The following is a 110,072-nucleotide window of genomic DNA, read 5'->3' as shown; positions in this document are numbered from 1 at the left end:
AGATCTGACTTTAAAAGTTACCAGAACCTTTCAAGCACTGTGTTATTCTTATCAGACTCACTTGAACAGCACAGAAATCACCCAACAGTAATGTGTTCACAGCAAGATGAGCAGATAGATGTTTAAGCTAAAAAAATTTCACTTATTCATAACAGGGTTGTCTATTATGTCCAAAACCATTATGTAAATAGTAAACATAAGAAGATAATAGCAAATGTAAGGAGACGTGTATACTTTTTTTTCCCAATAAAATGTCATGGGCTTCTCTATTGTCTTTTCAGTTGTTCAGGGGCTTATCCAAACTCTATTCTAATAGGGTTGAACTGCCTGAAAAGCCACTTACCACGTAATTGAAGATGTAAAATATAGTAATAACAACATGGGAATCAATAAACACAATACACCAGATATAATTAGTTTGTTTGTTTTTGCTTCTTTGCAGCTATATTTGTTTTCATTTTAAAGGAATATGGTCAACTATTAAATCAAAATAACTGTTTTTAAACTAACGGTTTCTCTGAAAGTAAGTGTATTTTTTTCAAAAACCCCACATTTCCATTAATGTTTGCAAAACAATATTTTGATTATTTATTAAGCACTGGAAGAAAATATTTCCCAAATACACTTGCAGCCATGTTTAGGTACTGTGTGTAGAAGCTTTCAACAAGCTTGTTTTATTTGTCCTTTTGAGGGAAATTCTAATTGTACATCATCAAAATGCCAGAGGAAAGCCAACAGTTAAAACTAGAAGGTATTTTTTTATGTCCCAAACATGATATAGGATGACAAAGTAGTGTGACTTGCAGCTGTACAGTCACAAAAAAAGTGCAGCAAATCCAATAAATTAACTAAATAATAGCTCCTGAAAACTTCTGGAAATCATGGCAGTGTTGACAAACATTAATTTACATAGAACTTCAGTATATTTAACAATGGTGCACAAAGAATGTCTCTACCATAATCCATATATCTGGTATTCATCTCCCCTCATGAATTGCATAATTAGAAAGAATTACAGAAGTGATGAACTTCTGTAATTTTGGTTGGTTTCTGGATAGTGTGGTAATCTACTTGTTTCTAAGAAGAAAAATTCAGAAGATTTTATCACCTTCAGGAACTTCATTTACTTGCTATGATTAAAGGCAGGCACAACTTTTACATATAGAGGAGAGAACTCCAGATTTCAGAGTCTGCTTAGATATCCAAAAGTTGTTTGAGAATGACTCTTATCAAAACTTTTAAAGAAATTAATCTGCCATAGCATAAAATGAAAACCCTCACCTGGGTACAAGACAGAAAATCAGTGATAGGAGTAGATATTCAGTAATCTTATTAGAGGAAGATTAAAAGTGGAATTCTTCATTATCTGATCTTTTGATCTGGAAAAGGAGATGAATAACGAGGTAAGAGAGCATATTTGTGGCTGTAGTTGAGTTTGAGACCAGTAAATAAAAGTGCCAGTCGTAAAAAACGAACAGACACATTGCAACTGTAAATGACTAAACAATAAATTAGATGATAAAGTCACTATATATTAATGTGAAGTGAAAAATTGTTATGCTTTTATCTGGCATGTCCTTATGTTGAAGGTTTTATTGCAGTCCTTATCATATTCTCCCCCAGACAAGGTATTCTAAACCTAGAAAAGATGAAACAGAGGATAAATGGGGGGGGGGGGGGAGGCATAACACAGTTTCTTTGTGAGGAACAATGAAGCAGGTTAGGATTCTTCAGCTAATAGGAGACAAGACAGATGTCTCTGAAAACATGAATGATATAGAGAATCTACTATTGATGGTGCTTTAAAAAAAATAAAATAAAATAAAATAAACAGGAATCTTCTGATAAAAGTTATCAGATTCAAAAAGAAAAAGAGGTTATTTTGTGGAGATCCTTGGTGCAAGATTTTGTAGATGCTAATTGCTTTAGTGAATTACAAAACTGTTGAAGGAAATGTTTCAAAAACTCCCTAATGCAAGTTATGATAATTCAAGAAACCCTGGAATTTTACACTGCCAGCAATCATAGAAGTAACCTCTATGTGGAGATATCACTACAGGCTTACTTTATAGTTTCACTCTTCCCAGACATCCACAGCTTACCACTATCAAAGACAGGCTCTATAGACCTTTAGATTTCTGGTACAATGATTCTTACGTTCTCATTTTTATGACATTCCCTCTTCTCCCCAAAACAAATCCCACCTTACAATTCTGAATACAAATGGATCAGCAATCCTCGACATTCTTTCTTTATATCTGCAGCTCCTGCTGAATCATCATGGAATAATTGTCCAGAAAATGCTTTAACAGTATTCAGAGGAGAAGCAGACCAGGAAAATGACAGATGGTATCAATAGAAAAGTTTTATTTTACCTTTACCCACCCAAAGTCATGTTGCCTTCAATACAGTTCCACTTTAATATAAGCAGACTCAAAATAAGAATTTGTTTGAAGAAAATTTAGTGGCTCTATTTTCAAGACATTGCTGGCATAATAGCTAAAAATCATTAGGTTATATGTAACTATATTTAAATTGTCATTTAAAATATTTCATTCTATATGAAAGTCCACCAGTCACAGCAAAGGATATTATAGTTAGTTTAGCCGCCATAAGCAAGACTTTATTTAGTAAGAGAAGTTGGTGAAACTTGTTCATAACTCAGAGGATAATGAAAACTATGTTGTCCATCATTTCTCTTTCCTCCGAATTTTTGATGTTTGAGAAGTATTGTTTTGATTGCTACTCCTTATTGAAGCATTCAAGGCAGAATGGAACATAAAGAAAATATTATTTCTAACATCAATATTCCATATATACACACATTTATGCATGTGTGTTCTGGATAAATATACACATACATGTACACAATATATATATGCATGACATGGGAGAATAACGTTTCATTCATATTAACAAGAGGCAATTTTGGAAATGTCACAGTAACCTTTCTAGATGATACTCCCAGCACAGAAACTTTAGACAACCACTATGCAAAATTATGCCAAAGATACATAAACCTTCCTGCATCATCATCTCAAAACAGTGACCTGAACAGCCTCGGTATAAACAAGGCTAGAAGACAGAAAAATAAAGAAGCATGAAGGTTGTCTTCTGACCTTTAATTATATCATCTGAAAAACAGTTCATTTAAAAAATCAGTCCTTTTTAGCTAAAGGCTCAGCCTGGTCTTCTTCCATACTAGTGCACTGTTGAAAGAGAGAGAGAGAATGAAACCTTCTTCCATATTGCAGATTTCCACAAGTCTAAGTACCATAGTAACTCCTACATTCTCCACTATCTTAGTTCTTATTTTCCTCAGTTACATACTGGGTAGACTTGATTTGGGAATGGTTTGAGGCTACCGTATAATGACTGTTCTGTTTAGAGATTTGCCTCATTTGAAGAGATTGGCATTTTACAGTAAAAATATTCCAACAAAAACTGTTCTCTTCCCAGGGAAACAGTTTTCAACTTCTACTTCTACTATGCAGTCTTAAAATCAAACAAACAAACAAACAAACAAACAAAACACAAAAAAAACCCACAAAACCAAACCAAACGAAACAAAACCCATCAGTCCTTCAGACCAAGAATTCAGAGCTACACAGATCTGCTAGAAAGTATTTTCTAACTTTAGAAGTTTTTTCTTAGATTCTTACTTGTAAAATAGAGCTAAATAAACCTTTTAGGCCATGAGGATTTTTCTGACTAAATTAATTGGGAAACACTCATCTTCTATAGTGGTGAGCTCCAGAAGAACAACAGAAAAAAAATGGTGCCTGATAGCCTCCTCTGAGAAGAACAGATCAAATGGATTTATTCCTTTCTGAAACACCCAAACAAGACTATGGCTTATTTTTTTAATTTTATTCACAAACATGTCCTGACTAATAACACAGGCCCTCCATCTACTCTTAAGAACTGTCAGAGTAACATCAAAAATCTAACGTGAAATTACTCACACAAAGTGCTGTAGCCTTCTGCATTTGATTTAGGACAGAATATTCTTGCAGATATAAAATATGCTTGCAAACTGAAAGGGTGTATTTTAGCTAGTACAGCAAGCAAACAGTCCTCAAAGTATCTGCTTTCAGAGTTAAAATCTGTGTAGTTTCAAAGGTATAAACCTGGTTAATTATTCATCATCTGTCCATTTTAATGAAAACAAAGTATTTCTATGATTACATCCATTATTTTAATTAATATAAGTAAAAGAAATAGTAATCAACATTTATGTGCAGTTACAGTCTGTGTAAGCTTACTGAAAATAACACCCCCTGGTCCCTGTCAGCTATTTATAAATTTCTAAGCCATTTAATGTACAAACAATTATTTTATATAAGATATTAAAGTGAAAACAATTAATGTTTAAAAGGAAAATGTCAGACAGGAGAGGGAAGCACTCTAGTTTTTTTACTAGGACATAAATGCCATGGAATGAATAAACATCAATTTGTGCTCCAACGGGAGTTTAAATATAATGCATTCTTATTTGTAAAATAGTGCAAGTTGAACAATGAATCTCACTTATTTTTGTGTGGTATTATTACAGGACAAAGTATTAAAATAATATAACACTAAAATATTATTCTATTACTTGCAAAGATGGCAGACGTTTCCTTCTATAATTGATTTGGCTGTGTTTCTTCCATGTTAACAGTGGATTTATGTCAAAGAGTTGAGAGGTTCACTTAAATTCTGATAAGCACAAAAGAGTCATTCACAACCTAATTGAATGGGTTTTGGCCCTATTCCCTCTTGGTGCCTTGATATTCCACTGATGATGTTAACTAGAAACTAGAGCCCTAAATCTGGTAGAGGAGTTTTATACATAATGAGACAACTTTCATATAATTTCAGTAGCATCCAATTTGAGTTAATCAAGACTATCTACTTGATGATTTCTGAGTTTTTGATCCCTTTCATAACTATAGTAGGCTGTGTCATGCACAGTCAAGGAAGTAGAAAGAACATTCAAAGATAAAACTTTATAAATAAATAAAACCTTCTCTTAAAATATTTTGTTTCTGAGAAATAATATGTACAAGGTAAAAATTATCTTGTTTATTCATTCTGAAAGTCTACCATTCCCTCATTTGTTCTTTAATACAAAAAAAAAAAATAGCCACGGAGCTATAAAGAGACAAACAGTGGACTGTGGATTTTTTTAACAGTTTTCTTCAGATGAGATGGTCATAAGCTAATCTGTGTTCTTGGCATGAGGGGGACTGAGTTTGAAAATAAGTTTTTGTGGATTCTACTACTATATCCTGGTGTAATTCCAAACAGAAGCACCATTTATTTGGTTTAATGACATCTACCCCAGATGGACAGGAAGAAAAACAGGATTAGGGAAAAGGTAATAGAGCTCCTAAGTCTGTGACCCTGCCCTGATTAATAAAAACAATCAAAAGCCATATAGTGGGCTTTTACTTATTGCTTTCAGAAAACTGTCTAAGATCAAAGATTACCCATATCTCTGCCCAGCATTACTATGGCTGAAAATGACCCATAACTCTGCCTGGCTTTACTACATTTTAGGGAAAATGTCACTGCTAGTATTTCATAATTTCTTTGAGAATTAGATGCATATGTTAATACCACACCATATTTATTGATTGTTTTTAATATATTTGGTTATACATTGCTGTTATCTTAACCAGAAGACTTATTAAGGACAGCAAGAATTAGGCAAACATGGTCCATTTTGTGACATTCTTTGTTAGTGCTCTTCCTAAAATGTATGCATTTCAAAAATATCATCTAGACCACTAAGGAGAAGTTCAAGATATAACTGTCTACTATACATTCTATATATTTCTGCTTTTCAGTGAGAAGTCCTATATTTCTTATTGTGTAAGATATCATCTGTTTTGTGAACATGCAAATTTCAACATATTTCAGTTTCATTTTCTCGAGTATACTTAAACAGAAAACCAAATATTCAGCAAGCAACAGTAGTATTTTTATAACATGACAAAGGAAGTTGCTTAAATGTTAGGTATTATGTTATTGCCAAGAACTTGTATTAAACTGATCTCCCTCCATTCTAGCAAAACACATTTTAAAAGCATACAGGAATCTAAGAAATTTAACAAATTATTTCAGAAGTAGTAGTATATGTAATAATATTTCCACAATATGAGTATATCAGCCTTCTGATAAAAAGAGCTCTGATCACCCCTCTTATCTAGTTCACCTTTCAGCGTAACATTAAAGGTATGAACTTCACAAAGATGGAATAGCTCACGAAATATGTCATATGTTTTTGTGACTACACAAGACATACATACTATTATATGACTAAACCATAGAAAATGGCTCAGGAACTTTGCATTAGATCACCTGAAATCTCTTCTCTAGAAAAAATAATTTCAGAAATACAAAATTAAACACTGAAAGTTAATTCTCATTCCCAAGTGAGCAACTTCTCAATCATAACATTTTACATCAGCACCATTTCAAGTGGGAAAAGAATGAGTTACATCAAGAAAAAAAAAATGTTTATATGAGCTTATCCAAGCACCCTTAGCATATTTTTTATTGGTGACTTATTACTTTAGGATAACAAACAGGACATGGTGAAACATTTCTAGGTTTTTTTCAGTATATTTAATGTGCTGATTTATTAAACTAAGCAAAGAAAAGAAGTCACAACATCATCTAATGTTTTATTAGGAAATCAAGAGACTTTTTTTTAATGGGCTCCAAAACCTCCTGTTTTCATTTGTGAGTCTTTCAGCCTCCTTACCACCCCAAAGATTTTTTTTCAATTTCAACTGGACTGACATTTTAAGCAGAGGCATATCATGCAAAAATGCTGCCAAATTGTTCTTACTTCAATGTTTTGGGCTCAATCACGTAATGAAAGCATTAATGAATTTCACATGAAATATTAGATTGCTAGAATAATTGCTGTTTCAACTGTACTATTTTAAGTGTTTTATTTAAAATATACTTAAGTACTAGATGTCCTATAATAGCATTATCAATCCAATTCATAAAATACTAGGAAGAACTGGAAAAAGAACAAGATTAAAATGTTTGTTAATTGATTTTCCATATTAATGAGGTATCTACAAGTATGCTCTTTAAAAAAAAAAGAAAAAAATTGGGAGTTATTTAAGTAATATTCTTCAAAACAAAAGGCCTCATGTCCCACTCCCATACCACATCTCTCAGTCAAATTCTGTTAAGAACCTCTCAATACATCTTACAGAGACTGTAAGCATAGCAAAAACTCCAACTCTCTTTAGCATCTCTCCTGTGTTGAAGTCTCAGAATGGTTTTAACTCTTTTTCAGCTGGTAATGGCATCCTGTTCAGGACTCTGAGAAACATTCTTAGTTAATTCCTGAAGCCTGAAGCTATGATTATTAATTCTTTCCATGCAAAACCATTGGGATAGGTTCTCTTACTGTACAAAGGACCTGTATTGTTTTTTCAACACTAAGATATGAAAATTCAATGGTGTTCAAAGCCTTCCTAAAGCCTTATCACTTTTCTAATTAAATATGAGATATTCTTTATTGTGGCAGTAATAGTCTTAAAGGAAGGCCATATAATTTCTCCAAGGAAGCTAGATTAACTGTTGCAGGAGGCTATGGAACAAATATTTTTCAGGCTGAGATAAAATTTGATTTTGTATAGCAACTCATCTTTCATAAAATGCTTTCTAAAACATGGCAATAGAACACCTGATTTAGCCAATTCAGCTTCTACCATCATAACATATAGAGCAGTGGAACTCAGTTAGCTTTCCTTCATGCAAATTTTGAAGGATGAAGTTATTTAGGATTTTAACATGAAAGAATGAAATCTTGGCATGTTTTTTCAGATAAACACTTGAGTATTTTTTTTTTCTTTAAATATCCTTTGTTGGCAAAATTCCTAGTGGTAGAGGAAAAATAGCCAGTTATCTTTGAAAAGCACAGATCCTTATTTCCTTTAACCCTTTTGAAATGATGTATCACACCTTATTTCTGCAGATGCTATAGCCTAAGAACTGCTCCTTACTTTTATGCTAATTAGTTATCTCACACATTTTTTACAGTTCTTCTTTTTTTTTTCTTTTCCTGGCAATGTGTGAGGGTTTGCACTGTGAAGTGAATGGCATCAACTTCTAAGGGAGGAGTTCTATATTAAAGTCAAAACCTGAATTGTGACTTTCTCAAACACCCACTGTTATCCATGCTGTTGCACAAGGCTCGACTGTCTATGAACTATTTTCCTTTTCTCTTGATCATTTAATAGAGTTTGGCTAAGGTCTGAACAGCTGTGATCAAATGCAGGAGGAACCTACTTACAGACATTGCTAGCATAGAGGAAAATATGAAATGCTAATACAAAATGTTTTTCCAAACTTATTTTTGCCAAACCATGATACTTTTGTGGAGGGTTTTGTGTAGCTTGTGATTAAACACAGTGCCACCCAAACAGATGGACAAGAAACATTGGTGACCTGAGGCCAAACATGTACATCTGTCAGTAGGTGGGGTTCAAAGACTCTTGTTGCTATTTTTCAGGGGGGTGATGAGGTGGGGGGATGGAACAGCATTTCCAGCCAGGAATTAGAAGATCAGTTCATTCTTATTTGTGCACAAAATATATGTCCTAACATACTCACTGTAGACAATTTATTTTTTAGTGCAAACCATATCAAACCAAATATATGCTGCAGTATTGCCAGTTGCCAATATTTGGAATAGATAATTGGAAGGCTTTGTATTACATTTAAACAAAACTTCAGGGTTTTTTACAAGGGAAAGTAGTCTTGTATTTTTACTGAATAAAGAGTCACTGATCACTCTTGATACAAACACACCTTATACAAGTATGAAATCTAGATAACTCAGTAATTAAACTGACCAAGTCCAACTTGGTTGTCTTCAACCTGTTCAGGTTCCAGGTGTGAGTCAAAATTGACCAAATGCCAACCTAACAACCTTGTAAATGTCTCTGGGAAGTATTAAATAAAGCATTAATAACTCTTTTAAACTTGTCAGTAATGTACCAAACCAAAGCTGTGTGAATGATGAGCATTAATACTTCACTGGCTGCTGAGACTACCTAAACTTTTATTAGCTACCTTTACTGCTTTGTCTCCGTATGCAGTCATCTCTGTCTAAAAATCACAATTTGGATTTATTTCACTGTCTGTTAACAGCACAATTAGATAAATAGAAGCTAGAAAATGTAATTGATTTTTGCACTAAACAACTGCATCAGGCAGTTGTACATGATGGGTGATGAACACAACTACTTGATACATTCTTTGTCATATCTGTTTGAATGCAGAGAGCTACAAATCAATAACTGGACCAAGAGTGTCTTTGCTCTTCAGGTTCATCATTTAGAGCACACAGCTCCAGATCTACATGCATAGTGTTGTCTAAAATACTTTACCACAGTTTTTATTTAAACACTATTATTACCCAGGATTACCAAATACCTGCAACACTATGAGTATATTTGGTTAGGATTTTTAATAGGACAGACTTCTCTTCCTCTTTCTTCTTCACTGCACCTTCTTCCTCAACGCTCCTGCTTTTATTCTCCCTCTGGATGAGATGGCCAGACACAATGGAAATGAGAACTCTGGAAAACAGTGTAGATGAATTTTGAATTGTGGTTGTTGTTTTGCTTTTTAAACATAGACCCCATAATTTGAAGTACATTATGGTAAAATATCATTGCACAGCTGGAGGTGAAAATGCCTTTTTTGTACTAAATGAGTCCAAATGAGTTTGTGGAGACATTAACCTTTCAGGAGAATGACAGTGATAATGAACTTAGGAAAGATGTCAATTATAGTATCTTCACATGTTATCAAGACAGAAAGGCAAAGTACTGAATTAGTTGGTGGGTGGATTCCTTTTGTCTGATGAAGTCAGAGGTACATTTATGAGATCCTTTCAAACTCATAGGTAGAACAAACAAGAAGCCTGAACCATACCACAAATGTTTAGTTATATAGGGTAGTGAAATCACTGCCTAGCAAACAGGGACATGGCTAAACAATACAGATGAGTCTGTTTAGTAGCTTTTTAACACTGTATCCATTGGTTTTATTCTTCACAGCATTCCCTGTGCCTCTCCCGAAATTCTGCAACATTTTGCCACCTCCTCCAATTCTTAAACTGACTGTTGAGGAATTGACAAAAAGGTGAGTAAATTAAACTCAGGAGCCCATCAGAAAACTTTTTTTCTAATTGGATCAGAAAAATATCAGAGAGTCAATATAGGGCAATTGCAAAGTAAGCAAGAGAAACACATGCTTTGCTTCTGTTGGAAGGAATCTTTGGTAGCAGCAAGTTTGTATCTGAAACTAGTCATATTAAGATTGCTCAGATGAACTCAGGACCTGACCTAGTAGTTTACCATAAGATGTACTACAATACACAAATATCTAGTAATTGAGATGTGTGTAACAGTCAGAATGTGACTCATTTGAAGGAGAAGCTTGATTCCCAAGAAGAATCTTAAAATGAGTCATGAACTTGATGTAAGTTCTGCATCGTTTTGACTATTTTTTTTTTTGCTCTACAAATCTGGGTAGGACAAAAGTTTACAGAAAATGTTTAAGCACAAAGAAACCAGCTGAATTGGAATGACAGCATAGAAGGTGGCAGACATGATTAGGTCACTTTGACATAGTCCAAGGTCCATCCAAAGAGTTTAGAGAAGTTTTTGGATGATTAATGTGTCTGCATCAAGCATTAGATAACAGTCATTACCCCATGGAAATCTGGCAGGGACAACTCTTATTATGATGTGTAGAAAAGTATCATGTGCTAGCTAAGGGTGCTATTTTAATTACCATGTAATGAACAGCTATACTCTGTTTGATAAGTATGTATGCATAATATATTTTTACTATATGTTTTTATATGTACATGTATAAGAGAAATTCAAATACTCATATATATGTTTATGACTTCTGTGTCAACAGTGCAATTTCTTTAGAGGCTGCTTTTCCTGGTCTAATGCACTTTCAACTCACTGACTGCAGGTCTTCACTAAACCACAGCACTCCTTTCTCTGCAGCGTGGATCCAAGAACAGCCATGAGATTATTACATGCAAAAGAACCTTCAGTTTTTCACTTAAATCCAGTAGTTTAAAATTAGTAACCTCTAAATATTTCTTTGAATCATTAATCTTAGTATGAACAATATATCTAATTAGAACAGCCGAAAAAGCTTTGAATTTTCATCTGCTTGATACACATTAGTTGAGCAAGAATTATTTTTAATTTCCCTTTTAAATACAAGCAATCTTTTTAGCAATTTGAGACTTTAGTTTTCAAATCTTTAATTGCTTGAAGCTGTGTGTCAGAGTACATCTTTATCAGTCTCCTCTTTGAAATGATATCTAAAGGCTTAGGATGTGATTTTGCTTACCCTTACATTACTGTATATCAGGATTAATTCCGCTGAAGCTAATAAAAACGGTAGTATAAACCTGTTGCAACAGAAGTTAACTCCTTTAAATTCTTTCTACTTGAGTTTCCTTCTTGTGAACTAGGCCCTGAAATTTCTTCTTCACCAGGACTTTTCTATCACTGTACAAAGCAGTGTCTAGAACTTCAAGAAAAATAGGAGATGCATAAGCTTGATTTAGCTGTCAGTGACAGCCTGAATATCTCTCTTGACTCATAATTCACTGCAATATGTGCAAGGCATGGCAAGGCACGACAAGGCACGGCACGGCAAGGCAAGGGAAAGGGAAAGCCACTAGTTTAGGAGCAAGCTCACTGAATTGATTAGTCTGCCACAGGTTCATGGAGTAGCTCCAGGTGACATTATACACACTTTACGAATACAGATGTATTAAGGCAGTTCTGCACTAGTTCTGTCACAATAAGATAAATGTAACAGTACTGCCCCTAGGGCTTGAATGTATTCCATGGTACCTGAATGATTAATATCAGTTGATTAGCTAGCACAAAACATTGTAAGTAGAATGTGAGAGAAAAAGTAGGCTACGCTTGTACCTTACTTAGGATCATCTCAGCGTGTCTTTAAAATTAGATCCATTTATTATCTTCTAGGGCAGTTTCTGCAACTATCCATTCACAGAATCTCTACTATCCCTTGTCTGCCAAAAAGATATTTTATATAGTTTGCAAATGTCACAATATTAGTATCCATGAGTAGGAAGATTACAGTTTCCTTAGAATACTACAAAAATAATATTTTAGATCAAAAATCAAACATTCACTAACTCAATCTCTCCAGTACTATTAGGCAGATCTCAGTTACCTATAACTACTTTTCAATACATCTTCATATTCTGTCAACCTGTAGAAGTAGGAAACGTGAAGTCAGTCCAAAATATTACTTCCCTGTGTGGGATATACTTCTCCACTTCTTACCTCTTCCATGTATGTTCCAAAACTTTACATGGAAGAGATTCTTTGAATTGACTGTCTATGTGCACAATTACTTGGCATTGCCTGTACAGCAAGTCTTGGATGTATAGCACCTACTAAAATTATGCTAAAATTATAAACACACCTATAATTCTCTTCCTCATTTTGCAGAGACTTTGACCCTCCCACTCATGTTTCCCATGTTTCTTCCACCACCTTTTCCATTCGTTTTTAGCATGGTATCCACATTTTCTTTCCTAATCAAGAGACATCAAGTAGTAGGACAGCCATTGTTCTTGTGGTCACACAAGTGTCTCCTTCTATTTGTCTTCCAACTTTCTTATTTAAATGAAGTTAATTCTAAGACTTTTACATCTTTGAGAAATTTGGTTATAACTGTTCATGGGTTCAAAATCTACAATGGGAAAAGAAAGGGAGAAGGCAGGCACTGATCTCTTAGTTCTTGTTGCTTTAGAAAACTATCAATGATTTCTGATGATTGAGCTCTCCCACAAAAAGCTAATTTGAAACCATTCTAAACAGAATTTAGAACAAATTGTAAGAGTTTAATTATCTATCTCTGTATTTGATATATCAAATTTCTGTATCCAAGTTGCTCTGCTTATCTTTCAAAGACACAGAATCCAACCAACTCATGTATTACAATGACTTTTACATTAACTAAACTGAATATATTTCACAAGCAGCATGATTATACCTTATACAGTACTTTAAAATATAACAATTATGCATTCCCAAGTAAAATAGTACAATAAAGTTACCTTTTTCAAGAGATCTATTAACTTTGTGGTTTGTTTGGTGGGAGGGTTCACTCAATTTTCATGACCCCTGAAGACAGGAATTCACTTCCTAATCAAGAAAACAACAGGAAAATCACAATTTTCTACAGAACTTTGACAGTGTTCTTCATACTCCAGTGTATCTAGCAGTAAGACTCACAGGACTTAATCAGTACCTGGATTGCCATCCATTTTGACTTCTGCATCTCACCTTCAGAGCTGCTTCTGAAAAAAATGAAGTTTAATTGAAACAAGGTCTGCATGGCATTGTTTCCAGTTCACATTTCCTAATAGGAACAGTTGTGACAATCTAATTTGGGTTCATTCGGAGCATCCCTTTTTTTCAGACTTTTAAGAGGAAAATATATAAAGACCTCTCACCAAATAGAAACAGGAAGACTGCAGCCATGTTCCAGTGCCTACTAACCATAGAAATAGACTTAAATGTCTAAAAAAAACCCACAAAACCTTAAATATATATTTCCATAGCAGGAAAAGAAGTAACTTCTGTGAATCTAGTTATTATTGTCATACATATGAATATATAACCTCAATTTTATGTTTTCTAACTCAGAACTAGCCCTATATCAGTTATGCCCTATATTTGGCTAAAAGAATGCTCATTCCCCAAAAGCTCATCTAAATCTTCTGGGAAGAGAACAAGTTATGGAAATCCTGCTGTTGTTCACCCAGTTACAACAAATATCTGGCTACTTGTAGTGATTCCTAAATGCTTTTATTTCCTTCACAGGGACAATAAAACAACTTGAAATAAAGATTTCTGGCACACATATCTAGAGGCAAAAGCATTACTGAAATTAAAACCAGTGTTACTGGAAAAGGTATTTGTATAAATGTTTTCAAGTAATGAACACCATTACACAGAAGAATTTAAAGTCACAGCAGAAATATGAAGTAATCTGAATGTAATGAAGCTGGACTAAAGTAAGAAACAAATTCAGACCTCTCATATTCAAGCCTAGGCATAAATGTTTTGCAAAATAAGAAGCACTCTCGGTTGAAATTTAGTTGCAAGACCAATTCTTTAAATACTAAATGGTATTATAGAGATTATATTTTAAAATATAAAGAACCATAGAGAAAAAAGAAAGCAAAATGAACTAACATACCAAAATAACTTCTGGAATATACTCTAAAGCTTTAATGTAGATCGACTCTGAAATATACATTTAAAAAAGAAATTTAACCGTATTTCATCAGTTTTCCAGAAGTACACATTGTTTCCTATAGTATTTTTCATTTACAGGCTTGTTTTACTGTGCCAGACATAGAATCGAATAAATAAAACACATTCACAGATTATAGTGAGAGCTAAAAAGGGACAGGGGAAAAGAAATAAGAATGAAAGAAGCAAGCAATGTTTCACACTCCTACAAAGATCCTTGACAGAGGCTACATTGAAGAAATTAATCATGAACATGATGAACTAACGTTTGTATCCAAATTACCACTTCAGATTATAAAGTTATCCTGACTTCTCCATGAATGCTATTTAAAATATTTTGTTAAAGAAAATTTTAAGATTTTAGCAAAGGCTAATAAGCTCAAAAAGATAACAAAGTTCTCTCTATAGACATAAGCAAGCTGTTAAAACAGCAAATTCATTTTGCATAACAGATTTTTTACTCTCCACTATTTTGACGAGCATTTATGTAAAAGAGGACTGGAGGAAAATGTATATGGTGAAAACTTAACAAGAATTAACAAACTTGTATGTGAAAGAGAATGTAAAAACAAAATCAAGTTTCAATTGATTTTTATCTTTAACTTACAAGCATTTACATGCAAATACCTCCACGGAACCAAAATTTTTTATTACTATTTTAAAATATGTTTGATTAACTTTATGCATTTTTACAGAGCCAAGACCTAACCTCTAATCTAGAGCACTAATGCTTTATTTCAAATTTATGGACTCAAAAAAAATTTCCACAGTGTTTAGAATACACTGTCATATAAAAACTAAAGGGAAGAATTCATATTATTATGAGACAGGAAAGCATTATATTATTCAAATACAGACTGTTTTTACTGAGTCATAATGCTATCACTGTAAAACCAAGCTCATCATATAGCTAACATAAGCAAAGATCTCTGAATTTCATAAAGGGTTCTCATAAAGTAAAATAGCCATAAAATGGACTTCTTTGGAAATCACCATGCCAGCAATATTAATGCTGCCAAAAAAGGCTCAACTGCTAGTTCTTTTGTAGTCTTGTTTTTTAATACTAAAAGAGCCAAAGTGAGCTGCAATGCATTGTCTAACTTCATGAAACTTAATGTTTGTCACCAAATAATTATATGAAACTGCTCTGTGCCTGTGAAGTCATTAATCTCACAGTTACAGAAGCTTGCTGCCATCTAACTTACATCAGCATTAGTAGACCTGATAAGTTTCCTTAGTTTAACCTCTCTACCTTTTGAGGTAAAGAAAATGAAATTTCTCATTGCATGTCTAGAATCTGGCCAAAAATTGTGGGCAGTGAACACTGGATATAAGGCAAGACAAGAAGGCAAGAATGAAAGTGCTATACTTCCAACACCTATACACCTTGTGAGTAAACAAGGAAACAGGACACACAGGTGCAATTATAATTAAGAAGTTTACTGTATAGTTTTTTCTACACTAATATCCTTCATCCTCGAACTTTTCAGAGCATCTGTCTTTCTCTCAACAAAATGCCTGTTGCCAAATCCAACAAGGGCAAGTGTAGGGTCCTGCACTCCTAACCATTCTGTGAATCTGTCATTCTGTAACTGACCAGCTCTTTTCTGAGGGCTTTCTCATATTGCAGGTTATTTGAAAAGGACTGTCAGACATCTGTAAGAAAGATTATGTATGAAAATACTGCATTTTCATTCTGTTTATCAGTATGATATGCCTTATATTGTCTACAATAATAATTAAGTGTATTTCACAAGGACCTGTATGTGAAATCTGGAGGAATATCTCTACTGTATCTCATAGCTTTTCAAGAAAAATAAAACAGTGTCACCTTTTATTGCAGGGTGTCAATAAACCATGTCAGATTCCCACATTTTTAAGTTTCCTTTTTTCAGTTTCTTAAGTAAAATTACTTTCAATATGGCAGTAAATTAAAAGTCCTAGGAGGGCCTGCAGATTAAGCTTCATGCTTTTTATTATTCCTTTTCTGGGTCCATATGCTTATTTTGGAAACAGCCTGAGGACTAACCTGCTCCACAAGTGCATCCCAACCTGGGTATTTACAGGAGCCTTTCGGTCTCACTGAGGGGGTAGCATAGATATTGCTATAGGACTGGACAACCTTTAGATACAGTTGTTGAAATACAGCATTTGAAGCCTTCAAGACAAATTTTAGTTTATTTTTGAGCTTAAAGCAGATTTAATTCAATTCTTTGTTATAAAGCAATAGCAATAGCAATCACATATCTTAGAACTACAATAAGTACTCAGCACTGAGTGAATTTTCTCAAAATATATTTAAAAATAAAACCTTCGTAAATGCAGAAGTAAAAAAAAAATACTTCTTCAATGCAGAACGGAAGACTCACTTCAGAATAATGCACCATGTTTCTCCCTGCAAACTAGCCATCTCAAGACGACTATTTAGCTTTTATGCTCTCTGAGACAAATTTAGTACTTCCACATTGTACATTGGCACATTGCTGTCTACAAGGACTACCAGGCAAACAGCTAAGCTTGAACAGAAACCTGAGTCAGGCTTTCAGAACTAAACCCATATTCACATGGGATCTGGAACATCACATCATCTTCTAAAAGCGAGGAGGAGAAACAGACAATGTTTTCATTATTGCAGTCCTTGTCTAGGAACTAAGTCCAGACTTGATTGGGTTTTGGAACAGTCAGGGATGAGATCCCTTCTCTTCCCTGCCTGGTGAAATTTTGTCATGGTGCAGACAGAAAAAATTATTTGGTTTGAATAAAATAATTTTAGTTTGTAACTCACTGCTGAAGATGCTCACCTTGAGGGCAAGACTTAGATTTTAGTCCCTGATCCCAGTGTTTTTATGCATTTTATCCAATAATACTCAGATAAAAATTATGTGCACTTCCAAATTTCTATGCAGATACCAAGGAGCTGTATGTCTTAAAATGACAGGCCCAGAATTATTTCAGATATTTCCAATAAAAAACCCAAACTTCTACAGGAAGTTTGCATCAACATATTAAACCAGAGAGGAAACTGAAAAATCTCATTTTTTAATTGATACTTAGCTCCTCTGCAAGAGCTTGTCCTCTGAATATTTTGATCACCAGTCCCCCCTTACAGAGGAGTGATTAAAAAGGAGTATGAATAAGTATGCAAAGTATATTGTAGGAGTTTGGCTGCATGCATATGACAGAAACATTGAAAGAAAGAGCTGTAATATGAGGATATGTTAAAAAGCTAGGCAAAGTTCAAGATACATACTGCATCTGACAAAATAAAGTGACTGAACTGAAATTAATGTGCCAAAATGTTCTGTTAAGAGCAGTATAAACCATTTGCATTACTAATGTAGCAATTTAAACTTAGAATTTCACACAATTGATGTTAGCATAAGGTGAGATTTTCTTGAACTGTCTTAATTGTATGTTGGATGGTTCTTTGTTCTTAAAAAATGAAGATGTACACACTCAATAAATATGTTATAAATATCAGCAACTTGATGTAAAACACTGGCAATGATAATTCACCTGACATTGTAAACCTGGGAAATTAGACATAAATTTCAAATAACAGAAAAGAAATACATTTAAAAAGAGAAAATGCAGAGCACCAGATATCTATAATTATATCTTAAATAGCACAACAGAAAGAATATATCTAATATATATTTCTAAAATAGTGTTGTCTAAAATATCCATAATCTCTCATGTGCATTATTCACCATCAAACCCTTATTTTGACATTATCACGTACATAAGTTTGTGTGATTTATACAAACAGAGGTTAGGAACAGTAGCATTTTATATTTAAATAGTAACAAAAATTTGAAGGTAAATATCTATAAGATTGTTTTACTTAGTTTTCATTTACAACTGATCCTATAGCTGTTGGGTATGCAGTTGATAGTATTGGTTGGCCACCCATTCAGCAGAATACAGAAGTGAAAGAAACACTTCTAACAGAGCTCTTCATTTCATGCTTCACTCTTTCAACATGTTCACATATATCCAAATGTAAGTGACAGAATCCACAATAGCTGAAATATTATTTTCCACATGTAGGCTAGCTGTTGGATTCTTAAAAGAACTGTAAAAATACTTCAGCACTATCATTTGAAAGGGTCAGATTAGCAGCAATAGACAAACAAAATCACCTGAATAATTTCTTCCTCTTCTCAGACATAGCTAATCTGCTAATTTTTAGGTATATTACTGGACATCAGTTTACAAAAGCATGAAAATGCCTGAAGTGTTATAAGCATACCCCACTTTCTGCCTTCATCAGTGAAGTAATGTTTTTGGTATATGGGATTCTGCACCACTTAACAGAAATGAAATATATCATATGATCTAGACAGCTCTAACGAACTGTAAATCCATGGGTTCACTGCTCCACGCAGTTTATTTTTTATCTTTACGTATTATGATTATTATGACCATTACGACTATTGCAATTCAAATGTTGTGTCTGATTGTAGCTGAAAGCATAAAAAGTCATAATTTCTTAATTTCAGAAAAGTTTGTAGAATACAGACAGCATAGCTGTTTCCTAATAATGCATCTTGTTACACATATGTATTATAATTCAAGGTGGTGAAGGCTTCTATGAAAGCAATAAATTTATGAAAAATAACTGCCACAAAGTATAAAGTGCTTGATTTTTTACCTCTAACTTGATTGCAAGCTGGAATACAAATCATTACAGATTGCTGATATTTTAAATCCCTTTTAATGAAAGTAGAAAGCAATGATATAGTAGCACTTCAGAATAAGTATTAAATCATCATTTCTTACCTTTGCTATTAAAATAAATTAAGAACAGATTAACATTACTTAGAAATAGAACAACTGATGTTCACAATAAATGTATTTTTAGCAATAGAAAAAATAAAAAAGAAAATAAAAAAAATAAATAAAATAAAATAAAATAAAATAAAATAAAATAAAATAAAATAAAATAAAATAAAATTTAAAAAAATAAAATAAAGCTTGGTAAATTTAGACTAAAACAAATCAAATTTTAACTTTTATTTTTAATTTTAACAAAAGTAAATAAAGCTTATAAGTAGGCACAGGGCATATTTCTAAAACATATCACAGTCTTACATATGTGTATTGTGTAAAGATGTTGGTGTGAAGTTTTAGAGACTATGTTACTATTGTGATAATTTTATCTGGCTTTCTGAATACCTTTCTTTCTGAATGATACAAAACACTTTTTTTTTTTTCATTGTTTATATCATTAAGTGGACAACATTGTAATTTTACTTTAGCCAAAGTATAGTATAATTTACATAAATTCAATTGAATTATAGGGAATATATTTCATTCATTGCACTCACATATGTAGTGTCACAGAATGTATGAGAACAAACACATTCACAAGAACAGAACAACTCAGATTATTAGATACATTAATAGCGTACAGACACTGGGTTATCTGTACTTATATAATGTCTTCTGTTCTTGCAAGTTATTCAGTATATTTATACATTAATGGTTACAAAAATTTAGGAGTATACTTGGTACTTCTCAGGAAGCACTCAGAGATCATTACATCATGTCTTCCTCTAATTCTTTCAACCATCCTATGAAACTTCTATTCGCTAACATTTGACTATGGGAGTCCCACCACCAGTCTGTTGCTGTCTCGTATAGGAAAACAAATCATAAGTAACTTGAAAGACTTTATTAATTGCCGCAAAAGAACTATGCATACTCACCTCATTGTATATCTGTACCGTTCCAGTGTCTTTGAGTAGGTTATCATTCTATGCAAATATTTTTTTTCTTCACAACAGAGGAAAATTTCAAACAGTGTGTAACAGTTATATAGTGATCTATTAAAATCCGGTGGTTTGGTTCATTATTTGGAGTACCTTGGGAACTGAAGAAACTTTACATATTCCTTTCTCCCCTGCCCTTAAGACAGTATCAAAACCTTTGATTCATTTAAGCCACAAAATTATGAAGATGTAGATTCCAGCCTGATATTAGGTATAAATCAACTTCCTATGAACGTAAAGATTTTATAGCAGCATTTGTAAACTAATAAGCCTGACATTTATACAACAATACATGCCTAATTTCCCTCTTGTATGCCACATCCTTGAGATTAAAGTAATTTTGAAACACAAGGTCAGAGAAATATCTGTCAACATCACTGAAAAAAGTAAAGGAAAAAGGCTAAGAACAATCAGAAAGTAATCCAGCATTTTTATAGCCTGCATAACACTTAGTACCTAAAGCTCATTTTCACACATAATCAAGGAAAAAAAGTAACAATTCCTTCTCTGAGATAAGTTCTAGGTAGAGAAACTGTTTCACTGATTTAATGACTACCATTGCTCACTGGGCAACAAAACAGTTGGAGCTACTCTTGCAGGACCACAATGACTTCTACATCTGATAGATGGCACGACCACAACAACCTCAGTCACAGCAGGAAAGACATTGAACAAACTGTCAGCATGATTTACATAGAAGTTGTCAACAGCATCTGGGTGGCTGTGCAGAAGAATGATGGACAACAGATGTTTCGAGAAATGTTCCCATCTGTCCTATCTGAACATCGTTTCCCGGTGAAACAGCAGGTTTCAATTGCCACAAGAGATCATCCTGCTTTGACTTTTTAACTTTAATTCTCCTTCCTATAACATAAGATCTCTCACAAAGTATAACATGACCAACATACCAACATGACCAACATACAACAATAACTTGCTGAGTTATTACTGAGTAAAGTTCAGTCTTACTGCTACTATAGAAAACTGTAGAAGAGTATCCAAAGATGGTTGAACCAAAGTGATCAGTAGAGATTACGATACTTTCAAGGGTCTAAATGATGTTTTCAAGTGTGAATGTGCTTTTGACCTTTTAACCAAATCCTGCCTTAAACTGATAGATACCTAGAAAGTAGCTAATTAATACCCCTAACAACTCTCTAAAATATCGTTAAAAAAAAAAAAAGAAAATAATTTTAATGGTAGCCCATTTTTCTGTGTTCAGAAGAAGCACCTTATGCTTTTCCCAAAATAAACTCTTCTTTACAGTGTGAATATATAACTATTGGTGAAAAAAATTCAAACTCTCACTGCATCTTTTATAAATGTGTATTTATTCATAAATATATGAATATATGTATGTGCATCTGTACACACATCCATACACATATGTACCTGTATAGGTATGCACAGATACATGTTTTGGTAAGCATAGCAATGGAATGCGAAGTTATTGATAAACATGGATGGAATTCTCGCTAGAGGGGTAACGAGAAACAGGTGACCAAGAAACTGACCAACTGTGTATGACATTCCATTCATGTGAATACTTCATATAAAAGTGGGAGATCACGAGGATCTCGGCCCTTTTTTCCCTTTTGCTTATGGCTGACATTAGGAAAGGATCTTGCTAGTCGTCCCTTCGAATTGAGGCCTTGTGAGAGGATGAATCCAGTTCCAGTTGGCTGCAGAGTCCAATCCAGGACTTTGGGTGCCGGCTCTGCAGTTGATGAGACGTTCAAGATTGGTTTTGTATATTTTGTATTATTTTCTCTATTCTTATTGGTAGCATTAGTATAACATCTTCAATTTTTCCAACTCTTCTCTCTCTGTCCTTCTTTTCCTCCCGATCACCTGTCCTTAGTGGGAAGCGGGGAGAGGGAGGGGCAAAAAGGGGAAGGGGGAGAGGAGAGGAGGTTAACAATACATCTATAAGGGTTTTATTGTCACCCCACAATCAAAACCCTCGACAGGGAATCCAAAAAGGAATCCAGCTTGCAAAATGTACGTTGTTATTGTAGTTCATACTTGGCAATCATAGAAAGAATTGTGGAGAACAGGTGATGGTGAAAAAACTGCCGACCTTCACCATTCTTTTGGATATGGCCTATTAAGTTTTTATTGCAGTCCTAATTATTGCTTAAATTTTCTCTAAGTTAATTAATATTGTGCACTGCCATGTAACAAATACATACCTCTCTGATATACAGTATTTAATTTTTATGTATATAGCAAACTAAAATTTCATGTTATAAAAATAATGTAGTATTGAAGAAAGAAACAGCTGAAATTTAGTATTTATGAAAATATTATCTGAAGATAATAACTCTGTGGAACTAATTAGATTATGTAATAATATAGAATTGAATAATTGTATAGTATAATAATTATATAATTGTATAGTATAATAATTGTATAGTATAATAATTGTATAACTGTATAGTACAAATTGTGTAACAGTATAGAAAAAATTGTGTATGTTTCACATTTCTAAGGGTCCACAAAATATTTGCATTCAATATTGATCAAAATAACACCTAATAAGGGAGGGAATCACTTATTTTTATAGCAAAACTGGGATGGCAAGAAGTAACCTCAGCTATAAATTGGATCCTACAGTTGCAGATGATGGAAAAATGTAGATAAGTGGGTAAAAGATTGTCACTTCCTCCTGTCAGCTGCATTTCCTGCTAAATTACCACTTTCTCACTTATTATACACTTTATTTGACTACTCATTATACGACATATCAATGCAAATTACTTTTTTTCTGGCTTTACCCCTATTTATGGTCTGCCAGAATGTTATTCCAGTATTGAGATGACTGTTGCACTCAGCTGATGATAGGTTTGATGCATATTGGTCTACAGATCCTAGACTAACAGGAAGTCTAAAAAGGAGAACCATCAGTGAAAGAAGCAGGAAGATGAGATACGAAATGTGTATGGGAAAAAATAAGTTACTTATAAGAACTGAAACAAAGAAGGCAGCAGCTTAAGACAGCCTAAGCCAGAGATAATTATTGCAGACTTTCAACATATGGAGCACACTGTCACTCATCCAAACCGAACATCCACCTAGTATTAGTTGGAAACCTAATGAATAAAGGTACATGATTAACAGGATAAACATGGTTGAGTATCTTGCACTAGCCATTTGATGGGTTGCTATTAATGAATGCAACAAGTTTATTCTATTTTGCCTAATGGCAAAAAATGTAAGACCTTTTCATGACAAAGGCCCTTGTTCTCAGCAATGTATGTGTTGGTGCTGTGGATGTTCTACGGATCCCTCCCCCACCTCTGGTTCTGAATGCAGTTGATCTTCCTCAGCCTTAACTGCTGAACATGACTGAAAATCAAACAGCTCCACTTCCATTCCTTTTTGCCCTTCCTCCTGCTCTGCTTGATGGGAAACCTGATTGGAATCATTACTGGAACTAATCAATTTGTCAGTAGTCTCCCTTTGACAAACTAGTTTTTCCTTAAACAGAGTCAGCTTGTTGGTTAGAAAAATTACAGTTCAGCGACACAGCTCTTAAAGCAATAGCCCTCTTCTGCTAGCTCTGAACAATCACCTTTCTGAGCTGTTTCTGAAGACTGGGCTGAAAAAAGCAGTGAAGAAGCAAAAGCCTCCATGTATGAACTGCAAATATCAACCTGGTGTAGATCCATTCAAAACATTAATAATCTTAATCAGAACTCATAAACAGAAGTCTGAATTTTTAACAATATATTCAACTAATATCAGTAGAGATACAAAATACAGCAGGAAAGACACAGAGGACTGGAAAGATCTGCCAAATCCATGAAACTACCAAGATGACTTAAACAGGCGTTTTACTGCATCCTGATATCCCTTCCTCTCTCAAAAATTTATTGCTGAATTTCAGCTTTTTAAATTAGAGATAAAATAAATCTCTAGTGACTTTTGAGCATGTGAAACAGAAACATTTCTGACATTTCAATTTGCAGATGAAGTAAACCATAATGCCCAAAATATTTTAATGTATCATTAAATTGCTCATTAATTTCCATTTGCTACATAGACAACAAGAACATTTCAAATGATAGACTAATATGTAACATTATTAGGTCAAAAAGCATGATTTCCTCATTTGCATTTTACATGCAGTTTTAAAATCCTTAGTTATCAATGCCTTAGTTATCAGTGACCTCTCCAATAGACAAAAAAATGAGATGACTGAGGTGGGTATGGTAAGCTGCACATTACCATACATATATATGTATAGTTATGTCTTTTGATCACAACATTGAACGGTGCAAAGAGATTTATTTACTTTCATCTAAAAACAGTCTACCCTAAGTTTGACTGGTGAACTTAAAACTAAAGACAAGTACGTGGTTCATTTACATTTCAATCCAAAGACAGTGTAGGGTGGAAGGAGTAAGTCGTATTTCAGGAAATATAATATTAATAGCGATAGTGCATAGAAATTAGATAAGAATGGCAGATAGATTTTTTTAAAAAATACAAAATACGTCTAAACCCCACAAAGGTGTTTACCCTTCTACCAAATCCCACTGTCAAATGTCAGTCTTTTAACACAACTGAAAAAGAATGTTTATCTATCACTGTCTGGAACATTTATAATGTTAAAGATTTTTCTGCCAATTCCAGCTACATACTATGTCAAAGTATTTTAGGATTTCTTTATTTTCTTTTGCAAAATGATCTCTGAGATACATTCTTAACTTTTTTAATGAGTTTGCATTAAGCACTGAAGATGAGAACAGACAATGGTAGTGTTCAGACTGCATGTTGAAATGTATTTAAAATAGCTACTAAATATAGTATTAATCAGCAATGTTTCTTGAGACTTTAGAAGCTTCCAGTCTTATCAGATCAAACATTGCGAAGCCATGCTCTAAAATTTTATGTACACTGTCCCTAGGAAAAAACCTCTGCCATCAGTCTATGTCTCTACAACTCTTCTTCTTACAGTGTTTGTCATATTTCAAGTTCAAATACTGAAATATTCTCTTTTCTAGCATTAATGTCATTTTGAACTGATACAATGCAGCTGTGAATTTCATTTTCATTTCTAGGGTTTTACCGTTCCATTATATTCTCCTATAATTAATTCCCTTTATTCCTGACAAAGATTAATAATTATTCACATTCCTGTTGTAGGGTTCTTCAATTAACCCTGCAAATATTTTCTGATGTCAGAGTGGAAGTTTCTATATTGAATATCAGCAATTAATGGCATTTGTTTTAACCTAGAAATAACATTATCAAAAATCATTCTTGTACTCTTCCTCATCTTTTTCTTCATAGCTTATAACAGATATGCTCTAAATAACATGGTGAAGCCAAAAAATCTTCCTCTGCACATCTGTTCTTAAAGTTGCCTTTAAAATCTGTTTGTTATTTCTATTAGCAAGCAGGAAAAAACAAACAAGCAAGCAAACAAAAAAAAAAAAAAACCAAAACCAAAAGTAAAACAAAACAAAACAAAAAAACCAACAAAACCAACCCTCCTCAAATACTAGAAAACGGTGAGGCAGCAACTATTCATTTGCATTCACACTGATAGATACTTTTAATTTATGCTTTACTTGTATTGTATTGTATTGACATATATTTGATCAGGTTGCTTTTGGTTTTCCATTCAATAACGTGTTACTCAAATAAAACAGCTGTGACTAAATAAAATAAAGATGACCAGCTATATTTCTTCTAGGAAATATAAACTGTCTTAGCTCATTGGATTATTTGGTATACTACTTCTTACAGAACTTGCTTAGAAACTGCTTATGTAGACCTTGCTTAGCATAACTTGCTTAGGGCGAGTAACTAAGTTTGCTTAGGCCACAAATGATGAAATTTTGAACTTTCTCCCTAGTTAAGTAAAGAAGACCCCCATATTCAGTTCAAGCTAGAAGAAAAAGGAGTTTTCATCACCAGCAGAGGCTACAACTCTAGAGATAAGTAAACGAACAGAATGGCACATCAAAACCAGATGAGAAACAGCAGAATTTGAGAACTTACTAACATTTTGGTTGTCGCCAAGGACTTATTTTTCTTCCCAGTGTAAGTGCAAAATAGCCAGCTAAGGGGCAGCACCTCGATTAATGTTTGCACAGATAAGAAAGGGCTCACCTGACAAAAATGAAGGAATCCAATGAAGAAGAGGGAGACCCCAGACTCTAATTTTAAAATTGACTTGAATTCGTACATGAGGGGTGGAAATCTTAGATTTAAGGGTATAACTGTGTAGGGTTATCTTTGCTCAGGATCCCTTTTCCGGAGGCACCCAGCTTGAGTAGCTCTCTACACTGTACCTTACAAATAAATTATTTATTTTAGATTAATTTATGTAATTCATGCCTGAGACTTTGCTTTGGGATGCTTAGAGCAAATAAACTTCATTGACAATTTCCTGCTGTACCACTGTGAAGTTTAAACCTAGATTTCCTACAAGATCTTAACATGTTAACATCGGTTACTCTCACTTCAACAATACTTGTTAAACATAGTATTTAATGACACTTTATTATCAATAGGAAATTAAGCTTTTGTAGCCCATCAGCTAGCAACACAGTATTTTGTCACATGAAAGTTCAGTTGTAAAAGCAGAATAATTTAAAACTAGACTTTAGCCTGAACTGTTCTTCTGTGATTTGTTGTATGGAAAAATTCATGGTGTTGATTACATTATCTTTTTATATTATATAGTATATTTTAGCGCCTCATAAGAATGATTCAAACAAAAAGAAAACACCTTAACACTACTCAGAAGTCTCTTGTACTGCATTCAAGAGTAAAGAAAGGATATACCATCTCCTCTCTGCTGGAGTAGGCTTCATCCAGAACACTTAGAGCACAAAAGACAAAGCAGAACAGAGGCTAGAACACTGTAATCAGTGCCATAACAGTTAAGTAATTTTAATCCAGTGTTGCTCAATAAGAACTTCTGCCAAACAATGAACAGTTACACAGAGTAACAATGTTGTATGATAGAAAAGTGACATTTTTGTGCAATATGAGATGTTCTGTTCTCAAAGTGACCAAGAATAGAAACCTATGGATTTATGTACCTGTGCAATAGTGCTATTGTCAAAGCTTGTTATAGATTACTAGCTCTAGCAATTTAAGCCAATGACTTATTGCTATACAGATGTCTTAAATACGTATATCTATAAAAGTCTGAGTGAATGCGGAATTACATCGCATGATCAGCCAGCTTCAAAAGGGATTTGAAATGGCTGACCTCTTAAAACGAGCAAGGGTGTACACAAACAGTAAGTCAAAGAAAGGTATGCAAAACACTATTACAGGATGTTGCGTTTATCTTCTCACTTGATATAAACCACTTTCCAACTGCTTCCTTTTTCTAAGTCTCCCTTTTACCATGGCCAATAATGTCACTAGAGAAATGGTAAGAACACATTTATAGTTATTCCCTTAAAGCAATATACCTTGTTTCATTTAATTAAAATAATTGTTGGACTTGTTTTTGAGCAAGGTCATTTATAAGCAAGCTTTTAGATTCTGTCTGTGAAAGTAATTATTGTGTGTGACCTTATCAAGACACATTTACATGATTTATTAGTTTTATATACTTTATTTTAAAAAGCTATATATAAAGTATTATAGATCATCAAACAAAACCAAAAAAAAAAAAAAAACAACCAAAAAAAACAAGACCACAGAAAATGGTTTGTCAACAAGGAATGCACGAAAATGAAATCTGAAAACATACACAAGAGAGATGTTTTACTTTCTAAGAACCAATACAACTAGAAGACAAACTTTTGAGAAATCACACAGAATCACAGAATCACAGAATGTTAGTGACTGGAAGGGACCTCAAAAGATTACCTAGTCAAATCCCCCTGACAGAGCAGGAACACCTAGATGAGGTTACACAGGAATGTGTCCAGGTGGGTTTTGAATGTCTCCAGAATAGGAGACCACACAACCTCCCTGGGCAGCCTGTTCCAGTGCTCCGTCACCCTCACTGAGAAGAAGTTTCTTCTCAAATTTAAGTGGAACCTCTTGTGTTCCAGTTTGACCACATTACTCCTTGTCCTAACATTGGCTGTCACCAAGAAGAGCCTGGCTCCATCCTCGTGACACTCACCCTTTATATATTTGTAAACGCTAATAAGGTCACCCCTCAGTCTCCTCTTCTTCAATCTAAAGAGACCCAGCTCCCTCAGCCTTTCCTAATATAAGAGGTGCTCCACTCCCTTAATCACCTTTGTTGCCCTGCACTGGACTCTCTCCAGCAGTTCCCTGTCCTTCTTGAACTGAGGGGCCCAGAACTGGACACAATATTCCAGATGCAGTCTCACAAGAGCAGAATAGAGGGGAAGGAGAACCTCTCTCGACCTACTAACCACCCCCCTTCTCATACAGCCCAGGATGCCATTGGCCTTCCTGGCCACAAGGGCACAGTGCTGGCTCATGGTCATCCTGCTGTGCACCAGGACCCCCAGGTCCCTTTCCCCAAAACTGCTTTCTAATAGGTCATTCCCCAGCCTATACTGGAACCTGTGGTTGTTCCTGCCCAGATTCAGAGCTCTATACTTTCCCTTGTTAAATTTCATCAGGTTATTCCCCACCCAACTCTCCAGCCTGTCCAGGTCTCGCTGCATGGCAGCACAGCCTTCTGGCGTGTCAGCCACTCCTCCCAGCTTGCTGTCATCCGCAAACTTGCTGATAGTATACTCAATTCCCTCGTCTAAATCGGTAATGAATATTACTGACCCCTGAGGCACTCCACTAGATACTGGCCTCCAACCAGACTCCGCACCATTGACTACCACACTCCGGCTTCTCTCCTTAAGCCAGTTTGCAATCCACCTCACTACTCTATTGTCCAGACCATACCTCCTCAACTTAGCAACTAGGATGCTATGGGAGACTGTGTCAAACGCTTTGCAGTCATCTGGAGCATTCATGTTTTAATTGTCTTGATTGTCTCATTTCAACGACAATTTTGATCTCACATCCAGTATTGAATTTAATGTCAGTAGAGAAGCTGGTGATCAGATAATGAAAAATTTGCTCTAAATATTGATGCATCATTGTCTCTAAAAATATAACCTCTTTACAACATCTTTTTTTTCAAAAGCTGATCTTTCCAAAGCAAAAATAGAATTATAGTATATCCAGATCATGGAGTGCTGAAGAAGAATGTATTTTATTTGTATTGACTAAGTCTTTGTTCTTTTTTTGTTAAAGAAATTTGCTACAATATTTATTGTGTATGTGTCTTTGTTTTTGTTTGCTTGTTTGTTTTTAAATTATAAATACACATCAGCAGAAAGTAATATGATAATGTTATACCATTTTATACACGAGTCACTAAAGGCCTTAGTTACAACAGTATCACACCTGCCAGCCTGCCCCTTAATTCTCACCCATAGACTCTCAACTCGTCCCTCATCTGTACCTGGACAATACTCAATACATTGTAGTTGCTCTCTCAGTAAAAAGCAACTCCACCACCACGCCTGGCTGGCCTGTCTTTCCTGAAAAGGACATAGCTATCCATGTCAACATTCCAGTCATGTGTGCTGTCCCATCATGTCTCTGTAATTGCCACCAGGTCATAATCTCCTGCTCGAACACAGGTTTCTAACTCCTCCTGCTTATTCCCCATGCTGTGTGCATTGGTGTACAGGCATTTCAGAGAGCGAGCTGAGTACACTGATTCCACCCTAGGGATATGGGAGATCTCCCAGCCTTCACCAGCTCTAGAGTGCTGCCCTGCTGACGCAAGCCCAGCTACAACCCCATCCCCCTTCAAATGTAGTTTAAAGCTCTCCAAATGAGCCTTGCTAATTCCTATCCCAGCATCCTTTTGCCACTGTGAGATAAACCTTTCCCGTGTATCACTGTCTGGACTGGTGTCTTGTAAAACCAGCCATTATCAAAGAAAGCAAAGCCCTGCCTGTAGCACCAGTCTTGTCGCCAGTTGTTTATGGACTGAATTTTTCTATTCCATCCCATGTCATCACCCAAAACTGGAAGCAGGGAAGAGAAAATCACTTGAGCTCCAGACTCTTTTACCATCCATCCCAAGGCCTTGAAATTTTTCTTCATTCCCATCAGACTGTGGGATGCAGCTTCTTCCCCACCTGTCTGCAAGATCAGCAGTGGATAGTAGTCTGTTGGGTTCACCAGGTTGGGGAGGGCCCTGGTGATGTCCCTGATCTGGGCTCCAGGTAGACTATAAACTTCCCTACGATGAGGGTCAGCTCTGCAAATTAGGCCCTCTGCCCCTCTCAGAAGGGAATTGCCTACTACAATTACCCTTCTTTCTTTCTTATCTGAGGTGGTCTTGAGGCGTGGAGTCAACTGCCTCTTTCTATGTGACCTCTCAGGTGGGCCTTGTGCCAGATCCTCACCTACCTCTTCTTCAAGATCCAGGGCCTCAAACCTATTGCACAGGGGCATCTGGGGAAGCAAAGCAGGTAGGGAGGGGGGTTGCCCATGGCGCTGAACTGGAACTTGCTTCCAACCCTCATCATCTTTTTGGTCCCCAATCTCTGCCCGACAGCAACAGGGTAGGGGGTCCATTACTTTTTGTGGGGTATCCCTCTGAAACCTCTCTGAGTGGTTTGCTAGGGAGTTGTTTTTCCCTCCTCGCTGGAAAGCATTAGACTTTGTCAAATCAACAGTTAATAGTAAATTTTCCCTCTTTCTTGCAAAATTTTCTTTCTGCAGAATATCTGGTTTCCTTCTGTGATGATGTATTTTTTTCTAAAGAGTACACTGCATATAGAAGTTAGAAGGAATGAAGGATATCAGGGTTGCATAAAGTTGGCTTGACATAACCTTCTCTAATGCAGAAATCAGACCATTTAATTAGCAGCCATGAGACTGAAGCAGGTGTCATTAAGTTCTGCTGAGAACTAGCAAACTTCCAACTGAGAGAGAACAGGTTTGTGAGTGGTGCATTTCACTCATACCTCAGCTGAAGGAGTACAAATAGTGGAGTAGATTATCTGTTCACAGTAATGTAATGACCACATTCTTGCTGAGAAGAGAGAATTCAGAGAAAAATGAGTAGTCACTGTTCAAATAAATAGATTGACTCTACTAGTAGAGCCTGAAAGCATTATTTTCTCCTAAATATGCAGGAGGTAAAGCTTCTGAGTATCAAGAGTCATTAAATCAAATGGAAATGACACATCTCATATGGACTGACCTTTAAATCATTACACTAGTTACAAAAAAATCTAAAAAACTGAGTGTTAGTTTGGAAAATATCATTTGGGCCTTTAGCTAAGTAGCTAAGGAATGACGTGTAGCAATTCAACAGATGATTAATATGCCTCAAAGGGCTGTCTTCAGAATCTGTATCATGTAATTGGAAGATGAGGACAGAATCTTTCCTTTCCTCCTACCTACAACAAGGGAGTATAACTACAAGCTATTTTGCTTCAAATTTCCGACTGCAAAGATATTTGTAAGTACAGTCTTGAGTTAGTCTATTTGTACTTTATAGCACAGTAGGATATACTATAGTTGTCCCTATCTTCTTTTTTTTTTCCTCAAACATGATCATGCATGTAATAAAATATTAAAGAAAAATCTAAGAGCTACATAATACATACAAGTTACAGCTGGAGGAGGAACATTTAAGATATGAAGTCTTTTTTAAACTACACCAGAACTGACATTTTAGAAGAGCCTTTTCAAGAGTACTTGTAGGATATATGAACTTTAAGATTTAAGCTGCTACAGCCCAGTTCTCTGAAAATCTTTATAATGAAGTTGCATGTTCTTTTATCACCTTTGATTTTAAACCAGAAAAAACCACCACATAGAACCAGCACTTGGGATGTAAAAATCTGAGTCCATTTTTAGTAAGCGAATGTAGTTTTGATGGAAGATTGCATATATGTAATTGCTACTAAGAAAACAACTTTATACTATGAGGAGGCAAAACATAGTTTAAAACTTTTTATTCATTGGAAACTGCCTCTTATTCTAAACTAGAACTTCAGTTTTATTTTGTTTTCAGTAATACAGTATTGAAGTAGTCATTGTAAGGTCTAGACGCATACATTTTTTTTTTAAATCAACATTAGCTTCTTTAGCTTTCAAATAAAGGCCTGAGTTTTTAATTTCACTAGCTCAGAAGAGCTGAAAAATCAATGCTTATGCTGGAACCTTCTGCTGTTTAAATGATTACTGGATTATACGTACCCTAAAAAAAATGTTGTCTTTGAACAGATAAAGGTGTATTATTATTTGCTGAAATTACACGGGATATTTTTTTCTCATCCATGAATTAAAGCAGTAGTAGAAATGTAATAGTCACTTACCAGTACATATCTTGCAGTCCAGATATGACATCTGCATTAACTAATTAGATGGTGTAATTTCCATCAGTTTACTCCTCATTCATTGAAATACATTTTAAGAGCTTATCCCACGAGAGTGAAATTTTATTTTATTTTGATCATACAAGGAAAATTCCAATTTCATTTGCATTCTACTAAACAAACGCTGGAAAGTATATCTTATTCCATTAAGGTTATTACTAGTCTTAGACATTTTATCACACAGGCAACATTTATGAATTTTAAGTAAAGCAAACAAACACAATGGCAACAAAAATTATTAGCAAATAATAATCTACAACACTGATTGAAATTCTATCAAAAGCAAATTCTGCCAAAGCTGTTATTCTGCTTCAGGGAATCTTCCTCATAAAAATCACATGAGGACTGTATTACTAGATTCAATAGGTAGCTATTTTGTCTCTGTAATCTCTTTGCATATTTGATTGAAATGTTCTTTTATTCTGTTACATTGTAACATCATTGACATCTAACTGCAATAGGGACAAATGCTACCCTGACATTTAAACAAGTGGACAGGTGATGGATAGGTAATTAAATTAATTTTAATAGGCTAGACTATAATTTAGAATTATTTTAACATTTACAGAAAAACCCTGTTCATCTTCAATATTTTCTTGAACTTCTTTACAACCCTACAGCACATCATTTATTCAAAGAAGGCTGTTATCCCTTTGCTTCTTTTGAAAGTGTGGAAGGATAGAGAGCAGTGCAGGGGAAAGGGACCCGGGGGTCTTGGTGGACAGCAGGATGACCATGAGCCAGCACTGTGCCCTTGTGGCCAAGAAGGTCAATGGCATCCTGGGGTGTATTAGAAGGGAGGTGGTTAGTAGGTCAAGAGAGGTTCTCCTTCCCCTCTATTCTGTCCTGGTGAGACCACATCTGGAATATTGTGTCCAGTTCTGGGTCTCTCAGTTCAAGAAGGACAGGGAACCACTTGAGAGAGTCCAGAAGATGATTAAGGGAGTGGAGCATCTCCCTGCATGTTTATAAATATGTAAAGAGTGAGTGTCATGAGGATGGAGCCAGACTCCTCTTCTCGGTGACAACCAATGATAGGAAAAGGGGCAATGGATACAAACTGGAACACAGGAGGTTCCACTTAATTATGAGAAGAAACTTCTTCTCAGTGATGCTAATAGAATGCTGGAACACGTTGCCCAGGGAGGTTGTGGAGTCTCCTTCTCTGGAGGCATTCAAAACCTGCCTGAACACATTCCTGTGTAGCCTCATCTAGGTGTTCCTGCTCTGGCAGGGGGATTGGACTAGATGATCTTTTGAGGTCCCTTCCAATCCCCAACATCCTGTGATTCTGTGTAATTCCGTGTGACTCTGTGATCACAATAATCATGAAAACACTCACTAGAGCGCATTATCTTTAGTAAAATATGGCAGGATAAAACAATTCTATTTATTATATTGCGTAATAGAGATTTCCTTAGACCTCTAAAAGCTCACACATTTTATTTTACAGCTCCTCCAGTATAAATACAGTTTCCTTTGTTTCACTCCTACTGTGCAATCTGACAGAATCCTGCTGTGTCCAAACACCACTAACACTTTCATCCCTCCAGACTTTTCTCCTAGGCTCTTCCACTTCCATGCATATGTTTCCATTGCTTCTTTCTTCTCTGACACACTTCTGCTTATCCACTTCAATTAAATTTCAATTTTGTCTCTCTAAAGTATTTTTACTCTCTTCTTCCTCCCCCTAAAACCTGGCACTTTCCTTCCCCTTTTGGCCTTATTATCACTCTTTTCTTTCCACTTAGAAACTACCACTCTTACTTTTTTCCTCAAATATCTCCCTTTCCTCTCCTCCCTGTGATTTTCTACAGTGAATCAAGCCTCTGCTTCTTTACATACGCACCCCTTGTGCTGTTTTTTCAGTTGTTTGGGGGGGGTTGTTTGTTTGCTTGTTTGGGGTTTTTGTTACATTTTGTTTTTTGTTTGTTTGTTTGTTTGTGGTTTTTTTGTTTGTTTTTTTGTTTTTTTTTCCCCTATCCTCTTGTGATTATCATATTTTAATAACATTTTAACAATAGTTAAAAATAAATTCCTGCACAACAACAATTATTATTACTTTATAGCACCGTACATCTGCCTAGGATTTACACAACATTAAAATCTCAAGAACCTCAAAATCAATTAATCAGTTGCTATAACATTTTTCACTGGTGTAGGCCTGCTGGCATTCAGCAGGGTAGTCCTGTGAAAAATGTACGTGGGATTTGGTGACAAGTTAAGACATACAGTTGCTGAGATTCAATGTGCAGCTGAATCAGGTGAGGCAGAGACACTACTAACATTAAAAAGTTTTATGCTTTACAATTCCAGGTTCTTAAATGTTTTATTTTAATTTCATAAAGTTAGGTGTGATTCTGAGAAACCAAAAGTTTGGCAGAGACACAGATATTGTCTTATATCTCTTTATGTAGCAAACTTGATGTTCCACTAAACTCCTTGCCTCTTTATGGGGCAATTAAAACAAATGCATAGAGTCCTTCTCATCTGAGACAAACAGGAAGTTCTCACAGGCAAGAAAGACGTGAAATCATTGATTTCTAAGAAAATTCTCCCCCTGATTTAAGAAAAGTTGAGTTTCTATTCATAGTGGTTGTAAAGAAACCCTACAAAGGCATGAAATTAGGAGATGTTATTGCTGCAGCTGTTGTCAAAACTTAAAATCACTGAAAGCACTACATAATTTTGTTGTTTATAGGAATTGTGGTTTAGCTTGCACCTCAGAAATGAAGGTCTGTAATGAGCATCACAGATCCTAATGATTCCTTGGTTAATCTGGACTCAAAACTTCTGAGTGTTTGAATTCATGGGGAAGCCACGCTTCTTCCTCATGCTCAGGATGGAGGAGCCAGGCCCAGGCAGTCTTTCTACCTGGGGGTAGCACTCCTGTCTACAGACATCAAGATAGCTAAAGTATCAAGTTGAATTGCCTGTGCATCTGAACAGGTTTCTATGGGAACTGAAGAACCACGATAGACAAAAACACAGAAAACAGCACTTGTCAGAATGAGATGAGGTAATGAAGCAACTGCTGTGACCATGCAGAGATTTAGCCCATGGACAGATTATCCAAGAAGGATCAGGGAGGGGAGATATGCTTAGGAGACATCCATGTTCATTCTCAAGAAGTCATAAAATATGCTAGGGCATGAAAAGAAATTACTGAAATTACAGAAATGGTGGTAAGCAGAGGCTGAACAGAAAAGCTATTTACTTAAAGAAGAGATTAATTACAAGTTAGAATGCACAGTTTGTGAACAGCTCAGGTTAGGGGAGATGAGAATTGTAAGAGGATAAGCAGAATTAAAATAAGGTAAATATGACCAGTTCAGAAGGACTGTGCAGTGAACTAATGGCAAGATGTTTAAAGTACATTATGAAGCATAAAGTATTTTTTAAAAAACCCAAATTGCAAACAAGGGCAAGATTATGCCATTGGCTATTGCATTTATGATTTTTATTAAGATCATCTTGTTTGCAGTTGTACACCGGATTGTTGAAGAAAAAATATCTAAGAACTAATAAAAGCGACCTACCATTATTTCAAAGGAGTGAAAAAGCATTCACAGACAGCGTTTTGGTTTTTTTTTTCTCATATAATGGAATTATTATTTTTTTTTATTTCATTGATCTGGAGAAATTGTTAACTCCTTCTAAATCTCAGCATTTTCAAATATGAAAATACCATTTTTTAAATTCCAAAATGATCTCCTAGTGTAAATGGTTTTGCTGTTCTCAGCCTAAGCTTTTGTTAGCATACAGAAATAAGTAGAATAAATTATCTACAATGAAAATTATTGCTCCAATGAAATTGGGCTTTATATCAAAACAAGAACACAAATTTTTCTCCTATCCAGAGATATCTGTCAGCAGTAAAGGAAACCATCAACACAAGTCACCACAAGATTTTTTAAAAAATAACTACCTTACATGACACTTGCAAAGGGAGTATTCCAAAATCAGAAGGTCATTATGCAAGAAATCTAATCATGCTAAGCACCTTCTTTAGAAAAACCTGTAACATTTATTTTCATTAGATAAATACTAGGCATTGTAGGGTAACCTGTAGCGACTGTTGGAAAAAGTATGTTATGATTTCTTCCTGAATATGTTTACTCTTTCATAAGACTCTACTCATGGAGATGCATGTATGTTTCTTCTTTTACAAACAGCAAATCTTTACAGAAAAATCATACAGCAGAGGATATATTTTTTAATTTAAAAGGCCGACACACTATCCAACCAAATATTTAAACCAGAAAATATTTTTCCTTTTCTTTTCCTATCCTAAGTTTTAAAGTAGATTAGAAAAATAAGAACTTTAGAGTATTTCTTTACTTCATAAAGTTCAGAGGTATCTGACACTAATGCTGTTTTCCTCATGTGGCATAATTATTTGTTGTTGTCTTCATTTTTACTATGTCATTGCTTTAACTTCAGTGCACAGACCACATTTTTTAAACAAAAGAGGGTATTTGTATAGAAAGGGAGGAGACAGATTCTAATCAAGGTGGTGGTGAAGAGTTCTGATACAGTCTTTACATAAAGAGAAGTGTTATAGAAAGAACATTATATAACCAGCAAGCATTAGAAGACAAAGTTATTCTGTCAATTGATGATGTTGGGTTTTGTCCATTGCTCTAAGGTTAATTACACTGTCTTTGATGAAATGTAAAAAAAAAAAAAAAAAAAAAATCTAAAAGACATGTTGATAACCAGCATCTCAAAATCTCTTTCTTCTGCTGAAATGTCAATGACCTTTCAGACCTTGCATTATTTTTACAGAAATAGGGATGGCATCTCTTTCAAAGGAACTGCTGCTTGATATATCAATCAAACTATCCTTTATTACTGTGTATTAAAAAAGTAGAGAAAAAAATGCATTGTTAGTTGTGGTTTTGCATTCAAATCCACTCAAACTTGTTGTGATTAAATTGAAGAATGAATCATACAAAAATAGAAGGTTTCCGTAATCTTTTTGCTTTATATTCCAAGATGTCTCTTAATATAACTGTTCCAAGTCTGAAAAAGTGATATTTCTAGTACGAGAGAAAAAAAAAAAAAAGCAAGCAAACAAACGAAACAAACAAACAAAAACCCAAACAAACAAAAACAAACAAAACATTTATTTGCATTGAAATATAGATCGGGTTAGCAAAAAAACTTCTACTGTACATTAGAAAATTAAAAAAAAAATATGTTGAGGAGAAACACATAAATCACAAGTTTAGTAATGGGACCTGGAACCTTTCACTTTGAGGTAATATGTTCAAATTGAGCCTAATTTAGAACTGGCTGGAAGTTAATAGTAACTAAGGCCTTTAGTGACTCGTGTATAAAATGGTATAACATTATCATATTACTTTCTGCTGATGTGTATTTATAATTTATAAACAAACAAGCAAACAAAAACAAAGACACACACACAATACATATTGTAGTAAATTTCTTTAACAAAAAAAGAGCAAAGACTTAGTCAATACAAATAAAATACATTCTTCTTCAGCACTCCATGATCTGGATATACTATAATTCTATTTTTGCTTTGGAAAGATCAGCTTTTGAAAAAAAAGATGTTGTAAAGAGGTTATATTTTTAGAGACAATGATGCATCAATATTTAGAGCAAATTTTTCATTATCTGATCACCAGCTTCTCTACTGACATTAAATTCAATACTGGATGTGAGATCAAAATTGTTGTTGAAATGAGACAATCAAGACAATTAAAACATGAATGCTCCAGATGACTGCAAAGCGTTTGACACAGTCTCCCATAGCATCCTAGTTGCTAAGTTGAGAAGGTGTGGTCTGGACAATAGAGTAGTGAGGTGGATTGCAAACTGGCTTAAGAAGAGAAGCCAGAGAGTGCTAGTCAATGGTGCGGAGTCTGGTTGGAGGCCAGTATCTAGTGGAGTGCCTCAGGGGTCAGTACTGGGGCCAATATTATTCAATATATTCATTAACGATTTAGATGAGGGAACTGAGTGTACTATCAGCAAGTTTGCTGATGACACCAAGCTGGGAGGAGTGGCTGACACGCCAGAAGGCTGTGCTGCCATGCAGCGAGACCTGGACAGGCTGGAGAGTTGGGCGGGGAATAACCTGATGAAATTTAACAAGGGAAAGTGTAGAGCTCTGAATCTGGGCAGGAACAACCACAGGTTCCAGTATAGGCTGGGGAATGACCTATTAGAAAGCAGTTTAGGGGAAAGGGACCTGGGGGTCCTGGTGCACAGCAGGATGACCATGAGCCAGCACTGTGCCCTTGTGGCCAGGAAGGCCAATGGCATCCTGGGCTGTATGAGAAGGGGGGTGGTTAGTAGGTCGAGAGAGGTTCTCCTTCCCCTCTATTCTGCTCTTGTGAGACTGCATCTGGAATATTGTGTCCAGTTCTGGGCCCCTCAGTTCAAGAAGGACAGGGAACTGCTGGAGAGAGTCCAGTGCAGGGCAACAAAGGTGATTAAGGGAGTAGAGCACCTCTTATATTAGGAAAGGCTGAGGGAGCTGGGTCTCTTTCGCTTGGAGAAGAGGAGACTGAGGGGTGACCTTATTAGCATTTACAAATATATAAAGGGTGAGTGTCACGAGGATGGAGCCAGGCTCTTGTCGGTGGCAAACAATGATAGGACAAGGGGTAATGGGATCAAGCTGGAACACAAGATTCCACTTAAATTTGAGAAGAAACTTCTTCTCAGTGAGGGCGACGGAGCACTGGAACAGGCTGCCCAGGGAGGCTGTGGAGTCTCCTTCCCTGGAGGCATTCAAAACCCACCTGGACATGTTCCTGTGTGACCTCATGTAGGCTTTCCTGCTCTGGCAGGGGGATTGGACTAGATGATCTTCTGAGGTCCCTTCCAATCCCAAGCATACTCTGGGTATGTGTGTGTGTGACTGCAAGGGGCTAAAAAAATCCTCCAGACTGTGTCCACACAGGTTTTCATGATGATGAAATTCAACATCACTGCTAAAAAAATGAATTTGACCAATACGTAAACTGTGATTCCCATTTTTTAAAATATTAGATTTTTAATATGAAAAGGGATGAATGAAATCCAAGAATGCATTTAAAAATCACTGGAACCTAGCTATGAAGTGATTCATTTTTTGGAGTTGCCTGTCTTTATCCATTGATTATGATAGGACCCAAGGACAACCTCATTTCTAGTTTAGTCGTTTAAAGCAAGTACCTGAAGTTTTCTGGCACAAAGGGCATATGCCTTCTGTATAATTTTAGAGTCCCAGTTTCAAGAACAAGCAATCAGCAACATTGTTCTCAATAATAACTATATTTTTATTACTCAGATTGAGTACTGTATAGATTGCTTTTTCAAAGCCCTTTTAAGAATTAACATTAAATCTGCAAGAGCGAGAGGAAATACTCTCACTGCAGGATTACAAAGGTCTGCATCCCTTCTGAAATTCTGATTATTTGAGCCTTTACATATGAAGCCGTTAAAAACTCTGAAAGAAAATACACCTTAAATTATCAATACGATTTTCACTCAATCTGTCAGTTGTGGATCTTTTTTCTTTAATAAGTTGTCTAAACTATCTTGCAGGCTGTGTTATTCCTCTTTGATGTTACATCAAGTGAGAAAGATTAAAGTCTAGCTTGAATTTATCACTGATGACATTTCTGTGACTTTGGTCCATCAATCCTTTGTGATGGGAAGATGTCAGAACAAAGTCATCACAAATTATGTAATGTCACTCCACCTAAGACATAGTGCCAAATAAGTTGATGAAGCATACTGTTGTGAAGTCTATATCCTTCCATAGGGTACATTTATAGCTACATGTCTTTGATTTACAATCCTCCTGAGATGTTGAAATTCAGGAGGATCAAACCATTTTGGACTGATCATTCTATAACCTGTGTCTTATCTTGATCCTTTATATACTGAGTAACCTCAGTTTCTGAAGTATAATTCCCCTCTTTGGTCTTTCAGGATTCATTAAGTAAGTTGTAGAAACAGGGAGGAATTAAGCAGGAATTAAAGAGTGAGTGTTCTATGTTTGCACTTTTTATGGGCATACAGTTAAAATTTTAATTGTCACCATAATTAGCAGGAGGTAGTTTAAAATCAGATAGTGAAAAAAGCAAACAAACAAATTTCTAAATTTAGTTTTGAAAACATCAGTAAGGAGATAGCTGTAGATAGATGCCTGTTATCATGGAGGTGAAATAATCATCTTCCACATGCAACATTGTACACTTACGTTTATTCTACTGTCTAGTTCTCTCCTCAACTCCATATCAAAAAATCACAATTTTTCCGGAGGGATATAGGAAGGTTTTTCAACACTCGTGCCTCAATGAACTATAGAGAATGCATGTTTTTCTACTGTATTTCAAAACATTAGCAGTAGTTTTCTAGCAGTAGCAAAAGTATCTGCTATAGTGACACAATGTGGCAGAGTGCCACAACACACCATTGGAAGAAGCCTCTTGGACATAAAAGAACTTGGGATATATCAGAAAAAACAAAACCAAGAATGAAGTTAAATGTGCATAGAAATAAAGAGGAGAGAAACTATTACAGCTGGAGACTACAAAAATGAGAACACAGAAGTTCCACTGGTAATTTGGTAGCCTAGAGTTAACTTACGACAGATTTATATGAACTGGTCATACACAGAGCCTGATTCCTCAGGCTATCAACTAGGAAGAGTATTGGGTCCTTTTCCAATAAAAATCTGGAAGAAACAACAGGAGGAGGATGGGGAAACAGAGAGCATGACAGAGAAAATTTTATGAGCCATTATTCATTACCCTTTTTTCATGAAAGAAGCTACCTATCAGAGCTGCCAAGAAAAAGAAAAACCTTCCGGGGACAGGGAGAACTTCTATTTCAAAATGAGCAGTCAAATTATCAGAGTCTCTCCACTGGAAAGCTTCAGTGGATGACTAACTGCTGCCTTCTGCTCATTACTTCTCTCAAAAGATGAATTGAGGTCCTTTGTATTCTCCGGTAACTGAAGTTTCCGTTTTGCCTTTTCTATTTTTAAGAAGTAGTTACAGATGAAGAGAAAATGTGCTGCAGTAATAGAGCCACATCAGGAAATATCCTCCTCAGCTGCTGTTCAGAAACATTTGAAATGCCTTCTAATAGAATGCTGCTTGTCCCATAACATTTGTGACTGTGCTTCAAATGCAAATTTCTTCATTACATTGAATTGCATTAAATTTCATAAGTACTCTGCTGCACATATCCCCTAAAAACAATTTGCTGAGAAAATAAAATTATGTGGTATGATGATATGCCCCCATTAGATAATACCTGAAAATAGCTTTATAAACATATTTCATTTTTGTTGCTACTTAATGATTTTGTTTCACTGGGTAGCTTCTGGATTCAGCCATTCCAGTGCAATGAACTAGAATCATCTTCAGAGCTGGAAACTTTATTAGTCTGATTATTATGTCAAATATGATGAGCACATGTAGATTTATAAAACATGAAAAAAGTTACAGTCCATTGAGTATGCCCTTTTTCAGTCTTTAAAGACATTAACTAGAAGGACGTCTTAGCACTGCTAACAGCAGTTCTGTTCCCAGGGAGTACCTTATTAATACTTTTGGTAGCAAATAGTAATATGCAGATACTTTCTGACAATGTCAATGTACTTTGGGAAGAGACAACAAAACAGCCTGAAATCACCCACAGTCATTAAAGATCCCCTTACAATTAACCTGGAAATCAGAGGTGTTAGAATGGGATGGCAAAATCCCAATAACCCTGATTACGTCTTATTTGTCTAAACTCACTTGAACTACAAACAGATAAAGTGATCTTCATGGATTATTTGGAACGACTGCATTTCTCCTCAACCAATGCAACTAAACTGCATCTCACAGACAACTCTACATAAGGTCACTGGGGAGAAATATATTAATTAAATTTAATCCTAGGCAACATTTTTCTCCTAGACAATCCTCTACATCTTCAGTGTCCTCAAGCTCAAACTAATGCGCAAATCAACTAGCTAAACTTCACACATATACAGGAAATGATGGATAATCATTGCATACCTTGGTGACTTAAAAAAGATCATGCTAATCCAATTACAGGTAAAACAATATGGGCTCCAAAACACAGCAATTTGAACAGAAATAATGCAATGGCACTGTTTTCCTATCTCTGCCTAGATCTTGTCTTTGATTTATTTACAAGCATCTATATAAGAACTGACTCATCAGTTTAATTATTTTGTTGCAAAAGGGCTCTTAAGAGATTAGGTAACAGGAAGAGTAGTTGCCCTCAAAAACATAATTCTTATCTGTTAAAAAAATTACAAAAGTAATAAATCGAAGAACCAGAGTATTAATATTGCTAGTAAGACAACAGCAACAAAACCCTTTCATTTATCTTTTACTTGTGCAGGCTTTTGGAAGCTGGAGTATTTCCACAAGACTTTGAGCATCCATCTGCATGACATCAGGTAAACAAATAACTTCTTCAAGAGATGCAACAAAACCAGCCTTTCTCAGTGTCATGCTCACTATCTCCTGGAATGTCCTTTCCTCGCCCCCTTGCTGTCCCCTAACTGTGCCCTAATCCTGCCTTATGTCAGAAATAGTGTGTCCAGCAGGACTAGAGAAGTGATCATCCCACTGCGCATGGTGCTGGTGAGGCCCCATATCAAATGCTGTATTCAGTTTTGGGCCCCTCAGTACAAGAAAGACCTTGAGGTACCAGAGAGAGTGCAGAGAAGGGCAATGAAGCTGATGAGGGATCTGGAGGACAAGTCTGATGAGGAGCGGCTGATGGAACTGGGGCTGTTGAGCCTGGAGAAAAGGAGACTGAGGGGAGACCTTATTGTTGTCTGCAACTACCTGAAAGGAGGTTGTAGCATGGAGGGTGTTGGTTTCTTCTCCCAATTAACGAGTGATAGGATGAAAGGAAATGGCCTCAAGTTGCACCAGAGGAGGTTTAAATTGGATATTAGGAAAAATTGCTTAATGGAAAGAGAGGTCAAGCACTGGAACAGGCTGCCCAGGGAAATGGTTGAGTTGCCATCCCTGAAGGTATTTAAGAGAGATGTAGATGAGGTGCTTAGGGACATGGTTTAGTGGTGGACTTGGCAGTTTTGGGTTTACAGTTGTACTTGGTGATCTTAAGGTTCTCTTCCAACCTAAATGATTCTATGATTTTATAATTACAAAGCGAAAGCTGTTAAAACCTGCAGATTACCCCATGCTCTCAGGTATTCTGAAATACTACCCTACGTACAGGACAGTGATGAATATCAATATCAAATATTTTTTTAGAATCATTGTTTGAATAGATCCTTTTACAAAGCAGAATGTAGTAAATCAACATATCCTGAAAGAAGCTATGTGATATTTTAAACTAAAGTAAACCCTGTACACAAACACAGTACACAAGTGTAGCAGGGCTATCTTGTTGAATATTTGAGTGTTTGTTGGCATACACACGGGTATTCTAGAAAACCTCTTGCTTTGCCCTCAGGGTCGGGAAATAATTCTGACAGGAAAGAGAGATCAAAGATGTGCTTGCAGTGACAGGGAGGCTGCACATGTTTCACACCAGTAAACAAGGGACATAAATCCTCTTTTTCTCCATTTTCTTACGTTAGTGCTTGTTTGTATAAGCCAAAGTACTTACACTTATCTTGCACTATAGGACAGCATATAAAAGCAGTCTTTAGCACAGCATTCTCACTTGACAAAATGACAGATATGTGTTGTTTATTTTTGTGGGGTTTTTTTTCCCCCATTTGGTCATTACCATCAGATGTAGAAATCTTATCTGAGAAGATTTTACTGGAAAAAATGAGAAACCATAAGCTTTTTTTTTTTTTTTTTTACAACTTGTTAATTTTAGTGACATTTTAGAGGCAGTGAACAAGGTACTATTAGCCACAAATCTGTGATTTTCCACACCACTGGTAATTGTATTTATGGGAATGTGGTTCAGAGCAAAAATTTAAAACAAAAAAACAACACAGAGAATGCGATACTAAAAACTAACATGGAGCAAAGGTAGTTTCACATGTGGTGGTAGCATACAAACCAAGTGTTGAATGATATAATGACATTGTGGAAAGGTTTTGTTCCCTGAAATCCATAATTTTCTCTGAATATTTTGTTGTTTCTTCATTTTTCTGCCCTCTAAAGGGTATTCTGCAATTCTTCTTTAATACAATCTTACTGCACAAAAGCCAGTTTATACTTCAAAGTATAATCTTTAGAACATAGCAGTTCTTCTTTGAGAGCCTATTTGCAACATCATTATCTTCCTGTACTGTCACAAAGATCCTGAGTTTAGTGCTTACAGGAATGGAGGGTAGTGAATGGAAAATTATATGGGACACACAAGTACAAAAGAGTTTGCATGGGATTTTACTGCATGAAATAGAGGCAAGTACAGCAGTCAGTCTCCTTTCTAACATTTCAGTCACGATGAATTTCTGCAGCTGAAATGATTCTAGAAAATATGTTCCCCGGCTGCCCTGTTTGAAAAGCTGATATGAATATTATGTCTAATTCAAAGAGCATTGCAAACTATATTATCGAATTTTCATTACTGTGTGTGGAATGAATATTGCCAAATACCGATTTTGAAATGCTGGCAATATATTACTTAAATTATCAGTGTCATTTCACATTCACTAATAATGTACAAATAGTAAGTTAAATAGCAATGCCACAGAAGTTTCACAAAAAGATCAATCTGAATTTCAGGTTTTATTTTATTGTCCTTTGGGAAAAAAAAAAAAAAAGCAAACAAACAAACAAAATACGGTTGTTCTGTATCCTCAGCTTTGTCTTACATATTGTTTTTCCCTTACCCCCCTGACCCGTCCCATTGGCAAACACTTATTCCAACAAGCCTAGTTATGCACAAGAACTGTGGCAAATGAAGGTGTAAATATATCATATGTTTTCATTTTAATAAAAAGTATATTAAGATTGCTTAAGAAATAAAGTAGTGCTTTTCTTCCCCCATGACATGGAAATATATGTTTAGACTAGACAAAGCCATAAAACATAGAATTTTTTATTTGAATGATGTGACGATTCATAAGTAATAACTGGAGTTTCCAAAACAATTGTTCCACCCTGGTTCACCCTGTCATCCTCGGAGATGCAGTTGCTACATATTGCTTCAAATTAAGACTGTGATATACGGCTTAACTATCTTTCCAACGTTAATAAGCAGCTAAATAGTTTGAGGATTTCTTTTGACTTTTCCTGTGACATTATATACTCCCTTTAAAACGAAAGTCAATGTTTCTGATCTATTTCTTTCAATAACATTTTAGAAGAGGTTTTTAAGATCTTTGCCTACATGAGGTTCAATTCCTACCTTATATACTGATTAAATATGGATTTTTATATATACACAGGATGAAGCTAGTGCCTAAGCTGGGTAATTTATCCTGAAAGGCTGTTTATTTACTTAGACGTCTATAACAAAGCTTGCCAAAACCTGCCATCTAGAGGAAAACGATCACACTCTTCTCCCATACAAAGCAAAAGGCTACAAAAATGCTGCACAACTACTGTAGCTTCTCTGTACTCCATGAAGTGAAATGTACACCTACATAGGTTAGCACTGTATTTTCTCTTTGATTTACAAGTCCCACATAAGTCTAATTCCACTTTTCCTGTTTAAGTTCACTAGATCTTGCTATCCTGTGCAGCACCTTAACAGTGAGTGACTGAGGAAACAGGCAGTGCAACATTCCAAGAGAATAAAGTCTAACAGTTAGATGGGTAGTACAGTTAAAACCAGTACTGAAGCACAGAAGACAACCATTATAGCTCTGTAAGAGGGAAGGCACCATTTCAAGCAATGCAAGCTATTTCAAATTAACAAAACATGTTGAAAAATAAACAGGAAAAATAACAAACAACAACAAAAAAAGCAATACATTATGGGTACAAAATTAGTTACTTTATTCACTAGCCCAAAATAAAGTTGGGCATCTGCAAGCTGCTCTTCTTGTGTGCTGTATAATTTGATCCAAAGCCATTACTATATATACATCTGAGATTTGAAGAGAAGTAGATAAAATGAGACTGCACAAAACAAGGTATTTTATAAGTACATGTGCTGCCCTCTGAATACTTCAGTAATTCCTTAAAAGAAAGGCACAATCTATGGAGGAAGAACTCCAAGTTTTAGGGAACTAACTCTACATGCTTACCTTGTTCTTGTAGTCTCTCTTAAGCCGCTGATGTTAAATACCGCTCTAAGAGAAGATACTGAGTTTAGTCCACCAAATATTACTTTAGTTTAATATGATTGTACTATTCCTTTGTTTGAAGATTTTTTTCTAAACCAATTAACATTTTGACAACTGTATTGAAATGTTTTGAATAGTGCTGTCTTTGCTGTTGAAGTAATTTGGAAATCCTTACATGAAGATGTATTTGCAAATTCAGAATAGGTGGAGTTTATAGGTTTCTAAGTGTTGAAGTAGCCTTCAATATTGTATTGTGCATCTTCATCATTTATTTTTGTACATGAGTTTCACAACAAGAACTCCATGTTCTTTGTTGATCCTGAAGAACATTCAGAGTAAAAATCATTCAGATCTCCTAAATTCTTTATTTTTTTTTTTCTTTTTGCTGACATCTTACTTCAAAAATGGGTTTCTGTTTCTCAGAATGCTTTAAGATAATAATAATTAGTCTTGCATCCCAGGATCTAATACACCTGTTAGGTTTGTTCAACAGTCTTTTGAACTACTGTTAATGTTTTTGTAGTTCAAGCAGCAACTTCTCCAGCCTCTCTCTGGCAAGAGAGGAAAGTAGCTGCCCTAGTGGAAGGCATAAACTGTTCATAAACTCTTTCTTGTCTCCATGAGAAGCAAGGCCTGAATCCATTCACATGCTGTTTAGCTGACTGTCTCTCAAAGCATCAATTAACTGTCAGTTAGCTAAGGAACAATATTCTAAATAATTCAGAATGCAGCTGTTTGCTGGCAAATTAGCAGTTTATACAATGCAAAAATGATCAAAAATTTTAAATGGTGGCAGCATAGCATATTGTTACATAATACCTCTAATTAACTTCCATTGAATACAATGGCTTTGGCATATGTATCACCCTTCAATAACTATCAAAGATGAAAGTCTTCTGGATATACAAGTAAAGCAATGGGCAAAATACAGATATATCTCTACCTCTTATTTCAGTGCTTTTAGGTTCAGAAGCCTCCCAAGAAACTTCCTACTGCTAAACCTAAGCTGCTTTTATTAATAATTATCAGTAAGATAAAATACTACACCATAAAGCATTGGGAGACTAAACAGATCTGGAAAGAGACACCTATTTCGTTTCACACATTTAAACTCAGAATACCTCAATTAGAGACATAAAAGCTTTGCATTAATGTCCTGCATTCAGAGTAAGGATACAACTGATACTGTTGATTCTGTTTACAGATACACAGTCTAAAAGAAATTACTCTTAAATAAAACACCATTTATGTTTCCACTTTCTTTTTTATTATTCTTTACTGTGTCAGTGACATAGCTGTGAATCAAAGCTCAGTGTCTGAATACCAGAGAGCCGAAGTTTTTGGATGCAGGCTTTTGACTCCAAATGTTACAAGAATACATGCCAATCGCAAACGGCAAGACTAAGATGTTTAGTTTTACTATACTATGGTTTGAAATACACTCAGTTAAAAGTATTTGAATGAGAGAGTGGTCAACAGAACTAGTGTGTACGGGAGGGTGACTGGGGTGGAAGAGACCACAGCAGTCTGTAATCTCATTGCTTCCACTCTCACTCCCTGCAAAAGGACTCCAGTTCCAATAGCTGGTGGAATAACTGGTACCACTGCCAACTCTTGCTTCCCTGGCTCTGGTCTTCTGCTAGCATGTTCTGCCTGGTCCAATGATTTAATTCAATACTGTGATCCTAATGGAATGTGTACCATTCATCTTGCTGTTTGTCATACTAATGAGGAAGGTACTCCACAATTCAGTCTCATATGAATCCCTTCTGTATGTGGGTATTTTACTTTTCCACTTGCCTTCTAACGAAATGGTAGGGCAAATTCAACAGTTAACAGCTGATCCAGTTTTTCTGTGTCTAGCAGCTGAAAAGAATATTGCTTTCTTCCCTGTCACATATTTTGCTCTTCTTCTTTTTCATTACTCCAATAATTTTCCAATAACAATAGATCTTGATTCTTCATTTTTTGCAGTATCACTGCAAAACTTCTTTGGTGGTCACTTTGTTTTCCTTTAAATCATTTTTTGCTCATTATTACTCTCCTGCTTCAGATTTCAGCTTCTTCCTTTCTGTACTCTCACAAGTTCTCTTGCCATCTGACCCTGTGTTGTTTCATGTCCATCCAACCTGACCTTTTTAACTACTATTTGCCATCTGAATTCTCCTCTCTGTATTTCCTTCCTTTCATGATAGGAACCCTGTTGTTTTTCTCTAGATATTATCTTCTTTTTCTTTTCTCAGCAAAGACACGAGAACTTACAGTTTCTCTAGATTTTAATTTTAGTAAAATTTTCTCATGCCATTATTGGACACATTAACTGCCTCACACAAGGAAGTTATTATACCCACTAATGATTACATAATCAACACATTTTTGCCTTCTCAGCTTGTGTTTGTCTTGTTATGCAATGCTTGTTGCAAGGACAAGGGATCTGCATTCGCTTACTTAATCGAAATAATGCAAGGTTAACGTCTTGTCAGTATTCAGATATGCCTCTCAAACATGATTACTGTTAAAACAGGAAAGTTTTCCTAAATGGTGGATCACATGAGGGACAGAAAAACAAGCTCATACAGCCAAAGCATCCCAGAGATTACAAATTCAAATATTTGCACTCCATAACAATGCAATATTGTCAGAACACCTACTCTTTCTTGTACAGGATAAAGTACAAGCATCAATCTTCTCCTAGCAGGACAAAATCCCCCATTTCTCAGTTCCTACAAGGAAGAAGAATTTGACTGTCAGATACTTATTCCTGATCCTCCATCAGTCTCTTCAGTGTACTCCTATCTTTGTTCTTATGTTCTCAAGTCCTCCTCTCCTCCAGCTGATCAGCCAGGTTTCCCTGAGCATCTATATTTTTCCAGACACCCACCCTCTTCCAAGTGTCTTTAACACCTCTCATCCATTCCAGTCCACCATCTTTCACTTAATTCTAACACCCGTCCCCACAAACACTTGCAAGTAAAATTATTTCTGTTTAAAAAACATTGCACACCTTTTCTGAAGTTCCTGTTAAACCCAGATATTTTCCTACTCAATCCACAGTCAAACAAATAGACACCATTTGATGCAGACTACAAAAAGGAATTCACACAGCCAAAACTACATGTCAACGTAAAATGCCTGACTGTTGTCAGCTTACCACACATTGGTAATTGCATTACCCTATTCTTGGGACAGCAACCTTCTACACAGCAGCATTAGTTTATAATCATAAAGAAAAACAAAAACAAAAACAAAACCAAAAAAACTTTAAAAAGAACTATAATGTTCTCTTTCCCCCAGAATATATCTGAGAAATATTACCATCAACATTTAGAAATTAACAGCACGTCCTTGGCCAAATATGTTGTCTTTAAACTGCATGCCAAGAGTTGTTGCTTTGATAGCACATTAGGTCAAGTTTTCAATAATACATATAACAAATTATCTATTAACAGTAAAAAATATTTGTGCATCACTGCTTCTTCATTTTATTAGAGGATCAGACATGAAAAAGTCTATCTGATTTTTTTCCTCCTGCATGATAATGAATAGAAGTTGTGGTTTCTGCACTGAAAGTATATGCCAGTAGAGACAGCCTGTCCTACCAGCCCTGTGAGAACATCCAAGAAGGGAGCTCCTGCTTTCCCTCCCTGGCACCAGTCAGCTTTGTTAACAAATCTGCAACAGAGCTGGTAAAGAGCTGAGCAACTGGCTGAACACATGCTCTGAGCCCAGGCTTGGTCCTGCATCGGAAACAGGATGGGTCCTCCAGGAGTTCACAGTCCTCCTGCTACAAGAGTCAAAAAAAGCAGCAGTGTGGATAATGACAGACATGAAAAGAACACACTCTTCTTCCCCTTCCCCCCACGCCCCCCCCTTTTTTTTTTTCTTTAATCTGACAGGCAATCTTATATTCTCTTCATCTAGAAACATTCGATCAAGGCAGATATAATTTCAGAACTTGCGTTTCAGGTGTGAACAATTGGTGCTACTTTTTATATTAACAGATGTTACAAATTCAAATTGTTTTTTGAGAGGATGCATGGCCCCAAATATGAACTTTGTTACATGTAACATGTTCTGCTAATCTTCAAAACAATTAATTGCAAATATTTGGCCATTAAACAAATTACTCAGGCTGACAGGCAATTACATAGATACATACTTCTTTGTAAATTAATGCTTTCCAATGTGTAAGTTTTGACAGATGCTGTAAGAATAGGCTAAGTAAATTAAATGTGTATGTTAATACTGAGCTATCTCTTTTCAACCTAGTGAAAAGATTTCTGCTCTTCGACCCTCCACATCAGATACTGCTTACCTTTTCTTGGGTTTTCTGTGGTACAGTTTCTCATGCCTTTTAAAAAATATATATGTGTAAATGTGGTATTACATATAATTTTAAAATAATGTAGTTTAATAATTAACTAAGAAGTTCTATTTATAGCAAAAAGCACACATACATTTAGAAAGAAAAACTCTCATGTTAATTAGAACCAATTATAAATTTCAAAGATTCAGAAAAATACATCTTTCTTGGGTAACATCCCCTTCATATTCATCAACCCTATTTATACACTTCAGATAAAGGGATTACTTATAAAAAATCAAAAGATAAGATTGGTAAGATGTCGCAGTTGAGACAGACAAACGACATGGACCAAGTTCCTTCAAGACTGAAGTAATAGAGTAATAGGTGCCATTTATTGCTACAAGTGCATTTTTATACAATTCTACCAGTTCATGTGTCTTTTCACTATTGGTTACAAGTTACAGCACTAACACCTTATTGGTTAATTTTGCTATCATCCATGTTATTCTTTTATCCCCTTCTCTCTCACGGGTACAACTCCATACCTCCGGATACTCCTTTACTCCCATCCTTCTCAAGGGTAAATCTTAATATCTTCAAGGCTGATCTCTACTCCCGTATTTTCTGTTAAGGATTCCACAGACCTGCTGCAGTTTCCCACAGTAAGACTGTAAAAATAAGCACAAACAGAGTAGAAGATCCACCACATATCAGAAATTAGATTGAATATTCAAAAGTATTTGATTCATAACAGCTCAGAACACAATGATAATTACCAATGGGAACTTAGTTGTAATGTTGAGCTTCACTTCAATTCACAGTTAAGGGAGTTGGTTTTATGTTTTCTGTTTCCATGCAATTGGATAAAACAAACAAAAAACCAAACAAACAATCAAAATTCAGACTTGCTTTAATAAACGTTTGAATGTCGAAATTTCTAAATTTCCTATAGAACAATATTTAACACCTCTTCAAAGTGTCCTAACATAAAATGCTTAATGTAAAATACCAGCCTGCCCTAGTAAATATTAGTAAATGAAATCAAATAACTGTGAAAATATAACCAAAAGAGAACATTTACATTAAAGAAATTAATTAGGAGTTTAAAAAATTTCAACTTCTTTTCCTTATGAAAATTTAATTGGGAGATACATCCTTGTAAATACTGATGTCTAACTAATCTACTATTGCATTTTTATTTTTTTAAAACTTATATGATGTGCTATATTATAGCTTTCTGTTCAGTTTGTGATCAAATATCTAACTAATTTTCTAGAAAAATATTTATATTAGAGACTGTAATTTATTAACAATAATATATATAAAATACTTGCATTTTGAAACCACTCCAGGAAATTTATGGTCTTCACTGACACTCTTCTGTAACATAGAGAGGTTTCTTTAAAAGGCTTTTTCTTTTTTATGTTTGCTGTAGATACACTACTGATGAAGATGAATATGAAAATTCCTCTCTAATGAAATCTGTTAAAGTGCAACTAATAAAGTACATAAGAACCTACTCCAGAGATTAATACCTTTGAAATGTGAGAATCATAGAAAAGCATCGATATGCTAAACAACTTCTTAATTTTTAGAAATATTTAGTGCTTTCAAGAAGTAAAAAAATAGTAGTACTGATGACTAATCAGTGATCAGTGCCACGAAGTAAAGAAGAAATTATAACTTGTTTCCTCCCATTATTCTATTAAGTTATTCTATTTTATAAGTAGGAGAACAGTGTGTTGGCAAATAAAAGATAGTTCATAGACTCTTCATAGACATTCCTTGTAGTCTCACTTTTGAAGCACCGGGGTGACATGTAGTGCCAGATGCAATGGTAAGATTTCGTATTTGCTTGCTTTTCACAAAACCAAGAACTTTATCACACAGGTAAGCTTGCAGCAGCAGTTCACTGCATCTCAGTATAAAACAATCCAAATAGCAAAGTGGAAAAGAACTTTGAATTTGTTTGTGGTTTTCATGGTGACACCCTGTCTTATTGAATACAACAACAATGATCAAAATGCTTGAGTTCCTTTCACACAGGAAGCAAGTTTGACAGTGTAGAAAAGCCTGTTTTCTTGTAGCTTCAATATGCTCTTTTTAATGAGGATTTATGTTCTCTTATTTAATTCTCTGATCAAGTAGCTGTGTTACAGATGTGTAGGCAAAGAAAGGAACCTTATCCCAACTCTTCATCTTGCCCAATAGTCAATTTGTTCCTTTTCCTCACAAAAGCTCTCCTGTTTCTGAGCTCTCCTGTTCTCTCACGCTTCTTACCCATTTGTTTGAGTCTATTTTTGCACAGGTTATCCAAAAGTCATATTATATGATGGAATATATGGTATATCTTGTTCAGAAATCATTATCCAGCATGTTTTGTTCCCTATAGAAGTATTTGCACTAGTTCCTCACACACAGATCCTGTGTTCAAGGTGCTGAATTGATTTTCAAAGAAATATATGCTTTGGATCTTAGCTATTTGAAAGATCCTTTTTCCTCCTCTTGCTCTATTGAAAAACAGAACGTCTGGAAGAAACAGAGTTTTCATGAGAGCTAGGCTAAAATTTCCAAACCCAGCACAAAGAGCAGTCCTAACTTAGCCTATCTTCAAAACCAGGTGTGAAGCCTGCATCCTTCAATTCAGCTACAACTATTCATCTTTACATTTTCACTATCACTCTATATAATGTTCAATGTCTTCTTGCTAGTCTGAAAGTAGTTTGTGGGTTTTTTTTGAAGGAGAGATAGGCAGAGAGTGATCAAAAGTGGACTACTCTCATAATAATAAAAATACTGGAAACTTGAAAAAAAAAAAAAAAAGAAAAAGAAAAATCAGAAAAAAACATTTAGGTGGACTTGTGGAACCTTCCTAAAATGCAATAGGTCAAATTCATTTTTGATGTATAAAGTAGTTTAAAGTAGTCAAGTGTGCAAATCAACTGCTCTGGGGGAAACTGCATCCATACTTTGATGACAGGATTACGTACAACCACTCTGCAAGTAGATTTCCCATCTGGAAAGACATATTGTCTCAGATATTCATAAGCATTATGGGTCAGAATTCCATACAAATTTCTTAATCAAATTCATGGAATGAAATGTTTTATCTGACTGTTGATCAGAACACTATGCAGGATGGAGTTACCAGGAAAGTTGACAGAAGAGATAAGCTATGTAAAATCTAAGATTAATTATATTATTTCATTTCAGATAGCATATTCTATAGATTCTGAAAACTGGTTAAATTTATATTAGTTTCAATCAGATTTGAAAACAGTTCAGATAAAATAAGTGCATTAGGTAGTCCTATAATTAGACGAGACAGGCTCTAGTTATATTTCAGGTCTAGACAATTTTTAAGTGGAATTTTCATGGATATGTTCCCATAATCATAGAATTAACAAGCATACCAAAATTGAAGATTCAAGAACACAGTAACTTGCATAAGGGGATTAGAAATTTCAGAAAAGCTTTTTGTTACAGATAACACCATTGGTTTGCTTCTATTCAAATTCTGCTGTATTTGCCTAAAATGAAACTGTCAGATATTAAAGTCATTATTTTTTCTTGTTCAGCAACATTGTCACCCCAAAAGCCACAAAACTTGAATAAAGAGAAAAATGAGTACAGAAAGGAGAGAAAATCAAAATGCAGACTGTAAGAAAACAGCTGATATTACTGGTGGGAATGTATTAGTCTTCCTTGAGAAATGAAGTCTCAGAGAATGAAATATAGAGAGGAAATTCACATATATTCATCATCCATACTGTTTAAATCAGTGTGAAGATCTCATTCACACTCTCTTCTAAAAATTCTTTTCCTAATCTTTTCCACACTCTACTTCTACTACTCAGTTCACCAATCATTGCTTTAAAACTATCTTAAATCCTTTATGAGTTCTTCTTAGTGTTCTATGTTCAACAGTACCTATCTTCAATTGTTCCTTTCATATTTTTTTTCTGATTCAATAACTGTTTAAGTATGTCTTAATTTGTTTTAAATCCATATACATTATAACCCTTTCCTTCCTCTAAGTGAAAGATCCCCTTCACAGAATCACAGAATCACAGAATGTTAGGGACTGGAAGAGACTTCAAAAGATCATCTAGTTCAATCCCCCTGTTGGAGCAGGAACACCTAGATGACATTACACAGGAAGACGTCCAGGTGGGTTTTGAATATCTCCAGAGTAGGAGACTCCACAGCCCCCCTGGGCAGCCCATTCCAATGTTCTCTTACTCTTACTGAGAAGAAGTTTCTTCTCAAATTTAAGTGGAACCTCCTGTGTTCCAGTTTGAACTCATTACCCCTTGTCCTACCATTGGTTGTCACCGAAAAGAGCCTGGCTCCATCCTTGTGAGCCTCACCCTTTATATATTTGTAAACATTAATGAGGTCCCCCCCTCAGTCTCCTCCAAGCTAAAGAGACCCAGCTCCTTCAGCCTTTCCTCATAAGGGAGATGCTCCACTCCCTTAATCATCTTTGTTGCCTTGCGCTGTACTCTCTCCAGCAGTTCCCTGTCCTTGAACTGAGGGGCCCAGAACTGGACACAATATTCCAGATGTGGTCTCACCAGGGCAGAATAGAGGGGAAGGAGAACCTCTCTCGACCTACTAACCACCTCCCTTCTAATACATCCCAGGATGCCATTTGCCTTCCTGGCCACAAGGGCACAGTGCTGGCTCAGTGTCATCCTGCTGTCCACCAGGACCCCCAGGTCCCGTTCCCCTACATTGCTCTCTAATAAGTCATTCCTCACTTTATACTGGAACCTGGAGTTGTGCCTGCCCAGATGCAGTACTCTACACTTGCCCTTGTTATATTCCATTAAATTTTTCCCTGCCCAACTCTCCAGCCTGTCCAGGTCTCACTGGCCTGTGAAGGTAACTGTCACTTTGTGAATGTCAAAAGATTTCATTCTTCTATTGAAAGAATTAGAAGTCTTAATTTGGCTGGCATGGCAATTGTTCCATGGATAATAATTGATTGAGGTAAATGTGATAGTAAGCCAGAGGAGATCTCAAAACTTCAGACAATTACATTAGCACTCTTTTCCCTTCCATATTCTGGATTTTTACCAGGTTGCACATATACAATCCTAGTTTCATACTAGGACACTTTAATCTTCTCTGTCATTAAAGCTTTATTTCCCCTTTTGTCATTTAAGCAGTGTGCTACTAAAATTTTGATACTGTGAGTTAGGAGTTGCAACTGCTGGATATCTCTCAGGAATAATACTGAAGCCTCCTATAACTGCTCAAGACAACAACCAGGTCAGTATCTCCATGGAAGTTTGAGACAATTGAGCTGTACAATTATACGAGTGAATAGATTAAATACTCAAAATGACTAGTCAATTGAGACGTTAGGTTTTTCATTGGCTTCCTCTCCCGCCCCAAACTTGACAAGAGATTTATGCCTAGACATATGTTTCATCTAATCAACATCTTTACAGAGCTATGTGTGCATGAAGGGATGTGCTTGTGCTAAATACTACAAACAAAAACTACCAAGAAGCAATAGATTAAAATGTAAAATAAGCTACAGTGCAGTAAATAACATTTAAATACTGCAAGATTTTCTCATCTCAGATAACTAAAGCAAAATCTCATGAAACTTTCCTTTATTCTCATGTTGGAGAGACTTGAAGAAATATGTTGTGATAAAATTATTGACTAGTTATGGAAAGGAAGTTATAAGTCACACACCAGAAGGAATATTAAACTGAGTAGAAGTTTTCTTTCTGTCATAAACAAAAATTCCAGCTACAGTTTTAGGAAATTACATGCAAGCACGAAAACAAAAACAAAACCCAAACCAAACAAAACACAAACAAACCCCAGAAAAAAAAAACAAACAAACAAACAAAAACTTTAAAAGGCAAACACTGATGGTATGAGAAATATGCTGAATATAACATACATTGTAACTGCTACTTCTTCAAGCTGGTAACATACAGTAACATTGCTTATGGGAGAGAAAAAGCCATTCTAAGAGAACAAATAGAATTAAGTGCTAAAGATGACCTTAAATAACATTATTTTAGCAGCATGAGCTAAGGAGCATTACCTGTCTTAACAGAGAAGCAGTTACTGCTACTGATAAAAGAAGTGGTTAACTGGGAGTTTCCAATGACCTGAAATGCAGACATACCTGGAGTGATCAAAATGGGTACTGAGTTCCCTAAATCTAACATGAATACTCACATCCTAAAATGTAGTAAAATGTAGTAAATGTAATAAGCCCAAATTTAAAATCGCAGAATGAATCCCTTATTTTAAAGAAGTGAGGGAAAGGGAAAAGATCATGAGTTGTCCTCCCACTGTGGAGTAAAACTATGCCCTCCAAAAGAAAATACCCACCACTGATGATGTACACAGTCAGAAAATGTAGCATTCACTTTTTTGCTAGTATCATTTACCACATTTTCTACCTTATGTTTCTTTATGTGGCATTTGGCTATTATAATCTCAAGGCAAGTGTTCTTAATAATTTATTATTGCAAAGCTTAAACAACCTTTAACAAAACAAACAAACAAACAAACAAACAAAAAGTCACTAACAACCTGCATTATCCAATGTTCATATTACAATCAGTAATTTTCTTTTTCGAAATGAAGTTTGAAAGCTGTGTTTATCCTCTTCATTTGCCATTGCTAGTACAGGAAAAATACATTTTTGTCCACTGTTATTCATATCTTCACCTCCTTTTTGAAATTCAGTGTAAAAAAGTGCTTCGTGAGTATCTTTTCTATGTTAACTTTGGCATCTGAGTTTTCATTGCTGGGACACAAAAGGAAACCAAAACAACGGTGGCAGAGAGCAAATAGCAGAATGTTAGCTTGAACATAGAGAAGAAAAATGAAGCTCATCATATGCATCACCAGGGTATAGATTGTGTAAAAAATGACATGATCTTTATCACAGTGTAAACAGCATAAGTTCATCTATGATGCAAAGAATGTTACTGAAGATTAAATTTGAAAAGTCTCAATTGATGCAATGCCTCCTGTTCAATTATAAACTTGGATTACTTTATGGTACATTTCTGAACATCATACTCAGATTTCAAATATCAAGTTAGCACAGTGCCAAAAGGTGCCTCTGATCCATGAAGGTATACTTGCAGCCATTGCTGTCTTAGTCATTCCTGTAAACCTGTATATGGTCTGTTACATCAAAAGGAAGACTAGTGCTTGTGCATGCATGGTATATTTATTATTGCATACCTGCTCAGTCTGCTGGAGGTAATTTGAAGGTCATCTGCTGGAAACAAACAGTGTGAACAGACAACATTATTGAGTAATAAGGTACAGATAATTGGAAATTTTTGATTTGTTACTACTGTTTCACATCTTTGTTTCTCTTGTAGCAAATGGACATATTTGCCAAATTAAGCCATACCATTCCTACACCAGCACACTAGATATTTTATACAAAGATAATTATGTTATCAAAATTAAATATATGGAAGATTTTGGAGGTGAGGAGTCATATGTTTATATGCATATAAATATATATATATATGTTTTAAAGCACATGTAAAAATCTGGAGGAAAAATATTTGAAAAAAAATAATTATAAACCCTGAATATTCAGTAATATGAAAAGATTAAAGATCTAGGAAATTTCTTTCGGAATGGTGAATTAGAAGTGCACATATATATTGCTTACAAGGTTCAATTAAACTGTGGGTCATTCTAATTCTACATGACAGCAACTCTAAATAAAGAAAACTTTCCTCAAAACTGGCAGTCACTGTAAAATACATGAGACATAGTTACATAAGACTTTCCCTTGGTAACTGTATGTTCCACACTTCACTAAAAGGGGGATGGCTCACTATGGCCAGTTACACTACAATAAAGATAGGTTTTTGTTTATATTTTCCTCATTTTATTATCATTGTTTTGAGAGAAAAAGAGTTTGTTCCTGAACTTAAAATGAAGTGGTCTCTGAGGAGTCAACTTTAAATGCAGGTGAAATAATTTAGGTAACAAAATCTTGGAATATTAGCCAAAGCACTGCATCTAATTTAGAATTTGCATATAAGCTAAACTATATGTTTATGAATCTATTTCTAGAAGTGAAGTTAATTTCAGAATTAACTTCAGAATAGCTTCAGAATTCAGCATGAATAAATAGAGATAAGAAGAGCATAAAATGCAGATTAGTAGAAAAATAAATCATTGCGTTTGCTTCGAGAGTCTGATTAAGAAAAATGGGTCTTCAATTGTTGTTAAACTTGGGAATGTTGCAACACAGAGTGTGCAGGAGCCAGCCTGCTGAATAACTGAAATCTCTGTGCTAGCTGCATGCTGTGTCAAGAGGAATTCATGACCTTGTTTGGCCAGAGGAAGACAGTGAAAGAGTGTTGCAAAAGTGTTTGTGTTTGGTAATTTTCAATTCTGTGTAACGAAAATGAAAAAAGATGGTACAATATGAACATTTGATAAGGCAAAATCTATTTAGTATATAGATGGTGATAAAATTTGAGTTGAATTTTCTTTAGCCTAGAGCTATACTTGAAGTATTCTTTCATATATAACTTTTTGGGTTCCTAGCACTATTTTTTTTTTAAAGTGATGGTAATTTGTATAGTCATAGCAAATTCAGATGAGATAGTTAGGTTTCCAGGACTTTTATTTAGAAAGGGTAAGCTGTAGATAATAGTGTCTGCATCTAAAATAGTGCTAGCAGACACCATATAATTATACAAACACCTAAAATGCGATGTTTGTGCAGTGTAAAAAATGCTGGATAAACACAAACCTCTCCCAATATAATTATTAATGTCTTTTGCTTTGTTTGGGGGTTGCTAGGTAGAGGGGGAGGGGGTAATGTTACTACAAAATCTGTTGCTTTCTGTTTGAATGTCATTTATTCTTATTAAGTCATTCCAAAATTACACTAATTTATCATGAACATAATTTAGCCCTGCATGTATATTATTCCATATACGTCTGGAGAATATATTTTTGTTCTTGAATAATTAAACAACCTAACTCTTTGACTGGAGAAAACAATATCATAAAAGGTCGAAAGGAAAGAAGGAGAACAGACTTTTCTGAAACAAAGAAAACTACTAACTGGCAAGAGAAAATGTAAGGCTAATCAGAATCTTAAACATTAAATATATTCAAAGACATTTCTGCTTTGGGATTTGAATATATTATTCAGCCAAATAAACCCCATTTTTTTCTAGCTATCTTGGGATTTGCTCTTGAAATTACAGTCTTGAGTCTTCAGCATGCTTGATTTGTCCATATATAATCAAAGATCACATCATATAAATCCCCACACAGCACACAAACACCTAATTTAAAAGAACCATTGCCATCACCTGCATAGAGTAACAGCCTACATAGTCAAATCTCTGATGCCTTTTCTTTTCCTTTTCAAGGAAATGCAATCTGAACATCACATCAGAACTAATTGTAACACACGTATTAGCTGTTAAGATCAGCTGCAAGCCTCAAGCAAAGCAGCTAACCATTATTCTTTTTTGTTGTTGTTGTTCTTTTAAATAATCAAGATTAGCTGGCATCAGGCACTGTCACTGACAATTGTTGAAAACAAATCAAATTAGAACAGATTCTTTAATTAATGAATTAATTCAAACTGACTTCAATGTGATATTGTCATGAGATCTGCTAACTTGCTGGAGGACTGTACATTATGAATGTCATGGACACAAAACCAATAAATGAAACACACTAGTATATCAAACTGGGGTAAGTTTGCAATAACAAGTTGGTGTCTGGGAAAATAATACTGAGAACATTACCAAGTCTATTTTCTGGAACATCTTAAAAACACAGAAAAGTGTAACGAGCTTTTAACAAAATCTTCAGACTGCTCCAATTAGAAGTAATTGTCACTAATAGAAGAATAAGTAAAAATAGTCTCACTGAAGCAACTCTGGCTCTTCCAGATGCAGCAATAATTGATCCTGTTGAAGTATTACATGCATCTTGCATGCACGAACTCTCAAATCTTGGGTTTGCTTATGCATCTTGTAAATCTTTGTGCTTCTTTTTACCTGAGTGCACACAAGCCCAGCTATGAGCAGGAAGACAGTGAATTCTGAGGAGAGAAAACAATATGAAAGATGCACAAGGCAGTACTTGTTATGACCAGTGTACATAGCTTCCTTCTGTTACACAAAAAATATGGAGAAGAAGCCAAATAATTAATGTGTTTGCCTTAGTGGAGTTGAGGTATGATTATGAGTTTGTCCCAACTTTTGGGGATTGGGCTTTCCTTGTTGAATGAAATCTATAACAGTAATTCTGCTGTAAGCACCCAAAGATCATCCATCTTTCTTGCTGAGTTGATAACTAGCAAAAGGTTCATTTTTCATCATACGTTGAATGAGAATGTGCAAAAGAATTTTTGGAGTTAGTTACCATTTTAACATCAAATTAGGGAAGCAAGGGAGAAAGGTAGATCATGGAACATCCAGGAACAAACAGCCAAACACAGATTTAGCACCGAAACTTCTGTTAACCTTATTCCCTTTCGTTGCTACAGCTATAGCAGGGAAAGGGAAGTGTCTGCTCCATTTTTTTATATTATGTGAAAACAGTTGGGGCATATAACATATCAAATACAGAAACAATTTGGAAATTATGGATGAGGTCTGTACAATGTTGAAGAAGATACATTTAATTATAATAAACATAGAAATAAGGAAATAGTTACATTTATCAGTGAAATATGTATGCTACCTTATTTGGAGGAAGTATTTAGGAAGAATGAAAATGGTTGTCTTTTTCCTTTAAAAAAAAAAAAAAAGTGAAGAGCAATAATGGTGAAAGAAACTGGAATAACAGTAGGCAAAAAAACTGAACATGAATTTCCCATTAAATACATCAGAAAAGCAAAATTGACTGTTATATTTTACTTTACACAAATACAATTTATTCTAATCTTATTCTCTAAGAATAGAGACCTTCACGGAATATACACCAAGTCAGAGATCTAGGGAAATAACTGAAGGATTGGGGATTTTTGCTTTGGAAATATTTATCTATCCTTTCATCTCCATCTTTGAATATTCTGCTATTTTATTAATTTTTTCTACACCTTACATATTTGGTTTTGATTGATTGGGGTTTTTTTTAATTAGTTTTCCCATCAACATCTCTTCACTAAAGAGAGGCTACTTTTTCTTCTTATAATTATTCTCTCCCTGAAAACCATTGGCTCTTGCAAAATCTCCATACCGATCCATGCTGCCACTGAATATTGTTACTGCATTGTGTGAATAGTTATTCAGCAAGGAATTTGGAGATCAAGAATACATTCTTGTGACCACATTAATTAATCAAATTTTAAAGAGGCAAATGTAATCTGCATCTGAACAAATATTACCTTGCGTGCACTTTTTGATCAGCCCTACTAACCAGATGTTAAGCAGCTCATTTTCCCAGACTGACTTTGGGTTAAAGGTAACCTTTCATCCACACATGTATTTGTGTGCCCACAATCTTTACCTCTGCTTTTCTCCATTTTAGGACCTAGACATATGGCTAGAAGAAAGAAAAACCAAAAAGCCTACCCAGAAAGGTATCTTTTACCAGACCCCACTCACCAGTGGAATGTATTAACATGGATTCTTAAATGGGCAACTGGTCAGGAAAATAATTATTAATGTTTCATCAAATGACATTGCTCCTAGCACTTTCAAAAGACAAATTTGTATGCTGAACCATGAAAGATTTATACTTTTAAACAATAATCTGAGGAAGAAATGCCACAGTTGTTTTTTATTTTTTTGCAGATTTATGCTGTTGGCAAAGCATTTTGAAAGAGCTAACTAGCTGACAGCTTCTATATCAAAACTTGTAATTGTCCTATTATAACTGAAAATTAGCCCTTACCTCCTTGCTTGCATAGTTTTTGTGAACGTACTCAATTCTATCACCTAAGGACTTACTGTTTTTAGGATTCCATTTTTCTACTAAAAAGTGCTAAAAATCAGTCTTAACTTCAAATACACTATTTCAGACCATCTAAATCCATTTGTTAATAAACAAATTGGAAATTGTTACAGTTTTTTTTCTGTTCTAGGTCATACACGCATTTTCCTGAAATGTAATTTTGCCTTCCACTAAGACAGATGAGTACAGGCCACTATGTAGCACCTAAAATCCTCCTTAAACTCAAATAAATTTCATATATGCCATTGCAACTATCCTAATGCAGATTGAACCTAAACCTCAAATTCAGTATCATTCACCGAGGAGAAAACTTGTATCTGAATCAAAATCCCAGATTTACCAAAAAGTGCCTGCTTTAACTTTATGCAAAAAAAAAATATGCAATTTGCAGTTCAGGTTTAATGTCAGATTAAAATTACAGTTTAACTTCAAATAAGTCTGTTCTCAGTTCATTCAAAGGGTCATTCAGAAGGTTTTATTCATGATGGACCTTAAGAACTCTCTGTTTTGAGCTACTCTCAGGACTTCAGGAAACAAGTTTGATTCAAGACTTTTACATCAAAGTCCTTTCAAATGAAGGAGCTCAAAGTCAGAAGTATAATTATGTCTTTTCATTGAAGTATCAAATAGCATTATTTATATCGCTGAACTCAGTGTGTCCTCAGGCAAGATGTCTTCCTTTTTAGTTCCATCCAAGATGAAGTTGCTCCACCTCCTATCATTTTTTGCAAGTCTCTTAGTTTGTACTTACGCTGTGGTGTTACTGCTCACCAAGTCACTGATCATCCCTGTCCCTGGAGATTTTTGTCTCCCTGAAAATAGCTCAGCAATCCCCCCACTTGTGTCCCTTCCTGAGTTTTCAAGCTGAGCCAGAAGACAGCGGTTGGGATGAGGCAAACAGACAGCCAACCTTCTACCCATGTCTGGCTGTGTCCCTTTCAATAAAACATAGCAGACAAGACCCTGAAAGGATTAAATAAACAAATACAACCACATTCACATTTGAAAGGCTTTGACGCAGATTTGTGTTATGCCTTCCCAGCACCCATTGGCCAGAATAATTAGTTTTATTTCAGAACCTCACTGTTCATCAAGGGTATGCTGAGTAACAATCTATCTGAAGGACACAGATTTCACTGTGATTCATTGGCAACTACTGTGGAGGAATCTGAATTATCTCACTGGGTTCAAGATCTCTACTAAACATCTTACAGAGAGCATCTGAAAGTTCTTCTAAAATGTCTGTGAAGTTAATCACCATAGTCTGCATTTCACTGCAATCTGTTACCTTAATCAGTTTGTTTTCCTAAAAATTCTGGAATTTTAAGAACCTGGGGCTCAATTACTTTATCTGTCACAACATGTACATATATGTGTAAAAAAACCCTTATATTTAAACTATCTCAAGAGCATACAATGCTCCATATCGTATCATAGGTCAAAGAATGTGCTATATCTCATCCCTGATACAGGGAATAAGGATCAGTAAAACAAGGAAGAATCAGAGAATCAGTTTATGAAAAAGGCCTGGTCTTCTACAAAGAAGCTTTGTCCAAAGCCATGACAATAATTTTAAAAGCATCATGGAAAACTGAATTTACTCAATGGGGTAGGTTCAACGGAACCTGTCTTACTGAAGATAGGTAAAACGTGTCTTTCTCTTTCCGCACATGGCACTAATGTTGATTTTGCTCAAAATAACTTTTAGACCTTTTAAATAGGATAGTTTATGTTGGAAAATATAATATAGAAGTTTTTTTTTTGTTGTTGTCATCTTAACAAAATCCAGAAAAAAAAAGAAAAAAAAAAGAAAAAAAAAAGAGGATGCACAACAGACCTTCCTACTGCAGGGAAGGCATAAAGAGAAGATTGCCACTGTTATTCTCAGATATGCTTACATTCAGTGGTGGTTGGCTATTTACCCCATAATCACTAAATAATCCTGCTTCACTACCAGGAAAGCAGAAAAGAGAAGAAATCTTCCTCAAGTATCTTCCTAAATCCTCCAAGAATTGTGGTTGTAAACCCAAGGCAGGTGGTCCCACAGGTAAATGGGGAGAGATCAAGGAGTTTCAAGGCATTGTTGAATCAGAGCTCCCTGTTCCTACTCTTCCTTCCAGACAAAATCACACGGCCAAAACTGCCCATGGACTTCCTCTACCAAAAGAAGGTTCTCAAACCAGGCCTTCTTCTATCAAATGAATTCTGTACAAATGCTATCTGAAATTTCTGAGAAACATGAAATTCTTTCAAAGTAATAATAATGGATCTGTAACATATATCCTTGAAATGCCTTTGGTTTAAACTAACACAACATCAGATCAGAAGGCATATAAAAAGAATAATACCAAAAAGTATGAGACCCTGCAAGAAAGACAATCTAGGCCATTCACAAACCCTTGTACTGTGCCCAACTGATAACAGCCATACAGTTCGTAGTACTAAATTTCTGCATTTCAGCAGTAGTAGTGTTCCATCATTTAGTCATTATGAGCATTTTTTTTTCCTTCTCCATTCTGAGGGAGTCGTAAGATTTGTTCAACAAGTTACTATGTCTGATTCTTCAAGATCTGAACCTTTAGGACAAAAAATGCTGCATACAATTAGAACCATTAAGAATATTCTCATTTTAATTTCTACAGTTTTAAAAATAAGACCAGAGTACGTTTTAAAAAGTTTTCCTCTAATATTACTGAAATTTCCTCTAATATTACTGAAATTTCCTCTAATATTACTGAAATATCCTCTAATATTACTGAAATATTTTCAGAACTGGCATTATATACTCCTAGATATTTGCAGATTTCCTTCACTTTTACTTACCTAGGCTAGAAATATTATTTTCTTTTTTCAATAATCATAGTTCCTACTCATATGTCATATGTCTTACACCTCAAAACTGAAACCCATTCTTGCATTGTTTTCTTAGTTCTATGATGAACTTTGAAAGATTCAACATGTGCAATAAAATACTATTGCTGTAAGGGAACAGTTACTTGACTGTAGCTTAGCAATGATGCAGATGTAAGCAACCTGGAAGCTTATGTATCTGCAATAACTCCAGTTGAGCAATGCTGTTTAAGAACAGCTAATGGTTTGGAAGCTGGTAATATCTACACAGTGGAACCTGTATTGCACACGAACCAATGTGTTATATGCAGTCTTTCTCTAGGTATTTAATCTCTGAGCAAGGCAAATGTTCACTACAAAAATAATCCTTTAACCTGACTGACAAAGAAAATCCCCTTTCTCTTCTTTGGACGACAGCTGCTGTCATTCATAAGAGAAACAGCAGCGTTAGCTGGAAAGAATCATCACAGGCTGAAACACTGAAGACTTGGGAGTCTGATACTGTTTCTCTACGTCATTTGCCCCTTTCCCGGTAGCTGTTGGTTCCTTTACACTCCTAACGTTAGAGATTCCCTACATTTTTTTGCAGTCTCACACGCAAGTTCTACTTTTAACTGCCCTTCTGCATCTAATTTCTTTCCCCAACTGTCTTTTCTACTGATCCTTAGTCCCAAAACTTACCAAACCTGTAACTTTGTGTTGTGAGAAACAGAAAGTAATGTGTAAAAACATGAAAAAAGATAAACACAGAAAAGTTTTATTATTCATCATCCTGCTTTTGTAAGAAATGCAATACTGTACACAACTAATACAAAGGAATGAGCTCTGCATTGCCAAGAAATTATATGTTTTACTGTTAAATCTACTCAAAATGACAGTCTGTTTACATGATCTGAAAGGAATGGCACAAGAATAAGGTTTTTCAAGTGCCATATATAAAATAATATATATATGATGCTTGCTATAAATTGCAAAAGTACAATATATAATATCCACAGAATAATTATTACATCATTGTTTCATGTGCTGGGTTTGTTGCATTTAGGAAAGTCTTTTCCAGTACCATTGGAATAAATAAAACTCTCAACCACTTGACAATGCTCTCATGAAAAATAAGTTACTTTCCATGTTTTTGTTGCTGCATATTGCACACAAACTTGCAGTACCAATCAACTAACAAGTGTATTAAAACTAATACAAGTAAAAAATCCTTTAAATTCATTTGAAATGGTAGATTGATTAAGGTTAATTTCAAGGCATTATTAGCATTCCATTTTGATTTTGAAATATTTTATTTAAAAATAAAAAATTGTGGACTTCTATAAGAATCAGTGCCATATATAAGACACTATCAATAGTATTTTTTAAAATGACATTGAAAAATGAGATTTTTAGGTTTTTAAAGTGCATGTCAAAATTATACACCAAAGAAATCTCTTGAGGTACTTTTGCATTTGGGGGAAAAAAAAAGTAAAATTCTAACATTGTTTGTGTAAGCAATAGAATAATACTAGTGTGTTAAAGCAAAATCTGGCCCTAGGAAAGGGCACAAGGCTGTGCAGTGCTTGAACTAGTCTATTGTGAAACAACAGCTTTGGTAAAGAATTCTGAATATGTTAAAGCTCATCGTAATACCTGTTCAGCAGTGAGTCACACATCTTTCCTTAGGGGATGTCCTTAAAATAACAATAGCTCTGAGTATTTCTCCTGCTGAAAGGTTCATCATACGTTTGTCTTCATGTTCTGGATTTCCATCTTTTGACATCAAAAGACAAAACAAATTTTTATTTTCTCATAGGTATTTTTTTTTTTTTTTCAGAAAAGTTGACTCACTTGAGGCAAAAACAGGCATAAAACATGTAGGAGCCTGCTGAAGTCATGGTAACTGTCTAAAGCGAAATTTCTCATGGCTTCTATAAATCCTATTACCTGAGTGCATAAATTCAGTTTTTGAAGCGTACAGTTGTGCTCATTACAAAAAAGATATATAATGTAACATACCTTCAAAAAATGTTAAGTAAGTTGTACCAGTTATGTTCCCCGTATGCTCTATAGAACAAAACTTTGGTTTTGTTTTGTTTTATTAACAAGATATTCGCTAAATCAAATTTTAAAAGGACTTTACTGCAGTAGTTCAGGCCAAAGCAATCAAAAGGAATTCGGTACTGAAGATGTGATTGTTTCCTTTTAGCAATGTAACAGTTTAATTGAGCAACATCGCCCTTCTTTATAAAGAGATGGAAAGATTTCAAACCTTGGGCTGAGAACCAGAACATTACTGGAAGGCTCATTTCTTTAAAAAGAGATCATAAACTATTTACATATATTGATAAGAAGCAGCATTAGCTTGTTGAATATTTAATATCTTAAAGAATTAAACAAAAGAGAGAAAACACGGGAAAAAATAGGAAAATTAATGATGGGACTGAAGAAGAGAGAGATTAGGAGGATAAAGAAAAAATCATGAAGAAAAGACTGACAGTGAGGTGATGAACAAAGAGTGACAGCAAGAATGACCAGAACTTGCGAAAAACACAGATGATATCATTCTTGCAATGCAAGAATATAAGTAAGGCAGAGGTAATGATTAAAATATCGGATTTCACCAGAATTGGGCATAGTATCATAAATCAAAGAATGAAGCAGAATCAGAAATTAAACATGTTGAAGAGAAATAAAAGATTCATGGAGAATACAGAGAAAAAGTGTTCTCATGCTCTTAGATAAAAGACTAAAAATAATACATTCATATGAAGGTACATCATAAATAAAACAAAGGAATAACATAATCAAAACCTCATTCATATATATTTACATCAGAACTGCTGTAAGACTGTACTATTACATCAGTTTCATAATGGCAACCATTACCCAATTGCAGTGACTTTTACTAAATACATATGACATCAAGAGACTTTTCATTCTAGGTGATCTCAACTGACTTTAAGCATCAGGCTTTACGCTTTTAATATTTTTTTTTAACTGAAAAAAAAAAAAAAAAAAGACAGCTATAAGTACTACACATGACTCTTCACTGTTTACAACATTGATGAGTTTATTTATCCCCAGTATATTGTCCCTTAAATCATCCTTTTCCCATCTAAAGAACCCTTAATCTCTTATATGAAAGCCAGCCCATTCCTCAGATAAACCCTGTTGCCCAAGTTTTCCCTGACCAGTTGTACTTAGTTTTTGACATGATGCAGCCAGAATCTGGTTTTGGTTTGCTATCCAACTTTTCCTTTATTGTTCATAGTACTCTCTTTGTGCTTTTCATCACTGCTAACAGCAAAAAAATTTTGGACTATAGGCCATAGTGGTTTCCAGATTTCTTTTCTAAGTAACCATAGTCATCAACATGTGTAAAGTCAGAAGTTTTTTATCCATGTACTTTAAAATGTAGTTAACAAAACTGAATCCCACCTATTATTTTGTACACCTAGTCACTTAGTACCGTGACACCTTTCTGTAAGATTCTGTTTCAATTCTAAATTTCAGATCATTTATGCATACTCTCAACTTCATGGCTTCCTTTACTACACACAGGTAACGCTACATCTCCTGTGAAATAGGACCATGTGTTCTTATCATCATTTTCCACCTATCTTTCATTGTTATTAATCCATGAGACAACATAATCTCCTAAGGAAAAGAGGTTGACATAGGATAAGAATCATATGTAAGACTTCTTGAGTAAAAGTACTTGAAAAATTTATATACTTATTGTAAAACAATCTTATTGATACCTAATTGAATTCCAATGACAATGCCAGATTTGTGATTCACAATTTGCTGAGTCTTCCCAAATACATTATTATGCATCTGATCAAACAGCTGTATTGTTGATTGAAATTTCTATTTATCCTTTGTAGAAATCAATCAGTTCTGTCAAATGCATCTATGCTTCCTGGTTTATAAGGGTAATAATTTTGATCTAAAAACTTCTTACATTGATAGATGATAACTTTCTACATTACAAGTATCTCTGCTTCGATAATCTTTTGAGATTGGTTGTGGTAATAAATTACTTACATTTTCTATCAGTCTTAAATTCCTTTTTTGTACCATGGTCATACTTACTTTTGTATGATGTTTTTGAAGAAACATCTCCTTTTAGCTTTTATGCCTCTAACAACAAGCTCTTCAGTTTTAATTGTTGTCTTTTTAAAAATCTTTTTTTTTTTTCCCCTGTGATTACACATCTTTTTGAAATGTACTCCTTTCCTATATCTTTTGGTTAGATGTGACACCTATGTTTTGAAGGATATCTTTTTCTTTATATTCCTCCAGAGAATTCCTCATGGCTAACATTACAGAGTGCCTCTTTTCTAGTAAGGTATTTTGTACTGTTGAAAAAATGTTGCCTTTCCATTACACAGTGAGGTAACATGTACTCACTTTGTGTGGAAGTTGTCGAAAGTGCCTATCTGCATTTTCATCTGTACAGCTTCCTTAATCTCTCATAACCTTTTGTAACAGCTGACTTACTCTTGATCAATAACCATTGAATCATTTTGGTTGGAGGACCCCCTTCAGATTGAGACCAAACATTAACCTAAACCTAGCACTACACCATGTCCCTAAGAGTCTCATCTCTATGTCTTTTAAACCCCCCCAGGGATGGTGACTCCACCACTTCCCTGGGCAGCCTGTTCTAGGACTTTACAACCCTTTCCATGAAGAAATGTTTCCTAAATATCCAATCTGAACCTTCCCTGGTGCAACTTGAAGCCATTTCCTCTTGCCTTATCACTTGCTACTTGGGAGAAGACACCAACACCCTCCATGCTACAACCTCCTTTCAGGAAGTTGTCCCCTCAGCCTCCTTTTCCCCAGGCTAAACAGCCCCATTTCCCCCAGCCATTCCTCATAAGGCCTGTGCTTCAGATCCTTCACCAGCTTCATTGCCCTTCTCTGAACTCTCTCCTCAGTGTCTTTCTTGTAGTGAAGGGGACCAAAACTCAACACAGGATTCAAGCTGCAGCCTTGCCAACACAGAGTGCAATGGGACATTCTGTTCCCTAGTCCTGCTGGCCACACTATTTCTTATACAAGCCAGGATGCCATTGGCCTATTTGGCTACCTGGGCACACTGCTGGCTTATGTTCAGCTGGCTTTGAATAATACCCCCAGGTCCTTTTCCACCAGACAGCTTTCCAGACACTCTTCCCCAAGCCTGTAGTGCTGCCTGGGTTTGTTGTGACCCAAGTGCAGGACCCAGCACTTGGCTTTGTTGAGCCTCATGAAATTGGCCTCAGCCCATCAATCCAGCTGGTCCAGATCCTTGTGTAGAGCCTTCCTACGCTCAGGAAAATCAACAGCAACTTGGTGTCATCTGAAAACTTACCGAGGGTGCACTCAATCCACTTGTCCAGATCATTGATAAAGATATTACAGAGAAGTCACCCCAATACTGAGTCCTGAGAAGTCCAGCTTGTGACCAGATGCCAAGTGGATTTGACTGCATACATCACAACTCTTTAGGCCCAGCCATCCACCCAGAGAAGCAGACACCCATACAAGCCATGACCTGCCAGTTTTGACAGTGTCAAAATAAAACTCATGTAAATAGGAAAACAGAATAGAAGCATTTTAGCACTGTTAGAGAACTGGCTTTGTAAATAGGAAATTATTATCTTACTGTTTCTTAAAGTCTCTTAAACTATTTCCATACTATGTGCCATAACTTCAGTTTTGATTTATTTTTTATTAAGTGTTGAAGAAGAGGATTTTTTCCAATGATTTATTCTTATATCCTCAATTGTGAGATAGCTCATCTAACTGCACATAACTTCATGTTCTTATCACAGATCACATAATAATTCAAAATTCTTAAAATATTTCAAGAAACCTAAAGTATTCTTCAAACATTCACGAACATCAATGCCAACAACTTCTCCCCTCCCTCTGATCCACAAAATATATTTCACTCAGATTGTAAGGAAAAACTACTGATTACATAACATAATGTGGTTATAACAAGAGTGGGATCATAGTCAAGACTATTAAAAAATGAATATATAAATTACTGCTGTGAGATAACTACAATTTGGAAATGTTTTTACATGCTGTCTCCTAATTAAAACTAAATAGGCTGTTTACTTGTTTCAGGATGGATGATATTCACAATATGACACTTAACACACTATTAAGAGGAGTCATACTACAGAAAGTTTTTCTTGAGAACTTTCCCAGATACTTACAATAGAATTTCACAAATGCTCAAAATACAAAAAATACTGAGAACAATCATAAAATAGCTATCTAATTATCCATACACTTTTGTTCTCCTTCCCAGTCGTAACTACAAAAGCTACCTGTGACTTGCCACCCTCTGATTTATTCCATGACAAATGTAACCTCTTAGGAATACATCACAACATTACGATGTGTTAAAAAGACTGCCTTATTTTCTGATGATAGTGGATAAACAGCAGGGCTATGAGGCCCAAAGAACTGCTTAGAAAGGACATCAGCAAGGATGTGGAATGAAATCGAACTTGATGGTAGTTTCGAACCTTTTCTTACAGACAAGTTCCAGCAAACTCATGAAATCCTTTACCTAAGCCAGAGAAAAGTTTTAGCCTAATATTTCTAATATTTCTTATTTTTAAATAAATGCTTATAGAGTCCACCTTCCTCAAGGAAATCCTACTTACACCATTGTGAAACTGAGTGTTTCACTGGCAGAGAGACATAGATTTATGATATTTCTATTCACCTGTATACAGATGAATTTCTTACGAAGCACATTCACTTTTGTACCTTATAAAAATTGTTAATAGTCTAAGAAAGACCTGGACTGCTATGGACATAGTGAAAGCTTTACAGGTTTGATTAAAAATAACCCCTAAAACCCAACAAAAAACATAGAGATACGATACGAACTAAAACTAAGTTGTTGCATACATATTTTTTAAAATAAAGTTTTATGTGTTTTATGTGTTTGCAACACTGAAGACAGCAAATGATACTGATTTGAGACTACAGCCACTCCAAAATGTAAGCCAGTAGATGAAAGCTGAATACTTCTGCAGGTTACACTGAACTCAGACATAACATTCCTCTTCAAATCAAAATATCTGCTTGGGTTTTGAATAAAATAACAAGGCAATAACTCCACAGTAATGGACTGGTAAGTCTTACTTACTTAATTTGTTGATTAATGCTGGCAGTTTGCCCTGGACACTCTGTCATTCAGAAGCCTGAAACGTTACATGGTGGTGATGCAATTTCTGGTTTATAACATTTTTTTACAAAAAAATTTGCTACTGAATGCTTCATTGTTGTTTTGAGTCTAACTGCTGTGACTGTGTTTATGACATTTTCCCTGTGCTGCTGGCCTATATGCACAGAAAAAAACCTTTTTTAAGTTAAAAATATATAGCATGACCAGCGTGAAATGAAGATATTAGAGAGCATTGCTGGATAACAGTAACAACCATATACAACAGAGCCACAGATTAAAACTTCATCCTTTTCTTCCATCTAGTAAATATAGCCCTTTTAGCAACAACAACAAAAAAAAGATTACTCACTCTGCACAAAAAAATAAAAAGAAAGTACAGAATATATTCTTTCTCCTCTGACCCAGTTCAAGCAGTAGAAAATAAATGTAATTCAGGGAAGCACTACTACAGTCTTGCTACTTACTTCATTGCCACATTTTTTACTTTGATTTTCTTTTGTACATGTTTGGACACTATCCTTCCACATAAGCTCGTTGTTGAATCCAGTGCTTTTTCAAGCTTATTATTGAACATGAACAATATGTACTGTCTATTTAGGTTTGTTTTGTTTTTAATATTAATAAATTATGATACAGTAACAATTATATAAAAACTAAGCATTAAGAAAATCTGGATCCCGCTCCAAATCCTGACAAGTCTCAACATAAACACAGGCGATTTGCACCAGAACCTCATGTGCATTTGTGTTGACCAGTTCCCACCTCAAAGTCATATGAATGCCTAGGAAAGTTATCTGCATCTAAGGGGAAATCACTGATATGATGGATGTGATGTGAAAGTGAGGATCAAGAGAACTGTCTTTCATTTCTTACATTTATGTTCACTTTTTTTAGGCTGGTTAATTTGCTTTTCTCCATCACCATTTGGAAGACACCCGTAATGACAGTTTTCATGTCAGAAAGCTGTCACTGAGAGATCACGAAAAAGATGTTCTATTTAAAAGGCAACAAAACCAATCTGGCTTCATATAAATTCAACGCTTACGTGTTTTTAGCGCACTAAGAAATATAAAAAAGAAAAGAAAATTATTAGCTGAGCAGCATTATTTCTTCAGTATTATTTTTGGACCAAATATCATGCGTGTAAAAGGACATGTAAGAAATTGTCCCTTGATGGCTTAACTAGTTCTTATTGCTTATTAGGTGTATTAACATGCTACAAGAAAAATATTGTGTTATCCTATGTCAATTTTTAAAATTCTTTTAAGCTTTAAATCAAATAATAAGATATAGAGTTTTTTTATTTTTGTTTCTATATCTCTTTCAAAACTACAAATTATTAGGCATGAACAAATTTGTAATATTCCTAATTATATTTTAGAATTACTTTATATCATAAGCATTGAAAAATACATCGCCATCTGTGAAAGTGTAATGAGACAGGGCATACCTTACTGCACAAGTTAAAGTAATACAAACAGAATTAAGGAAAACAACAACCTTGTTTTCTTCAAAAGACATCAGAATATTCATACAACAGCTATACAGACAGGGTTTGCAGAAATAAAATTTCTTACAGCAAATTATCTTGTTTTAATTTATTTTCTGAAAAAAAAAAAATATCTAGAGCTAATTACCATTTTAACATCCCAGTAATCTCGTCTTTTTCCTCTACATGAGGCATAGTACTTAATTCTGCCTTTTTCAAGGTAATTGGCTTTTAACTTACCTATATTGAAATCAAAAGCTATGACCATGGCAAAAATCATGCTGGAATAAGGAGCCAGTTTGGCATTTACAGTACCAAAATTGTTTCAAATATGAATGAAAAGTCCACAAAATGTTAGTACACTAATTTGTAAATCACATTGTATCAAAAGATCTTGTATGGAAAGCTTCAAAGCCAAGCACTCCAAAGTTCAAAAATGCTACTAGAGTGGTTCCTTAATTTGTTCCTCCATTATGTACCTTTTCTGATAGTGTTTATCACCTGATTTTTTATGGGGTTTTGTTTTTGTTGTTTGGGGCTTTTTGTTCATTTTTCCCAAGGCTCCTGCCTGGTTCCGTGCATGGAGGGCTTCTTTCTATCATTCATATTCAGTATTAGTCTTCAGGTTTTATTTGAAGTACTTCACTGAACACAAAAAGGATGAAATGACTTCTCATAAGGAAAGCTAATGGAAACATGAGTAAATTATTCACTGGTTACAAAAAACAGATGACAAATTATCTGGAAAGAAAAAAATAGAAGCACTTAGTATGCCTCATTTTTCTTTTAATTTAATTATGAAAAGACTAATTACAGGACTAAAAGTTGACATTATTAACATAGCTGAAAGACTTCTTCCCCTGATGACCAGCTCAAGTTTTACCTTCCACAGATGAAAGATGGATAGTGTTTTTTCAGTGAATTACTGATTCCACCCCCTCTTTTTTTCCCCAAGTAGAAGCTCCTTGGAAGAAAATGAGTCAACAAGTAGAAGTAAAAGAGCTTAGAAACATACATTTGGCCTCTGAAGGTGGGAGAAATGGATTTGTACTCATCTACAACAGAGAAAAACAGTCAGCTGAAAGGACTTTATGCAAAGATATACTTGGTCAACAATATTTGAAGAAGTCACAAAGCAGTTCTCAAGAAGTGCTTCAATTTTCTTTTTTTTTTCTTTTTTTCTTTTTTTTTAATGTCAAAGAATCAGCAGGCAAAGTCCAGATTCTAATGGAAAAGATGCACTCAAATTTACTTCCACTTCAGAAATATGTAAATTGTAGGAGAGATAATGGCATGGTATGGCATGGCATGGCATGGCATGGCATGGCATGGCATGGCATGGCATGGCATGGCATGGCATGGACAAGTGTCTCAGAAATAAAATGGCTCAGATTGTGAAAATTTAAACTATGTCTCAGAACTGTGAAAGAAAATAAATAAAATTAAAAAAAAGCAACCAAACCTGCAGAAAATATCTACGCAAAGGCCTGATCAAGAGGGCAGGACCAAAGGCCTTGCAAATGAAGGGGTTTTACTTAAAAATCTTGTAAAATTACATTTTCCATTCCCATAAACTGTGACCATGGACTTGACTCTGGAATAAGGCTCATTCACTGGTCACAGAAAATATATTTTAAGTGTCCTCTATTACATTTGTCCCAATCTGTGACTGAATCTCAACCACAGACATGCAGAACAGATGATTGACACAACAGAGAGGAATAAAGGAGTAAGAACATAAACTAGAGTATTGAAAGAGTGATGCATAGACTGCTTACACAAAATAAATTTTCTCAAATCATCTGGAAGCCACAAAATTTGCTAAAAATTACTCTGCAAGCCTATGGAGACTGTCTCAGAGCTGTTATCAGCTAAGCTTTAAAACCAACAAGGAGTAAGCCTGGAAGAAGGCAAATATTTACAGTCTTTTTGAGGAAGGAAAAGGAGAAAAGAACACAAGAAACTATAAATCAGACAGCTTAACAAATGAAATTCGAAGGAAACTCCTGTAATAATAAAACTAAGTAGTTTGGGAAGAAATAGGTGAAGTATATTTCAAATATGGCAAATATTTTGCTCCTATCTTATGATAATCTCTCAAGGATTTTAGAGTGATATATTTGGGATTAAAATACTTAAAAGGTGGGCACAGAATTAATTATGTAAACACTCAAAACTCTGATCAATATTTTTTGCTAGCTTGGATGGTTTTATCAGTTAAGGTTCTTTCAGAGTAGGTCTTGTAATCACTGCTATTCAATATATTAATGAAAAGGAGAAAGGAGTAGAAAATATCTGCATTTGTAGATGGAAGAACTTCATGGATTTGGAAGAAAGGATCAAAATACAGCTCTACTTGAAAGATCAGAAATTGTCTAAAAGAAGATGCCAATATATGTAGATAAAAGCAGAGAATAATTTTAGTTAGCAATAGTGTGAAGTAGGTATTTTTATTGTCAAAAATGATCATAGTTCATAATTAATTACTCTAACTGAACATGAATCAAGATATTGAAATATATCATATTTGCATACATAAAATATAGTACTAGAGAACAAGCTGTCTCAACAACTGTCTTTTAAGAAAGATATGGAAAGTTCAGAGGATAGAACACTGGACATACTAAGGTTTATTCCAAAGCTTTTCTTCTATAATTATCTAGGTTTTAACAACGCAAGCTTAAGAAACAGGATTCCCCAAGAAGGATTGGGGAGGTCACAGAAATGTCAGATGAGAATCCCAATCGCATAGAGAAGCTTTAAAGGATCATCCTCAGAGCAGACTTGTTCAAATAAGTCATCTGCAGAAATCTATCATGTCACCCCTAAGTTAGTTACGCAACTTAGTTTCAGGAGGTATTTTCAGACTGCTTAATGTAAAAATTAACTAATTTTCAAAAACTAACAAAGAAATAGAATGAGGTTGGAGAGAGTTTTACATTCTTTTTGTGTCCGCAGATTTATACCAAGATAAAATGAGAATATTTTCATAACACCAGAAAAAAAACACCACAGCAACACCTCCAGAGAAAGTGAGTTTTGCATTTTGCAGTCTGCAGAAGGACTCGGTTCCCTAAAAATTAAAGTTCAGCAAAAATCTAAGCTACCAAATGCAATGGTTTTGTTAGGGAAACAGTTACATAAATGGTAAGATGGTGGCCTGACAGCTCCTTGCAAACCTGCCATTTTGGGATCTATCACCTGGCTCCATTTGCATAATGCTCAAACCAGTTGATTAATATCCAAAATAAGAATGAGAAAACTTAATAAGAATAATATTGGGTGTCCAAGACTTGGAGAATAGAGGAACAAGGAAGGAAAGTGAAATGTCAATACTCATTCATCAAATGATTATAAGAAATTTCTCTCAGTACTCTCACGGTACCTGGTAGCAATTTAAAAGCCTTTTAATCAGATTTAAATGCAGCATATTGAATCTGTTTCTAATGCTTTTCCAAAATATTTCTCAATGCTCCACTAAGGAGTTAAATAAAATAAAGGAAGATTTATGCAACAATTCCTCTGCCTGATTCACCCTCCTATTCTGTCTATCTACAGATATGGGTAATTTGAATTCAAAAAGTATTAAAAAGGTCGTTTAAACAATACCTCATTTCATGTTATTGTTATTTTAACTGTTATTTTATGTAAGAAAACAGCTTTTACTAGGTAAACTTGCTAACACTAGACCTAGTTTCTGAGGTATTTATTTCTTTAAGTAATCCACAGGAAGATTTTTGAACTTTCTTTCACAGCACTGAAGTTTCCAAAGACGAAACTCAGTAGTTCCCAAATGTACTTTTCAGATGATAATATTTTATAAACATTTGTCTTTGTTTTTTCACAGTACATACCTGGAACGGTATCAAGTATTTAGGTTACCATGAGGGACCAAATGAGTTTTATGAATTATCTTTTTTCTATCTAATGCAATGTGGACTTTTTTTTTTTATTGCAAAAAAAGATAATTTGTTTTAATTACTCAGATAAGTGAGTCATTGTTACCACCAATAACGTATAAACATTTCATTAATTTCTTTTTACTATCCAAAATAAGCTTTCTACATTCATTACAGAAATTCATTCTTAACAACTAAAGGGCTTATTCAATTCTTCCTGAATTATTAGGCTTCCTCTCATTAAATAAAAAGATCTATTAGATAGATAATGACAGTAGATAGATTTTGGCAGTTCCTAGGTTTATTGCTGATGAAGCTCAAGCTAAGGAAACATTTAGTGCTCTAATAACTATTTATATTTATGATTCATTCATTTCTCAAGAGTTTTTTTTTGAGTTTGTATAATCAAGAGTTGCAGATGCAAATTTTTCTTCCAAATGGGGAAATAATTTTCCTGTGTAAAATAAAATATATTTTTCTAGTTGTTGTCAAAATAAACAGAAGAGATGTTCTGACACCTCTCCTTTTGATATTTTATAAAATCTGAATTATTACTGATAAGTCTAAGATTTGCAAAGCTCTTCCACAGCTAAGCTTAATAACATATTTCATTTGGAGAAGACAAAGGTGTTAATTTTTCAGATCAGATCAACCTTGTAAAGAAAACCATGCTTGAAAAATATTTTAAATAAAAAGGAAGAAGAACCAAGTGCAAGCCAGAAAATACTTAATAAATATCAATGGAATTACCCTTGATATACAGTTGTAGGGGAGGAAAAGTATGGCAATTAGTTCCATTAGTTGACTCAACTTTTAACTCCATATGGTTTGCTCATTCTTATTTAATACGAATCTCTGAGTTATTTTCCCCTGCTGGAACACAGAACAGCACAGAGTGGACTTCTTTTGGAAATCACTCTTTCCATTAATAAGATGACTTAGTAAAGTAATAACAAGAGGACCACCACAACACAATGAGAATTAGAAGCTTTGAAAGACACCTGAAGATAAAGAGGTTCAAAAGTAAGTGCGAAAGTCTTTCTCAATTCCTTCAAACCATCCTAAATCTTTTCTTAGCTTTTTGTCATGAACTAGAGTTCTCAGCATTGTTTATTGTTTTTTCTCCAAGCTCTCAAACACCATGCATAATTCCCACTACCTGCTCACCCCTTTTCTCATTCTTCAGAAACCTATTATCAATGGTGAAATTCTTTTCTGGAGATTATCTTATTATATTGAGCTTCAGCACAACCCTCATGTGGTATATCTGAGCTTTGGGAAACACAAAATCCTGGGTGGGGGGGAGGCAGGCCCTTTTAATCTTCTGAAACCTTGAAAATCTTTTAAAAGAAAATATACATATAGATGAAGCCTGAGCCAGCTGATGGAACTACAAAGCCAGACCCAACATCAAAAGCAGCCTTGCTCTGAACAGTGGGTTGGGCTAAACAATTTAGGGGGATACCTTCCAATCTCAATTATTCCCTAATTCTAGTCTATAAAACACATATCCCTTTTTCTACCTTCTGTATTCCATCCTCTGATTTTCTGACTATCCCTCCCACATCCTTTCTGCTTCATTAACTGTATCAAAATGGCCAAAATACAGGGTGTTTCAAAAAGATGGACCCAATTTCAAAGCAAAGTGATTTCAAATTGGGTCTATCTTTATGAAACACTCTGTAGTACGGAATAGTAAACATGCGATCCCTGTACCTGAGAGGCTGACCGGGAACAGCTGTGATTACTGACTACAGGTAGGCAGAAATTCCATACATCTTTTGGGTTCAGCTTGTCATTTGTTCTGAGATTCACAAAAATGAATTATCTGCAATATTTCACGAACTGTAATGTGCACATAAAATGTATATTTATCTTAGAAAGTTTTTCAAGCTGTATTAACATCTTTCCTGGAAAGAGGATTAGAAGAAAAACAAAAGACTAAAAAATTTCCCTTTTAATTGTATAGAAGCAACAAATCAATTACACATGCAGAAGCATAACACTGCGATATGAAGTTTGTAACAAATTTGAGGATGTACTTCAGAACTGCAAAATGTGGTTTCTCATGTTGAATGTAACATTACAGTGCATACATTACATCAGAAGCAATAGTTATATGCATATTTTGTGGATCTTTCTACGACCATGTATAAGTGTCTGTAGCAAAGACCTCATATCTTCTATAAAGAATCATCACAAAAATGGAACTTACAAACATTATTGTTAAAAAGTCAACTTTGCACTTGCTGCATTGAATAAAATGTTATTTTTTTCTGTCTTTAATATGCATGTTCTCGTGGTAGAAAAATAACTGAGATTGCTTTAATCTCTCAGGTTATATTAAGGCAAGACTACTGGTGAAGCTGTACATTTTCTAGCCTGTCATGTGGAAATGTTATGCAAATTATTTGTAAATGTGAAAGCCTCAGGATCAGGGCTGCATTAACAGCTACTATTACAAAGGTATCCTCAATAATTTACAACTCAATAAGGGCTGAATTGGATACAAATTCTTTCTGTCACAATAAATTCTAAAATAAATACAGAGAGCACCATCTTCTGGAATAAATGAGGCATTTACAACTCTTTACAGTGAAAACAGAGCATTGTGTTTCAGTTAAATAAATGTTTATATTTGCAACAAGCTTAGCAAATCATTCTGTAAGCAGAGTAACTAATGAAGCACAGTTTCAAACAGACCTGTGTACTGTGTCTCCCAGCACATAATCTTCCCGACCTCGCCAGCTCCCTCTGTGTCACTAGTGCCTGCCTTCCTCTGCAGCACGATACACAGCTCTCTTCACAGAAGCTCTTTCAAAGAAGGGTTTCTTTTCACTGAACAATAGCTACTCACATTCTGGCTAGTTCAGAGCTCTGTGTGTAGTCAACCAGTACATGCGCTGTTTGTCAAACTGTTGGCTGTTCCTTGGAACGGCTAAAAGACTCTGAAAAAAATCTTGGAACTGTCCAACGGATTACAAAGCTACTGGGACTTACGAAGTTGTATTAGGTTATCAGTCCGAAAATAATTGGCTTAAAGCAGGTAAGCTGTACCCAATTAAAAAGGAAAGCTGATATATCAGTTATCAGCCTTGATTAAAAGGTCCTGGAGAACAAGCTGACCATGATCCAGCAACACAGCAGCAATGTGCAGCAAAGGCAGTCAACAGCATCCTGGGCTACAGCAGGAGTGTTGCTGCAGCAGGTCAAGGGTGGCGACTCTTTCCCTCTGTTCAGCCCTGCTGAGACACATCTGCAGGGCTGTGGCTAGAGCTGGGCCTAGAACTGGGCTCCCTTGCTCTAAGCCATAGGTTTCGGCCACTCTACAGGTTGGGGTGGAGTTACTTTTCTCAATAGCAGCCCGTGTAGTGCTAAGTTTAGATCTGTGATTAAAACAGTGTCGATAACGCACCAGTGTTTTAGTTGCTGCTGAATAGCACTTGCACAGTATTGAGGCATTCTGTTTCTCACACTGCCCTTTCCCAGTGAGCAGGCTGGGGGTGAGCAAATTTTGGGAGGGGACACAGCCAGTACAGCTGACTTGAACTGACAAAAAGGATATTTCATACCATGTTACATCACATGAAGCAATAAAACTATGTGGGGTGTTTTTCCAAGGTAGCCATTACTCAGAGACTGGCTGGGCATCAATCTCCTGATGGGACATGCTGATTTTTTATTTTTTTTTTTTTTCTTCCCTTATTAAACTATCTTTATCTCAACCCACAAGTTGAATGAGGTACTGAGTGAGGTCTAGATTGTCACTAGACAAACTCCAGAGGTGTCTTTTGGTATCTCAGCTATTCTGTATTTCTAAAAAAAACCCATACACGTGGAGTTGACCTGCCACAGGATTTCACTACACAATACTATATTGATTTTTGACTTAAAAAAAAAAATCTAAAAAGTGAAAATTGGTACTCCATGACTGTTACTACCTGTGGCACCATTTTCTGGACCTATGAATTAAAAACAAAGCAAAGGTTAATACTATTCCTCTCTACACCATATATTGAAGAGTCCTTATGTAGAACCTCTTGCTTAATCTGGCAGCATAACTCCCATATTCTTTTGTCTTTAACTCCACACTGGCAATAGGTCATAGAGTGATGCACTTTCTAGCACAGCACCCAGGTTCACAAACACATATGTGCTCCATTTCTGTCTAAAATTTTTAAGTTTTAAAAGTAAGCACAGATTTTTCAATACAAAGCAGGTTTCAGGTTTGCAAAACAAGTCAATTCTTGAACTATTATTATTCAGTATCATTTTCTTCACTACCTTTCATACAACATAAATGGTCGCAACAGGGTAACAGTATTATCACAGTGTTACTGGTATGTGTTTTGGTTTTGCTGAGCTATGAAATGAAATTGACTACAAAGTAGTTTCAGATTTATCTTGTCCATTAGAGGTCAGCAGAAGACCATTTATCTACACAGGATCTGAATGTTTCCCGTTCCTTCTTGAAATTCTAGGTCATTATGCCGGTAGCAAGAAAAAATGAATTTGACATTATAGGTCAGAAAAAGCCAAGGCTAAAAGTTCACAATAACAACTGCTTGTTCCACCTGGAATAACTCTGTTGTAGGATCATTATAGATAAATTTAGGTGACTTATAAAAATTGTGAGATGTGAACAATTATGCTGTGAAAACTAACAACATGAACAAATTGGTTCTTGCAGTGTAGACATGCCTACAAGATCTTTCTTATGCAGAAAATCTACAATGGAAAATTCACAAATTTGTGGCTTCTTCCAACTGTTTCAGTTGCGGGGCGGGGGGGAGGAGGCTGTCTTGACTGTCTTTCCTCATGCTTTCAGTACCACTGGAAAGTCACCTTTATGTAGAAGACCTTCTAGACCGGATTACTCCTCTTTCATTTTTTGCAGTATCCTTTTCTGAAGAGAGCAATTCACCTCACTTTCCACAGAACAACACCTCCAAAACCACTGCTTCTCCAATCCCAAAATTAGTCATGACCTTCATGCAGTCACCAAGAAAGCTTCATAGGTGTCCAATTATCAGATAGTTAGAATTATGAGATATTTTTTCTTTAGGTGGTGTCATGGGAACTATATTGTTTGCACTCCTGAACTTCAGCTTAGTCACTGTTTGTATCAGAACTGAGGAATGCTTCCAGAACTATTCTGACCAAGGATTTGTGGAGGAATGAAGGACACTCAGATACACCATGTTATTGTAAACACTGCAGTTTACAACACACAGTAAACTGTTCTCCCAAATGCGACACTACCATGAACTCAGCTACAATTCACCAAAGACTGAAGAAGTTCAGACTAATTAGTTGAAGAATGCATACAGGGAACCATTTCTAAAAACATACAAGCAAAAAACCCTGACAGTATCTGAACAATATGTTCTTTGAGGGTGGGGAAAAAAAAAAAAAAAAAAAAAAAAAGAAAAAGAAATCACAAACTGAAATGTGATGATATACACACACACAAATCCCCCCTGCTCCATTTTTCAGACAGATTCCAGGTTCCCCAAGACAATAAGACAATTTGGTGGGGTTTTTTAGCTACCACATATCTTAGAAACAGATTTCAGTGATCAAAAGCAGGTTTATCTATAGGCAAATCCTCTACATGAATTTTTCACAGTATCAGATTCTATAACAAAGCTTATTTTTGAGGAATATTAAGTGGATATGCTCTAGTGGAAAAATCTAGACTGGGATTTCCTAGTCTGAGAAAAATACTTCCTTTGAGGATTATCGAACTGCTTAAAGGGTTTGAGGCCATGATAACTACGAAAAAGAGTAATATCCAGGCAATTCCCCAAAAGGTTTTGTTCATTTGTAGGAAATGAATTCGAGAGTAATTTGCCTTACCCCCACTACTATATTCCAATACAAAAATCATCATCTCCATGGGAGATGTTTCATACTAGATTCTGGTGAGTTTTTTGTTTCCTTGCTTAACCACAGGTAGGTTTCAGTGTGTATATACATAGATATAAACTTATTCTGTAAACACTGACAATTAATGGATAAAAAATAAACTAGTTATGACATTTATTATAAAATCACACTTTCTATCTGGTAACTAAGTTTTTTTCCTGGAGTCCATTTCCACATTAAGCCAGTATTTACAAAAAGTGGAAAGACAAAGAACTTTCCAGAGAAAGCAACTTCTCTTGTGCCCTAAATGGTAACAAACTATTTGAGATGTCATAGATGCAAAGCCAAAGAGAAACAATGTGCAATCTTGCAGGGATTTAAAATGTGACTCCTCATAGTACTGCATAGTACCCTAAAGGATGCCATACTTAAAGAGAATGCTCACCAATACGTAACAATGTATAGGCCACATTGGATCTTTGCAGGATTGTGGCAATGGAACTCAGAAGCCTGAAGAGAATCCATGTCACTCATTTTCTTATAATAAGCAGCAAAAAAACCTTTTAAACTCAAAAGTCAGATTTTGTTGGAATATAAACCAGAAAACTTTTTAGTTTAACCTAAAGCAACTAGACTAAACAGTGGTGCACCCAAAATATTGTTACTGACAAAAAAGGGAAAACACCATCCATAAGGAAAAAAATCCAAACCATTGGTAACTTGATTAGAGTGTTAGTAATTGAAGCAAAACCAACAGTTACGACTGTTCCAATAACAGTAATATCCAGCTGCCACAGCAAACCTTCTTTAAAATCACATTTAAAAACACATGCAAGAAAAATGGCTAATACTGTCCCCTTTTCTTTGGTGCTAAGCTCACCCTTGCAATGCCCTTGTGGATCCTACTGTGGGCGGTTTCAGTCTTCCTCAAACAAAAGCACCAGTGGGAGAAGGTGAGTTCTCATGCAACATCTTTGCCAGGAGAAGTTCGTGGTTAGGATTTCTTCTTCCTGTTATCTTGAAGGAGCAGGATGTCAATGCCTCCTTTTCACTCAGCCTTGGGCTTGTGTGGGTTTATTTCTGTACTTTCCCTCAGCATGTCCCACACGACTGAGGGTACCCCACAGCCACAGCACACCCCAGGGTGGTGAGAGTCACTCATCCCCCAGCAGCTGGGCTGCCCAGCACCACTTAGACCAGCACCAGGACATCCCTGGGCACCACAGGGCTTCTGCTAACAACGGCAAAGTCATATTTACAGGCTATGCATGCAGATCCCACACTTCCATCCTGCTCTTGAAGGAAACTACCACAATCACAGCCTCAGTGGTGTCTCACCTGTCAAGAGCCCTGCTCTCAGTCATTGTATCTCCCTGGTACAGTTGCATGGGGGTATCTACTATGCTGTGTTTTGCTTTAGTCTATTTCTGCCAGCTATCCCAATAGTCTGGCATTTCAACTGGACTTGAAAATTTCAGAGAAAGAAATCTCCTGGGCAGCTTTATAGCAAATTGGAAGCCTGCACAAAGGAATACAACTGAGCCTTAAAACCCAGGTCTCCCCAGAAAAACAACAACAACAACAACAACAACAACAACAAAACTTAGAGAGAGGTACTTGCATAAATACATTAAGTTGTCAAAATAAAAAATTATACAAAAACTCACAGACATACATACTGATAGGTCAATTGATCAAATAACTTTTCTTTCTGTGGCAAAAAAGGAAGCTTATGTTTTCTTGCCATCTTCCTAGGTCAGCAGATCTATTTCCAGTGAGGAACCCAACTTTAAAACATAAATTTATCTTCTGAGAAGAATACTTGCAACTAACAGAAAAAGCATAGGAAAAATGGAAGGCTAAACTGTAGCTTGACTAACGCAGACTAAAATCAGTGGTGGAAAGAACCGTATATATTCCATGAGGCAAATATGAGGCTATAATTGCTGTGTTTGTGAAATCTCAGATCAAAGAGAATTGCTTTTTATATCCATTTCATTTGTTTTGTGAAACATGTGAAACATTTGTATAGTATTGTTCTATGGTAGATTACATTCTATCATACTCCCATATTGCTAGTCTCAAACATATTTTATTTGAATGCTGCTAAAACAATTTCTAATAGAAAGAAACAAGAAAACAAACAACTCCCTGCAAATCACTTCCACTGTAACTCATCAACTAGGGGGAAAAAATCCCCAAAACAAACAAAGTGAACTATGAAAAGCACATCAAGAATAAAAGTAGTTGTCTAATGTAATTTGATATGTTTACCAGCTAACCTGGTATTTTTTAAAAGCTTATAAAAATTTATAAAAGTACTGTGCTACCCTATCAACACTAAAAGAAAATGGATGCAGTGTGCCTGCATGCAGTAAAATCAGTGATTAGACAGGATTCACTGCTAATTATTATTTTTTTGACACAATAATAAGTTGGTTTATAAATGCTGCCATTATCTCTTTTCTTTTTCTTGTCTATTACATTTCCACAAGGTGAAATAAACAGTCTGATATCCAAAAGAGTAAGCTGTGAATTACAACTCAGTATTTATCAATTGTTTTGGAATCCAAATCAATCACAAAAAGATCATTGCTACACACTTACAAAAGTTTTATTTTAGCCTTAGCTTAAAAAGAAAAAAAAAGTCCCCAAATCAATATGAAAAGGTAGCACTGATCTGACACGAACCAGTAATACTTTCAAGTAGTGACAGCATATACACAACATAGCATATTATCATCAATGTACATATTAACCCATGTTCCATCAGTCTTTCTTCTTGCATGCATCTCAGTTCTCCTACAGAAAATAGCCCAAATGCCACCTGATTTATTAGGTTGAAGATGCATTTCTATGGCAGAATATTTATTTTCTTCAGTAATTCACCTAGTGTTTCTTACTAAATATATTATAAAGAGCACCATCATCATATTTCAGTACCACTGGCAGCATAGAAGTTGCAGACAAGTCTGTCTGGCAGAACTTTTCTCCTATTTATATTGACCTTTTCTACAATTCTGTGATTGTATTAGGTGCTGGAATACAACACAAGCATTATGAATCTAATTTCATGGCCTTACCTAGGCAAAAACTACAAAGTCCTGGGATAATTTTTTTGTATTAATACTACAAACTGATTTCATTCCCTGATTTTTTATTTTTTAATCAAAAATTTTTGGACCTATACTATCCATATCACACAAACTGCAACACAGAAAACAAACCATGATGGTACAGAATTTAGCTGTCCAGCCTCATTCCAGTCAAGCTTTCACCAGGGGTGCTACAGGATTTTGCTTGACATTAATATCTGATTATTTTATGCTTGCTTGCTTCTTATGTGCCTTCACTGTCCATTATGTGTAGCTGGTTCTTTGTAATTCTAACCCTTAACTGTAACAGATTTTGTATATACAATGGAAGCCTGCTGAACACTATCTCTCCTATGTGTTGGCTTGTTGTTTGTGTGCTTTTTTCTTTCAGGAAGAGTGAGCAGACAAGTCAGCTCTGGAAAAAAGTGCAGTGATATCCCTGGAGGCAGTGAATCTGCACCAGAGAACTTTCCATGTTGCCAATCACAGGAAGTGGTCATTGCACAAGTGGCCATACTACAGCTCAGGGAAAGACACAGGCTGCTGAGGGAACAGGCAGCACACAGGCAGAGTGCTGTGGAGACAGGAAAAAAAAAGATCCAAAGGGGATTTTGCAGAATTTGCAGTAACTCTGACTGACACTGAATAGGCCAAAACTAAGCATAGCAGCATGGTCCAGCTTGCAATGATCTAGGCATAGGCAGGGAGTTGTTTATACAGACCTTTTTATTCTAATATGTTACATAGTCATCCTATTAGAAACTGCAATTATGGCGGCTTATATTCTGAAAAAAATCCAATTTTTGTGTATCATAATCTTTTGGGATGCCATTGAGAAACACACTAGTACAGAAGGGTTTAGAAAGAACAATTAGTAAGTTCTGAATAACTCCTTATTTCTTCTTAGGCTAATACTATATGGTACATAAACCTACACTGAGATGAGTAGGCACCATCATGTACTCAGAGCTGTTTCTCATTTCTCATTCCTCTTCCCAGCACAGAAGGTAATATTCTATGCCGCATCTGCAGATGACTTGAAATGTGTGTGTCTTAACTGCTCATCTCCCCATCCATGTTACCCTTTTCCTTAGGCATTTTCGAGAAAATGTTTCAAAATTCCTAAGATATTTAATCCTACCCTTTTCATTCCTATTATACATACATAATACACGGATGACTGGGCTCTTTGAGAGTTTTATTTGTAACTATTCAGAGCAAACCTAAAACTAATTTATGCTTCTGAAGAGAAAGGATATTTTCAACTTCTTCAGCCTGTATAGAGAGGGTTGCAACCAGCAGAAACTCACACTGAGTGCAGAAGGAACGATTTGAGTCCTTGCAAAAGAGCTTGAGAACGCCAAGTATATTGTGGGGGGACAGGAGTAGCACAGAGCTAAGGGTAATGGGAGAGACAGAAAACACAGAGCTCGGCATCTGTAACACGTTTCAGCGTGCTTTTGTATTAAGGACTGAAATTCTTCATGACCATACCTACTAACTATTTAAGGCATGAGCCTACATGCTACTAGAAAATAGCTCCAAATACAACGAGTCACGATCTAAACTGAAGTAACTGGTGTAGGATCTGGAAATTACTCATCAAATTACTCCTCTTCATTGCATGCTCTGCATTACTCATCTAAATGACCTCTATGACACAGTGATGCACATTCAGTCACTGGAGCTAGAATATTTTTATTTCATTTTCTCAGTTAAGTCCATTTGAACTTCAGAATTTGTCCTTTTATTTGGGTAACTCACGCACCACTCCTCTGAATAGCATCACAATTCTTTAGTCACAGCAAGCCAAAAATCAGAGAACACCTCTGATTGCTTAGCCTGTGCACTCTGTCAAGCAAAGCTACTATAATTCCCATCTGCCTTCCCAGTGTGCAATCAACATGTAAATTGGTGGTTTAGAAGCACAAGAAGCAAAAGCTCTCAAGGCTTGGAACACTCCTGCACTACTTTTGTACCTTAAAATCCTTAATGCCTCAGTACATATTGAAAACAGAGTGAAGGCTGAAGCTTCAATTTGCATGTTGGATTTCACAGGTGTTTATGTTTTAAAAACTGTGTATTCCCTGTATAAAACTGCTTATAGAAGTACTAGTACTTAGCATGCAACAGACTAAAGTCACGATTTATGTATTAATTTGTAACTTTTACTAAATATGTAACAGAACTATTTGAGAGTACTAATTTTTGATGTACTGCAGTTTTAGAAATGTCTATGAATTATATTATTTCCAAATACTGATTTTTCATGTGCTGACTATAAGCTAACTTATACACATGTTTCTAATATATTTTGCTACCTTTTATAGGAGTTTGTCATTTAATCACAAACAAGAAGAGAACAAAGGAAAGGACAGGAATCCTTAAAGACATAATAGGCATCTATTTTTCCTTGAGGAAGGGTAACCCCTCAGACAGGATGAGATAGTCATGTTTTTTCTGTTTCAGGTTCTTAGATCTGCAACAAGTGGATGCCCTTCTTTTATCCAGATGCTGTTAATAGCCTTTCCCAACCACTGCTGCTATCTAATATTCTAATAACTGATTATACGTGGCAGATAAAACTAAAACCAGAGGCAATATAGGCCCACTGATGAATGAGGTGGGTACCCTGGAGACAGAAGATACAGAGAAGGCAGAGTTACTGAATGCCTTCTTTGTCTCTGTCTACTCTGCTGGAGGCTGTCCTGGGGAGCCCTGTACCCCTGAACTCCCAGAGGAGGGCAGGACAATGGAGGAGTTTGCCTTGGTTGATGAGGACTGGGTTAGGGAGCAATGAAGCAATCTGGACACCCATAAATCCATGCGTCCAGATGGGATGCACTCGCGGGTGCTGAGGGAGCTGGCTGAGGTCATTAGTGGACCACTCTCACAGAATCACAGAATCACAGAATCACAGAATCACAGAATCACAGAATCACAGAATCACAGAATCGACTGGGTTGGAAAAGACCTCAGAGATCATCGAGTCCAACCCTTGGTCCAACTCTAGTCCGTTTACTAGATCATGGCACTAAGTGCCATGTCCAATCTCAGTTTAAAAACCACCAGGGATGGCGAGTCCACTACCTCCCTGGGCAGGCCATTCCAATGCCTGACCACTCTCTCTGTAAAGAATTTCTTTCTAATATCCAGCCTAAATTTCCCCTGGCAGAGTTTAAGCCCATGCCCCCTTGTCCTATTACTAACTGCCTGGGAGAAGAGACCAATCCCCACCTGGCTATAACTTCCCTTCAGGCAGTTACAGAGACTGATGAGGTCACCTCTAAGCTTCCTCTTCTCTAGACTAAACAACCCCAGCTCCCTCAGCCTCTCCCCATAGGTCTTATGTTCAAGTCCCTTCACCAGTCGTGTTGCTCTTCTCTGGACCCGCTCCAGAACTTCAATGTCTTTCCTGAACTGAGGGGCCCAGAACTGAACACAATACTCCAGGTATGGCCTCGCCAATGCAGAGTACAGGAGAAGGATCACTTCCCTTGTCCTGCTGACCACGCTATTTTTGGTACAGGACAGGATACTGTTGGCCTTCTTGGTCACCTGGGCACACTGTTGGCTCATGTTGAGCTTCCTGTCAATTAGTACCCACAGGTCCCTTTCTGTCTGACTGCTCTCCAGCCACTCTGTGCCCAGCCTGTAGCACTGCAGGGGGTTATTGTGACCAAAGTGCAGCACCCAGCACTTGGCCTTATTGAACTTCATCCCATCGGAACCAGCCCATTTTTCCAGTCTATCCAGATCCCTCTGCAGAACCCTCCTGCCTTCCAGCAGATCGACACTCCCTCCCACCTTGGTGTCATCAGCAAATTTGCTGATGATGGTCTCAATCCCCTCATGTAAATCATCAATAAAGATGTTAAACAGGACTGGACCCAACACTGACCCCTGGGGAACACCATTAGTGACCGGCCACCAGCTAGATGCAGCCCCATTCACCAGCACCCTCTGGGCCCAGCCCTCCAGCCAGTTCTTAACCCAGCGTAGAGTACAGTTGTCCAGTGGAGCATCTTTCCATCATCTTTGTCAAATCTTGGGAAATGGGAGAGGTACCTGAGGACTGGAGGAAAGAAAAATGTCATTCTAGTCTTCAAAAAGGGCAAGAAGGAGGACCCCGGTAACTCTAGACCCAACAGCATCACCTCCATCCCTGGGAGAGTGCTGGAACAACTTATCCTTGGTGCCATCTCAAAGCATATCAAGGATAAATGGATCACTAGGGGCAGTCGACATGGCTTCACCAAGGGGAAGTCCTACTTGACCAACCTCACAGACTTTTCTGAGGACATAACCAGGTGGCTAGATGATGGCAAAGCAGTGGATGTGGTCTACCTTGACTTCAGTAAAGCATTTGACACAGTCTCTGACAGCATCCTTGCTGCTAAATTGAGGAAGTGTGTACTGGATGATCAAGTAGTGAGGTGAACTGGGAACTGGCTGAAGAAAAGAAATCAGGGAGTTGTGGTCAAAGGGGCAGAGTCTAGTTGGAGTCCTGTATTCAGTGGAGTACCTCAATGGTCAGTACTGGGACTAGTATTATTGAATATATTCATCAGTGACTTGGGTGAAAGACTAGAGTGTACTGTCAGCAAGTTTGCTGATGACACCAAACTGGGTCACCTGTTAGAGGGGAATGACCTGTTAGAGAGCAGTGTAGGGGAAAAGGACCTGGGGGTCCTGGTGGACAGCAGGATGACCATGAGCCAGCACTGTGCCATTGTGGCCAGAAAGGCCGATGGCATCCTGGGATGCGTTAGAAGGGAGGTGGTTAGTAGGTCAAGAGAGGTTCTTCTTCCTCTCTACTCTGCCCTGGTGAGACCCCATGTGGAATATTGTGTCCAGTTCTGGGCTCCTCAGTTCCAGAAGGACAGGGAACTGCTAGAGAGTCCAGCGTAGAGCCATGAAGATGATTAAGGGAGTGGAGCATCTCCCTTATGAGGAAAGGCTGAGGGAGCTGGGTCTCTTTAGCTTGGAGAAGAGAAGACTGAGGGGCAACCTCATTAATGTTTATAAATATGTAAAAGATAAGTGTCAGGAGGATGGAGCCAGGCTCTTCTCGGTGGCAACCAATGATAAGACAAGGGGCAGTGGGTATAAACTGGAACACAAGAGGTTCCACTTAAATTTGAGAAGAAACTTCTTCACGGTGAGGGTGGCAGAGCACTGGAACAGGCTGCCCAGGGAGGTTGTGGAGTCTCCTTCTCTGAAGACATTCAAAAACCCGCTTTTATGCCTTCCTGCATAACCTCATCTAGGTGTTCCTGCTCTGGCAGGGGGATCGGACTAGGTGATCTTTCGAGGTCCCTTCCAATCCCGAACGTTCTGTGATTCTGTGATTCTGCTCTTCATTCTAGTTAAAATAATAATAATTTCTGAAATAAAAATCATACTGAACAAGGGGGCCAATATAGTTCCAAATTCTGAGCTGACAGAGAATTTATTTTTTATGAAGAAATCATTTTAGGTCAACAATAATTCTTCAGTTTTAAGCTAAAACAGGAGATATTGCATGTTTAGGAGTACAGTACAGCCCCTTTTGGGCTTTAAAAACAACAGTAGCTGATTTCTTGCACAATATTCTTGTTCCAATGGTTCTCCACTACTTGGAAAAGTTTTCTTTCTAGCATAATTTTAAAGTATGTACACTGCTGTGTTTCTATACCTGATAGTAGGATCTATCACATTTTGGACACTCTTCTCATTCATTACCTAAAAGCAAATAATACCATTACCTCAGCTGGAGACCAAGTAGAAATTGCTACTACAGCCGAAACTTCTATATCTTTGGATAGGTAGTTTTTTCCTCTTTTCTAAGGGTACCAAGTGTAACAAATGGTGCTTGGAGTTTTGGGGTGAGTTTCCTTGTGTTGTTGTTAGTTGAGTAGCTATTAATAAGGCCATAAGGTAAAGGAGTACAGTTCTTTTAGCCTTGTTTTTGGTCTCTCATCTGAGCTAGCCATGCAGTCTCCCTTCACAGGTAGTGGAGTGAAATCACATTTCTAGGTGTCAGATTTCATTTACACCTTTATTCCATGATTTAATCAATTGCACCAAGGAAGTATCTTGTAAAACACGTCCACAGGATTAGTTCAGGTACACGTATTTTCCTCTGAGAGCATGACTCCTCCCTTGAAACACTTTGAGGTGCCCACCAAGAAGGACCTCTGAAGATGTGTTCCTTCATAACCTCTATGCTGAAATATGAAGTTTATATACCTTAAAGAATACAGTGCTTCACCACTTATTTGGTAACTGCATGAAGAACAGGCAAAACATTTTCCAGCATTTGTGTTTCTTCCTGTCTCAAAATCTATGGGTCTACTTCTGCCATAGCTAAAAATGTTCTGCTAACAAGCAAATGAGTATCACAGGAAGAAACAAAAACACTATGTACTAGCGTGCTTGGGATTTTCCCCTGCTTCACGCGCCGCCCTCCCCCACCCCCATTAATATACAGTACTATTTTAGTGCACTGGAGTGCTGAATATTGTAGATTGATGGAAGAAAATGTTGAAAAAGTGTCAGAGAAAACAGAACTAAATGACCCAATGACCTTTCAGTGACATGTCATCATAAGATGGTGAGAAATTTCATTGCAGTCTGAAAGGGTTTTAGAAATTAGTCTAATGTGTTTCTATGATATAGTTTTGTTTTGTATTTAAAACCTATCATTTTCTTCAGAGTTCTTCATTATCTTTCAGAAACAAACAAACAAATAAACAACAACAACAACAAAACAAAAAACAACAACAAATTCACAAAACAACCATCGCTGGAAGATCTAAATATGAAAATAAAAAATCCATTTGAAAATGGTTTCAGAATTTGTCGAGGGTTAAGATTGCGGGGTGACAATAAAACCCTGGCAGATGTATTGTTAACCCCCTCTCCCCCTCCCACACTTCCCCCTCCCTCTCCCCCCTTTTCACTAAGGAGAGGCGATTGGGAGGAAAAGAAGCAGAGAGTGAAGAGAGTTGGAAAAAATTAAAGATGTTTTACTAATGCTACTAATAAGAATAGAGAAAATAATACAAAATATACAAAACCAATCTTGAAAGTCTCAGCAACTGCAGAGCCGGCACCTGAAGTCCTGGATTAGACTCTGCAGCCAATCGGAGCTGGATTCAGTCTCTCACTAGGCCTCAGTTCGTAGGGACGACTAGCAAGGTCCTCTTCTAATGTCAGCCATAAGCAGAAGGGAAAAGGGAAAAGCACACGAGATCCTCGTGATCTCCCACTTTTATATGAAGTATTCACGTGAATGGAATGTTATACACAGTTGGTCAGTTTCTTGCTCACTTGCTTCTCGTCACCCCTCTCGCGAGATGTCCATCTGTGCTTATCAATAAGTTTGCATTCCATTGCTAGGTTTACCAAAACATGTGTCTGCTTCTCCAGGAAAATGCAGTTAATATGAAGGCTTTAGCTGACAGGCAAAATTCACTAAAAGAGAAACTTGTTTTTAACAAAACCAGGACAGAATTGAAATTCTATATGTTTTATTCAGGTTTAATTGTATTTTTGCATTATATTAGAGCGGGAAGTTATTTTCAAATTTTAAAAGAAAGGGGATTTTTGTTTGGTTTCTTTAAAAAAGCTAGTATACCACTTGTCATTTAAATGAACAAAATAATGAATCGCAAATGGAGAGAACTCAGTGAAGCATGAAACCATTTAGCAAAATATTTATACATCCCCCACAGATTTTTGTTTCCCTGGAAAGGTTATCTGAGTGTAAATGTGACATTTTGAAATGTGTGACTGCAATGAAAACTAAATCAATCCTAAGTCATTTATCAGTTAGTAATGAAATTTAATGTTTATCTGCTTTTTCATTCTCATTTAAGGAGGTCTTGTCCCTGTAATTACTGGCTTTCAGTGTGACCTTCCTACTTTTTCCAGGCAATTAACTTTTTCCTTGCTTACATCTGACCTAGATAGGGATCTGTTCTTCTGTAAAAAATACATATTTTAATAAAATTAGTAGGCCAGTTTCAGTCATTGATATGTCACTGTATTTTTTAAAAATTTAATTCCGTAGCATTTGGCACATTTACTATAGCTTTACCACTAGCTTTATATCATTTGCAGCCATTTTAGGTAAACAGACAAAAAAAGCATGGTCTCCAGCTTCACAATCCCAATCCAAATTTTTCTTCTGCTGGGCTTCCGCTTAAGAGCATTGGTCAAATAAGAACAAAAGTTAATATATTCTCTGTACTTGTAGAAAAAGTCTACATGTTTACTAATATGTAATTTTCTGTTTCTATGTTGTCTGAAGTTCCCACCTTCCATTCATTTCACTTACGCATACGTGTTACCTGCACAAATATAATTGTCTTACAGCTATACTCCCATAATATTTAAGGTATCTTATACTACTTCTGTACACAATTCTAGGAAGCAGTTCCCCTGTCACCACCTCCCCCAAAAAAGAAAACAACACCATGTGATGAGGAATTTAAACATTTGTTAAAGATTGTATGTACATACTGAATTGAGAAGGCAAATTATGTCTAAGCAAACATTATTAATCATAACTCTGGTTTTCTTGATCAGAAAATGTTTTCTTCTTCTAATTTACATACGCATGTGTTCCTTATTCAAGATGATATTAATCATGATATCCCCATTCAGGCCATTCATTTTAAAAGGTTTTTTCTCACAAGTCCTTCTGAAGGGAACAGTAATTCTGATGTTGCAGAAAACTGCCTTCCCATCACAGTTAATGATGTTGCAAGGGAAAAAAAAAAAAAAAAGAAAAAAAAAAGGAAAAAGAAAAAGAAAACAACAGATTGGGTCAGGACAGAAGCAGTGTATTACTGCAGCTATAGGAGAAAACACACAGCAGCAATATGTCAGACTGCTGATATTAATTCTGCCCAAATGGGGCAGAGCTCATATACCTTTAGGCCATGCAATCCATTCTTCAGTACTGCACCAGATAAGCAGGATATGGTAAATGACAACAGCGACTGAAATCCTTCTGATAAGGAGGCTCTACACAGTACACCCTGTTAGGAATAATCGACTTCTTTAATAATGAAATTCTGCTGATCAGCCAGATGATTAGCTGAAAATATTTGCTAACTAGTGAGGCCTAAAAAGGCCAACAAGACCTTGACTTTCTTGCTTCCACAATGGAAACATGAATGATTTTGAACACCTGGGTATGTGCCAAAGGTAAATCAGAGAGAAGAGAGATGTAAGCTTTGTTTATGAATTTGTACATGTAAAAAAGATCACCACATCCCATTTTTGTCTGGTCCCAGTCATTTAAAATAAATGCACCCAGTAGTCAAGTTACATTACTGAGGTGAAACTGTGCCTTCCACAAAGGTATAGTTAATCAACAAAAAAGAGTACACTTCTTTTTATCAAGTAGAAGTTATCTGAAACAATAACACTGAGTTTTTATAAAGGCAAAACAAAACAAAACAAAACAGAAAAAGAAATAGAGGAATCTGATGCACCTCTCAATTTATGAATGTTTAAGTTTGAGTGTATGAATGCTCAGAATTTCATAGAATCATAGAACCATTTAGGTTGGAAAAGACCTTTAAGATCATCAAGTACAACCATTAAGCTAGCACTGCCAAGTCCACCTCTAAACCATGTCCCTAAGCACCACATGTACATGTCTTTTAATTACCTTCAGGGATGGTGGCACAACCACTTCCCTGGGCAGTCTGTTCCAATGCCTGACAACCCTTCCTGTGAACAAATATTTCCTAATACCCAATCTGAACCTTCCCTGGTGCAATCTGAGGCCTTTTCTTCTCATCCAATTGCTTATTATATGGGAAAAGAGACCAACACTCTCCATGCTACAACCTCCTTTCAGATACTTGTAGAGAGCAATGTCTCCCCTCAGGCTCCTCTTCTTGGAGTTAAACAGCCCCAGTTCCTTCAGCCGTTCGTCATAAGATTTGTGCTCCAGACTCTTCTTCACCAGCTTCATTGCCCTTTTTTGAACACGCTCCAGCACCTCAGTATCTTCCTTGTAGTGAGGGACCCAAAACTGAACACAGAATTTGAGGTGGGGCCTCACCAGTGCTCAGTACAGTGACGCAATCACTTCCCTAGTCCTGCTCGACCCACTATTTCTGATACAAGGCAGGATCCTGTTGGCCTTTTTGGCCACTTTGGCACACTGCTGGCTCATATTCAACTGGTTGCCGACCAACGCCTTCAGACCCTTCTCTGCCAAGCGGCTTTCCAGCCACTCCTCCCCAAACCTGTAGTGCTGCCTGGGGATGTTGTGACCCAAGCACAGGACCTGGCACTTGGCCTTGTTGAACCTCATACAATTGGCCTCAGCCCGACAATCCAGCTCGTACGGGTCCCTCTGTATGACCTTCCTACCTTCAAGAAAATCAACACTCTCATCCAGCTTCGTGTTGCCTACAAACTTACTGAGGGTGCACTTGATTCCCTTGTCCCAACCGCTGACAAAGATACTAAAGAGAACTGGCCACAGTACTGAGTCCTGAGAAGTCCAGCTTGTGACCAGCTGCCAACTGGATTTGACTTCATGCTCTACAACTCTTTGGACCTGACCATCTAGCCAGTTTTTTACCCAGTGAAGAGTATGCCTGTCCAAACCATAAGCAGGCAGTTTCTTCAGGATAATGCTGTGGGAAACAGTATCAACAGCTTTACTAAAGTCTGGGTACACAATATCCACAGGCTTTCCCTCATCCACTAAGTGTGTCACCTTGTCCTAGAAGGAGATCAGGTTAGTCAAGCAGGACCTGCCTTTCATAAACCCATGCTGACCTGGCCTGGTTGCTTGGTTGTCTTGTACATGTCACGTGATGCCACTCAGGATTATATGCTCCTTAATCTTCTCTGGCACTGAGATCAGACTGACAGGCCTGTAGTTTCCCAGATCATCCTTCCTGCCCGTCTTGTAGATGGGTGTTCCATTTGCCTAATTCCAGTCAACCAGCACCTCCCTGGTTAGCCAGGAATGTTGATAAATAATTGAAAGTGGCTAGGGGACCACCTCTGCTGGCTCCCTCAGTACCCTTGGGTGGATCCCATCTGGCCCCACATACTTATTCATATCTAAGTGGTGTAGAAGGTCACTAACCATTTCTCCTTGGATTACTGGGGCCACTGAATACCCAATGAACAGCTGATTTTACTATTAAAGACTGAGGCAAAGAAGGCATTTAGTACCTCAGCCTTTTTCTCATCCTTTGACACTATATTTCCCCCCACATCCACTAAAGGATGAAGATTCTCCTTAACCCTCCTTTTGTCACTAATGCATCTGTGGCAGTACACTCTCCCCCACCCCCTCCTCTCCTCCCCTCTGCTGAAAACTGATGTGGCAGCTGCACGTGTGTACAGCCCCCCTTTCTTCAATGGGGCAGCTAACAGCTCTTATTGTGAGACTCAGGCCAGAGTCGTTAGGAAAGAGCAGGGGCCACATGTAGCCACAGTAGGGGGGTGCAGAGAAGCCGTGAAGCTTCTAGAATGCCCACAGCCAGATCTGACCAAACTATAAAACAGGACTTCCCAACGACAACCATTTGTGGTCTTCTTGGAGCTGCGGGTCTGTATGCCAGAAGCCTCCCCTTAGGCAGGATCGCTGCCTAAGGTAACCTCCCAGGATTGGGACAGTCTCACCGCCTCATATGGGTGAGTGATAACTTACTAGATATATCTTCTTATTTTCCTCGCTGGACCAGCATGTGTATTCTGTGCTTAAATATAAGCACGTGTATTTTCCTTGCTTATACAGCAAGTGTACTTTCCTTGACAGACTCAGGCAAGCATATATCCTTAATATAATTCCTCACTAGACACGTGAGCATATTTTTCCTGGAATCAGGGATGGCTCTGGCATTGTTTATTGTGAGTGTGTGTATGCATGCTGTGGATCTCCGTTATTCTTATTTTGCTGTGCCCCAAATAATCTCCTCAAGTTGATATCCAAACCTGTATTTTATGTTAGTGGAGTGCTAACTGATTGTATAAATCCCGTTTCTAACTGGTCCTTTTTCCAGACTTTCCTGGACAGAATAAAAACCTGGTTTGGACTTGGTTGTCCACCTAAAACTAATTTTGGGGTCCCTCTGTGACAGCATTATAGAAAAATTTTTTATTATCTTTTATAGCAGTAGCCAGGTTAAGTTCTTGCTGGGCTTTGAGCCTTCTAATTTACTCCCTGCATAACCTCATTACATCCTTGTAGTCCTCCTGAGTTGCCTGCCCCTACTTCCAAAGGTCATAAACTATCTTTTCTTTTTTTTTTTTTCCTGAGTTCCAGCCAAAACTCTCTGTTCAGTCAGGCTGGTCTTCTTCCCCACCAGTAAACCCCGTTTCCTTCCTTCCATTTCAATTGAAGTGTCAGCCTGAAACTACAGACTACTTCTCTAGGAACCACTAATAGCAGGTTGAGCTCCCTTCTGCTGCAATTGCAAGGAATACTTATTGAACTTGCCTTTTCCAACACAAAAGCATCCTTCACCTCCACTACACATGCGCTTTCTGTGAACTATATATATGGCATTACAGGAAGGTGGTTAGATGCTCCAACATCTGCATGTGGATTGCTTTGGTACTGCAGTCAAGGATCTACAGAAATGCATTTTTTCATACTTCAATTTCTTGCTTATAAATAATGTCAATAATTGTAGGGTTAGTTTATAAGTTCCCAAGTGTTTGTAGGAGATAAAAGAGACAAATTGAAATAATTACCATTATTAATATATCATCTAACGAAAGCTCCAAATGATTAACAACTTCTACACTGTGTTAAGTAGGATCATGCATATGCATTTCATCTTCTGGGACCCCTAACAATTTTGGGTACCTCTTAATGTGATATCACCTTTCTCTGTCTTCCCCTCCTCCCCCTCACCTCCACCAAATTCCCATGTTGCCTTTGGAAAAAAAAAAAAAAAATAAGACAGGAGGAAGCTTATGCTTTAAGCAGCTGATGTAATTTCTGAGAGAGTCAACTTTTGGGTTCCTTACCCAGCTTTACTCATGACACTTCCTATATCTTTGTCCTATCCAGAAGCTGCTCAGTAGTATGTTGTGTTATACTGTGCCTAGCTGGCAATTCTCTGCGCATCGGTATAGAATTTCCCTGTAGCACCATTAATATTAACTTCCCAAGAAATGGTGAAAAAAGTTATAAAATTTACAATTATAGTTCAAGTAGTATAGTTCAGATAATCAATCATAAAAAGGGGGCATTTAAAGATTAAAGTGATAGCCACTTTGAAGTTGCAGATCCACAGAATAATTTTTTTATGTACAGACTATCAAAGATATGGGTGAGGGAGAGGCTGTGACACCACACAGGAGCACGCATAAGCTCATGAATAGCTTGACAACAGGTTTCCTACTGCCTTTCTTCTCCTGTGGAAATATTTTTACCTGCATTTACAAGATCTGAACTATCTTCATAATTTGTTAGGTCGTGCTCCCCAAGAAGACAAGTCTGCAAACAGGAAAATGTCTTCAGCATAAAAGCATAAGGCAAATTCAGGTCTATACAACATGATTTCCAATTACATTATTAGGTGAACTTTTTGATATATTATTCTTGTTTCTAAATCCTGTTAAAGCACTTATTGAATACAAAGAGGCAAGTGAAATTCATACATGAAAATAGCATGCAAAAGAGGAAAAATAATAATAAAGAGATTATCAACTAATGGTGCCAAGGGACACAGTAAAACATTAGGAAGGGATAAAAATATAAATTTTTGTCAAAGGCCTGAAAAGTAATAAGTCAAATGTAACTGAGTTAGTGAGTAATTTGAAAATACACAAACTTGGAAGCAAAGTGATTGCATATATGTTTAATCCTATTTTGTAATTACACTTAAATACAAAACTAGCTAGCTTCTCTACTTCAATTAGTCTTTCTCCAGACAGAGTTTCTCTGCTACTGTGTATTTATATTAGAACTTATGACAATGTGCCCTAGGTTAAGTTGGCCTTTGAATACCAAGAAATATATATAATTAATATTAATTTGGATTTGTTTAAGAGCTCTTCACAGTTAAGTGGTTTTCATTGTTTTGTTTTTTAAATATAACTCTGTATTAATAATTTAAAAATATTACAGACATAAGAAACCTCCTCTAACAATTTATCTGGCATTTTATACTTCCATAAAACACTCTGGGGTGCCCATTACTGTATGATAACAGCATACATACTAAACTCAGTGTAGGTGAGCTGTGTTAATATTATGCTTCAACAGCACACCCTGGAGTATCTTATTGCTTACATGATGAAAAGGTCAAACATTTGCAGCATACTTTCATGTTTCACAGAAAAATTGTACATTATCATTCTCTGCTACCGTCCTTTCGGGAAAATTGGTTGCAAGGAAGAATAACAAACATAATTCAATTAAACCAGGTTTGTTAAAGTGCTAATATGTGGCTTAATCTTGTAGTTCTCTTCGAGTAGTGAGCAAGGTCACATCCCCTCTATCTAGTGTTAGCATAAATTATGTACGAGTATAAAATCCAGTAAAACCTCCAATCAACAATCTAACTAGATATTAATATTTTTAAATAAAATTAAAGGACTGAATCTTGCTGAGGCTGATACGTTTATTTCAGAATATATTAAGCTTAACAAGAACCAGACTTGCATTAGTTGGGGGGAAGAAGAATTTTAGGTCAGTATCAGTGTCTCATTACACATCTCAGGTGTTTTAGTGCAGAGATTTTCATTATGAGAACCCCTCTGGATAATAGCAAACTACAGCGGAGTAGCATAGAAGAAACTGCAGCCAGGATACATGTGGCATGACTGTTCCATGAGTAACTGTGTACTTGTGGTGTCCAGAAACCAAAATTGTGGTGCTGATACCAGCCACGGAGCCAGGTATTAATAGAATGCGTCCATCTGTTTCTTCTAATGTCACTATTCGTAACTGGAAGGAGAGGAGAAAAATCAGCTGTGCTCCCGATTCCCTTACCAGCCGTCACAAGGCCTTGAGGTTTCTTTTGATCACCCTTGGACTATGGGTCTAGCTTCATGGCCACCGACATGGAAGACCAGTAATGGGTAACAGTTCAAAGGCTATGCCAGGCTAGGAAGTCTCCTACCAGCATCCTTAACTCAGGTCCCTGGGAGGCAGCAGACTTCTCTAAGAGGAAGGTCTGTCTGGCATATTGGACCCACTGTTCCCCTCAGAAGGGAGTCACCTACAACTATAACCCATCTTTCCTTCCTTATGGAAGTGGTTGCAATATGAGAAGTAGGCCTTTCTGATCCTGTCAACACCTCCACCTCCTCATCCATTGACTGGCCTTTCACATCCAGAGCCTCACACCTGTTGTACAGAGGCATGTGGCAGGGCAAGGGTGGGGTTTTGCCGGCCACCCTGAGCATGGACTTGCCTCCACTGACTCCTTTCCCTTGAACTACTGTCTTCAGTCTGGTGAGGAAGGATACAGGATTCCTTTGATCCTGCTTTATAATGGTGGCCATTCCTGTCTCAGGGAGGTCAGAGCATAATCCCACCAGCTGATCTCCTTCTCAGACTCCCTGATACTTCTTAACCTTTTTATTCCTCTCTCAGCTCTACCACCAGGTTGAGCAGATCACCCACCAGGTCACACCTCACGCAGCTGTATCTCTACTGACATCCCATTCCAGTGAAAGGCTCTGGCAATCTCTGCAGCCTGAGGTCTGGATGGTTGCATATTTCTGTGGGAACCCTGTCTGGGTTGCTGCACCCTTCCTAGCTAGTGGAGAGGGGTGATAACCACCAACTGAGCTAATCTCTTGAGCTGGCACAGCTTCTCCACCCTTCCCGTGTGCCCTGCCACACACACTGCACTGCCATGCTCTGGTTACTAGTGCTCCCCAGGCAGCTGTTCATAGGCCTGGTCACCATTGCCCTGGCAACAGCTAGGTCTCATCAGCACCACCTGTCATAGCTGACAGCTCCTGCTGGGTCTCACCACTGCCCTGGTTTTTCCCTGCCTCAGAAAAACCCTCTCTGTGTCAAAATCTGCTGTTTGCATCAGCTCCAGAGCAGCTTCCTTCATCAACTGACTGCTAGTGTCAGTTACACCGCATTTCAGTCTCTTTAGCTGTTGTCTATCATCCCCCTGGCATTTTCTTCTCTGAAGAGCACAATCAGTCCTGAATCCCAAGGCTGCTTTTTTTTTGCTTTTTGTTATGGCTTTGTTACTGTCTATGGTGGGCAGAGTAAAGTAGGACCACATTAATATATGTGAAAGTGCATCTCTAGCAGTGCTGCCAAGCAAGTCTGTTGGAATACTCTCAGCAGTGATTTCTCCTGTTTTTTAGAAAAAGTTCAATTTAAAAGTTAAAATAATTTTTATTCTAAACTCCTGAGTATCACTTAGAATGGAAGTAAAAAACTTCTTTCAGGTTTAAACAGTGTCAAACAGCCACTTATTTTGGATACAACTGTATCACTTACAAGAATGCAATCTTCTTCATGATTATAATAAGCATCACTGATGATAGCATCAGTAAATTTTAAGTGTAGAAAAAGTTACTTAGGAAGTGTGGATCTTGTTTTAAATTCATTTAAAGTGGTTCCAGTAAGGCATATTCCTTTCCCAAATTTAGGCTTTAACTTCAACTTAAAACACTTTTTCAGTAACTCTCAGAAACTTCCTCTACCAGAATGGATTTAAAAATTCACAACTGTTTTATGCAACAGTATTTCTGGTGTTTGATTCCTGTGCTTCCATTATTTCTTCTTTTGCTTCTGATGTCATTTATTAGGTATTTCTATGAAAAACTATTGCATCATATGTACGCATGTAAGTAGAAAAGAAAAAGGGAAAAAACTTTACATTTTGACATACCTTTCTGATTCTTCTATTCAGTACAAGTTGGGACTGTTCAGTGACACTGGGAATGAACAGACCACAAATGCTGCTGCAGGCTTTTTAGGACAATAAATTATCACTATCAGTTTAAAAGTAGTTAATAAGTAAATACGATTTCTATTTCGCACCTAAAGGGAAATGCTTCCTTTTCCTGGTACACAGAGATAGAAGACACTTTGCTATTTCTCCCAGGTTTTGTGCCCTATCTGAGGATCAGGCAGGCTGCTGCTACTAACCTGAGACCAGCAAAAACCACACTTTCCCTTCTGCCTGACATGTGCTCACTTCCCAACACATAGTTACAAATAGAAATAAACCAGACTGAAAGTGCTTCAAGCACTGCTCACAGAATACAGTAGACGTATGAATGAATCTCAAAAACATTTTTCTGTAAACAGGTATGTGTAGACAAATGTATACTGCTACAACATGATTTTCTTAAATTTTAATACAGACAACATAATAAAAGTGAATTTCACCAGGCTTCCATGTAACAAAATTCGGACTACTCCCTCCTTTCAGCACCATACAGGTATTTCTCTGCCTCCACAGTTAAAATGGAGTGCTTTGTGCTTGAAAAAATCTAGCTGTCACTTTGATTTACTCTACTTATAAATAAAATGTAAGAGTAATCATGAATATGCATTTGCTCTTTAAAGTACTTCTTGAAAATTCTCCTTACTTTATCAATCACTTAAGTCCTTCTCTTGCAAATATGTCTTGTGCAGCACTATCAGTGACCCATGACTACACTGCAAAATAGGCTTCAAATGCAGAAAAATATCCCCTCCAAATGCTAGAAATTAGGCACTCCTAAACATATATTTTTTTAAATTTTTGTAACATTCAAGAGTAAGGCAGTGTTCTAATCAAACAAGTGAATGCTGAAACTTGGGCTGGCTAGAAGCATTCTTAACTATATGGAATCACTCTGTCACAGTGCTGTCTTCAAAACACCCATATGACCATCTTGAGTTTTATAAAGTCACATAAGATGCTGATTTGAGATATTTTGAAATCAGTTACACTTTCTTAATTCAACAGGCAAATCAATATAATAGACAAGTTAATTTTAGATGTATTAGGTTTGTTAGGCAAGTATTTGGAGTCAAAATTCTAGATACTTTATCTCCAAATTCCCATTTAAAGTCACTTATAGGCTATATAAGTCTTCATCATATTCTAGAAAATCTCCTGATTTTCTCTTTGGAATCAATATCAGTGTTTCTTGAAATGAGAGAAATAGTCAGGTATTCATGGACCCTTTCCCACCACAGGAAAAATTTTCAAGCCCTTCACAGAAGCTGAAAGTCAAGTAGCATCCACCAGTATAGTGTTGATATCAAAAAGCTGAAGTAGCAGCTACATCATGTATGTAACAGTTATAAAAGAAGATTCAGTGGTCATCTTTGGGGTATTTTAGTTGTTCCATATGCTAACTAAACAGAAGAGTTTGTGTCATACAGCACTCTACCTTCTTCGATGGTTAAGTGCCTGTACAATCTGTGAGGATCTATACCTCTTGGGTCTAGATTTTTTGATGCAGCTGTTCTTGATTCACACACACAAACAAACAAACAAAACCCAAATGAAACCCACAAAAATACCCAACAAAAACCCAAACAAACTAAACAAAACAAATAACACAAACAAACAAAACACATACAAAAAACACCTGCAAAACCTGATATGAACTTAACAAAATAAGCATAGTTTTTCTGATGTTGACTAGCCCAACATTTTTCCAAGTATTTTCAGTGATCCCAGGGGTGCCTCATTTTTCTTTTACAGATACAGAGCTCAAATTGATGTCTCAGCTGGCAGTCTTTGTAAGGCAAGTACAAACTAGTTACTAGATGATAAGCACCATGATGATTCACGGTGGCAGAAAGGAAAAGTGAAACACTAAGTAAAACTGAGCAAACACTGAGCAAAAGGTAAAGGAACAAGGCCTTAAGAAATCTAACTAGGGTACCTAACATTTATAAAAACACCTGAAGTCTGGTAGATGCAGGAATTTGCCTTTAGCTCAGAAACATTACAATAAATTGTCACTGTCTACGGGGTAGAGTAAGAAGCATATAAAAACAAGTCTTTCCATACATAAAAATTAGGTTGATGAAGTAAAATAGTATTATAACTGTGTGTTTTTTTCACCATTACTCAAAATAAAGAGGAATTACACCTTGAAATAACCTAATATTAAAAAAAAAAATATATGTATGTACATATATTCAAATCCCTGAAACACTAATAAACTGCTCCACGAGAAGTATTCTCAAATTCCATACCACCCTCCCACCTTTCCACCCCAAGTATTTTAGATGAAATTTCACTGCTACAGATAACACTGGAAAATATTTGGGGGGGTGAGGGGAGTAGCTTTATCCTGTTTTGCCTTATAGTTTTCCTTGTCTTGGCCTATTCATCACTCTCTTCCTTAGCACTGCTGTGCAACAGCTTATATATGAAAAAAAATTTCTTCTTCTTTCTCCCTTATACATTTAACATCCAATAAATAAAATTATCATGTACTTTGTTGCACTGAATGTTCCGTTATTTTCCACCAAGAATGCTGTTATGCATTGTCTTCAGAACTTAAATATATGCTTTTCACTTGTTATTTGTCTTGTTGATTAACTTGTCTTCAGTTTACTACAAGTAACAAGCATAGTTAGAACTGCCCCCATGTCTTCACAGTTCAATATACTCATTGGTGCACTGCATTCTCCACATGAATTAGTCTTCAAAAGTTTATTCAAATACTATCAGAATTGTATATGAGTTATGGCAGAATGGTTCACTTAATGAAAAGCCTTACTGTTATTTCAGACTCAGGTCCTCCACTGCACATTTTCCTTATATGTGCTCCCTATTATTTATATTGCTTTCTTCATTTATTAATACTGCAAACACACCCTCCCTTTACTAAGACTCTGGAAACTGGATCTGGTATTTTTCCTTGAAAACACATACACTAAGGCACTACGTGAAGTTTCAGAGACTGTGTTGTGAACCTGTGAACCCTCCTATAATACTTTCTCTCTTATCACAGGTGTGAAATACTGATGTGAGTTGCCTTTTGCTACCTTGCTGCAGTGTCTTCAAAATACTGGTATCGAGAGGAACACTAGGTAAACATTAATATTTTAGCTCATATTATAGAATAGTCACAGATGAATGAAATAGATAAGTGCTATAGCTAAAAAAACCAAACCAAACCAAACCAAAACAAAACAAAAAAAAAGATAACAAGCTAAGTTTACACTGGAATTTGTAATACAAATAAATAGAATGTTCTTGGTCACTGTCATTTTCATGTAAGGGATCCTAGTTGCATAAGGCTGCATATCCAAGGCAACAACAGAAAACAATGTAAATAGACATGAGAATTTGTCTTCCAGTTCTGAGATGATGGGCTGTAAGAAAAAAAAAAAAAATAAATACAAATCTAAATATTCAGAAAATTCTGACCAAAAATGCCCTAGAAGAATGAGAAAAAAAACAGGTGAGTGAGTATTCATTTGGCTTACTAAATTGTCTAGAAAGATTTTTCTTTCATTATTATTATTATTATTATTATTATTATTATTATTATTATTTAGATAAGGAGTTGATTTTAGACTGTAGCCTAAGATTTAATATGTTTAATTTTAATAGTTCCAAACTAAGAACTAAGATCTAAACTTCTACACTAGTTTAGTTCATTCATTAAATGATCCACTGATGTGTGAGCTGGCACAGGCAGGATGCAGGAAAAAACACAAAACCACGGATGAGATGCAAAGAGTAAATTTATTTTCATTACCTTACCAACCCAGAGCAGCACCTGGGCAGAGACACATAAGGGGGAACACAGACACCGTGGATCTCAGTACTTGCTAGAGAACCACTGAACTTCCTGGTTTTGCCTGTATTTCAAGGATTTACACAGGTGTAATTTGCCACTGTGCTTGGATCTTTCCCACAGCAGGGCAGGAATCTTGAGCATGTTTAATAACGTACCTTGGAGTCAATCACAGGTCTATGTTATCTAAACACAGATGTTCTGCTTGTCCAACACACAAGGCTAAACAACAATTAGTATGATATACATGTTTTTCTGCACCCTAGCTGCATGTCACTCCAGCGTGTTTACAATCCTCTCGCCAATCTTCTGTTATTTTCCCACAACTGATACCTACTAGTCATTCAAAGGCACCGTTTTCTGATTTCCTCATTTGACTGTTATTTACAAATTGTTTATGCTCATCCGGAGACGAGGATCTCTTCCTCATCTTTCTTCAAGCCTCTGACAGATGTAAGAGGTGTTCCCATTCTGGATGAGTGGGAGCATGCACTCTTGTCTTCAAGTCATAACAAAAAGAGGAAATTGGCTGGTATCCTACAGTATCACTGTCCTTCATATTTAAGTTGTTTTGTTATAGGAAAAAAATAGAAAACAGGTGGTAGTGCTTATGAACCAAACACAGAAAAACTGGAGTTTGCAACAGGTTTTAAAATCTCAGTTAAAAGGTTCTACACACTGGTATCTTTTAAATAGTAGCTTACATAGGACTTTGAGCACTTTATTTTACTAACTTGGTCTGTCCTTTAAAACCAACCCATCACCACTGTTATTTCCAGAATATAAAATGACAGGAAATTTTCCTCAAATCACTTGTTAAATAAACAGTAACATTTCTGAGACTGACAGCTCCATTATTAACTTTGTGGTTTTGTCATTCAACTCTTAACAGATACATCTCCTCCCTAAAACAACCCACTGAAACCACAGCTTGACCTACTATAACAAAAACATTAAAACTTTATAAATTACCTACTTAAGCATGATTACCTATTAAACTACATAGTACCTTTTCTGGACCAAAATATTCTATACAGTGACATTACCACTTCCTTTCCAGTAGTAAGCAAGTGTTACTAATCTGCCTGACTGTAATTTAAATATAAGGCAATCAGGAATTACAAAAAGTCCAACTAAATTTTAGGAAAATAAGTGCACGCTATCACAACCAAAAAAGGTTGAGATACATAAGCAGAAGTTAGTGTATCTCAGCGTCTATATATGTAAACAGGCTAACTCTTCACCCCAAAGATTTACATAAATATGTAAAGTGCCAGATTACTCAAATTGTTTATTCATGCTTGAGTAAACAATTTAAATCAAACTCAAATATGATTACTACATGTGATTTTCCATAGATGCTGGTATTTTTCCCCAGCCCTAACTAAAAGAAGTTGATTACAAAATGAATTATCATTTTGGTGGAGGCAGGACAGCGAGACCTAAACCAGATTGCCTTTTGGGTCTAAACTTTCACAGATAGCTAGATAACTAGAATTAGCTTATGATTTTCTTCTGTTCTACCACAGCTGTCATAATCACATTGAAGAATACAGAAGTGTAACTTTCATTCTTATGAAGTTAATTTAAAGTGAAAGCATGACACAATGAACAGAAACTCCACATGATACAGAAAGCTGAGTTTTTGAAATGGACTCTAGACATGAATCTCTTTTAACCCTGCAGTAAACTGAATATTGAGATGATAATTCAGGGGTAGTTTGGAAGAAAGCAGATGCATGAAAGTTACTAAAGGTTAGAAATCATTAAAAGCTTTTCCCCTTGATAAAATTTCTAGTTTTACAGTGTAAGTTATATATCAAAAAAATAGGCAACTGTTTCCTCTGTAGCTACAAATGAATGAAACAACTAAGAAAAAAAAAAAAAGCAGTAAAGATTTTCAATTGCCATTGTTTTTGAGAAAAATTACAACATGCTAAATGTTAAAAAAAGACAAATATATGTTCAGAAGTACGAACAAAA

General features: G+C 36.1%; 1 long non-coding RNA gene across 2 annotated transcripts; it reads right to left on the bottom strand.

Annotated features, from left to right (window-relative positions):
• Positions 1 to 2,273: 2,273 nt before the first annotated feature.
• On the bottom strand, positions 2,274 to 81,291 carry LOC110357686 (uncharacterized). Of its 2 annotated transcripts, XR_010470324.1 has the most exons (5): positions 81,109 to 81,291; positions 51,575 to 51,697; positions 13,351 to 13,399; positions 13,157 to 13,244; positions 2,274 to 9,599 (listed from the first exon to the last, which is right to left on the bottom strand). It is a non-coding gene; the product is annotated as an uncharacterized LOC110357686 (long non-coding RNA). The 2 variants fall into 2 exon arrangements; XR_010470325.1 differs by lacking the exons at positions 2,274 to 9,599; positions 13,157 to 13,244; positions 13,351 to 13,399 and adding exons at positions 44,809 to 50,507; positions 51,039 to 51,074.
• Positions 81,292 to 110,072: the final 28,781 nt, after the last annotated feature.

This window comes from Columba livia, chromosome 2 (genome assembly GCF_036013475.1).
Source record: "Columba livia isolate bColLiv1 breed racing homer chromosome 2, bColLiv1.pat.W.v2, whole genome shotgun sequence".
NCBI lineage: Eukaryota > Metazoa > Chordata > Aves > Columbiformes > Columbidae > Columba > Columba livia.
This window is presented reverse-complemented; position numbering and strand designations above follow the sequence as displayed.